At 46.2% G+C, this 144,179-nt stretch overlaps 2 protein-coding genes across 6 annotated transcripts in view; one reads left to right on the top strand and one right to left on the bottom strand.

The window, feature by feature from the left end:
• Positions 1 to 18,306, top strand: part of STX1B (syntaxin 1B) — a 138,916-nt gene extending 120,610 nt beyond the window's left edge. For 2 of the 5 annotated variants that reach the window (XM_068243926.1, XM_068243930.1), the window contains exons 7-11: positions 3,901 to 3,974; positions 7,686 to 7,823; positions 7,916 to 8,026; positions 16,795 to 16,809; positions 17,700 to 18,306. In XM_068243926.1, the coding sequence (XP_068100027.1) occupies positions 3,901 to 3,974; positions 7,686 to 7,823; positions 7,916 to 8,026; positions 16,795 to 16,809; positions 17,700 to 17,783 (422 nt within the window). In that variant the 3' untranslated portion in view covers positions 17,784 to 18,306. Of the gene's footprint in view, positions 1 to 3,900; positions 3,975 to 7,685; positions 7,824 to 7,915; positions 8,027 to 13,706; positions 16,729 to 16,794; positions 16,810 to 17,699 lie in introns of those variants that run through there. The other 3 variants (XM_068243927.1, XM_068243928.1, XM_068243929.1) reach the window with 3 other exon arrangements.
• A 40,209-nt stretch (positions 18,307 to 58,515) lies between these two features.
• On the bottom strand, positions 58,516 to 139,401 carry HSD3B7 (hydroxy-delta-5-steroid dehydrogenase, 3 beta- and steroid delta-isomerase 7). The gene is made up of 7 exons (XM_068243925.1): positions 139,352 to 139,401; positions 118,653 to 118,809; positions 77,817 to 77,972; positions 65,965 to 66,073; positions 64,125 to 64,224; positions 61,744 to 61,906; positions 58,516 to 59,818 (listed from the first exon to the last, which is right to left on the bottom strand). The coding sequence occupies exons 2-7, from the start codon at positions 118,807 to 118,809 to the stop codon at positions 59,397 to 59,399; spliced, it is 1,107 nt and encodes a 368-aa protein (XP_068100026.1). The 5' UTR covers positions 139,352 to 139,401; the 3' UTR covers positions 58,516 to 59,396.
• Positions 139,402 to 144,179: the final 4,778 nt, after the last annotated feature.

The raw sequence follows: 144,179 nt of genomic DNA, 5'->3' as shown, positions 1-144,179 counted from the left end.
CAGATACATACCTTCCGTGTGCTCCAGCGTGCATTCTTCTCTCTAGTCTCTGACGCGACTTCCTGTTATACAGGAAGTTGCGTCAGAGACTAGCGAGAGGAACGCACGCTGGAGCGCACGGAAGATATGTATCTGTCCGCTGCCTGGACTCTAATTTAAAGTAGAGGGGAGGGGAGAGCCCCGAGGTGAGGGAGGGGGGGGGGGACGTCCCCCCTCCCCGCCGAATGTGGCCATGGCTTTCCCCTCATGCTGCATCCCCTCCAACATCCACAAAACAGCCCCGAGTGGGCCCCAGGGGGGGCCCGGGCCCCCCTCGGGAGCAGGGGCTGCAGGCCCTATTGTTACGCCAGTGGTGGCGGTCTACCTGTTGCTGTGTAATCCTCATGCGATGGGCAGGTGAGAAGTAGCTTGCACACTGCATGCTACTTATCACCTAGCATAGTGCATGGCTCATAAGGTTTTAAACTGTATCAGTGATTTACCACCGAGACCCCAAAGGGATGCAGTGCAGTGGCCATTATCAGGGCTGCTACAATGAAAGTGAGCACAACAAACCCACTTTCTCGGCCACCTCTATGGTTGCTGTTACTTGAATATTCCACTAGGGGGAGCAGCCCCTACAAGTGCAGGGGGGCCCAGAGGTGTGAAGGGGCCCCAACTACTAGCCTTCCCTTTCTCTGATACGCCAGATCAGGTGTTTTTGTGGCTACACATGTTATGGGTATGAAGAGTATGATGGCCACACTTGTTTTTTGACCCTTGCAAGATGGGCCCCCAGGCCGTGGGAGTCACCTAGGGACGGCAAGGGAAGGGGTGTGGACATTAAGGGGCCCCAGGAAAGTTTTTCTGGGCTCCCCATGATTCGTAGTTACGCCCCTACCAACACAATCACTGAAAAGACCATAATGCCTTGGTCCAGAGACATGCTCTGATTGGTTAGTAACTCTGACCAATCAATGCCTTTGTTTACTTCCCCAGTAATCAATTAGCACCTCTCACTAGCTACTCTTGTACTTTCGGTATAAAATGTGCTGATTTAGATCACTGTGGCCCAGTGGGTAAGCAGGAGGGAAGCCTTGCTGTAGGCCTCATTGGCCTCTTTTGTACACAACGGACTGTACGCAATCAGTGTTGTCACCTCTCTCATCAGCCCTCAGTGTTGTGCCTCATAGAAAGATGCAGAAAACCTAATGCAGATGCTACTTCTTGCTATACCCATATATGCAGGGCTGGATTTCTGGAAAGGCCAAAAACGCCCAGGCCTTGGGCGCCTGCAGGCCCAGGGGCACCTAAACATGAAGGAGGGGTTACTACATATGAAAAAGAGGGTGAAATGGGGAGCAACACATAGAAAAGGGAAACTGATGCTCAAGAGAGCTGTTAGTGAAAGAGAGAGGCTGCTGTACATGGAAGATATACATGGAAGAGGGGGCTGCACATGGAATGGGAGGGGCTGCTGTACATGGAAGCTATACATGGAAGAGGGGGCTGCACATGGAATGGGAGGGGCTGCTGTACATGGATGATACACATGGAAGAGGGGGCTGCACATGGAATGGGAGGGGCTGCTGTACATGGATTCTACACATGGAAGAGGGGGCTGCACATGGGATGGGAGGGGTGCTGCTGTACATGGATGTTACACATGGAGGAGGGGGCTGCACATGGAATGGGAGGGGCTGCTGTACATGGATGATACACATGGAAGAGGGGGCTGCACATGGGATGGGAGGGGCGCTGCTGTACATGGATGTTACACATGGAGGAGGGGGCTGCACATGGAATGGGAGGGGCTGCTGTACATGGATGATACACATGGAAGAGGGGGCTGCACATGGAATGGGAGGGGCTGCTGTACATGGATTCTACACATGGAAGAGGGGGCTGCACATGGGATGGGAGAGGTGCTGCTGTACATGGATGTTACACATGGAGGAGGGGGCTGCACATGGAATGGGAGGGGCTGCTGTACATGGATGATACACATGGAAGAGGGGGCTGCACATGGAATGGGAGGGGCCTTGGGCGCCTGCAGGCCCAGGGGCACCTAAACATGAAGGAGGGGTTACTACATATGAAAAAGAGGGTGAAATGGGGAGCAACACATAGAAAAGGGAAACTGATGCTCAAGAGAGCTGTTAGTGAAAGAGAGAGGCTGCTGTACATGGAAGATATACATGGAAGAGGGGGCTGCACATGGAATGGGAGGGGCTGCTGTACATGGAAGCTATACATGGAAGAGGGGGCTGCACATGGAATGGGAGGGGCTGCTGTACATGGATGATACACATGGAAGAGGGGGCTGCACATGGAATGGGAGGGGCTGCTGTACATGGATTCTACACATGGAAGAGGGGGCTGCACATGGGATGGGAGGGGTGCTGCTGTACATGGATGTTACACATGGAGGAGGGGGCTGCACATGGAATGGGAGGGGCTGCTGTACATGAATGATACACATGGAAGAGGGGGCTGCACATGGGATGGGAGGGGCGCTGCTGTACATGGATGTTACACATGGAGGAGGAGGCTGCACATGGAATGGGAGGGGCTGCTGTACATGGATGATACACATGGAAGAGGGGGCTGCACATGGAATGGGAGGGGCTGCTGTACATGGATTCTACACATGGAAGAGGGGGCTGCACATGGGATGGGAGGGGTGCTGCTGTACATGGATGTTACACATGGAGGAGGGGGCTGCACATGGAATGGGAGGGGCTGCTGTACATGGATGATACACATGGAAGAGGGGGCTGCACATGGAATGGGAGGGGCTGCTGTACATGGATGCTACACATGGAAGAGGGGGCTGCACATGGAATGGGAGGGGCTGCTGTACATGGATGCTACACATGGAAGAGGGGGCTGCACATGGGATGGGAGGGGCTGCTGTACATGGATGATACACATGGAAGAGGGGGCTGCACATGGGATGGGAGGGGTGCTGCTGTACATGGATGTTACACATGGAGGAGGGGGCTGCACATGGAATGGGAGGGGCTGCTGTACATGGATGATACACATGGAAGAGGGGGCTGCACATGGAATGGGAGGGGCTGCTGTACATGGATGCTACACATGGAAGAGGGGGCTGCACATGGAATGGGAGGGGCTGCTGTACATGGATGCTACACATGGAAGAGGGGGCTGCACATGGGATGGGAGGGGCTGCTGTACATGGAAGATATACATGGAAGAGGGGGCTGCACATGGGATGGGAGGGGCTGCTGTACATGGAAGCTATACATGGAAGAGGGGGCTGCACATGGAATGGGAGGGGCTGCTGTACATGGAAGCTATACATGGAAGAGGGGGCTGCACATGGAATGGGAGGGGCTGCTGTACATGGAAGCTATACATGGAAGAGGGGGCTGTACATGGAATGGGAGGGGCTGCTGTACATGGATGATACACATGGAAGAGGGGGCTGCACATGGAATGGGAGGGGCTGCTGTACATGGAAGCTATACATGGAAGAGGGGGCTGCACATGGAATGGGAGGGGCTGCTGTACATGGATGATACACATGGAAGAGGGGGCTGCACATGGAATGGGAGGGGCTGCTGTACATGGAAGCTATACATGGAAGAGGGGGCTGTACATGGAATGGGAGGGGCTGCTGTACATGGATGCTACACATGGAAGAGGGGGCTGCACATGGGATGGGAGGGGCGCTGCGGCACAAGAAAGGAGAGACACAACATGGCCTGAGGGCACAAAAAGTATAAATCCGGCCTTGCATATATGGGAAGGAGGGTCTTTTACCTATTAAAGCCACAGAGACTTTTAGTGAATTTTAGGGGAAACTTGGAGGTGGGCTGATCTTTGTAGGGGGTACAAGAGCTCTGTGTATTAGTGTGATACAGAATCCACCTCACGCTTTTCTCTCCTCTGCAGCTGGAAGGACCACGACCAATGAGGAACTGGAAGACATGCTGGAGAGCGGGAAACTGGCCATTTTCACAGACGACGTGTGTAATGGGGCTGGTGAGGGGGAAATGGGACCATTGCCTGTATGTTTTGTGTAAGAAAATGTGACAAGCCTTTCTCAGCTACTCTTAGACACGTGTCAGGCACAGCCAGGAGCCAACAGTCACTGGCGTGTAGGAGAAGGAACCAGGCCACTGGTCTGCTGAATCCAATAGATCTTCATTTATGGCAAATTAGATCCAATAATCATTTTTTGTAATCAAAGCAGACGTACCCCAAATTCTATGTTTGTAAAGTGATGATGTTGAGGGAACCGGGTTCAGCCTTTACCATAAACACCTTCCTGTATGCTTAGGGATAATCTCAAGTCCAACTTGGATCTTTGACTTGCATGGATTCCAGGCCTTCTTCTATGTGAAGATCTCTTGCAGTTGGCAGCAGAGGTGTTCTCACAAGAAGGAGTGGAGCAGAGTTCCCAAGTCACAGAAGGGAAGTGTGAGGCCTCTTTCACAGCGGGACGTTGCGTTTGATGCAACGTTAAAGTCGCACAACGTGCCCCTGACGCAGCGCATGAAGGTTATAAAATTGGGCGTTATTTTGCACTGCGTTAGATGTCTCTTGGTGCACTGTTTTCGACGCATACTGATGGAACTAAAACGGCGCATGCGTTACATTTAAAAAAAAAAAAAAACATTACTGAGCATGTGCAACACACATAACGCAGCAGATTTATTGCTAAATGCACAGCATGCAGCACTGTCTAAATATTGCTACACGTTACACACAACGCAACGTGTGCACTGTGAATGTCGCACAGACTTTGTGTTACTGTGCGTTAGTCTGCGTTATAATTTTTTATAACGTGCGACTTTAAAGAGAATCTGTATTGTTAAAATCGCACAAAAGTAAACATACCAGTGTGTTAGGGGACATCTCCTATTACCCTCTGTCACAATTTCGCCGCTCCTCGCCGCATTAAAAGTGGTTAAAAACAGTTTTTAAAAGTTTGTTTATAAACAAACAAAATGGCCACCAAAACAGGAAGTAGGTTGATGTACAGTATGTCCACACATAGAAAATACACCCATACACAAGCAGGCTGTATACACCCTTCCTTTTGTATCTCAAGAGATCATTATACACAGGCAGTGTGCATAGAGGGGCCAGGAGGGGGGAGATGCATCACAGAACCACAACACTGAAGAACTTGGCAGCCTTCCAGACACAGGCTGACAAGTCTGACAAGAGAGAGATAAGTTGATTTATTACAGAGATGGTGATAGTAGAACGTGCTGCAGTAAGCCAGAACACATTAGAATAGCTTTTGGAACTTGTAGGATGATAAAAAACAGGATGCAATTTTTGTTACGGAGTCTCTTTAACGTCCCACTGTGAAAAAGGCCTTAGAGACTTAGCTGAAGAAGGTTTGTTCAGACAGGCGGTTGGCAACTTGTCTGTAGCATGCTGACATTTGTGAGCCATAGCCAGCTAATGATCAGTTGGTGGGAAAGATGTCTATCTGTCTCTGCACACAGCTCTAGTGCCTGGTACACACTATGAGATTTGCTGGCAGATTTAATGTCATATTGATTATTTCCCACATGTCTGATTCGATTTCTGATGGTTTTCCCGATAGAAGTGAACAGAAAACAGTTGGAAATCGATTAGTAATCGATCGTAAATCGGACATGTTGGAAATAATCAATCTGACAGTAAATCTGCCAGAAAATCTCATAGTGTGTACCCAGCATAATGCTATCTACTATATAACTTGGGGGTAGCAGGTTTCCTGGATGGGTAATATGCCTATAAATGGGCAGAAGGTTTCACTCTGTGGTTGTCTACTGTATAATAGGTTGCTAGGGCATATACTTTTTTTGTTCTTTCCCTAGTTGCTTGCTTTGCTTGCATTGACCTCATTTGCCATTCCTTCTCCCTAACCCTGCTTTGTCTGACCATGGTGTCAATGATAATCTGGTATTGACCTTGCCTATTCTGACCATGTCAGTCTTACAGATTGCCCAGCAAGCTCATGGTGACACAGAACTATGAGTGTGTAAGGGGCTGAAAGAGACCAAAAAGCTTCCTTACTAAAATGTTATTTAAAACAGAATTTTGCCTTCTTAAAGGATACCTTAGCCCGGCTCTCCTCATGCCCACCGCTCCCCGTTCTCTTCTGCTCCCCTCCGTTAATGTCTAATGTAAACTACTTTTGTGTCGGGAGTGTTGGTGCGCACTGCACAGGCTTCGCCTGACAACAGGCCCTGCCTGGCAACTCGCGTCCTTGATCATGCCAACAGCCAAGAGTGCTCGGCGCATGCGCACTATGTAGTTGTGCCGTAGTGAGCATGCACAGAGCTCTCCTGTCGTCTGTCGCTGGGCTGCGTCTATGCAGTGCGCACCAACGCTCCCAACACAGAAATAGGTTACATTAGACCTTAATGGAGAAGAATGGGGGAGCGGTGGGCATGAGGAGAGCCTCCTACACATGCCTACAAGGGCTAAGGTATTTTCCGGTTGGAGTGAGCATTCGAGGTGTCCCACAATACATCACTGCTGAATATGCAAATCATCCTTACTTGTCCGTTGAAAGCTGGAATGCAATGATGTGTCAGCTTGTTATCCCTGATAGGGCCAGCGCACACCAAAAAGCGATAGCGTAATCGCAAACGCTCATCGCTTTTTGAAGTGATTTGTCTAGGCGATTCTAGGCGTGTGCCTAGCGATTTTCTAAACGTGCCTGGTGATTTTTGCAGTGTTACGGTGTAGCGTTTCATTTAATTTTTTTGTTACTGTAGAGCTGTCACTGGACAGCTTCTGTAACAAAAACGCTTGGAAAATCGCTCTGATCTAGCGATTTTCAGAGCGATTTTCCACTTTCCTATACTTAACATTGAGGCTGAATCGACTCAGCAATCCGCAAAAATGCTGCAGGACCCGCGTTTCGTTTGGCAAAAAAGCTCTGGTGTGCTCCATCCCATTCAAATACATTAGCCAAGTGCTTTTCAAAGCGCTAGCGTTTTAAAAAGCGATCAGAAGCGCTCTTGGTGTGTGGCAGCCCTTGGCTAAACTAAACTATCAGAGATGACAGAAGGGATCATTTGCATGTGTGTAAATGTAAATTCACCATAAATGTTCTTCCTACTTGAGTCAGAAGTTAGATGTTTCTGGTTGTTTGTATAATTTCTCTTCTCTGTCTGCAGACACCTAGCCATGTGATTTAGCCTCTGGCATTTGTTGCATGTTCTACCAAACGCTTTTCAGTGCTCTCTGCCTTTGGTGTGACTGCTTCCACAATACTCACCAATCATGCTTCCAGTCAATAAACTACCTAAAATCAACTCGATATGAATCATTTGGATAGGTGCAATAAAGAGATTAGTAGCAGGTTAAATGAAAGTGATTGGGTCTAATGTAAAAGTCCCCCTACGTATGGCTACCTTAAAGTGGTTCCTACTCATCTGTGACTAATCACCAGTGTAATTTGATCTCTCAGCTGTGTCAGCTGGCTGCCTCGGCAAAGAAGCTAATTAACAAAAAAAAAACATTTTTCATTTAAGGTTATATTATGCTTTGGTTTTTCTTTTAGAGCAGAGAGGAAGTTCTGAATTCAGGTCCAGCTTTAACTTTGGCCTGTGTTTGGCCATGCACAAGTCATCTAAGATTTGATAAGAATGTTAACCATGAGAAACAGGATGTGGATTGTTGTCCAGTGTCTAGCTGGTGACCCTTCTTCTGTCCAAAACTTGTAGATCAAGATGGACTCTCAGATGACCAAGCAAGCTCTCAATGAGATCGAGACTCGACACAATGAGATCATCAAGCTGGAGAACAGCATCCGAGAGCTTCATGACATGTTTGTAGACATGGCCATGCTGGTGGAGAGCCAGGTGAGAAGATGGGGAGATGACCCTGATGGTGGATCTGAGCTTATTGCAGCGTTGCACCTTTGACCTCTCCTCGCACCTTTCTTCTCTTTCAGGGAGAGATGATAGACCGCATTGAGTACAATGTGGAACATTCCGTGGACTACGTGGAACGAGCAGTCTCTGATACCAAGAAAGCTGTGAAATATCAGAGCAAAGCACGAAGGGTGAGTAGCAGCTCACAAGACAAGAGACGCTTATGCTTGATGGACACAATGGGCCTGGTTCACTTTTTCTCTTAGGAGATCATTTTTCATCTTCTGTTTAAATAGTTTCTCAGCACTATGCAATTGAAAAAGTACCAAAAAGAAGTTGGAAAAGTACTGAAGCAAACTCAGGAGACATTGGCTATCATTCATAAAAGTGTGTTCGGTAAAGAAAATCAGTGCGGGAAAACACCGCATTCGGTATTTTAGACTTCTGTGTGCTCATTCATAAAAATGTTTACAGTTGCAACATCAGTGCGGAGATTCCCCGAACTAGGCTGGCTGTAGGCTGTCGGTAGGCTGGCTGTAGGCTGGCGTAACAGGAGAAGCTGCCTGAGCCCCTCTGTGCGCTGCTCTCACTGCTGCTGCTTGGGAGGTCTGTCTCCATTGACTTAGCTGTAATCTGCATGCTTATCGCCACATGCAAGGGAGCGGTATTCCCCGTCCTCATACCGCTTACTCTACTCTTTATGAATTGACATTTAGTGACATTTGTTAAGCTAATCACTGCACAAGGCGGTATTTATCGCTCTGCTCGGGAATGTCAGCTTTTCATGCGGTAACAGCTTATATGAATGGAGATTTTGCTAAGTGCTCGGTAAAGTCAGCTGTTTTCAGCATTTCCGCATGCAATGCTTTATGAATGATAGCCAAAGTGGATTGGATTAGCCCAATGGGCCATATGCAATTCACTTTTTCTCCTAGGAGATAATTTTTCATTTTCTATTTAAAATACATTTTCAACACTTTGCAACTGAAAAAGTACCAAAAGGTTGGTGAAAAAGAATTATCAAAATTATTTTGTGTGTTTTCTCACTTGCTGGTTGTTTAAAATGTATTTTATTGACAAAACATCACCTAGGAGAAAAAGCAGGTGAAAAAATGAATTGCATGTGGACCAATGGCCCATATTCAAGTCACATTTTCGCCAAAGTTTTCTCCTAGATACTATTTTCAGATCGTTATCAATAAAATGTCTTTTAAAGGGAACCTTAAAGAGAACCAGAGACGAAACACATAATAGATTTTATACATACCTGAGGCGTCCTCCATTATCAGCCTGGATCGCTCTCACGCCACTGTCCTCCGCCGCCTCTATCCCCTGGTACCAGGTCCCGTCTCTTCGGCCAGTCAGGGCCAGTCGACGCAAGCACAGTGCGCTCCCTCCGTACTGCGCAGACGCATGTGGAAAGCAGGCGCCGGCGAGACGGAGGGAGTCCCTGCAGATGCGTACAACTGGCCGTGTCTGGCCGAAGTGATGGTAGAGGGATATGGATGTTTCCTTTTAACCACTTGTGGACCACAGTGGTAAACCCCCCTAAAGACCAGGCTGTTATTTTCATAATTGGCCACTGCAGCTTTAAGGCCAAGCTGTAGGGCCACACAACACATCACACAAGTGATCCCCCCCCCCCCCCCCCCCGGTTTTTTTTTTTTACTATAAATTTATGTGGGGGGGGGTAATTTTTTTTTTTACTATTTTTTTTATTAATTTATTTATTTAAAACCCTCCCTCCACCCAGCCAGCCAGCCAATCATAGCGATCAGCTCTCATAGGCTTCACCCTATGAGAGTCGATCGCTCTCTTGTCCCCCAGCGCTGTACATGTCGCAGCTCTGTATATGCAAATAGACTGCGATCACGCCGTCTAACAGTCTCCCGAGCGGCAATAGCCGCTCGGAGACTGAAGAAGGAGATGCGCGTGCATCCTGCGTGCGATCTCCTTCAGTAGCCGGCTCCTGGACCTGACGCCAATTGGCGTTAGGCGGTCCTGGGGCTGCCGCCGCGGCCACACCCATTGGCGTGGAGCGGTCTCAGAGTAGTTAAACAAAACCAGTTGCCTGGCAGCCCTGCTGATCTCTTTGCCTGCAGTAGTGTCTGAATCACAGACCTGAAACAAGCATGCAGCTAATCCAGTCTGACTTCTGTCAGAGTACCTGATCTGCATGCTTGTTGAGGGGCTGTGACTAAAATTATTAGAGACACAAGATCAGCAGGAGAGTCAGGCAACTGGTATTATTTTAAAAGGAAAAATCCACATCCTGCTCAGTTTAGGTTCCCTTAACCACTTGATGACCCACCCTTTACCCCCCCCTTAAGGACCAGCGTGTTTTTTAGTGATCTGTGCTGGGTGGGCTCTACAGCCCCCAGCACAGATCAGGGTGCAGGCAGAGAGATCAGATTGCCCCCCTTTTTCCCCCCCTATGGGGATGATGTGCAGGGGGGGTCTGATCTCTTCTGCCTGCGTGTGGCTGGCGGGGGGGCACCTCAAAGCCCCCCTCCGCGGCGAAATTCCCCCCTCCCTCTCCTACCTGCTCCCCCCCCCCCCGGTGATCGAGGCTGCACAGGACGCTATCCGTCCTGTGCAGCCAGTGACAGGACGTCCCCTGTCACATGGCGGCGATCCCCGGCCGCTGATTGGCCGGGGATCGCCGATCTGCCTTACGGCGCTGCTGCGTAGCAGCGCCGTACAAATGTAAACAAAGCGGATTATTTCCGCTTGTGTTTACATTTAGCCTGCGAGCCGCCATCGGCGGCCCGCAGGCTATTCCCGGAGCCCCCGCCGTGATTTGACAGGAAGCAGCCGCTCGCGCGAGCGGCTGCTTCCTGATTAATCAGCCTGCAGCTGGCGACGCAGTACTGCGTCGCTGGTCCTGCAGCTGCCACTTTGCCGACGCACGGTATAAGCGTGCGGTCGGCAAGTGGTTAAAGCCACCATCAAGTCAGAAAATACTATGAATACTTTGGCAGTACTTTTTCACCAACTTTTGGTACTTTTTCAGTTGCTTTGTGCTGAAAAATTATTTTAGGCAGAAGATGAAAAATGATCTCCTAGGAGAAAACCTAAGAGAAAAAGTGATTTGAATAAGGGGCCAATGAGAGATAAATGCATGCTTACACGGGGTGGATGAAGCCTTGTAGCTCTGTACATGTGCGCTAAATTCTAAAGGTGGCCTTGCGCGATTCAACCAAAACGTTCTATTTTCCCATATATTTCTTTATTTATAAAAAATGATTGATTGTATCAAGAAATTGAATATAATATTTTTTTCATTCTCTCAATTTTTTTCTGATTACCTCTTGACCACGATGGAATATTCTGATAGATGTTTTTTTTAAATTATAGTATATGGTGGATTGATTTGGTTTTCTAACCAATACAATCAATCAAGAAAATTTGTCATTAAAAAAAAGAAAAAATTTCATGGTGTGTTGCCACATCTAGACAGAGGGCTATGAGGATCTGTGACGGCTATAAAAACGTTATTTTGCTGGGTGGAGATAGATCATTACTATTATTATTCATAATTTACGGTGTAGAGCACTATCAACCTTTAATAGAAGTTGCCACATCTGTCTGTCTAGAGCAGGGATGTCGAATTCCAGTCCTCAAGGGCCGAGGTCTTCACACATTTTATTTTTGGCAAAGCTCAAATTAATTGATGGGACTGAATCTGGGAAGTTGTGGTTCATCAAGTAGAATACATTTCTCCATGTATCAGTCCATCCTAAATGCTGGCAAGGATATGGCCCTCAAGGACTGGAGTTTGATACCTGTGGTCTAGAACAAGGGAGACCACAACAACACCTAATCTGGAGGATGGGGAGGACTCCTGAGTCCTGCACTGGAAATAGGGTCAGGACTCAGGAGATGCCCCCCCCCCCCCCCTGAAACATCCCTGGCCCCCCTGAAACTCTATATCACCATTCTTCCATAAAGACCAGCACGTTCTTGTTTGAACGCCGTATTTGAGGATTTGTGGTGGCACAATGCAGGCTCTAAAGACGTTATTGAGCTGGGTGGAGATGGATCGTTATTACTATTGGTAATTTACGGTGTAGAGCGCTATCATCTTCTGCTCTCAAGAGAATTACTCTGTGATCTATAATAGAAGTTGCCACATCTATCTCTCTAGCTGAACTGAAGGCATAACTATAGAGTTGCAGTGGTCACAGAGTTGTGACTTGGATACACTCCTTTTTTAGTATTTGAGGTCCAGAAGTTGTTTCAGAAGAGCATTTAAACAAGAATGTGCAGGTCTTTATGGAAGAATGGTGATATACTGTAGATTTACATTGGGGCCAGGGATGGGGGGAGGGGGGGGGGGGACACTACTGACCATGTTTCCATTGCCGTAGTCCTCTCCATCTGCCAGATTAGGTGTTGTTATGGCCTCCTGTATTCTGGGTGGGAAGATCATAATGCCCACACTTGTTAAATGACCCCTGGAAGATGAGTCCATAGGCTGTGGCAGTCACCATGGGGGAGGTGGAAATGGGTGTGGCCGATGGTGGGGCCCCATGGAAGCTGGGGGGGGGGGCACATTACGCAGTTCCGCCTCTGTCTCTCTATATATTCTATTGCAGTCTCTTGTTTTGCTATTCTTGTGTATAGTAATATAATTGCTATATCTGTAAAATGTCTGACTCTTTCTTATTTCTCTCTGACATTTCCTCCCATTTCATCTTCCACCATTGTAAACCCGTCCTTATATCGCTCTCACCTTCTGTTATCTCGTTTCCTCCCTTATATTTACTCTACTTCTTCCACTTCTGATGTATGTATTTTTATTTCTTCTTTTTTCCATTCTTCTTTGTCTCTTTCTTCTGGGGCTTACTTATTTTTCTCTATCGCTCTTCCTCTCTTCATTCCTGTTCCTGTGTCTTCCTTCTTTTGCTCTCTCTTCCTATTCCTCTATCTCCCGTCTATCTCTTTATCTTTCCTTTGTGGCTTATTTCTATTCTGTATCCTTTGTCTTTTCTTCTTCTCTCACCCCCCCCCATGTGCCTTTCTTCCTCCTATATTTTCTTTTCTTCCTCTCTTTTACCCACCCTGCATATTCCCTTTCTCCTCTGCTTCTTCCTTCCTGCATGCATCCTTTTTCCTCTTCGGTATCCCTTGTGCCTCCCTTTCTTCTCACCTCTTTCCCTCTTTATCTTTCTTCCTCCTCCTCTTTTCTTCCTGTGTTTTACTTACTGTCTTCTTCTTACCTTCTCTTCTATTTACTTTATTTCTCTTTTCCACTTCCCATTTCTCTTTATACCTCCCCTCCTATATCTCCCGTCTCCTTTCCTCCCCTGTATCCCTGCATTCTGCTGCTTTTATTGTTAATCTTTCCTCTTAAACTGTCTTCCTACCCCCTCCCTTCCCTTCCACGTCTTTTGTCTCCTTTCTTCTTTCTTTCTATTCCCCTTCCTATGTTATTATCCCTTTTAAACTTTCCTGTATCTCACTTCTTCCACCCCCATCTTGTTTTCTACTTTACCTTTTGTCCTTTTCCTGTGGTTTCCTCATTTTTGTTTCCTTCTTCCAATTCACGTGTCTTTTCTTCTATCACTTCATTCATTTTCTGCATGTCTCCTCCCTTACTATGTACTCCTTCTCCCCTGCCTTCCTCGTCTTCCCATGTTTCCCATTTTCTTCCTCCCTTTTTTCTTTTGCCCTTACCTTCCTTCCTAATCTGCCTCTCTTCTCCCCTACTTACCTTGGCCTCATGCCTTCTGTTTGCCTCTCCTCCACTTATGTCTTTACTACCTCTCTTCCTTCCTTCCTGTGTTACCTCACTTCCTCTTCCGTTCCCTTTCCATTGGTCCATTGCATCCTACTTCCTCCTGTTGCTGATGGCGGTTGGGTATGTAGAAGAAAATTATGATTATAATCTGTTGTGTTGTGTTGGGTGTTGTCTTGGCCTCCTCTATTGGAGGGACGCTGGGATTCTAAAAATAAAACAAAATGCACAATGCAGATTAAAAGGAGAGATAAAGAAAATAGTGGATTGCAAAAAGATAACAAAAAAAAAAGAGAAACAATATTATGTACATGACAAGTATTGGGATTTACGCACAGATCAGGAAGCTGTGCATCAGCCCTTTCCCTTTTGTCTATGTGGGTTTCATCCGGGAGTTAGGTTACCATCAGCTAATTCAAGCTGGCGGGGTGTGTATTCAGAAGTCAATTTGTCCCTGTCAACACTGTTAACTGACGCCAACCTAAACCAACTTCCTCAAGTGTCACCCACAGGAGCTGGGGAGCAAAAAGGGCCTCAAAATTATTCCCAAATATTTTTTTCTTTCTCAGTGTCTGTTTCCCATTTCTGTTCTTTTGTTTCCGTTTTAATTTTCGTTAACCGTCTCTCAAGGTTTAAGAAAAAAAACAAACTGTATTTATCGTTACTGAACGTGTTCCATGGGGACATGTTGCGTTGGAAGTGGGTCCGACCTGGCGCTTTCTTTTTGTCCTTTTCTTGACTGGTGGCTGAGTGTGTTTCCGTTATTTGCCAAAGTCCTGTGTGTACGTGTCCGCTCGACTTTATTCCGTCCTATTGGTCAGGTGGTGATGTGAGTGTGTTGGGGGGGGAGGTGGGGAGTGCATGCCCATTGGCTGTGTGTCTGTCCCGTTTTAAACACGCGGCCCATACCTAATGGTCACTGAGACTGAACCCTGACAGTACATATCGTGTCGGTGTACCGTCTTGCCGCGTGTGGTGTTTTCTGCAGGTTTTAGCAATAGGCAGGGGAAACATTACATTGTTGTACTCCTCCCCTCATCAGGGGGTGGAGAATTTGCTGCTCATCCTCTCACTTCTTTTGTTAGACTTTTATGACTTTTTTCTTTGCCAAAGTTTTCATGAACTAATTTTGTGTCACATGTCGCGGAATGTTTCCTTTGTGACGTCATTTCCTGTATCAGCTGTGTATCGTCTACTCCAGTCACCTGGACTTCCTGTCAGTTTGTGTCCCTCCTCCCTGACCATCGTTCTTGTGTTTAGTAGCCCAACTAACCAGATTCAATCCCTAGTTAATATATGCTGTCCTAAGCCAACAGCCACACCCCCTTCCTACACTGTATATACAAGCAGTCTTCCTGCTATACGGCTATTCAGCTTTTGCAGGTTTAAAAACTATGATCTTTGCTGTTCTTCCGACATAATGTATAGTTTTCGATCACTGGGAAATACGGGTGGTGTAAATGAAAAAAATGGGGGATTTTATTCTTTTTTTTTTTGTTAATGAAAGCAGTTTTCCTCCACGTGTAGAAGGCACAAAGCAAAGGGCACATTGATTGAGAAATAGCACAGATTATGTAAAAAAAAAAATAATAATATATATATATATTTAATTCTGAGGATGCAAAGATGATCAGGTGCATATTTTTCTTCACGAGTGAAACCGTTTATCTTGGGGTAACTATTCCCATCAATGAAGTGTAATGCGTCACAGTAATTACAATTTACCTGTGTGTATTCATGTCTTATGTCATTGCGTCTGATCGCACACTTTGCTATCGTGTCTTCATTTTCAGTATTCTTTTCCACTTTTTTTTTTAATTTTTAGCCAAATATAAATGCCAACAGACCAAAGTTTGTCCTTTTTTCCTGCCTTGTTTGCCCCACCCCTCCCACAAGTAGTGCCAGTTGTAGGGTGTTGGCAGAGCTGACCCCGGCACTGCTGATGATGGACTGGCCCTGCGGACAGCCAGGAAATACGTGAGAACGGTTAGCGTGAGAGGTAGTCGGAAGATATTCATCTTGTCATACAGCAATAAAGTACTCTGACCTCACAGCTCTACCGCTTCTGGCATCAGACAGGTGCCACAAAAGACTCGGGGCCAGTTGTCACACTTTTCAGGGGCTCGGAAGTATTATAGAGGGTTTTTTTGGGCATTTTTTTTTAATTTTTATTTTTTTACATTTTCAAGTGAATTACATTGTTAGTGTATTCAAGTACATATTGGTATGCGCAGAGATTGCATGAGTGTACGGAAAGAGCCTTCTGTGTTTATGGTGCTGTGTGCGTGTATAAAGGTCAAACTGAGATGAGAGAGCCATCTTGTGGTGATCTGGCAGTACTACAGTATTCTGTGTGTGTTGAGAGAGTGAGAGAGATAATTTGCATTACATGACGTACAGACTGAGTCACTTGTCATTGCCACACCCTGCCAAAGCTGGTAAAAAAAAATTATATGCAGAAAAAAAAAAAGAACAAATTGTCAGCAGGACACAGCAGCCCCCTCGAAGCTCTTCCTCCGCCCTGTCTGTTCGTTTCTCTGTCGCCTTTTTTGCATGAAAATGAGCTGTCTCTGTGGATATTTCAAGTCTCTTTTGTCGAGAAAAATTAAAAATAAAAAAGAATACCTTTTTACTTGGAGGAGAGGAGAAAGGGACAGGCAGTTTCTCGCATGCATGCAAGAATCAACAACTCCGGCCTAGAACTCAAAACGATGGGCGGCCATTTTGAACTGATATTTGTCAACAAGCAAACTCATCAGAGTGTTAGTTAGTAAGCGGCTTATCAGGAATGATCAGATGAAATATATATATTTATATTTTTATTTATTTGCCAGGAGGTAGCCATGGGGAGGTGAATGTTGGTGTAGCCCTTCTCCGTTGACATGTCATCAAACAAAATGGCTTCCTCAGCAGACAGAAGGGTAATTTCTCCTTAACTATGCAGCTATTCAGTCTTATAACCACACCACAGTAAAATGTGGTCTAACCTGCCTTCAGCTTTAATATTTAATAATTTAATACAAATAAATATATATATAATAAAATAAAAAAATAGCTATTAATTCTGAAAAAAAAAATATTATTAATTCAATAAAAATAGGAAAACTTTACAGAGTAGAGAAAAATGTCTGTTAATTTGTCTAATTCTGATGTCTAATGTGTAACTGAATTTATTTTTTCTCTTTCATTTCTTTTTTTTTTTTTTTTTTATTTCTAAAGGGGATTTTTAGATATGTAAGTAGCTAACGTCCCTTTTATTTTTCAGTTAAGTTTACATTTATTTATTTTATTAAATATGCTGCCTACCTAAATGTTTTTAGCGGGCCTTGATTAGAATAACTTTTTTTTTTTCATTTTTAGATTTTTTGAATGATTGTAAAATGTAAATTACAGCTGCTTGGCACTAGGCAATGTTTATTCCTCGTTTTAGATTTCTGATGTAGTAGAAAACAGTGATAAATAATATAATGTTTATATAATAAGAAGAGTAATAGGAAAAATGGAAGCATGTTCAAAAGAGCGTGTCTATTAGCAAGTTTCAAAATGGCCGTCCTCAGCAGCCATATTGTATGAGCGTCTCTGGTCCTGTTGTGTGTGTTGTGCCCTTGGATTTCTGGGTGTCTATTTGGCTTCTGTCGTCTTTGGATTTTGCTGTAAATGTTTTTCTCTGTTAGCGGCCTTGAAATTTGCATGTGTGTTTAATTTTACTGAGCGTCTCCGGTCGCGAGGATTATTGAAGTGGGAATGAGTCCTGTGGAGAGTTCATGCAGAGAGGGGGCAGCAGCACCGAGGCAGGATAGGGGGCAGGGATAAAGCATGCCCCACCCAATAGTGCCAGAGGTGGAGCCATTCGACAAGTTAGAGGGTGGTGTGTTGTGATGTCACATGGGCATTAGGATGTAAATTGTGGCAATTGTTGAAAAACTTGCCTAAGGCCCAAAACCAGCTAACATGAGGGTAAACAAATATCTAAGAAAAGGATAACTTGCTAATAGGTGTCTAACGATGAAGTGGTATAGTTCATGAAAGTGTGATCATTTAGCCACAAAGGACATTGAAAAAGCATAGTTGATTAGACAAATTAAAAGAAAATACCAATAACTATCTTGAAAATGGGGTTCCAGAATTTGTCAACGGTATACACAACTCCTGGGTTGGTCCAAGACAGCAGAGGTACTGTCAAAATGCAGCCTCGGAAGACTGATTGACTTTTTTTAAAAGAGTGACTTCATCAATCAAAGCCTTCCCAATCTTGGAAGAAAAAGGTGAACTGCTTCCTGCAGAAGATGGCCTATGACATGTGACATCCTCCTGGTCCTCTCCTCCTTTAACCCTTTCCCACCAGAGGGGCCAGTGACATCTCCCCACTAGCAGAGAAGGGTTAACTTTTTCCACTTCATCTCCTCCCTTACTCCTTCCCTCCTGTCCGATAATTTTTTGATGTTTAAAAAAAAAGTCTCAGTTGAAAAACAAAAATGTGAAATGCAAAAAAAGTTGTTTTAAGGTTGAAAAAAATATCAAAAAATGAAAAAATATGAAAAACTGCTTGCATGTTACAAAAATGTGAAAAAAAAAATTACGGCAGAAACCGTGAAAAAAGAGAAGAGAAAAATCTGAATTCTCGGTTTAAAAAAAGTGTGTCGTCTTTATTTGTTTCTATTTGTTGTTTTTTGTGTTTTTTATTGTGCTGCTGAAAAAAAAGAACAAAAAAGCATACCGTTTAAAAAGCAACCCTCACCCTAATGTGTTTTTGTGAAGTAAACATAGTCATGTCTCCTTGTGTGTGCATTTAACCTGATGTCTTTTGTCTTGGAGAGAAAGTTTGGATTCTAAAGGGGTCACATAAGGGAGTTTGATCATTCTGTGCTTATTTTAGTTTCCTCAGGTAACAAAACATGGAAACAAAAAATAATTATTTTCTAAAGAAGAAATAAAGAACGCAGCAAATTTTCAATGTGGTCATTGTTTAGAGAAAAAAAGGAAAAAATATACAAGAAATACTATCATTACTCAGTATGATATCTTTGACCACATATCTTCTGGTGCTACATTTGATTTAAAAAAATAGTGGACTAAATTTGATAAAATGTAAACTGTAGCTTTTAAATAAATATGGGATTTTTTATCATTCAATATATATTTTTTCTTTTTTTAATTTTAGACGGTGGCCATAGAGAAAAATGTCTAATAATTTTGTCAGTACAGTATTCATTTTTTGAAACTTTAGAGGGACATTTAGCAAGTATTGGACACCAAATGAGCGAGCCAGCTGATATTGGCGCATCCATGCCCCAGGGCTGCGGGCCTGATTTAGGTGACTGGAGTTTCAGCTGGGTGCCACACAAATAAGGGGAAAAAAAGACTTGAATTATGTCCCTGCTCGAGTTGTTACAACTTGAAGGAGGAATATTAATCAACGCGGACCCAGAGTTTGTGCAGGGTGAGCTATTTTTCGGCTTCAACTTGTGCCGAGATGGCCCATGCTAAGTATGAATAGACCCCCAAATGAGCATTTATCTTCTTTAACCTCTTTAGCGTTCTGGAAGAGCTGAGCTCGTCCAGTAACGCCGCTGTGCACCGCTCCGGCCCTGGTGGGCCGATTTGCACAATTTTTTTTTCAAACGCGCAGCTAGCACTTTGCTAGCTGTGTGTTTGATTCGTTCGCTGCCACTCTTTGCCGATCCGTCGCTACCCGCCACGAAAGAGGGCCCCCCCGCAGACCCCTTGTGCAGCCTGGCCAATCACCGCCAGGCTGCGCTATGGGGTGGATCGGGACTCCGTCGATGACGTCACTCCGTTCGTCGCCATGGCGATGGGGGAAGCCCTAAATGAAATCCCGTTCAGAACGGGATTTCCTGATGGACATGATCGCCGGCGGCGATCGGAAGGGTGGGAGAGAGGGAGCAGGGATAGGCTAGCTACATGTTACAAAAAAAAATTGGGTGAAAAAAACCCTCCCGCGGCCGTGCAGGTTAAAGGGACTCTGAGCACCTCTCATGGGTATGCCTTTAAAGAGACTCCGGCCAGTACTGCAAAGTACTTAAAGATGCATGGGTTTCTGTAGCCTGTGCTATCCACTTTCATTTGATGCCCAAATCGCCATTCTACACCAAATAGTTTTCGTTCGATTTCAATTAAAAATCGCGACTGCCATCTTGGCTATGTTATAACTTCCGGATCACCCCTGTCTTCTCTGTTAGAAAAGTGCATCACTGAATGAAGCAGGAAGAGGAAGTGACACCCATGGCCATTGCAAGAGGCTCCTCCAGAGGGGTTGTTGGAAGTCGTCCGGCTTAAAGGCATACCCATGAGAGGTGCTCGGAGTCCCTTTACACACCTTAACTGTGTCACATGAAGACAGTAGATAAAATGTGTTTTTCCTACCTTGACTAGTGAATGAAACAAACAAACTGACTCCCATAGCATCATTTATGATTCAAATGCTATTCACACATCAGAAAATCAACAGAGATAATATTTTTACAAGGAAATTATTATCAAAATATGATATTCTTTAAGAATAAATTAGACTAGACCGTAAAATACACACTGTTCATTTTTAACCTTCTATCACATTTAATGATGTAGTTTTTTTCTACCTTTTAGTTTAGGTTTAAAAATCTGATATTTTACACAAATTAAACGAGGAAATTATAAATATAGCAAATTGATAAACCAAAGAAAATTCTGTACTTATAGGTTTTGTATAATATCTTGTGACATGAGTACGATAAAATAAACCTTGTTTTTAAAGGGGATGTATGCTGGATTTTTTTTCAATTCTTGTTTTATTTATGTATTAAGTTTAGCACTAAAAATTATTATTAAAATTGATTGTAAAGTATATTTAATTCCAAGACCATTTTGTGTCAAATAGGAGATCTAAATAAAACAAATACTTTAAAAAAAAGTTTTACATTCCCTTTAAATATTAAACATTTACAACAGAATGAAAATATAAAGGTAAACAGACCCCTTGAATATCTTGTAGTATTAGCAGATATGTTTAAATCGTTGTGCTTATATTTTAAAGTCTGTTAGCACAGCGAAAAAATTTAAACGTTCTTTTTAAAATAATATTATACTAAAGTTATCATATGACTAAGGCGGTAATAGAATTTGAAGTTAACAAATAATTGACATCAGCTAGATACAAAATGTATTTCAGATAAACGAAAAAACTCAAGAGTCTTAGAAATGTAACATATAAAATTAAGAAATAGAGAAAAATAAAAGTACAATAAATTAAACTACAATAACTTCCAAATTAGTCAGAAGTTTGAGTAACATTTCAACATTAATTTTCAGTATTCTGGATTCTGAGCATTTTGCATTGAAGTCTATGGTGCAATCTTTGTTCCTCCCAACATGATACTGTCACCAGATTTATTATGTACAGTATGTCAATAGAGAGTTATCAATATGGTGAACAAAAAATGTGGGTGTTCGAAGACACTTTAAAAATGTAAAATGGAAATATACATTTAAAAACAAACAGACAGGCTCCACTCAAACACATTTAACCCCTTGTCCCCCATACCAGGAAATTCAGAGATAGGCCTAGTGCACACCAGAGCGGTTCGGCAGCGTTTTTCGATCCGCTTGCGGATGTGGAAACTCTTGGGTAATGTATTTCAATGGGCTGGTGCACACCAGAGCGGGAGGCGTTTTGCAGAAACGCATACTCCCGGGCTGCTGCAGATTTTGGATTGCGGCGGCATTTCTGCCTCCAATGTAAAGGATAGGAAAACCGCAAACCGCTCTGAAAAACGGCAGTTCAGAGCGGTTTTGCAGGTGTTTTTGTTACAGAAGCTGTTCAGTAACAGCTTTACTGTAACAATATCAGAAATCTACTACACCAAAACCGCTACACAAAACCGCAAAATGCTAGCTGAAACGCTACAGAAAAATAAGAAAAAGCGTTTCAAAATCTGCTAGCGTTTTGCGGATCTGCTAGCGGTTTTTGGTGTGCACCAGGCCTCAGTAAGCAATAACCCCACAAGGTCCATAAAAGCAGAAGTACCTTGAGAAATCGATACTTCTTAAAGGGGTTCTGTGGAGAGGTTAAAAAAACAAAAAAGATACTTACCTGGGGCTTCTATCGGCGCCCTGCAGCTGTCATATCCAACGCCATCCTCCGTTCCCCGTGGCTGGTCCCGTTCTAATCTTGCATCTAACTAGACTGCGGCTGTGCGGCAGTAGCCACGAGTGTGAGTAAACTTCGTACTGTGCCTGCGCAGTAAGCTCCCAATGACGCGCGGGAGCTAGCACTATTTGTCTAGTTGGATGAATATTAGACCGAGACCGGCTGCGGGGAACCGAGCATCGTAGGAGGACGGCGCGGGACATGACAGCTACAGGGGGCCGATACAAGCCCCAGGTAAGTGTTGTTGTTTTTTTCAACCCTTCCACAGAACCCCTTTAAGTTTGCAAAAAATTAAACAAATTAGATTTACACTGTTTATTACTATATTTCACTACTGTAAAGAGAGCCAATCATAAAAGTACTTGTTTTAGTTTGAAATTCTAGAATGAAGCTTTAACTGCATTGAGATAGCTGTCAAAAAATTTTATATACAGAAATTGTACTTCTCTCTCTCAAAACTTGTGCTGAATGAAGGACCCTATAGAGGCTGTCTGTGTCCTGCCTGATCCCATGGCTGGCATAAGTCCTTCTGTATGCTAAAGAATAAGAGTCTAGAAAAAAGAACATTAAACGACTTAGCTAGTGGTCATATGGAAATACAGATGATACATAAATTAATTAGTAATCTATAATGTCCACCTACCAAGGAGGTGCTTTCGGATCGCAAAACGCAATTTACTATCACAGTGGTGGAAACCACACAGGAGCGTTTCCAATAGCGCAATGTAATTTTGCCAACTCACAAACGTCTGTCCTGCTGCATTTTTCATGTGTTTGCAACCGAGGTTACAGCAGTCATGGTATGACACTTTTCGAATCGCACTGTAATTGCGTGTGGTAGGTGCACTTGGAACAGAATATTGCAATTGCAGTATCATCGCAGTTTGTAGTGGTAAACAGCCCTAACTCACTGTTGTCTTCTTTTTGTGTTGCCTCCCTGATGCTACCACTGACAAAAGACAATCTCCAGAATTTTTGGAAAAAAATTCCCCCACTCCACAGAAAAGTTAGTGTTGTCTAAACTTTAAAAGAAAAATGTAAAAGCTTTTTTAGGAATCTGTAACATAGCCTCAGAACAACTCTACTTTCTTCCCGTGGGAGGCATGCTGGTTGATGTTGGACTTCCTGCAGTGCATTTTGGGAGGGAGCAGGACCTCGCTAGTAGTTTGAGACAGAAGAAGAAGTACCACCCAGTCACAGAGATACTTGGGTCCTAATTCAAGTCTCCTAAATTTCTCCTAAGTTTTTTCCTAAGCGATTATTTTTCATCTTCTGTTTAAAACAAACTTTCAGCACTCTGCAATTCAAAAAGTACCAAAAAGATAGCGAAAAGGTACTGTAAAAATTATTCTGAGTACTTTCTTGCTTGCTGGGGGTGTAAAAGGCATTTTATTGGTAAGGTGTGACTATATCACCAAGGAAAACAATTAGGGGAAAAAATAAATTGAATACAGGCCATACACTCTTATCCAATTAATTTTTTTCTACTAAGTTTTCACCTAGGAGATAATTTTTTCATGTTATCTAAAAAATAAAATTTCAGTACTGAGAATATGAAAAAGCACTAAAAAGTAGTGTCAAAATTATATTGAGCAATTTTTAGCCTGGACGGAGCTTAACTGTATTTTATTGGTAAGGTTTGGAATTATCTCCTTGGAGAAAACTCAGGAGAAAAGTTAAAGCGGATCTGAACTCTTGCACAGCACACAATGAAAAGTCTGTATTCCCCATATAGATGCTTAATACATGTACTGCTCTGTATTCCGTGCTTTTTTAGGCAGATCAACCTGTTTAATTGGTACTGATCATCAGCTGTGAATAGACTGCTAGAGAGCTCTGCCAAGGCAGCTCTCCCCTCATAGTAAATAGTGAGACTTAACCTTCTCAGTGCCTTCTGCAAGAGTGAAACCAAGTAAAATGTCAGGATTTTTTTTTACGATTTCCATAAACTGTAATGAAGATTTTTATTTTTTACATAAAGGTTATCGTGCTATGGCTAACCTTTTAGAGCAGAGAGGAAGTTCTGAGTTTAGTCCCACATTAATATAATATGGGCCATAGTTTTCTAGGTTTAAAAATTAGGTGTCCATCTAGTTTAACTTCTTTGGCTTAGGCACACAGAAGTTCCTCTTTTTGATTGGCTGCTCCTCCACCTCCTGTTTGATTCCATATTCCGCTATGAAATGCAAATTTCCGATGGCAAATGTGGAAATTTCAATTCCATGGAATCCAAAGAGCATCCAAGCTGCATTTAAAGAGAACCAGAGGTGTGTTTAAAGAATGTTATCTGCATACAGAGGCTGGATCTGCCTATACAGCCCAGCCTCTGTTGCTATCCCAAACCCCACTAAGGTCCCCTTGCACTCTGCAATCCCTCATAAATCACAGCCGTGCTGTGAGGCTGTGTTTACATCTGTAGTGTCAGTCTCAGCTGCTCCCCCGCCTCCTGCATAGCTCCGGTCCCTGCCCCCGTCCCTTCCCTCCAATCAGCAGGGAGGGAAGGGATGCAGGCGGGGACTGGAGTTCTGCAGGAGGCGGGGAGAGCAGCAGACTGACACTATAGAGATAAACACAGCCAGCTCTGACAAGCTGTTTGTCAGCAGCGTGGCTGTGATTTATGATGGATTGCAGAGTGCAGGGGGACCTTAGGGGGGTTTGGGATAGCAACAGAGGCTGGGCTGTATAGGCAGATCCAGCCTCTGTATGCAGATAATATTCTTCAAACCCACCTCGGTTTCTCTTTAAAAGCAATTCTAGAGTTTGATATTACTGCCTCTTGTGCTACGATATCACACATTTTAACCACTCCAAAGCCCTGTACACAGGCTAGATTGCAAAAAAATTATTTGAGGAGGATACCCAGACAGAAGAAAAAAGAAAGAGGTCCATTCAAAACTGCTATCTTGCCTAAGGCGCCATTTCATCTTAATTCTTTCCTGGGTCCCAGCACTGGATTGGAGGAGGCTTCCCTCTACTGAGGTAAGTATCATTTTAGGACACTTTTTCCCCCTTCAGGAATCCTTTAAAACAGAGTTCCCCGACCCTGTCTTCAAGGCCCACCAACAGTGCATGTTTTGCAGGTAACCACAAACATGCACAGGTGGGGTAATTAGCATCTCAGCTGATTAACTACCTCTGTGGAATTATACAGAAGGTGTACTGTTGGTGGGCCTTGAGGACAGGGCTGGGGAACACTGCTATAAAACATAAAAAACTTGCTGAACTAGGGCTTGAAAACTGAGGAGCAGGATCATTAAAAACACCTCTTTGCGACAGGTTTTCTCTTTAAAGCAAAACTGATGATTCTCTTAAAACAGTTTCATTTTCCTGGGGCTTTTGCCAGCCCCTTGCAGCCATCCTGTCCTGCGCCAGTCCTCCACAGTCCTCAGTTCTCCCGCCGTGGTGCAGTTTCATTACCGCCAACTTGTAAGTCGATGGCAACTGCGCAATGCTGCCCATGCGCATCCTTCTTTGCGTTCCTGTCCTGCAGGATGCTATTGAGGATGGGAACGAGATGAAAGGTATGTGTGGCCAGGGCTGCGCAGGCGCAGTTGCCATCAATTTACAAGTTGGCGGTAACAAAACTGCACCGCGGCGGGAGAACGGAACATCCTGGACGACCGGCACGGGACAGGACGGCTGCAAGGGGCTGGGAGAAGCCCCAGGTAAGTGAAAATCTGTTTTACGAGAATTTTCAGTTCTGCTTTAATGTACCGATACATATTATAAAGGTGACGTAAAACTTAGAACAACATAGCCAATTATAATATTAAAAGGGCGCACAGCTTTAAGAACACTTAAAATTGTTGGCCTTTGAATTTCCTTTTCCAGTCATTATTATATCCATACCTTTTTTTAAAAAAATCCTTTTGTAGATTTTTTTCATTGCCATGAAGCCTCCATTAAAAGATGTTTCTTTTTTATTGCTGCTCAGGATTATACCCCCTTAAAGGGGTTGTAACATCCCCCCAAAAATTGCATAAAATGAGTGCCTCAAATGTATATGTAAATCCCTTTTTTTTTCTAAAATAGGTCCCTGTATGTCCCCTAATTTTTATTTATTTTTTATTTTATTTTTCATCTTGTTTGTTTTTTTTAGCCACTGTAAAAAACTTATCTCAAAATGCAGATAACATAAACTTCCCATTTCAGATAAGTTAGGGACACTGTGACCAGAAGGAAATTGAACACTATGACCAGAGGGAAAGGTGTCCATCCAGATTTAAAAACAATGTACAGCAAAGTCCCCATTATTTGTAACTCGGACAACTGGAAGTCTCGTCTACCGGTAACCGGCATGCCTGAGGGGATAACAGCGACTATGATTTGGGGGTTTTGGAGGGCAAAAAAATACTCACCAAGTGTCCAGCGCTGCCTTCTAACCTTCCTGTAGCTCCTCGTGACTTTTCAGCATCCTCTGTGTACGCTCCCGGTGTGTCAGGTTACCCAACCTCGGAAAGCCACTACGAGCTACAGATAGATTAGTAGGTGCTGGACACTTGGTAAGTATTTATTTTGCACGGGGGGAGGCAGGGGGCTTGGGGAGCGGAGTTTAGTGCTTTTTAGGGCGGTTGCTCAAGCTGGCAAGCACATGTATTCGGATACCGGGGACTTCCTGTATAATCACACCATAATAGGCTCAATCATCTCAAATATAAACATACTGTAATGCTTGGACGGTATACTTTCTGACCACCCAGAGCAGGCATGGGCAAACTCGGTCCTCCAGCTGTTAAGGAACTACAAGTCCCACAATGCATTGCATGAGTCTGACTGCCATAGTCATGAATCATAAAGGCAAATGCATTGTGGGACTTGTAGTTCCGTAACAGCTGGAGGGCCGAGTTTGCCCATGCCTGACCCAGAGCAACAAGGCTAAGTAGCTGGATAATGGAAGAGGCTACACAGATGGACACAGGAGTAATGAACAAGGGAGCAACACTACCCAGAGCAGCTGCAGCTCTGGGCCGCCTATCAGGCTAGATACTATGTGATACAATACACAAGAGACGTAGACGGTAACAGGCTTGGGTCATACACGATAGATCAGATGGCAGTGGTACAGTGAACTAGGCGGAATCGGAGTCGGTAACAGGCTTGAGCAATACATGATAATTCAGAAAAAAAACAAACAGCTCAACTAACGGATAAATATATATTCGCAGATCTGCATATATATTTATCAAGAAATTAGCTAAAGCACAAGTAATGACAATTAACAAGACAAACATCAGACAGACAGATGGAATGCTTTGCCAATCTAGTCGCTTCTCCAGCGACGGCAACATTCACACTGAGATAGACAAGACAGGTAGGAGCGTAACTAATGCCAACTGCTGCTTTAGTTACGTCCTCAAGAACAAGGCAAGAAGGAATTCTACCAGTCACCAACGTGGTGCTGGCAGAATCCAAACTATCAGGATCAGAAGGACTTTACTGACCCCCGCAGGTCAGCAAACATACAGCAGGCATGAAAATACAGAGCAAGGCATTATACAATTTTACAACAACAACTATCACAGCATGGACCCAACGACAACTCAGAGAGCTCAACGCTATGTCGGGCCGAGTCTGAAATGGGAGGCAGACTTTTATGTGTGGATGCAGGCATGCAAATTCCCACACAGCTGAATGGTAATTACTCAATCCTGAGCTAGTCTGATCTGCTAGCTGACTGTGAACAAATACATGCAGTATTATTGAACAACATGCATGCAGGAAAACCAGGGCTATCTGGCTGCAGTTCAGCTGCAACAAGCAATAGGAGAAATCATAACAGCATCCTGTGCTGCTCTGAACTGCAGTGTGATTGATTGATGCTTATTGTGAATGCACAATCGAATGCAAGCAGACAAGTCAGAACTTCCAGTCTGCAGTGTGGTGGAAAGGTCAGGTGCACTTGTAATAACTGCAGGAGAGATCCTGACACATACGGACATCAGTCAGACAGGTGTTAGTGATGGAGGAAGAGGGGGTACAACTGACGCGTTTCACGATCACTAGTCCTGATGAACTAAAACCAGTGCCAATAAACAGTGCCTAGGAATGTGTATCACCTAGGCACTCTCCAGGCTGTTGCCCTTTACTGTGTTAGCGTACTTCAGCTGTATGAACAATTTCCAAGAGTTTGTGCCCCCCCACTAACCACCACCACTACTCTGACAAGGTAAATAAGCCACACCTGCAAAAATACTGATCATGTGGCCTGTGTGTCTGTTTCCAAAGCGCCTGCAGATCAGCTCGCTTGCAGTGTCATTGAATTACTTCTGCACACCTTTGTGGGTGGCTCTGTTTCTTCTACATCTTCCTGCTAGGGGGGTAAAGCCACCTCGGGCTCATCTTCTCTGTTCAAGGGATGTCTGTAAATTATATGTTTGTAAGTGGTGAGAGTACAGAGATATAACTTCACTTGCTCAATGCTGGTTTCCCAACACTGGCTAAATATAAACCAGAACGCTACAACACACAATGGCACCAGTGAGAAATAGTAATAAGTGAAAGATGGTAAAGCACATGCTACCCAGGTAAAGCTGAAGGGGAGCTTTCTGTCCTGCTCTTTCTGAAACCATTCAAGCTCTAGTTCAGAATAGGAGCACAAAACATAGGCGATGTCTGCAGGACTTTCCAAACAACAATTGCTGGACCCAGGGCTGGATTTTCCATAAGGCACTGTAGGCTCGTGCCAACAGGCGCTTAAAGGTGGACAGGCGGCTCATTCCTCTCCCCGAGTGACCCCCTACTCTCCCTCCTTATCTATGTAGAGTCACAAGCGAAGCATGACTGAAAGGTTACCCAGTTCTCAGCATTCCACTGATGATCTCTCCCTTCAGCTGTGTGTCCAGCATTCTCTATCCATGGCTACAGTGTCATCTCTAGTCATGTGACACGCCAGTACGTGCTGGTGGGTGACATGCAGAGTAACATGCTATAGCCATAGAGGGGACACTTGATGTGCAGCTGAGGGGAGAGTCGGCGGACTACTTAACACTGGGGGCATACCTGGCTGCCCATGCTACACTTGCAGTGCGGATTGGTAGGAGTTTGTTGTCATGGAGGTCAAACTCTAGGGTGCCAGAATGTCGGTGGTCCTGTGATGTAAATCCAGGTCTGGCTGGACCTAACGAGAACAAGGACATGCTGAAGTGTATCTTGGCCATATTAAAGCTGCACAGTCTTCCTTCTGTCACTGGGGATCTACTTTGTGTGTGGTGGAAAGGTCAGGTGCACTTGTAATAACCTTATGTTCACCTGTCATCCTCCCTCCCCACACAGGCACTCCTCCTGCCCATGTGGCAACAAATGTTTATACCAGTTTCTGTGTGCTGAATTTTCTGACTTCCCACCTGATTGCTTGCTGGTAGCCATGCTTTAAAGAGACACTGAAGCGGAAAAAAAATATATGATATTTTGATTTGTATGTGTTGTACAGCTAAGAAATAAAACATTAAGATCAGATACATCAGTCTAATTGTTTCCAGTACAGGAAGAGTTGAGAAACTCCAGTTGTTATCTCTATGCAAACAAGCCATTAAGGTCTCCGACTAAGTTAGTCATGGAGAGGGCTGTTATCTGACTTTTATTATCTCAACTGTAAGTGAACTGTTTACTTTTCCTCTGCTAGAGGAGAGGTCATTACTTCACAGACTGCTCTGAAAGACCCATTTTGAATGCTGAGTGTTGTGTAATCTGCACATATTATAGAATGATGCAATGTTAGAAAAAACACTATATACCTGAAAATAAAAGTATGAGAATATTTTCTTTGCTGCTAATCTAGTAATTATTCATAGTACACAACCAATTCACTATATCATTTTTTTTTTTCGCTTCAGTGTCTTTAAGCACAGTGGTGTCCATCTATAGTGATGCCTGTGGACTCTGTACAGACAGGCACATGGCATTGCGACATCACAGGCGGTGTACCTGTCCATTCAGTGCTGTAGGTGGGCACACTGCAGACAGTACGGTTTTTGTCACACAGAGACTGGTATTGTCTCTGTGGAGGAAAGGTGAAGTGATCCTAACTTTTTAAGTTCTCTTGTTTTTTAAAGTGTACCTGTAGAAACTTACCTTGGTAGAGGGAAGCCTCAGGATAGTCCAGAGGCTCCAATCATCCTCCTTCACCTCACTGATCCAGCACTGGAACCTTCTGAAGACATCTGACAAGGGCTTGTTGAGCGTGGCCATGCTCCCAGTCATATACAAACATGGCAACACCATACAGGCGCACATTGGGCCCTCGCCATGCATGAGTGGCTTCCTGCTACTTCCCAGGAGCAGCAGTGTGGCTTCACTCGTTCCCAGACGGGAGGAAATAGAAGAGAGTTCTAGTAAGAATTGGTGGGCTGCAGGAGGATCGGAGAAGGCTCCGGATCGTTCAGAGTCTTACCTCTTATGTACAGTAAGTATCTAACTTTAGCACTTCTTTTTCTCATAAGTTTACTTTGGCATGAAGTGTACCTGAGCCGAAGCTCAGGTTCTAAATGAGATATTTACCTAAAGAGAGGGAAGCCTCAAGATCCAATTGAGGCTTCCCTCAGTGGTGTAATGTGCCCGGTCGGTGAGCGTGGTCCCCCGGAAGATTGTCCCTGGAAGGGGTTGTCGCCAATCATCAAGGCCATGCACCTCCTCTTCCTCAGTGTAAGATGCCCACTCATGCGCAGTAAGCCAGAGCCGCTCGTGTATGAGTGGCTCTGTGCCGTTGTGCAGTGTGTGTGCGCCAACTGTACGGCATTGCTCATAACAGGAGAAGAGTGCCGTCCTGATACTGACTAAGGGGGAACATCAGAGCACGGAGGGAAGCTTCAATAAACTCCTGAGGCTCCCCTCTGTTTAGGTAAACATCTCTTTTTGAACCAGAGCTTTGGCTCATTCCTTTAAAGGGATCTAAACTATCGGAGGAGTTAATTAGTAAGATAAATAAAATGAACCTCTCCCTAAGGCAATAATCTGTAAACTTGGCTCTCCAGCTGTTAAAGAGGAGCTGTCAGCCATACTATCTCAGAAAAAAAACACACATATATAAGTAGATAAATACTTTTCTACAGTAACAAAAGAGAAAATCCTTCTTAGCATTTACCATTTTAAGTGTGGCTATTTTGGAGCCAATATTGATGTCATTTCCTCCCTTAATCTCCTCTTCCTGATTGTGTATGCATTGCTCGCCCTTCTCTATAGAAAGTGCATTGTCTCAGCATGAGAAATATTGGCCAATCAGAGAGGAATAGAGGTGTGGGAGGGGAAACAGGAGGGAAAGGGGCTTCAGCCAATCAGGCTGCATTAGTTAAGTCTGAGGGGTATTAGAGAAGCAAAAAAGGACAACCCAGCATGCCCTGCAACTTCCTTTTTGTGTACCAAATAAGAGAGAGTCAGGTAAACTGGGGAATGATCATTTATCAACAAGAAAAGTAATAAGGATTTTAACTTTTGGATTGCCTGATTAGCATCCTTATTACTTGTTTACCAGATAAAAATAAAGAATTGATTTTATGTCCAACAGTTACACTAAAGGCAAATGCATTATGGGACTTGTAGTTCCTTAACCTCCTTGCCGGTTATCCCGAACTCAGTTCGGGGTAACCTGCGCAGGAGGATTTCTCAGGCCCCGCTGGGCCGATTTGCATAATTTTTTTTTTCCTACACGCAGCTAGCACTTTGCTAGCTGCGTGTAGTACGCGATCGCCGCCGATTCGCCGCTACCCGCCGCGCTGAGCCGCCCCCCCCCCCCCCCCGCCCCAGACCCCTGCGCAGCCTGGCCAATCAGTGCCAGGCAGCGCTAAGGGGCGGATCGGGATTCCCTCTGACGTCACAACGTCCATGATGTCGGTGACGTCATCCCGCCCAGTCGCCATGGCGACCGGGGAAGCCCTGCAGGAAATCCCGTTCTCAGCGGGATTTCCTGCATACTCTGATCGGGTGGGGGGATGCCGCCGCTCAGCGGCTATCATGTAGCAAGCCCTGGGCTCGCTACATGATTTTAAAAAAAAAAAAATTAAAAAAGAGTGCGGCGCTGCCTCTTTGCCGGATTTTTTAGACCGGCAAGGAGGTTAAAAGCTGGAGAGCCAAGTTTGCAGATCACTGCCCTAAGGGAACATAGTAATTAGTATGGGCCCTTGGGAGGGAGGGGGGAAGCAGTACTTACCTCTGGGAGGCGGCTCCCTAGCCCATCCCCCCACCCCTATCCTTGCCCATCTGTATGCACTCTTCTTAACGTGAATCCGTCCTTAAGTCGTGACGCTTTGCCGGCCACCTTTGCCCCCATTTTGTAGAGTAGGCGCAGCGGGAGGCAGATAGGGGACATCTCACCTGTTCCATGCCGGTCTAACATCCCATCGTGCTGCCCGGTAGCTGCACGGCCCGCCCTCTCTCTTCGCTCACTGTCCCCCCGGCGGCTTCTCATACGTCACATAATGACGCATCAGGAGGCACCGCCACTAGGGGGCTTTTCCTGATTGCGTCATTATGCGACGCATGTGAAGCCGCCGGGGGGACAGTGAACGAAGAGAGAGGACGGGCCGCACAACTTCCGGGCAGCACGCTGGGACCTTACAGGTGAAATGTCCCCTATCTGCCTTCCGCTGTGCCTACTCTGCTTTAAAAACGGCATCAGAAGAGGTATTCCCCGGTTGCGTAATGTCATCGCGGCGGGCGTTCGTATCGGTGGGTCGTTCGTAAGTCGGGCGTTCGTAAACCGGGGACTACCTGTATTCCCTCTATGAGTCCTAGCAACTCGGAGAGAGAAGTAATTCTGGGTCTGGCTGCCGCTGTCACTCGAATAACATTTAAATCCTGCTGCACCGCTATAGACATAATAATATTACGTCTATGGCGACACCCAGGTCAGGCGCTACTCGAGTGTGAGGGCGCATGGAAATTACCTGTCTTGTGCTGGGAGATAATGTCCTTCAATGTGACTGCATCTCTCAACCAAAAGATGTACGCACATTGAAGGCCCACATCACCTGGCATGATATAGGTGTAGAGGTGGTCAAATGACACCCTGGAAGGAAAAACAAACACAGAGACAGCGGGTGCTCTGATGGTGCACTAAGCCATGGCAGGAAAAGGAAAGCAAGAAACAAAATGTGTACTCAAAAAGGAAGGTTGCAGAAGGGCAACCAACCACTGTAGACAGGTGGAGATCTATAAACCTGACTCCACTCGGGTGCCCAGGAAAGCTGGGTGTGGTCGTCCTCTTCGAGAAAAAAGGAACCAGATGGGCTTAGAGGTGGCTAGGCCATGTAAGACCAAACCGCTCCAAAGGAGGGCGATCGGCACAAGGAGAAAAGAGGTGCCTAGTGCACATTAAAAGTAATGAATAGTATGAATGTGTCTTCATTTGAGGTAAGCCACCTCAACTTTTTTTTCTTTTTAACTTGGTTTTACCATACCCTGTCTGCCTTTTTCCCTTATCTCCTGGGCTGGCGTGCATTGGGGTGGCTGGGAACACATGACACCACCGCAGGCACTTGAAACTGAACCACCTGCTGGTCTATCTGGAGAAGATGGAGGCACACATACAGACGAGGCTAGAGTGCAGCCCCCAAAAGGTGATGCCTGGTTGTCACCCCCCCCCCCCCCCACACACACACACACACAGACACACACACACAGCCCGCACTATTTATGGGCCTCGTTTAGATTAGTTTGATATATTTTACTAGTTTATTTATTTATAGTATTTATATAGCGCTGACATATTAACCAGCGCTGTACAGAGTATATATTGTCTTGTCACTTAAGTTAACTGTCCCTCAGAGGGGCTCACAATCTAACCCCTACCACAGTCATATGTCTATGTGTGTATCAAGTATGAGGAAAATTAAACTGCGCTCCACTGGACCAGCACCTTAACACAACAGGGGATCGCAGCAATGAACCAGGTCACTTCACCTTTAACACTTATTTATCTTTCCAAAATCACCGCGCTTTAACACCCTGAAAAAGATATTAAAAATTGCACATAATGCCCAGTACTGCAAAACCAGTAGACAATAGACACCCCGTGCCGCACTCCAGGGGGTAGTGCCACCACCTTATAGGGACTAGTACTCGGTCTCCCCCCTTTGTGGATGCACTCACCAAAATCGCTTCTTGGGTCACTGCATATCAAATCCACAACTCCGGCCAGCCAAGAAGTAAAGCGTGGACCCGTCTCAGCACCTCAGTTTATTAAAATCGTTTTTGCATGCAGGCTTACAGATCAGGCGTATCAGGTTTAGGCAGGGGATGGAGTGGTTAGGTTTAGGCAGGGGATGGAGTGGTTAGGTTTAGGCAGGGGATGGAGTGGTTAGGTTTAGGCAGGGGATGGAGTGGTTAGGTTTAGGCAGGGGATGGAGTGGTTAGGGTTAGGCAGGGGGTGGAGTGGTTAGGTTTAGGCAGGGGATGGAGTGGTTAGGTTTAGGCAGGGGATGGAGTGGTTAGGGTTAGGCAGGGGATGAAGTGGTTAGGTTTAGGCAGGGGATGGAGTGGTTAGGTTTAGGCAGGGGATGGAGTGGTTAGGTTTAGGCAGGGGATGGCGTGGTTAGGTTTAGGCAGGGGTGGAGTGGTTAGGTTTAGGCAGGGGATGGAGTGGTTAGGGTTAGGCAGGGGATGGAGTGGTTAGGTTTAGGCAGGGGATGAAGTGGTTAGGTTTAGGTAGGGGATGGAGTGGTTAGGGTTGGGCAGGGGATGGAGTGGTTAGGGTTAGGCAGGGGATGGAGTGGTTAGGTTTAGGCAGGGGATGGAGTGGTTAGGTTTAGGCAGGGGGTGGAGTGGTTAGGGTTAGGCAGGGGATGGAGTGGTTAGGGTTAGGCAGGGGATGGAGTGGTTAGGGTTAGGCAGGGGATGGAGTGGTTAGGGTTAGGCAGGGGATGGAGTGGTTAGGGTTAGGCAGGGGATGGAGTAGTTAGGTTTAGGCAGGGGATGGAGTGGTTAGGGTTAGGCAGGGATGGATGGAGTGGTTAGGGTTAGGCAGGGATGGAGTGGTTAGGTTTCGGCAGGGGTGGAGTGGTTAGGTTTAGGCAGGGGATGGAGTGGTTAGGTTTAGGCAGGGGATGGAGTGGTTAGGTTTAGGCAGGGGTGAAGTGGTTAGGTTTAGGCAGGGGATGGAGTGGTTAGGTTTAGGCAGGGGATGGAGTGGTTAGGTTTAGGCAGGGGATGGAGTGGTTAGGTTTAGGCAGGGGATGGAGTGGTTAGGTTTAGGCAGGGGTGGAGTGGTTAGGTTTAGGCAGGGGATGGAGTGGTTAGGTTTAGGCAGGAGATGGAGTGGTTAGGTTTAGGCAGGGGATGGCGTGGTTAGGTTTAGGCAGGGGATGGAGTGGTTAGGTTTAGGCAGGGGTGGAGTGGTTAGGTTTAGGCAGGGGATGGAGTGGTTAGGTTTAGGCAGGGGATGGAGTGGTTAGATTTAGGCAGGGGATGGAGTGGTTAGGTTTAGGCAGGGGATGGAGTGGTTAGGTTTAGGCAGGGGATGGAGTGGTTAGGTTTAGGCAGGGGATGGAGTGGTTAGGTTTAGGCAGGGGATGGAGTGGTTAGGTTTAGGCAGGGGATAGAGTGGTTAGGTTTAGGCAGGGGTGGAGTGGTTAGGGTTAGGCAGGGGTGGAGTGGTTAGGTTTAGGCAGGGGATGGAGTGGTTAGGTTTAGGCAGGGGATGGAGTGGTTAGATTTAGGCAGGGGATGGAGTGGTTAGGTTTAGGCAGGGGTGGAGTGGTTAGGTTTAGGCAGGGGATGGAGTGGTTAGGTTTAGGCAGGGGATGGAGTGGTTAGGTTTAGGCAGGGGATGGAGTGGTTAGGTTAAGGCAGGGGATGGAGTGGTTAGGTTTAGGCAGGGGTGGAGTGGTTAGGTTTAGGCAGGGGATGGAGTGGTTAGGTTTAGGCAGGGGATGGAGTGGTTAGGTTTAGGCAGGGGATGGAGTGGTTAGGGTTAGGCAGGGATGGAGTGGTTAGGGTTAGGCAGGGGATGGAGTGGTTAGGTTTAGGCAGGGGATGGAGTGGTTAGGTTTAGGCAGGGGATGGAGTGGTTAGATTTAGGCAGGGGTGGAGTGGTTAGGTTTAGGCAGGGGATGGAGTGGTTAGGTTTAGGCATGGGATGGAGTGGTTAGGTTTAGGCAGGGGATGGAGTGGTTAGGTTTAGGCAGGGGATGGAGTGGTTAGGTTTAGGCAGGGGTGGAGTGGTTAGGTTTAGGCAGGGGATGGAGTGGTTAGGTTTAGGCAGGGGATGGAGTGGTTAGGTTTAGGCAGGGGATGGCGTGGTTAGGTTTAGGCAGGGGATGGAGTGGTTAGGTTTAGGCAGGGGTGGAGTGGTTAGGTTTAGGCAGGGGATGGAGTGGTTAGGTTTAGGCAGGGGTGGAGTGGTTAGGTTTAGGCAGGGGATGGAGTGGTTAGGTTTAGGCAGGGGATGGAGTGGTTAGGTTTAGGCAGGGGATGGAGTGGTTAGATTTAGGCAGGGGGTGGAGTGGTTAGGTTTAGGCAGGGGATGGAGTGGTTAGGTTTAGGCAGGGGATGGAGTGGTTAGGTTTAGGCAGGGGATGGAGTGGTTAGATTTAGGCAGGGGATGGAGTGGTTAGGTTTAGGCAGGGGATGGAGTGGTTAGGTTTAGGCAGGGGATGGAGTGGTTAGGTTTAGGCAGGGGGTGGAGTGGTTAGGTTTAGGCAGGGATGGAGTGGTTAGGTTTAGGCAGGGGTGGAGTGGTTAGGTTTAGGCAGGGGATGGAGTGGTTAGGTTTGAGCAGGAGATGGAGTGGTTAGGTTTAGGCAGGAGATGGAGTGGTTAGGTTTAGGCAGGGGGTGGAGTGGTTAGGTTTAGGCAGGGATGGAGTGGTTAGGTTTAGGCAGGGGTGGAGTGGTTAGGTTTAGGCAGGGGTGGAGTGGTTAGGTTTAGGCAGGAGATGGAGTGGTTAGGTTTAGGCAGGAGATGGAGTGGTTAGGTTTAGGCAGGGGATGGAGTGGTTAGGTTTAGGCAGGGGATGGAGTGGTTAGGTTTAGGCAGGGGATGGAGTGGTTAGGTTTAGGCAGGGGATGGAGTGGTTAGGCTTAGGCATCGGTAGAGGGAGGGTTCAGTGTGAGAGTAGGCAGAGGTGCAGGTATACATTACCTGGTTCCGGGCAATCGCGTCTTCTCCACTTCCTGGTTAGTTTGCAGGTCTCCTGCAGTCAGCCAATCCCCATGCAACTTCAGTCCCCTCATGGTGATTGGCTGACTGCAGGACTCCTGCACACTCAACAGGAAGTGGAGAAGACACGATCGCTGGGACCAGGTATTGATAGATGCCGGTAACAACATCTTATTACTAAAATTGTTTACGGTTTTAGGACATTTCTGCAATGTTAAATAATCTTAGTAGCAAGATGCCATTGTCAGCATCACCCTGCGCCATTTTTTGCGGCACCATTTTTTAATGAACCCACTTTAAAGGACCACCATCGCAAGAAATAGTAAACATGTAAAATCCATATGTACAGTATAAAATCTACATTTGGTACAACAACTTTACAACTTACAAAAAGTTGTAAAAATTAGACAGATCTGACAAGTTTTGGACTCGTCCATCTCCTCATGGGGGGTTTTCAGGGTTTTCTTTATTTTCAAATGCACTTCCTGAACGGCAGTTGTTGTTCAGTCCAACTACCAATATAGTGAGCAGGGTACCTGGCTGGCATCTTTGTGTATCCTTTCCAGGGAGTGATTTTGTAAACAATAAAGGAAATACTGAGGAGATGGACTAGTCCAAAACCTGTCAGATCTGTCAGACTTTTATTTCCCATTATATGTGACAGGAACATAGGAAAAAGGTGGTTTATAGTGGATTTTACTCTAGGAGAAATGTACTCCTTATAAGTATTTGTATACATATATTTTTGATTTTACATTTTATTTTGCGATTGGGGTCCTATAAGGAAGGAGACTTGAGATCTCCTAAAGGCTCTGGGGCCCTAGGCAATTGCCCAGTTTGCCCTTATGGAAGCTCCGGCCCTTCTTCTAAATAAAACTGTTAACATTTGTTTTTACTATGATCATAAATAAGGTTTAATGCATAATCAATTTAACTAGTGTTCTGTTAGGTGTATAAAGGTGTATATAGATAGGCAGGGGATGGAGTGGTTAGGTTTAGGCAGGGGATGGAGTGGTTAGGGTTAGGCAGGGGATGAAGTGGTTAGGTTTAGGCAGGGGATGGAGTGGTTAGGTTTAGGCAGGGGATGGAGTGGTTAGGTTAAGGCAGGGGATGGTGTGGTTAGGTTTAGGCAGGGGTGGAGTGGTTAGGTTTAGGCAGGGGATGGAGTGGTTAGGTTTAGGCAGGGGATGGAGTGGTTAGGTTTAGGCAGGGGATGGAGTGGTTAGGGTTAGGCAGGGATGGAGTGGTTAGGGTTAGGCAGGGGATGGAGTGGTTAGGTTTAGGCAGGGGTGGAGTGGTTAGGTTTAGGCAGGGGATGGAGTGGTTAGATTTAGGCAGGGGTGGAGTGGTTAGGTTTAGGCAGGGGATGGAGTGGTTAGGTTTAGGCATGGGATGGAGTGGTTAGGTTTAGGCAGGGGATGGAGTGGTTAGGTTTAGGCAGGGGATGGAGTGGTTAGGTTTAGGCAGGGGTGGAGTGGTTAGGTTTAGGCAGGGGATGGAGTGGTTAGGTTTAGGCAGGGGATGGAGTGGTTAGGTTTAGGCAGGGGATGGCATGGTTAGGTTTAGGCAGGGGATGGAGTGGTTAGGTTTAGGCAGGGGTGGAGTGGTTAGGTTTAGGCAGGGGATGGAGTGGTTAGGTTTAGGCAGGGGTGGAGTGGTTAGGTTTAGGCAGGGGATGGAGTGGTTAGGTTTAGGCAGGGGATGGAGTGGTTAGGTTTAGGCAGGGGATGGAGTGGTTAGATTTAGGCAGGGGGTGGAGTGGTTAGGTTTAGGCAGGGGATGGAGTGGTTAGGTTTAGGCAGGGGATGGAGTGGTTAGGTTTAGGCAGGGGATGGAGTGGTTAGATTTAGGCAGGGGATGGAGTGGTTAGGTTTAGGCAGGGGATGGAGTGGTTAGGTTTAGGCAGGGGATGGAGTGGTTAGGTTTAGGCAGGGGGTGGAGTGGTTAGGTTTAGGCAGGGATGGAGTGGTTAGGTTTAGGCAGGGGTGGAGTGGTTAGGTTTAGGCAGGGGATGGAGTGGTTAGGTTTGAGCAGGAGATGGAGTGGTTAGGTTTAGGCAGGAGATGGAGTGGTTAGGTTTAGGCAGGGGGTGGAGTGGTTAGGTTTAGGCAGGGATGGAGTGGTTAGGTTTAGGCAGGGGTGGAGTGGTTAGGTTTAGGCAGGGGTGGAGTGGTTAGGTTTAGGCAGGAGATGGAGTGGTTAGGTTTAGGCAGGAGATGGAGTGGTTAGGTTTAGGCAGGGGATGGAGTGGTTAGGTTTAGGCAGGGGATGGAGTGGTTAGGTTTAGGCAGGGGATGGAGTGGTTAGGTTTAGGCAGGGGATGGAGTGGTTAGGCTTAGGCATCGGTAGAGGGAGGGTTCAGTGTGAGAGTAGGCAGAGGTGCAGGTATACATTACCTGGTTCCGGGCAATCGCGTCTTCTCCACTTCCTGGTTAGTTTGCAGGTCTCCTGCAGTCAGCCAATCCCCATGCAACTTCAGTCCCCTCATGGTGATTGGCTGACTGCAGGACTCCTGCACACTCAACAGGAAGTGGAGAAGACACGATCGCTGGGACCAGGTATTGATAGATGCCGGTAACAACATCTTATTACTAAAATTGTTTACGGTTTTAGGACATTTCTGCAATGTTAAATAATCTTAGTAGCAAGATGCCATTGTCAGCATCACCCTGCGCCATTTTTTGCGGCACCATTTTTTAATGAACCCACTTTAAAGGACCACCATCGCAAGAAATAGTAAACATGTAAAATCCATATGTACAGTATAAAATCTACATTTGGTACAACAACTTTACAACTTACAAAAAGTTGTAAAAATTAGACAGATCTGACAAGTTTTGGACTCGTCCATCTCCTCATGGGGGGTTTTCAGGGTTTTCTTTATTTTCAAATGCACTTCCTGAACGGCAGTTGTTGTTCAGTCCAACTACCAATATAGTGAGCAGGGTACCTGGCTGGCATCTTTGTGTATCCTTTCCAGGGAGTGATTTTGTAAACAATAAAGGAAATACTGAGGAGATGGACTAGTCCAAAACCTGTCAGATCTGTCAGACTTTTATTTCCCATTATATGTGACAGGAACATAGGAAAAAGGTGGTTTATAGTGGATTTTACTCTAGGAGAAATGTACTCCTTATAAGTATTTGTATACATATATTTTTGATTTTACATTTTATTTTGCGATTGGGGTCCTATAAGGAAGGAGACTTGAGATCTCCTAAAGGCTCTGGGGCCCTAGGCAATTGCCCAGTTTGCCCTTATGGAAGCTCCGGCCCTTCTTCTAAATAAAACTGTTAACATTTGTTTTTACTATGATCATAAATAAGGTTTAATGCATAATCAATTTAACTAGTGTTCTGTTAGGTGTATAAAGGTGTATATAGAAACTGTGCTGACACCAACAAAAGAGAAATAAAGTATCCGGGCAACAGCCAGCAAGTAATGCTTAGATCACACCTTTAATACATCCACCTGGAGTTCCAAACACTTGATACATACAGTCGGCCTAACAGCCGTTTCGCAGGAGCACCTGCTTCTTCAGAGGCAACATGTTGCCTCTGAAGAAGCAGGTGCTCCTGCGAAACGGCTGTTAGGCCGACTGTATGTATCAAGTGTTTGGAACTCCAGGTGGATGTATTAAAGGTGTGATCTAAGCATTACTTGCTGGCTGGTGCCCGGATACTTTATTTCTCTTTCGTTGGTGGTATCATTTCTTCCTATCCGGAGGCACAGAGGGCCCACCTGTTACCCCCTGGATCTGCTGGTCTATGCATCTTGTGCCAACCTATTGCTGTGCTTTCTTGGTTAGAAACTGTGCTGAACAGGGACTTTAAAGTGTACCAGAGACGATATAGAATAAAAGTTTTATACATACCCGGGGCTTCCTCCAGCCCCATGTATGTATAAAACTTTTATTTTATATCATCTCTGATTTCCTTTAAAGCCACCTTATCAAAGAAACTGTCCTTCTGTAAACCCACATAACTATAGAGCTTTTAGACAGCAACTATAGAAAGTTTTTCAAAGGTATCTGATGACAGCCTGTGTAAAAAAAAATTGCTTTGTTTATAAGCATTTTTAACAGTTTGTGTCGGCATCAGGGCTAGAGCTGTACCATGTAGATAGGTTCCACTTCTCTGTCACTATTCACAGATAAATTATTTACTATTTGTTTCTGCCCTGCTTACACACACACACTGTTTTTTTGCAGATCATATGAGAAATGCTGAGTAAATTTTAGGTACAGAGAAAGACCTGTACTTTTTCCTTACTTGAATGCTCCCCTCCCTCCCCCCACATTCAGAATGAGCTATTCCTGGCTTTTAAAGGGAACCCGAGGTAAGAGGGATTTGGAGGCTGCCATATTTATTTCCTTTCAAACTATACCATTTGCCTGGCAGTCATCCTGATCCTGTGTCTCTAATACTTTTAGCCATAACCCCTGAACAAACATGCAGCAGATCAGGTTCTCCGACTCAGCCAACTCAGGTTTTATTGGATCTGCCATATTCTTGTTCCAGGGTTTTGACTCAAACACCACTTATGCCAGAAGACCAATAGGGGTTCCAGGCAACTGGCATTGTTTACAAGGAAATAAATATGGCAGCCTCCATATCCCTCTCTCCCCGAATTCCCTTTAAACTCTTTTTACACTGCATGAGGCAGAGAGAGAGAGAGACAGGAACACACAGCGCTGCAGTTCATGAGTTATTTACACACATTTGAAGCTATATTTCTGCTTTCTATCATTATGAACAGCTTTCAGTCACAGAATTACTGCTAGCGAGAACTGTTTCTGTATGTTGGATGTTCTGGGCACAGTCCTCCATAGTAATGCCCACAGTGAAAACTGTTCTCTGTAAATGTCATATGTTCTTTTCATAAAAAAATATTGCTATTTGCTAGTAATTACTGGACATATATTTGGCATGCATTTAGAATTTTAGTTAACTTTGATAGTTGTCCTTCAAATAAGGTAAATTACCAGAGGAGACCATCAGCGAAAACAAAACAGCATTTGTAACTTTCTTTATTGTAATTTCTGCCATCAGGAGAACAAGATGCAAATTACCATTGTTGCTAAAAGGGATAGGAGGAAGTCCTCCAGTGTCAGGAGGAAGTCCCTGTGCTTTGACACCTTTACAATGTGACAGCTGACTTCACTCACCAGACAACTTTACTCTCACTTCTGCTTTTCTGAAAGGTTACCTAAAGTAAAATAATTCTGCCCAGATTTATTTCACTTTAGTTCCCTTTAGTTACATTAGCTTCATCCTCTGAATCTGCGATTTTAGACATTCAGTTTTCACTGTCAACACCCTCAGGCTGTGACATGTTTTTTACTGTAAGTTCGGTTTCTGTTTCCTGAGCAACAGACAAATTACATTTTATGATCCAGAGGTGCTTAGGGACATGTTTCTTATTTCATATACTGCTAAAGGGAAGTAATAGTGATTTTTTTTGTCATTGTTTTATTGTTATTTTTAATTAAGCATTACAAAAATTGAATTTTTTAAAAGTGATGTCACCCTCCAGTGAAAAGTCACGAGTTGCCAGGCAGCCCTGTTTGGTGCCCAGTCTAGCCGGAGGTCAGGAACTGCTGACCATTCATGCCTCTTCCAGGTTCTCTTGCCACCAGGAAGTGACCTCACTGTGCCACGCCCCCGACAAGAGGTTTACCAATGTCTATGTGCATAGATGTGGACGCTGGGAAAGGCATATAGACTAGAGATGGGAAGTTCGGATCTCTTCAATGATCCGGATGATTCGAATCGGATCATTGATCATTGGGGGGGGGGGGGGTGAAATGACTAGCAGGACAGGAGAAGGGGAGGGGGGTGGACACACAGAGAAGGGGAAAGATGGACAGAGGGCAGTGAGTGGACAGAGAAGGGAGGAGGGACGAGCAGAGAGCAGAAATGTTTGCTTGCACACAATACCCACATGCTGCAATCATATGCTTTACATATATTTCACCTACATGTTCATCCGTATACCTTGAATGGAAAAGTCGCACAGTGAAAGAAAGCATTCCCAGAAGATAAGTGCAGCTGTTTAGAGCCGAGTGCAGGAGGATCATATTGCACAGCAATCACAGTGCCTGCAAAGTTACTGAGCTATGCTGAGCCAAAAGCTTCCAATGTGTTCACTGTGCACAACTACAGAACAGGCAGCCTATAATCAGCAGCATGTTATAGCCAGTATGTGTGCTCTACACATATCTGGCAGTGGCACCGATGTCCCCTCTACCTGTCCCTGCAAGGCTGGCTCCCCTGAGTCCCCTCCAACAGAGCGATCCATCTCAGCTCTGCTTCCAGGACCCCGCTGCCCGCTGAGAGGGGGCGTGTCGCTCCTGGCCCCGCCCCTTTTGCGATCCGAATCACTCATTTTGATGATTCGAATGATTCAACTCACAAAATAGATTCGGATCAAAGATCCGAATCGTTCATGATCCGGACAACACTAATATAGACATGTGCTCCTCCCAGCATGTAAGAGTGGTATGGGCTGCCTGCTAGGCCTGGCCCTGTACATTAGTGACTGGCAGTGGGAGAACCCTTTTTTGTGGATACAATATGGAATATATGAAAATGTATAAATAAAAATGGTATATTTGTTTCTAGTTCCACTAGCTGGTTGTTGTAACTGTCAAACACTGTAAAAAAAAGAGGGGAAGGTTCCAGGAAATACAGGGACCGAGACGATATAAAGAGAAACAACCAGGAGACAATAGTGCGAACTGCGAGTGCAGCAACCAATTAGATGTAGATCATAAAGGGGTATCCACACTTTTTGGGTTGCTACTATATCGCAATCATCACCTGCAGGGGAATTTTACCACCAACCCTCGGAATGGGATCAGAACACCGGTTGAACTCTTGAATTAAAGGGTTACTTAAAGAGACTCCAAGATCAATTAAACTCAAGCTCTGATACTTACCCAGGGCTTCCTCCCGTCCCCTAAACTCATCTAAGTCCCTCGCCGTCCTCCCGCGGTCTGCCGTTCAGCCGCGTAACAGGCTCAGTGACGTCAGTGCAGGTCTACTGCGCATGCACGGAAGGTCTGGGCATACGCAGTAGACCCAGACTGGACCCGACTGAGCCTGTTACCGGGGTTGATTGCGGCTGAAAGGCAGATCGCTGGAGGATGGCGTGGCACTTAGACGTGTTTGTGGACCGGGAGGAAGCCCCAGGTAAGTATCAGAGCTTTTGTTTAATTGATATCTGAGTCTCTTAAAGCTGAAAAACAAATCCCTTTAACTTACCTGGGGCTTCTTGCAGCTCGCTGTAGCCATCCTGTGCCTGCGCCATCCTTCCAAATCCCTCTATCGAGCAGCAGCGTCCCCCGCAAGGTTGGCCAGTCCCCGCCAGTTGCGACCACTGCGCATGCGTGGCCTCGATCTAGGCGCACCCTGATTGCACTCCCGATGCATGAGGAGATCCCCCCCCCCCGGCATCGGGAGCGGGATGTGGTTAGCCAGCTTTGCGGGGGTCACCGCTGCTGGCCGGAGGGACAGGATGACTCCAGGGGTCTGCAGGAATTCCCAGGTAAGTAAGACTCACTTTTTTTACACATTAGATTTCCTTTAAGAAGATTAGTATAAAATCCAACCTCCTTGCAGAGGTGTAAGCTTATAAAATACAGTAGGGGGGTTGGAGGCGTCCAAGGGGAAAAAAACACTTTAAAATTGTCAAAAAGGAGAGACCACATTAGGCTTATCTCTCCTGATTAACCATCCAAACTTATAGGGCTGATAGGTTATTTGCACAAAACAGAGATAAGACAATGGCCTCAATTCACTAAGATCATGCTAGAGATAATAAGGCAAGAGAAAACTTACCTCCACACCTGAGAGAGTTATCTTACCTCTTCATTCCTTAAGTTACCTCTCCTGTAGTTAAGTTACCTCCTCTGTAGTTATTTTCACACGCAGCTAATTAACAGCCTGTCTTTAACTCTGGAGTTATTTTAAGGATTGGAGAGTTAAAGACAGAAGAGTTAACTTTAGGTTTGCCTGAGGTAAAATGTTTCCTGAATACTACATGCCTTATCACCATGGTAACAACTCTAGAAGAGTTATTAAAGACAGGAGATAAGTTTAGTGAATTGAGGCCAATGTGTTTCACATGAGCGCTCACACCTGTGTTCACCTCAGCCACTTCGCATATTGTTTTGTCATTGACCTGAAGAAGTGGGGGGAAACCTACAAAATGCGTTGTCTTATCTATTTTGTGCAATAATAAACGTATTAGTCCTATGAGTTTGGCTGGTTTGTCAGGAGAGGTAAGCCTTCCCTTGCCTGTCGTTTTAAACAATTTTAGTGTTTTATTTACCCCTGGGTGCCTTCTACCTTATTTTATACAGAAAATAGAGGCTGCTTTGCTGTTGTGTAAAACAGGCAAGATAGCCCCATAAATAATGTCAAATAGGGCTTAGAGTTCATCCCTCCCTAAACATTACCCCAAGCGTTTGTTTACTTGGTTACACTGCACTATACCCTACATTCTACTCCATTTGCCAACACAGGCAGGACAGGGGCTGGCCGGTCAGATACTTCCGACCCACAATCCTCTGTGTCACATTCTAGGATCCACTATAGGAAGGAGGGTGAGGGGTAAGCATAGTCAGGGGAGGGGAGTGTGATTGGACGCCACATGATGTATTGGAGTCAGGCAGCTGGTTAGAGTGAGTATTCAAAACGTGAACAGCTGAGAACTTTTAGGCCTTGTTTACATTGTGTTCCGATCGCGTTAGCGTTCTTGTTAGACATTTTTTGAAGCATTGAAGCAGTTTTTCCCCCCTTCCTGGTGATTTCTGTGCTTTGGATGTTTTTGCTAAGAGTTTTTGCAGAGCGATTCCGTTTTTTCATTTCCTGATCTGGAAAAGAAAACGTATTTATTCTTCAAAAAGCGAACGCAATCGCTGCACAAAGTGATTTTGTGAGCATTTTGCGTTTTTCTTATACCTTCCATTGTAGCAAAATCGCCCCAAAAATGGGCCATGTATCGATTCTCCAAACAGAAAGCGGATGGATCGCCCTAATCTGAACTAGCGCATAGGATAGCATGGTATAAGAGCTCTGAGAACAATTTTGAAAAATCGCAGATGCTTAAAAAAATCCAAAAACACCTCTAGTTTGAATGGGCCCTAAATGAAAAACTTTTTTTTTAAGAGTAAATGTTTTTCATGTCATATGCCCACTGTGGTGCTCCCTTTAAAAGGTACCTGTAGTGAATTTTTTTTTTTTAAAAAAAGTTGCATCATTAACTCAGAGATTTTCCCAATCTTTCTAAACTCCTCCTCCTGAGTGGAGACCCTCTTAACAATATTCAACATTAATGATAAATATTTGCTTGGGGTCTCGGGCGCAAACTATGGCCCAAGCTTGCACGCTGGCAGTTGATAAATATCTGCAGTACCTTTTTCTGTTCTTCCGACTACAGGTTTGCTTTAATCACTTCACGCTATAAGAGTGAAGGGTATAAATGCGCGCGCACGTCCTTGCGCGCTCCCGCGGCATGCATGCATGTGCACTGTGGTAGAATGGACATTTATCTAAACGTCCTATTAGCACTAAAGGTGAACAAACAGGATGTTTATAAACATCCATTTTTGCAGGAAGCGGTTAAAGGATATCCATTGCGAAAAAATTGTAAAATGTAAAATACATATATATAAATGTACACTTCTCCCAGAATAAAATGCACTATATAATAGTGTTTTCACATGTTGCTGTCACAGTAGGTAGTGAGAACCTGTCAGATCTGTTCGCTTTTTTCTCCCTATTGTAAGCAACATTGGATAAAAGTAATTTACAGTGCATTACACTCTGGGGAAAAATTTTATGTATATAGTTTACATTTTATTGCGACAGTGGTCCTTATAGGTGGTTTCATTTAAAATACAGCTTCTCCATTACTCGGCCCTGCCAGCCAGCAAAGAGTGGCCATTACATCCGAACCCGGCACAAAAACAGAGGTCCAAATCAGGGCACCGCAGGGTCATGTGATCCCACAAATCCGACCAGCAAATCAGTGAAACTAAAAAAAAAAACAACTCTTCATTCGTATGCATAGTAAACATGAGATTTTCCATCTGTTCCAGTCACTGACACCACACAGCAATTCATCAAGAATATTTATTAAAATATCAGTCATCTATAATTACAAAATAAATTAATACAAATTGCACATTTTCTCTTTATTGCTATTGTTGCTGTAAACATTAATGAAATGGAATTTGCAGGTCAGCCCACTGCGTGTTACGTTATGTGGGTACACGCGTGTTGAACATACCTGACCTTATAACTAGAGATGGCCCAGCCTTGGAGAACTCATGGAGGAGCATGTGATCAGTTTGATCAGCTGATAGATTTTTAAGGCTCTGATTTGCTGGTCATGATCATGTGTTAAACCAGGAAGTCATCACAGCAAATCAGAGGCTTACAAATCTATCAGCTGATCAAACTGATCATGTGCTTCTCCATGAGTTCTCCAAGGCTGGGTCATCTCTACTTATAACATGTTTGTGCTTTGCATTGTCTTTCCACATGCACTTGCCATTACCTGGATAGCTCCACCCACTACGGATAATTCAGTTACAGGTGTGTAATCAATTGATCCCAGGGCTCCACATATTTATCAGGGATAGGCGGAGTCTTCTAAGTTCCCGGTTCTGCTTCCTGGATCTCCATGCCCCTCTCCACGAAAAAAAGTTCAGTACTTACTGAGGTTCATAAAAACACTTGTTTTGAGCACCCAAAATATTGTGGCGCCATAACTGTCCTTCTCCACATGTCATTGTTTTATCACAGTGTATGAGAGGATTGAAAAGGGTGGGTGGATGGAGCTGAGAACCTGAGATATTAAAAGCCAGGGTATGTTAAAGATTGCCTCCACCCATAACTGAAGTATCGCCTGCAGGCGGTGTATCTCTGTTAAGAAGTCTGTTGTCCCTTCCTAGTGCTCTTTAATCTCTGCACTGTGCCTTAGTACAAAGTTTCCCATTCATTCCTTCAACATTCACTTAACCTCCTTAGCGGTATTCCCAAAACTGTGTCGGGCATACTACTCTCTGTCCACAGGAGTCCCCCAGAATTAATGAATTCGCTCACATGGCTGTAAAAGCTTTAGCTGGCACTAGGCTATCTAGTAAAGGTGTCTGGCACCCCCCGATCGCCTCTGATCCCCCCCCCCCCGATTCCGCCATTTATACGTTACCCAGCCTGGATCCAGTGATTGCGCAGCCTCCCTGTACAGCTCCAGTCTCTCTATGAGGAGGATCGGGTTTGCACATGACATCATGACGTTGGCGACGTCATGACGTCATGTGCGATCCTTCCAATAGTGAACACCGTAGCTGTGCGGGGAGGCTGCGCCGATCACTGGATCCAGGCTGGGTAATGTATAAACTATCTGGATCGGGGGATCCGGGGTGCCGGACACCTGTACTAGCTAAAGCTTTTACAGCCATGTGAGCAAATTCATTACTCTTGGGGGCACAAACTAACAAAACCTGAGCGGTAACGCTCAGGAGGTGAAAAAAAACAAATATTTTACATTTTTTAGATGTAGAAATTGGTGACCGTGTGCCCTAATGGAATGCTTGATGCCACAGGATGGAAGTAGGAATGAGTCTAATGGTGGCCACTAATGATACAATCTTTTTCATCCAATCTTACCATTTCTAGGTAATATAAGGTAACTGCCTAAATTATCTATTCAATATATTCACTCAATTTACCCTTATACTACATAGATTTGGTAAAATTGGATGAAAAAGATTGGATCATTAGTAGCCACCTTAAAGCCGTCTGCAGTAAGTTACTGACAGAGTGTTACATTGTTTCCATCAAGCAGAGGTTAAACATGCTTAACTAGGAATGCTGAAAGAGGCACTACAGCGAAAAACTGTAAAATGTAAAATATGTGCAAACATATACAAATAAGAAGTACATTTTTTCCAGAGTAAAATAAGCCATAAATTACATTTCTCCTATGTTGCTGTCACTTACAGTAGGTAGTAGAAATCTGACAGAAGTGACAGGTTTTGGATTAGTCCATTTCTTTATAGGGGATTCTCAGCAAAGCTTTTATTCTTTATAAAGATATTCCCTAAAAAGGATTTAAACAATGATGCTGGCCAGCTTCCCTGCACCCTACACAGTTTTTTGGCAGTTGAACAGAGCAACTGCCATTCACTAAGTGCTTTTGAAAATAAATATATCCCTGAGAATCCCCTATAGATAGACTAGTCCAAAACCTGTCACTTCTGTCAGATGTCTACTACCTACTGTAAATGACTGCATTAGAGGAGAAAAGTAATTTATGGCTCATTTTACTCTGGAAAAAAATGTACTTCTTATTTGTATATGTTTGCACATATTTTACATTTTACCGTTTTTCGCTGTAGTGCCCCTTTAACTCTTCAAGACCCTGTAGGTAGTGATGCTTGTTATGATCTCGTGATCACTAGTCAAGATTTGTGATTAAAAACCTGCCGACTTTAGCGGTTAATAGCAAAGCCTTCTTACATGCTAGAAACACCAAATTTGCCAGATATATTAGGAAGAACAATGGGAACAAGAGGAAAAATGTCTACATATAAATGCGGTGGATGACAGTTCATGTATTTACTGCATTTAAATGTATACTCTTTTTCTTTGAAAATTTTAAAGTTTTGTTCTCAAAAACTATAAGGTTTTTGCGATTGCGATTTTGCTATGCAATGCACTGCATAGCAAAATCGCGGCAAAAATTGCTCCGCGGTGCGATTGCGCTTAAGTAAAAAACAAATCACAGTAGTGGAAATTACATACTGCGATTCCGATGTTATTAGGCAAACCGTAGCGATTTAAAAATCACTAGCGATTTGCGATTTTGCGATTCAGCATCGCAATCACCGCTAGTGGAAAAGGGCCCTAACAGTTAAAGTCAAATCATGATCACAGCCGTGATCATGGATATTACTTTTAATCACGGTTAAAATGCGAGTCAAATTCGGAATTGGGCATCAAGTCCGCATCATGATCACGGCGTATCCAGATTCCGATACTGCCGTGTTCAGATTTACTTGAATCCGTAACTGGGAGTATCCGAGCACCACTACCTGTAGGAGATTGAAGGGGAAAAAAATAAACAATGAAAACTATTTGCAAAATTCTATATTTTTCTGCCATGACTTAGAATATAACCTTGTCCCAAAATATTTCTAAAATGGGAGTTATCCGTTAAGTCACCCTCACATAAGGCAAAAAGCATTAAAGAGAACCCGAGGTGTGTTTAAAGAATGTTATCTGCATACAGAGGCTGGATCTGCCTATACAGCCCAGCCTCTGTTGCTATCCCAAACCCCCCTAAGGTCCCCCTGCACTCTACAATCCCTCATAAATCACAGCCGTGTGGTGAGGCTGTGTTTACATCTGTAGTGTCAGTCTCGGCTGCTCCCCCACCTCCTGCATAGCTCCGGTCCCTGTCCCGTCCCTTCCCTCCAATCAGCAGGGAGGGAAGGGATGCAGGCGGGGACTGGAGTTCTGCAGGAGGCGGGGAGAGCAGCAGACTGACACTATAGAGATAAACACAGCCAGCTCTGACAAGCTGTTTGTCAGCAGCATGGCTGTGATTTATGAGGGATTGCAGAGTGCAGGGGGACCTTAGGGGGGTTTGGGATAGCAGCAGAGGCTGGGCTGTATAGGCAGATCCAGCCTCTGTATGCAGATAACATTCTTCAAACCCACCCCGGGTTCTCTTTAAGAAGCATAAACAGGCTAGAAAAACATTGAATGAATGATCAACAGCTTTCTTTCTTGCTGTACATATTGCACATAGTAAATTCAATATATCCAGTAACTAATACACATATGTAAACTGCAATACAAAAGTGAATATACAGCCTTACTCCAGTATCTGCACTTTAGGAACCTATAAAGGTGGATAAATAGAATGGAATACTTTTTTTTAGCTAAGAATGGTAAGTAAATAATATTTCCCTTTTAACGCCAGCTAACCCATTTCTATTAAATGTCTTGATAAATGTTCAGTTTGCTGTATAAATGTTTGGTCGTCCTGGACTGTAGGTGGCACTGTGTGAAACATAAGTAATAAAAATACAGTACATAATGGGCAGCACAGCACCACCAATAGGGGAAAAGATGGTACTGCAAAGCAGTATTGTTACATACTGTAACTTTAGAATAATTTATCTTGCAGATGCTGACTGGCACTGTAGAAAGGACTTACACAAAACAGTATAATCTCAATAAAAGTCAAAAGTGGGAGTGACTGAACCAGGGAATGTGAGGAGTAATAGGGGTGTGATGTGTGTCATGTGACTGCACATTATAGACTAGGGAATGTGAGAAGTAATAGGAGTGGTGTGATGTGTGTCATGTGACTGCACAGTATAGACTAGGTAATGTGAGAAGTAATAGGGGTGGGATGTGTGTCATGTGACTGCACAGTATAGACTAGGTAATGTGAGAAGTAATAGGGGTGGGATGTGTGTCATGTGACTGCACAGTATAGACGAGGTAATGTGAGAAGTAATAGGGGTGTGATGTGTGTCATGTGACTGCACAGTATAGACTAGGGAATGTGAGAAGTAATAGGGGTGGGATGTGTGTCATGTGACTGCACAGTATAGACTAGGGAATGTGAGAAGTAATAGGGGTGTGATGTGTGTCATGTGACTGCACAGTATAGACTAGGGAATGTGAGGAGTAATAGTGATATGAGATGTGAGAAGTAATAGTGATGTCATGTCATGTGACTGCACAGTATGCCTGTAATGAGTTAAATTGTCTATAGTAAAATATCGGTAATTTAAATGACCAAAATGTTTATTATTGGCAACTCCCGTAGCTGAATTTCACAAAGGCCATGGCCTAGGGCACCAGGAAAGCAAGGGGCAGGCTGTGGGCAGCAGGGTGGCAGTAGCAGTTAGCCTGCCGAACATTTGTCATGCTAAACAGTTTGCACATACCGGTGGACGGCTACCAACAGCCAGATCTGGAACTTGGGGGATGAAGGGGCAAGGGCACTTACAGTGATCTCTGAGCTGCATGTCACTCACTGAATGTGCCACTCACCAAGGAGCTTACAATCTAATCCCTGCCATCATGTCACTAATTATCCTCAGAGGAGCTTATAATGTAATCCCTGCCGTCATGTCACTAACTGTCCTCAGAGGAGCTTATAATGTAATCCCTGACATTTTATCACTAACTGTCCTCAGAGGAGTTTATAATGTAATCCCTGCCGTCATGTCACTAACTGTCCTCAGAGGATCTTATAATGTAATCCCTGCCATTGTATCACTAACTGTCCTCAACGGAGTTTATAATGTAATCCCTGCCGTCATGTCACTAACTGTCCTCAGAGGATCTTATAATGTAATCCCTGCCATCATATCACTAGCTGTCCTCAGAGGATTTTATAATGTAATCCCTACCATCATATCTCTAACTGTCCTCAGAGGAGCATATAATGTAGTACCTGCCATCATATCACTAACTGTCCTCAGAGGAGCATATAATGTAATCCCTGCCATCATGTCACTAACTGTCCTCAGAGGATCTTATAATGTAATCCCTACCATCATATCTCTAACTGTCCTCAGAGGAATTTATAATGTAATCCCTGCCGTCATGTCACCAACTGTCCTCAGAGGAGCTTATAATGTAATCCCTGCCATCATGTCACTAGCTGTCCTCAGAGGTGCATACAATGTAATCCCTGCCATCATACCATTAGCTGTACTCAGAGTAATTTACAATGTAATCCTTGCTGTGTTGTGGTGGTGGGAGAGGGGGGGGGGGGGGGAGCTGTCGGTCCAGGGGCAGCTGGTAATAGTGGGCCTTGGGCAGTAAAAAGTAGAAATCCGGGCCTGGCAACTCCTGTGCCCCCAACTCCTGCAGCAGCGGCACGATATGTACTCTAGTTTCAAGTCATTCGAAACTGCAGCTGAATTTGCTTTATGCTGGAAGAACGAGTGATTCACCAGTCATCATTACTCATCTATATGTAGGTGTGTTTATGTACTGCTGTTTTTTTTCCAGACATAAGTCGTTTAGTCCCTTTTGCTCAGAATGTTGGCTGAGCATCTGGTGAGGACCAGGGAGGCAGAAAAACAAATCTGTCAGCAAGTTGTTTTGTAGGATTCTGTAGAATTCACATGACTACGGCGTAGGCGTTTTATAAAGCAGTGGATGGATTTTTAGGGACATGACGGGATGGTCTGCCTGGTCCCTCGCGGTACTGAGGTGATGCCTGATGGGAGTGACTGTGCAGACAACATACACATGGCATCTCTGTTACTGCTCACATTTGTTTTGCTTTTGGTGTGAAGCAGTTTCATTGGGTAAAGTTGCCCATAATGACTACAGATGAAACTAAAAAAATGAGAATATTGTGCAAAAGTCCATCTATTTCAGGAATTCAACTTAAAAGATGAAGCTAATATATGAAATATGAACCCTTTGTAGGTGTTTAGGATTAATCAGCTGATTAGAGTCTGACACTTTGAGGCGAGAATATTGAACATTTCACAATATTTTAATGGGCCCAGTGCACACCGAAATCCTCTAGCAGATCCTCGAAACGCTGGAGGTTTTTGAAGCAGATTTCAGAGGGATTCTAGGCATGTTAATTAGAGACATTTTCTAAACATGCCTAGCCGTTTTTGGAGCATTTTTGTGTAGCAGATTACATATATTGTTACAGGAAAGCTGTAACTGAACAGCTAATATAACAAAAACGCCAGGAAACCGCTCTGATCTAGCATTTTTCAGAGCTGTTTTCCACTGCCCCTATACTTTGAGCTAGAAATGCCTCAGAAATCAAAAAAATGCTGCAGCCCAGGAGTTTGCGTTTGTGGAAAAAACGAGTTGATGTGCACCATCCCATCCCACGAGGTGTGCACCATCCCATCCCACGAGGTGTGCACCATCCCATCCCACGAGGTGTGCACCATCCCATCCCACGAGGTGTGCACCATCCCATCCCACGAGGTGTGCACCATCCCATCCCACGAGGTGTGCACCATCCCATCCCACGAGGTGTGCACCATCCCATCCCACGAGGTGTGCACCATCCCATCCCACGAGGTGTGCACCATCCCATTCCACGAGGTGTGCACCATCCCATCCCACGAGGTGTGCACCATCCCATCCCACGAGGTGTGCACCATCCCATTCACTTTCATTAGCCAAGCGGTTTCCCCCCTGCAAGTGTTTTAAAAAATGCTCCAGAGCCGCTCTGGTGTGCACCAGCCCTTAGTCTGAGATTTTGATTTAATGAGTCTATTTCACATATTAGTTCCACCTTTTAAATTGAATTACTTAAAGGGATACTGTAGGGGGGTCGGTGGAAAATGAGTTGAACTTACCCAAGGCTTCTAATGGTCCCCCGCAGACATCCTGTGCCCATGCAGCCACAAACCGATGCTCCGGTCCCTCCTCGGGTTCACTTCGGGAATATCAGACTTTAAAGTCTGAAAACCACTGCGCCTGCGTTGCCGTGTCCTCGCTCCCGCTGATGTCACCAGGAGCGTACTGCGCAAGCACAGACCATACTGGGCCTGTGCAGTACGCTCCTGGTGACATCAGCGGGATCGAGGACACGGCAACGCAGGCGTAGTCGTTTTCAGACTTTAAAGTCTGAAATTCCAGAAGTGAACAAGAGGCGGGGCCGGAGCATTGGGGAGTGGCTGCGTGGGCACAGGATGTCTGCGGGGGACCATTAGAAGCCCTGGGTAACTTCAACTCATTTTCCCCTGACCCCCCTACAGTATCCCTTTAAATAAATGGACTTTTGAACATATTTTAATATTTTAAATTTCACCTGTACAGTTTCCCCCCATTCTGAGGGGTATAAGCACAGAGCTACAACAAGCGCACAGTTCAGCCTCTCTTGCAAACAAAAACAAGGGCTCTTTTATACTGCAGATTGCAAAACTCAATGTTACTTTTGTTTGATTTTGTAATACAATCTTTCTTGCTAATTTTCAACAATTGTGTCTTGTGACTTTCTCTGGCTGCTGGGAGCCCAAGAGGAAGCACAGGAGAAATACAGCCTGGAGGACTTTTGAGGTTGGGAAAAATCATATCGCAATTACAGTAGTCAGAGCCGGATCATCCAGAAGGCCGGCCTAGGCAGTTGCCTAGGGCCTGGAGAGAGTCTAGGGGCTTAGTAGGTGCTACCCCCCAGCCCCCACCAAATCTTACTTAAAAAGCCAGAAGACAATCAACGATGGGCAAAAACTGCTATCTTGCTTAGGGCCCCAAATCATTTTAATCCTTTTCTGACAGTAGTATAAAAGAGTTCCTGTAATTTTTTGTAACCTTGAGAGGTCCGTGGGTTTTTAGATTTGCGTGCGACAGCAAATCAAGCCTCGTATAAAAGAGCCCTGAACAGCATTCAAGTCAGATGATCAGCATGGCAGCTAGCAAATAAGCATTTAAAAAAAAAGTCTTGAATGCAGCAATGGCTACTGCCATTTTTCTCTTAGATTGCTATTTAAGGATTGCATTTATAAAGTGCAGTTATTAAAAATCCATGCCTCCCCCCCACAAGTGCTGCAGCAGCCAATAGTTGGCTTAAAGCGGAGCCAAGATGAAAAACTAACTATAACAAGTAACTTGTCTATATATCTTATCTAAAATTTAGCTGCAAACCGCTTCAATAGAATATGATTATTTTTTCCTGTGATACAATGACAGCAGCCATGTTCTGTCACATTGTCACAGGCTGAGAGCTGGAGATGCTATCAGCTTGCCTGTGTGTAAATTCAGTCCCCTCTCCTCCTCCCCTCTGCCTCTGAAATCTCAGGCTAGTAACCTCCTCCTCCTCCTGCCCAGACTGAGCTCCCATAAGCCCTTGCTACAGTGCCAAGGCACAGTGAAAAGCTGTGGGCGAGGCTTGTTTAGTTTATAGGGAATTAGAGTATTAAAACAAAAAAAGTATTTGGCCTGAGGAATGCCCTATAAACTATATGAAAGGAACACAACTATGCAATGAGTAAACGTTTATCTCGGATCCACTTTAACATAAAGTGACACTACTCCTTCTGGTCACTAGATGGTGCTACTGCGTAAACTGTAAGTAGACTCCTCATTCATTTCAGTAGGGAGAGCGTCTCCTATCTACTCAGCAGTAAAGAACACCGCCTGGACAGAGCGGAGGGGAAATAATTGAGCGTTAGCTGTTGGGATCACTAAGTGATCAGAAGAGGTCCGATTACAGGGACCTCTCGAAGAGGTGATGGTTTGTTATTTTCAGTAATTGTTCTATGCAGGTGTAGTTATCTAGTTAGTTAAGCAATACTGAAGTGAGCTGCAAAACGTTAGCTACTCACCTACGGTGTGTAGAGGGAAGTCTCTGGATCCCAAACAGCCTTCCCGCTCCTCTCTATCTCTGCCCTCGTTCCACCTTCAGGACTCCTTGGCAGGCTTTGGAAGTACTCACGGCCCTGAATGCTTCAGAAGACAACCAGAACCATACGGATCTGCTAGTTTCGGAAGGACTCATGGAAGCAAGTACCACGTTCTGAAGACTGCCCCAAGGAGGGCCAAAGACTTTTTCGACCAAGCTGGTGGAAGAACTTTACCGGGGCCTGGTGGTGAAATGAGAGGATGAAGAGTGGACCCCCAAGGCTCTATAGAGCCTTCCCTCTCCATAACTTTAATATTGCTTTAAGCAAACTTGAACAAAAATAAACGTATGAGCTAATGAGTTGTATGTGTAGTACAGCTAAGAAATCGTACATTAATAGCAAAGAAAAAAGTTTCATATTGTTTTCCAGTACAGGAAGAGTTAAGAAACTTCAGTTGTTATATATGCAAAAGAGCTTCGCTGAGCTATTAGACCCTCTGGGTCGAATACAGTCCTGTTTTCTGAAGCACTGAACTTGTTTTACTGCAGGAAAGTTCAAAGGGTTATTATTTATGCTTCCTTTAATAGCTTAAAAGACAGAGTGTTGTAGCCAAACGGCAAATATTACAGAAAGATGTAAAGAGCTACCGGTATATGACTGAAAAAAAAATACGAGAATCTTTTCTTTGCTACTAACGTTCTAATCATTTTCCGTACTACACATACAATCCCTTATATCATGGGGTTTTTTTTTTTGCTTCAGGTTTGCTGAATCTGGTTGTGCCAGATAAGCACATCGTTCTACCGTTTCTAATCTCAAATAAAAATCTTTAAAAATGAAAGTGCAGATTTGGCTAGTCTCCTGGCTATGTGGAGGATCTATGGGAAGACCAGTATTCTCTCTATCGGTAGAGACTAGAATCTCCACCAATTCTTTTCCAGTACCATCTACAGAGCACACGTCTATTTCTTTTTTCTTTCTTAAAAAAAATTAAATAAAAAAAAAAATTAACAAAATAAATTCTGTAATATAATTTGTCATGTACAATAAAAACGTGTCGTATATAAACTTTATAAAATGTTTCCCGCTATTGTATTGTAAGATATTCAATAACTATTTTTTTTTTCTTGGACTTGATGAGCTCCTAAATACTTTCAGAATTTTGTAATAAGAGATGCTCTTTTTAGCTGGAAATAATTTGTCTGGGCACTAAGCTCCGACATCCGGAACAATTAGATCAGTGGCGTAGCAATAGGGGTTGCAGAGGTAGCGACTGCATCGGGGCCCTTGGGCCAGAGGGGTCCTCTCTTAAGCACAATATTAGCTCTCTATTGGCCCTGTGTTGGTAATAATCACTTCTATAGATGCTTTAAATAGTAGTAATCATTAACAAAATAATTTCTCATCCCCTTTTTGCACTTCTGACACTGTGGTTGTCCTTTGCAGGTTTTGGTGCGCCGTATCAATTGTTATGTATAGAGGGCTTGGGGGGCCCCATGTAAAACTTGCACCGGGGCCCATAGCTCCTTAGCTACGCCACTGAATTAGATCTGGGGGTGGGAGGGGCCAGCGGGGGCTTTAATTTAATGTTCCTCTTTAATTTTTAGCGTGATTCTAAAGTTCCATGAAATGGGGCTCAACGCTATTGCACCAAAAATGCAGCGTGCAGTGCAGATTACGCTAATAGGAATGTTTCACCGCTGTTTATACAGTATAACCGTGTCGGCATCCTTGCAACAGCATTGCCAACTCATCCCTGTACGTGGGTAAGTATAAACCTGCTTTTAAAATGACAGGTTCCCTTTAACAGACTTTAGTCTGCAGTGATAAGTTTCTTCAATTTAACGATCAACGATCCAAACATAGTCCTCCAACCCACTTTATAAAACTGTGTTCCCTCTGAGGCGGAACAATTAAAGTAAGTAAGGACCAGAACACGAACCTGGTGAAGGCTGTGATTGGATACATTAGAAAAGAAGATGGACCAAAGTATTGCAACTGCTCTACATATTAAGGGATCCTAACTCCAGTTGATGTTGCAAGAAGGCGTATGTAGATTGGTATCAATTCTTGGTATATAATACTGAATGGAATGGAAATGCCATTGAATAGGAAATGAAGCATGTAGTGTGATTGTGGATCACATTTGTGGGAACACTGATACGAGTTTTCTCAGGGAAAACCTGTGAAATTAAAATTCTCTATTCACTAATCGTGGTGTTCCTATTCGAGGCCACGTGGTTCAGAACCCAAACACATACATTCAGCACCAAACAGCAGGATGGGATGCATTTTGTTTAACTCCGATACTTCGTTCTTCATCTTGGAAGGAGGACTTATCGGAGTTAAACTAAATGGACCCCGTCCTGCTGTTTAGTGCTGAATGCGCGTTTTCAGAATTCCAAACCACGCGATCCCAAATTGGAACACCAACACCACTAATCACAAGTGTTGCTGATTACTCAGCAACTGTAGCCTGGAGATAAGAAGAAGACACTTGCTGTTCGCTTGGTGGCACCATTATCTGGCTTGAGGTGGGACTCATACCTTAAAGAAATGTATGTGTCTATTTTCAGTCCTGATAGAAGCAGCATCTGGAATTCTAGAAATGTCCAGTTTAGTACTGTATGTCTGTGGAGGCACTTATCTATCCGGGTCATCAAATATCCAAAGGGATACAAGGTAGCTTCAGCCTGAGACCTTTTTGCGTTATAAGAGCTGTCTCTATTACCAGTGACTTATTCTAGAGCACAAGTGTCAAACTCTAGTCCTTGAGGACCATATCCATGCCAGTGTGTAAAATGGACTGAGAAATGTGTTCTGCTTAATGAACCATACATTTTCTGATTCAGTCCCATCAATTTACTTCAGCTGAGCTAAAAATGTGTGAGGACCTCGGCTCTCGAGGGCTGCAGTTTGACATCCCAATTCTAGAGTAAGTCAATTATCTGAGCACACAAGTGTCTGGGTGTTAGGGACAAAGAAATATCCAGTTGAACATCTACCTTATATTCCTTTGGGTGTGTAGCTGAATGGACAATCTGCTTGTGCTGGTCCAGACAGAATCTTGGAATGATCTAAGGGAACCAGGGCATTTTTTATGGATTTGTATCCCTTTGTAGTCTATAATTGGTCTTGAAGTTACTGGATTGTTTCGAAGCTGGACCTGGTTTATCCTTCAGTTTGACGTTCTTTGCATTTAGATTGTCATCACCATCATTACCGGTCTTTCATCTTCTGTTCAAAGCTTTTCACCCAACCTACTGTGTTCCGCTTACTCTCCTCCCAACTGAAGAGTGGTTTGTAGCCGAAGTGCCTCTCGGCCTTGTTGGTCTGGACAGTGAAGGTGGTGCTGGCCACAGCCAGTGTGTATGTGTTGAGCATGGGAGCGTAGGTGCAAAACGGGTGGAGAAGCCACTGCAGGAGGACGTTGAAGAGAGCCACCAGATAGAGCAGGAAGTATGGGACCAGGGGATGAGCCCCAACCATACGGAAGCCACAGGCTGAAAGGAACTCCATGTTGAAGTCTTCGTAGCTCTTGTAAGGGGAGTCATCATAGCAGAAATATACCTGGCCACCCAATACAGACGTCTTCTCCTGCAACTGGCGGGCAGCGAGGACATGCATCCATGCCACATTGCCTGGAATAGGAGAAGCAAAGAAAGTTATATTTCGCTCAACATCTCCACCATGCTGAGTGATGTCCAGTTCATACAGCAGTGGGGAAAGGAGATCCATAGGTGGTGCTACACTGTGACAACCCCCTCCCCTCACTCAGTAACATACAGTTAGCTGTTTCCAGGCTCCACCAGCATACACTGAACAGGATAGGGTCTGTAAAAAACTTTCCATGTCAGTCGATGCAGGCATTAAGTAAACCAAGGGTCTTGTCTAATTGGCATAAATACCTCATGATCCTTGCGAGATCCCTTGTGATGACTGTATCTGGATGAAACTCATATTCACAAAAAAAAAATCCTTCTGATTGTATGTTCTAACATTGTGAGTCAACAGGACTAGAGTCTGAAGAATGCATACCAGCTGAAAGCTTACTGTTTTTCTGTTAAATTAGCCAATAAACCTTCCTGTCTGTAAAATACAAGCTCTACTCTCCAGCAATGCTTAGCTACTAAGATAAGGAATTACACACACAGGCCCATTTAAATTGAAGATGAAAAATGATCTCCTGGTAGAAAACTCAGGAGAACAAATGAATTGCATATGGCCCGCAGTGTTTTTCTCCCTCCGGGCTCTTCCCCCTCCCCTTGCTTGTAGAGTCCCCAGACATGGAATGATTTATCTGTGATCTGTCCACACAGCAGCAGCTTGCTTGGATTAAAGAGAACCTGAGGTGAGTTCTAACAATGCTAACAGCACACAGAGGCTGGGTCTGCCTATACTGCCCAGCCTCTGTTGCTATCCCAATCCCCCCTAAGTTCCCCCTTCGCTCTGCTATGCCCCATAAATAATCAGCTGAGCTGTCGACACACAGCATGTCGCAGCCGGCTGTTTACCTCTGTAAGTGTCAGTCTCGCTGCTCCCCCGCCTCCTCCATAGCTCTGGTCCCTGCCTGCGTCCCTTCCCTCCCCTCCCCGCTGATTGGAGGGAAGGGACTCAGGCAGGGGCCGGAGTTATGGAGAAGGTGGGGGAGCAGCCGAGACTGACACTTAGGGCCCGTTCAGACTGCACGCGTTTCCAGCCGCGTTTTGGAAACACATGCGGGTGGCCCGACACGCACGACATCAGACAGTGCATAGAGTGCACTGTCTGATGTTCACATTGCATGCGTTCCAGACCTGTGCGGTCCGGGAACGCATGCTGCACGCAGATTTAGCAAAAACGCGCGGCTGTCCCATTCACTTTTCAGTGATGGGATCAGCCACGCAACGCATACAAACGCGGATGGCGTGCGTTCGTACGCGTTGCGTTCCGCATGCGTGGCCATCCGCGTTTGTAATGTGAACCGGCCCTTACAGAAGTAAACAGCCGGCACAGCTGCGCTGATGATTTATGGGGCATAGCAGAGTGAGGTGGGAACTTAGGGGGGATTGGGATAGCAACAGAGGCTGGGCAGTATATGCAGACCCAGCCTCTGTGTACTGTTAGCATTGTTAGAACCCCACCTCGGGTTCTCTTTAAAGCTTGCCAGCAAACTAGCTAAGTCCATCAGTAGGTAACTTTTCTTCAATAATAGCACCATCATTTGGACAATCTGCTCTACTCAAAAGCCTCTGAGTTCTGATTGTGATGTTTACATTTGGTTCCTGTCATTATTGAACTAGTCAGCCTTTATCACCTGAGCTAGGCAAAAAATATCTGAAGCTTTCCATACAAATATCGATTTTGATCACCCAAATGGGCCCCACCAGCCAGCCATTGTGTCGCCTTTGTGTTCTCCCAAAATCTGAAGCTGGAGCCACAACTGAGGCGTTCTGGGAGCAAATATTTCCCTGGTTCAGATATGCTGAGATAACTTCAGCCTTGTAGATATATGTAGCTCACATGACTACTGCAGATATAGCAAGTACTGTATGTATGTAGAATTGTTTCTAGAATGGTTCCTCACCTACGTAAACTCTTCCGTGCTCTGTAGCAGCAGGTATGGCTCTGAAGACCCTCCGCCCTGTGTGTAGCCCCTGCTGGTAGAACTGACGCATGAGCTCGTGCCCCTCCCCATAGATGCCAGTGGGACGCAGTGCACAAGTGTACAATGTCTTCCCGTTCTTCAGCTGTGAGGAAAACACATGTGATGTTATAAAATGCAGACGTGTGAAAATTGACAATCTGATCTCCACAAACTTTTCCTCCACTCAACTGCTTGATTCTAAGATTACACCCTGCACCCATACACACCAATGCTTCAAACTATAAAGTACCCCTGATCAGGGGCGGGCTCAATTACCTCCTCCGTAGACCCCTGATACTGCTCTTTGTCTTCGGGGTCCTTCTTGTTAACCATCCCCGGGGTTCTATGTATTCAACTGGATCCCTCCGTCAAATAGAATACATTTTCAGAAGTTCCCCTGAGTGGCGCCAAGTAATTCAGAACTGACAAGGCTCAAGGGCCAAACCGCATGTACACAGCAAAAGGCAGCTCTGGACCAGGAGCGCTTTCTTTTGCTGTGTAAGTGCGGTTCAAAGTTTGCGCTTGTGCAATTCAGAATCGCTTGGCACTGCTCGGAAGGAGCATATGGGAGCCTGAGGAGAGAAGAGGACCAGTCACGGAGAGTGGGAGGGAACCCAAAGACAATGAGCACAATCAGGAGACTAAGGAGGAGGTAATATAACCCCCCACCATAGGCTGCATTCATTATTTTTTTTCCCCAATTCAAGGTTACTTTAAAGGACTATAGACGTGAAAAATGGTAAAGTTTAAAATGCATGTATAAAAACTTGATATGCACTATAAGAGGTTTTTTTTTTCAGATTTTGCTGTCCCTTACAGTAGGTTGTAAAAATCTTACAGGCCTGATGGGTTTTGGACTAATCCATCCATTAAAAAAAAAAATTGACTGAGGCCATCTTGTGGCCAAATAGTAAAACTACATCTACATACATTTTTTTTTAAATAAACCCACAATTACATTTAAAATTAACTGTTAACCTCCCACACTCCCCAAAAAAATCCAAATAAAACTTTTAACTAAAAAAACCCCTAAAATTACAATTCAAAAAAACAAAACCATAAATAGTTACCTAAGGGTCTGAACTTTTTTTAATATGCTTGTCAAGAGGGTATATTACTATTATTTTTTTAAATTAGAAGCTTGTAAATAGTGATGGACACAAAACTGAAAAAATGCACCCTTCTTTCCAAATAAAATATTGGCACCATACATTGTGATAGGGACATAATTTAAATGGTGTCATAACCGGGACAAATGGGCAAATAAAATATGTGGGTTTTAACTACCTTCGGACCGAGCGAGTATAAATCTACGGTGGGCAGGGGGCGCTGCGGTCCTGACCGGACGTAAGCTCTACGTCCCATTGACCATGCGCCCCCGCCCGTCCCCGTCGCTCGGTCCGCTCTGCCCCCGCCGCAATGTGATGCCCTGCCGCCTCTATGACAACAGAGCACTGTGAGCCTGGCAGGAGCCATTTTCATTGGCTCTTGGCCCTGTCATTCATGTAAGCCGTTCCCATTGGCTTACATGGAGTGATGGTCAGGAGCCAATGAAAGCGGCTCCTGACCGGCGCACAGCGCTCTGCCGTCATAGCGACGGCAGAGAGAGCAGCCTGCGGCGGGGACAGAGCGGCGTGTCCGGCAGGAGCAACGGTAACTTGCGGCGATTCGTCGGGAAGCGGCGGTTTGCTGGACCAGCACCCTCTGGTCCTTAAGGGGGCAGAGGGTGCTGGTCCAGAAAGGGTTAATTATGGTAGCATTATTATTTTAAAGCTATACTGGCCGAAAACTGAGAAATAATGAATTTTTTTATTTTTTTCTTAATATTACCTATTACCGTTAAAATGCATTTAGAAAAAGATAATTCATAGCAAAATGTACCACCTAAAGAAAGCCTAATTGGTGACAGAAAAAAACAAGATATAGATCAATTTATTGTGATAAGTAGTGATAAAGTTATTAGCGAATGAATGGGAGGTGAAAATTGCTTGGATGCAGATGAAAAACGACTGAAGGCTGAACTGGTTAAAAGAGCATTCTTGAAGATCACAACAGATGAAGTTAACTTTGTTGATATTCACGGACAAATCGGAAACAAATATTAGCATAACTGCACACGAAAAATCAAAACACAAATATCAAAAAAAATGCAAAACGCAGATTCATGTACGCGGGAGATCGCATGCCAAAATCACTGTGATAAGTGTGAATGGCCCCTAATGAGAAGGGCATCTCTGTCTGAGCTAGTGTGCTGGCCTCCCTGCCACACCTATTAGAGTGCTAGCTCTTTGGCCCATCACTGATTTGCCAATATTTTGTACCTTCCTCCCATTGGCCTCCAGGACCATCTTCTCAGCTTTGGACTTGCTCAGGGGGTATGGCTGGTCGTGATATACGGTGTACTGTGTGTCTTCATTACCTCTGTAGTAATAGATAAATACAAAATGCGTATGTAAATGACATATGGGGGCATCAGAACGCTTTATAAAGATTGTAGCAGATATACTTAATATTAAAGGACACACGAGGTGAAAATAAACTAATGAAATAAACAATTGTATCTATCCTCCTTTTCCTTAAAATTATTTTTTTAAGTTATTCCACAGTTTTAGTGTACATTTAAATCTACTTTTTAAGTTTTTACTGTTTTATCGTCTTTTCTCAATGACACATTCATTGAAGTATGCCAGAGCTAAAATCTATGAACTATTGACCCCTTTTATCTCTTTCCTGCTCTCAGAAGCCATTTTCTGCTAGGAAAATGTTTTATAGTTGTAATTTCAACCAGTAAAGGTCACACTGTAGTCTGACCCAGTCCTGACTCAGACAGGAACTGCAACAAAAAAAAGGAACACAGCATAGTTATTTGTGTGCTTGGCACTGTACATACACATGTCTATCTCATCATGTCATATGTCACCTCGGGTATCCTTTAAAGGGGCACTATGGCAAAAAATTGTAAAATTTAAAATATGTGCAAACAGACAAATTCGAAGTACATTTTTTCCAGAGTAAAATGAGCCATAAATTTATTTTCTCCTATGTTGCTGTCACTTTCAGTAGGTAGTAGAAATCTGACAGAAGTGACAGGTGTTGGACTAGTCCATCTCTTCATAGGGGATTCTCAGCAAGGCTTTTATTCTTTATAAAGATATTCCCTAAAAAGGATTTAAACAATGATGCTGGCCACCTTCCCCTGCTCACTACACATTTTTTTTGGCAGTTGGGCAGAGCAAGTGCCATTCACTAAGTGCTTTTAAAAATAAAAAAAACCCTGAGAATCCCCTATGAAGAGATGGACTAGTCCAAAACCGACTTCTGTCAGATTTCTACTACCTACTGTGAGTGACAGCAACATAAAGAAAAGTAATTTATGGCTCATTTTACTCAAAACATACTTCTTATTTGTATATATTTGCACATATTTTATATTTTACAATTTTTCACCATAGTGCCCCTTTAAAGAGACTCTTTAACAAAAATTTCAGCCTTATTTCTTCTATCCTATAAGTTCCTATACCTGTTCTTATGTGCTCTGGATTACTGCAGCCTTTTCTAGTTGCACTGTCTCTGCAATATATCTAATCTTCTTTTCTTTGTCAAGCTTTGTCGCCCTAGAGAGGAATGCACTGCCTCAGCTGTGATAGGGAGAAGTTATGCACGCCCCTCCACGCCCCCCCTCTGCTCTCCTGTGTGCTGTGTGTATGAGTTACATGCAAGGTCTCTGCTCACAGCCAGTGTCTCTGCGAGGCTCACAGAGCTGTGACCTTGTGAACAGCTGTGAGTGCAGAGCGATCAGTGCTGAGCTCAGACAAGCAGCTAAGGCAACAAGTGGTGTAACATTCCAGCAGTCAAGTCACGTTTGAGAGGAGCCACTGCAAACAGGCACCTGTTTTGATTATGTATTTCCTGTTTGGCGGCCATCTTCATTGTTAGCAAAAACAATGAATAAAACAGTGATTTTATCACCAAGAAAGCAACTAACAGGCTGGTACGTTTATTTATGTAAGATTTTCACAGTACAGATTCTCTTTAAAAAAAAGTCTCAGAACATTTCCGCAAGAGTTAACATTATGGACATCGCTTTGCACTCCTAATACAGCTCCCCACACCTGCTGCTCAGTGTGATTTCTTTCTAAGTTGCAGGGCTACGTGACTAACCTGAAGAAGGGGTCGCCGTGGATATTGGGCCCCACCACCTCCATACTGCTGGTGTAGACGAGGTACTGGATCCCCTCCTCCTCGCAGGCTCTCAGCACATTCTCAGTACCTGCAGATGTACAAGAGGTGCGGTGATGAACGGACGCAAACAGCGCAGTGTAGGAATATATTATACAGATGCAGGGGTGAGCTGGCTGCCATCCTGAATCCCTTTCCTGGTCAGCTCCCAGCAACTATAATAACCAAATCACAACTAAAGCAACTCATGGACCAAAGCAGTTCTGACGTTTTTTCTATGTACCTAATTATAGTAATAACTGCGTCAGTATCTATGACACTATAATATATATGTATACATCCTATATAATAATAGGCAACTGTCCCTGCGTACAGCAGGGACTGTTGTCTCTGTGTAGCTGGGTCCGTGCTTTTTGCTACTGCGCATGTGCGCAGCACGGACCCAGCCGCACAGACAGGAGGACAGGGACGGGGCCAGGGAGCCAGGCGGGCGTGTGAGCGTGCGGCGAAAAACACAGACCCTAGAACCCGCTTGGGTCTGCTAGTGTATGTATATATATATATATATATATATATATATATATATATATATATATATATATATATATACACACACATATATATATTTACAGTATATATATATATATATATATACAGTAGGAGATTTATTCACTAAAGCGTAAAAGCTTTACACGTGCAAACTAGGGTGCTAAGTGGTTTGCACGGCAACGGTGTTACTAATCGCGTTGGTTTTTTTTAGCGCGCATAAAACAGCTTCACGTGCAAAATCAGCCACTTTGCATGCAAAGTATGCTTATCACGCTACTTACCATGCGAAACGGCTGATTTTGCACGCAAAGCGGTGCGCACAAAAACTTTGCGCGCAAAGCAGGAAACTTTGCGCGCACAACCTTTTGCGCGCATATTAGCACGTGAAGAGCCAATTTGCACGTGCTAAGTGGCTTTTCACTGGTGTGCTAACACTTAGCACGCTTTAGTAAATCAAGCCCCATGCGTCTTAATAGACAGGCATAGATTGCCCGTGTATGTGTAATTCTGGTTACTTGTAGGCATGATCACTGAGATGAAAATACTTCAGAGTTTATGCAAATTGATGTACATTTTTTGGACTAATCGATTTGAACTTGTGTGGTCCTTGATTGGTCCATTTTCAAGCTACATATATTTGCATAAAAATTTACATAAATCTGCATAAACTCAGAAGTATTTCATCTCATTGAGTCCAAGCAGGCAGGACCTCAGTGTGACACCAAACCCCCCACAGAGCCCTCTCTCCTTCTAATGCTGTGCAGTGCAGTGGAAACCACATACCAGAGCTCCAGGCGCCTCCTGCATCTTCTGTACGGCTCCCGATATGTGTCAGGTGACCTGATGAAAGTCATGTGATGCACACCGGACACCTATGGAGGATGCAGCAGAGCAGCTGTAAGAAGTAAAGGGGATGGCGCCTGGAGCTGTGGTGTCTTCCACTGTGCGCTCTTCTGCATTAGGGCTCTTTTACATCGGTGCCTATTTTCTGAGTTTTAACGCAACAGCAGCACTTTGCGTTAACCAAGGTAAAATGAAAGTCCATAGACTTTCATTTTACCTTTCAGATCTAGGCCCGTTTCTAGGGGCGTGCAGCCGCCCTGAGCGCTGAGGAAAGGGGAGGCGATGTGATGGAGGGAGAGCCGTGGGGAGGACGACCCGACTTCTACCTCCCTTCCTCTCCACAGGCCGCCCTCCATGCTCCCCCCTCCGCTGCAGACTGCAGAGTGAGCGCAGGGAAGCGCTGTATAGAACAGCAACTCACCTCCCTGCGTTCCAATCGCTGATCACTTGCCGCTGGTCTCCTCCTCTGCATAGCCGTGTATACACACTATACTTCCTGTTTAGCTGGAAGTATAAGAACTATATATAGTTCCTACCACCCCACCATTACCCTGTGTGAGCATCATTGTCACAAGTTGATACACGCGGTCTCCTCTGGCTGTGAAAGCGTCTCTCTGACTGACCTTGACACAGAACCACAAAACGCCCTCCGATCATCTGAAAAGTCCTGACCACAGAAAACGCCTTTCTCCACAGATTATAACAATTGAGAATATCTCTGGCCGGCAATTCCAACCAGCGTAGCCAATATAAGTCCCTTCATCTCTGCAGGGCCCCCAGCTGTAACAACTTCCCCTCATGTGGAGACTCAAGATCTAATGCCAGATGTGAACCTTTTCATTCTCTTATTATCTAGGCCAAGACCTTCTCCCTGTCGGCTGTGGGGTGTTTAAAAAGAACCCGAGGTGAGAGGGATATGGAGGCTGCCATATTTACTACCTTTTAAGCAATACCAGGCAGTTCTGCTGATCTATTCAGCTGCATTAGTGTCTGACACACTCCTGAAACAAGCATGTAGCTAATCCAGTCAGACTTTAGTCAGAAACACCTGATCTGCTGCATGCTTGTTCAGGGTCTCTGGCTAAAAGTATTTGAGGCAGAGGATCAGCAGGACAGCCAGGCAATGTGCATTATTTAGAAGGAAGCCTCTATATACTTCTCACCTTGGGTTCCCTTTAAAGGGAAGGTTCAGGCTGAGGGGGAAAATAATCAAAATCAAAATCCACTTACCTCGGTCTTCCTCCAGCCCGTGGCAGGCAGGATGTGCTCTCGGCGCCGCTCCGCAGGCTCCCGGTGGTCTCCGGTGGCCGACCTGACCTGGCCAGGCCGGCGGCCAGGTCGGGCTTCTTCTGCGCTCCAATCTGCGTTTCAAGCGGGCGCGATGACATCATCGGACGTCCTCCAGGCTGTACTGCGCAGGCTCAGTAGTTCTGAGCCTGCGTAGTACAGCCCGGAGGACGTCCGATGACGTCAGCGAGCCCACGTGAAACGCAGATTGGAGAGCAGAAGAAGCCCGACCTGGCCGCCGGCCTGGCCAGGTCGGGTCGGCCACCAGAGACCACCGGGAGCCTGCGGAGCGGCGCCGAGGGCACATCCTGCCTGCCACGGGCTGGAGGAAGCCCCAGGTAAGTGGATTTTGATTTTTTTTCCCCTCAGCCTGAACCTTCCCTTTAAGCCCTCCGCATTTGAATTTCGGGGAACATGGAGTTGACCTCCTCTTTCAGGGCACTTGGCGTTTCCTGGTCCTCATTTGCTTCGGTTCACTAAAGCTGAATATTCGCCACCCGACGGGTCCAGCAACGTCCCTTTGAGGATGAGCGTTCAGAGACGCCTCTTCCTGCTCGCAACGTTACATGACGGGCATGAACGGGAAGGCAAGTGATCGCGGTACTTTGTGTGGAGTCATCGTGAATCTTAAAGATATGATCAGCTGTGAGGGACGTTAGCGGCGTGCATCGCTAAATGTCGTTCGTGTGACCGTACATCTAAATCCACGTTGTGAGATTGTGGAAACGACCGCTCATCGCTCTAAAAATTTCCGGTTATCGGAAAAATCGATGGATAAATCGCATGGTGGGTATGGGGCTTTAGACATGTTCGGTAAAAATGTCATGTTCGGTAATTTACTTCATGTGATAATTTAGACTTTTGTCCACTAAGATATTCACACATTCTATATAATAAAACCCCTCTGTTCCTGCGTCATCCTCCTGTCCCTGTGTCTGTATGCTTTTGCTATTGGGCATGTGTAGCCGTTGGGACAGGGAGGACGGGGGGCGGCATGTGTGCGCGGGTATGCGGGCGGGCATGTGTGCACGTGGCAGGTGGGCGTGTGTGTCGGCAGTCATAGGGGCGGGAGGGGAGGGGGGCTGTGAGGGACTGAAGCCCGTTATAATCAAAGATGATCAGATCCGAACTTTGGATGAATCCGGATAGTTGCTATCCGGATTTCATCCTGTTAATTGCAATCACCTGTGCGGGGTGGGGGCAATCTTATCTCTCTGACGCCTTCTTAGGTCCGTCCCTCGGCACCTCCTACGTTGCGGTCCAAGCGGCGGTCACATGATTACAAACACTTCCTCCTTCTGGGTTGAAGGAGGAAGTGTTTGTACTCACGTGATGCGCGTGGACCACATTGTAGGAGGCGCTGAGGGGCGGACCTAAGAAGACGTCAGAGAAATAAGATTGCCCCCCCCTCCCCCCCCCCCCCCCCTCCCCCCCCCCCCCCCCGCACAGGTAGCAACTATCCGGATTCTTCCAAAGTTCAGATTTGAGCATCCCTGATTATAATGGCTTGGTCCACCTAGTGCAGTAATAGTTTGGCATGTTACCAAAAAGCTGCATGACAATTCATTGAGAATTTTACCTCATGTGGTATTTATTTAATGCAGGATTTTATTGGGCATTTGATGGATTATTGCAGTGCAGGGAGATGGATGAAAGATGTGATACAGACAGCATGAAAGCTGCATGAAATGAATTAAAAAAAATTTGTGTCAGCTCAAAACCATTATCATCATATTAACTATTTTTAATTACTACCTAATATTATTGTGAAATTAGGCAAATATGTTTTTACTATTAACTTTCTTATTTATCAGAATAGTTTACTTACCGGTAATTTTCACCTTTTCTCTGCTCTGTACCTTCCCTTCTACAGCCTCACAAATGACTGTTTGTTACCAAAAGCTGCAGGCTGATATTAACATCAACTACGGTGACCATACGTCCCGCTTTACCCGGGACAGGTCCCGGATTCGGGGTCCGTTGTCCCAGGCTGCATGAGGTCCCGGGAAACGTCCCGCTTTTAGCCACGGGACGTCCCGGCCTCGAGACTCTGGCCACCGTACCATTGCATGAACTGTGCCAGTTCATAGCCTGCAGCCCCGCTCCAGCAGCCTGCATAGTGTTCAGCAGGCAGAGCAGGGCTACGGGAAGATGGCGTACGAAGCCCTGTACTGGAGACTATTTGTGTCTCCAGTACAGGGCTTTGGACACCATCTTCCCGTCGCCCTGCTATTCCTCTCAGCGCGGGAGATATGCAGGACGATCGTCCGGGGGAGCTGCACGCCAGAGGCCGGCCAGGTGAGGAGACGTCTGTCAGGTGAGTAAATTCATTTTTTTGCAGGTGAAATGTGTCCCAAATTGCGTTTGTTTTCTGCTGAAATGTGTCCCAAATTGCGTTTGTTTTCTGATGAAATGTTGCCCAAATTGCGTTTATTTTCAGATGAAATGTTGCCCAAATTGCATTTATTTTTGGGTGTCTGGGGTAACTGTTGCTGCATTTATTATTTAATGGTCATAGTTGGCTATATTAGCTGCTTTGGGGTTACGGTTACGCTCCGCCCATACAATGTCATGGCCACGCCCATTTTTTCACGACACCCCTCCCCCCCCAGTGACCCAACTCTCCCATCTTGTTGAGATGAGAAAGAGGGACACGCCCCTGCCACACCCCTGATCACGCCCAACCACGGCCCTAGTCACGCATACCATAAAGATTTTATAAGAAAAATATGTTTTTTAATTATTCAAACCACACTGGTCCTTTCTATCCTGGTTCATTTTCCTTCATAGTAACATTTTAAAATTAGTAATGTATCAATTAAAATGATGGGAATAAAGTTTAGATTAGAGTCAAACGCATTTTTTAGTAGAGAAATATATATATATATTTGCTTAGAAAAAAAGTCCCAAAGTCCTGAAAGAGGGACAAATGAGGAGGATAGAGGGACAGGGGGACAGGGCTCCCAAAGAGGGACTGTCCCTCCGAAAGAGGGACAGTTGGGAGCTATGCACTGAGGAGGTAAAATTGACCAGTGATTGGCCAATCTAAGTCTGATGTGTGTACCATGCTTTACACAGATTGGTCCTGAATACTGGAGGATCTAGGTTTGCATATGCAGATGAAAACAAGGTAAAAAAGCTAAAATAGTAATATTTATATAATACATGTATAGAGGAAGTATAGAGCCAGCCTTGGGATCGAAGTGTTTTGTCCACAACAAAAGAGTAATTTCACTTTAAATACCCGGTCAGTGACGGGCACGGGATGGGCTGGCACTTGATTTAGGCAAGTCCTGTTTTCGGCCTAAAAATAAATAGTCATAAAACATTCTCCATCAAGCATGTTTAGTTTACAGGAACGGAATGTAAGTGGAAACTCCCTGTTTGAAATAGATGAATGTGGAACGTATTCCTCTCCCAGTCCCCATTACTTTCTCTGCGAAAACAGCCTGACTTTATATTTATGATGTCCCAAAGCAGCAGCTGAATAACAGAGCCGTGTGCTCAGACAGCAGGTGAAAGACTGTATAGGACTTCCTGTAGGTTCCCTCCATATACAGAGGTGCAGGCAGTACTAGGGGAGCATACCATGCCATGACCCTGCAGGGGAGCCCATCGGTATGAAGGGCCCAACTACTCAACCTCCCCACCTCTGACACAGGGCAGAACAGGTCCCATTGTAGCCACTTGTTATGGATGGAGTCATGGTGGCTACTAGAGATGGGAAGTCCGGATCTTTTCAAGGATTCGGATGATTCGAATTGGATCATTGAAAAGATCCGGATCTTTGAACCGAATCTTCAAATCATTTTACTAGGGAAGCATTCTGGGGGTGAAATGACTAGCAGGACAGGACTTTCCCTGCAGTGGACAGAGAAGGGGAGGGGGGTGGACAGACAGAGAAGGGCAAGGAGTGGACAGAGAAGGGAGGAGGTGGACGAAGAGGGGTGAGCAGAGAGCAGAAATGTTTTTTTTGCTCACATTACCCACATGTTGCAATCATATGCTTTAAGTATATTTCACCTATATGTTCATCTGTATACTCTGAATGCAAACGTCTCACAGTGAAAGAAAGCATTCCCCAATGTGTCCTTTTCTCACCTCGATCACACATCATAAATTTAGGGAGAAGTGAAGTGCAGCTGTTTAGAGCCGAGTGCAGGAGGATCATATTGCCCTGCAATCACAGTGCCTGCCCTTCTAGCCCAGCACGCTGTCTGCAGAGTTACTGAGCTGTGCTTCTGAGCCAAAAGTTTCCAATTTGTTCACTGCACAACTACGGAACAGACAGCCTATAATGGGCAGCACATTATAGCCAGTATGTGTGCTCTACACATATCTGGCAGTGGCACCCATGTCCCCTCTCTCTCATCTACCTGTCTCCCTGCAAGGCTGCCTCCCTTCCAACAGAGCGATCCATCTCAGCTCTGCTTCCAGGACCCCGCTGCCCGCTGAGAGGAGGGGGGGGGGGGGTGCCACTCCTGGCCCCACCGCCTTTGTGAACCGAATCGTCCATTTTGATGATCCGGATGATTCGACCCACAAAAAAGATCCGGATCAAAGATCCGAATCGTTCATGATCCGGACAAAACTAGTGGCTGCGCTTACTATATGACCCCAGCACATGACGTATTGCTACCACATGGGAGAGAGGGGGGCTTATCAGCGCTTTGCTGTGGGGAGCCATGATTTGTTGTTACCTTCAATTTATATTAAGCCTTTTAAAATATTTTATAAAGTTGGAAATATCTCTATATATAATTTCCAAGTGTCCCTGCGTCCGTCCCCGTGTCAGTGCTTTTTTGCACTGCGCAAGTGCAGGGAAAGACGCAGAGACACTGCCGAGAGCCGGAGGAGGACGGGGCCAGAAGGGGCGGGCGTGTGTGCGCGCGCATGCGAACAGCGGGGGGGTGAAAGCGCACGGCGGATTTGTGACAGACCAAGCCCGTGTTTAAATGGGCTAAGGTCACGAGTTGCTTATAAACATCTCATGTTTACCAGTCCCCCCCCCTTCTACAGGTGGCATATTCCTCTTGAGAGTTGTAGCTGAGATCATCTTGGTTTACACCTGGTGCTTTGAGATCATATTACAGTTACCCTGATCTACAAACTGAACTGACTTGTTGATATCTTCCCAAGCAGATTGATCCAATCTGTCAGAGAGCCAATGTTTCAGTATGGTTGCACGATCTTATTTTCCTGGCAGAATGTGTCGTGTTGGCAGCAGCGCCCAATTTTGGGACAACCAACCAGTGGCGTAGCTATGGAGCTATGGGCCCCGGTGCAAGTTTCACATTGGGGCCCCCCCCATGCCCTCTATACAGAACAATTGATATGATGCACCAAAACCTGCCAATGGCGACCACAGTGTCAGAGGTGCAAGAAGAGGATGGGGAACAGTTTGTTAATAATTACCACTATTCAAAGTTTCTATAGAAGTGATTATTATGAGCACAGGACCAATAGAGAGCTAATACTGCAGTTGAGGGAAGGCCCCTCGGGGCCCCTCTGGCCCAAGAGCCCCGATGCGGTCGCACCTCTGCACCCCCTATTGCTACGCCCCTGCAACCAGGGATGCTCTCCGACCTCAATCACAAGTAATCACGAGTGATTACTCGTGATTCAAATGAGGTTTAATTACAGCAGGTGTATTAGTCGTGTCCAAGCCTTGCTGCCGTCACTTCCTCTTTCAAGCCGGAAGGAGGAAGTGACGGCAGCGAGGCTTGGACACGACTAATAGGACGCATGGACCGCTTTGGAGCGCAGGGAGGACGCTTATTTATTGGTAAATAACCCTTTCAGCCCCCGCCGCACACCTGCTGTAATTAAACCTCATCTGAATCATGAGTAATCACTCTGGATTACTCGTGATTGAGGTTGGAGAGAATCCCTGCCTGCAACCAAAAGACCCCTGGGCTGTTTCCCACCATCTAAAATGGTGTGTGCAGAATGTTGGCAGCAGATCTTATACTCACCGGTCTGTGGAGCGCTCCCTTTGGTGTCCTGTCTCCATGACTGCCGGGCTGCCTGTACCCTGTGACCCTACAGTATGCACATCACATGACCATGCACATGCCACTGGGTTCCTGCGATACAGGCTGCCAGTGGGGTTAGAGGGAGGACATGGGCGGAGCACGCCAGGGGACAGGTGAGTATACGCTCTCCTGCAAACACTCTGCATGGCCCGAGGGGCAGCTCATTACATGGGGGTCCGGCAGCCAGTGCGCATAGATTTTCATGCTGAAATCTATTGAAAGTCTGTGTGCAGATGTGTGGTAGCAATAGATCCCTCTCTGACAGGATTTCGATTAGAGAGGGATCTATCTGATGATTGAATCTGGTGGCCATCTATTACTGTATGGTTACCTTTACGCATGAGGGACCCACCCTTCTGCTAAAAAAGCAAACGAGGCAGAACTGTTTCAATTTCATACAGTGTTAAAGTAAATATCATGAAAAACTGTCTTTTGTGATTGCTTTCGATAATTGTAATCAGCTATCACTGTACAGACATGATGCTGGGTGCTCTGCATAGCAGCCTATTCTGTTCTACAGAGAGGGGAGAGGGAGGGGCAGGAGGTGGCCATCTGCACCAGGAGGCGGTCCTCCACAGCTTGCAGGGAGACCTACAACAGGGATGGCCAATCACTGAAGAGCAGGCTGTATCAATGATCATTCTCAGTTAAAAAAAATCTAGCTGTGTATTTAGCTTTAGAGCATACATGTCAAACTCCGGCCCGTGGGCCAAATCCCCACTTTGTATTATGTTTGGCCCACTCTACACCACCAGAGAAACTATATTGGAGGATAAGGCTTAGATCACCAGGGAAGCCATATGGGGAGGGGGACAGCACTAGATACCAGGGAACTGTATAGGAGAGGGAAAGGGCCAGGGGCGTAGCAATAGGGGTTGCAGAGGTAGCGACCGCATCAGGGCCCTTGGGCCAGAGGGGCCCCGAAGGGCCCTCCCTCAACTACAGTATTAGCTCTCTATTGGTCCTGTGCTCATAATAATCACTTCTATAGATACTTTGAATAGTGGTAATCCTTAACAAACTGTTTCCCATCCCCTTCTTGCACCTCTGACACTGTAGTTGCCCTTGGTAGGTTTTGGTGCGCCGTATAAATTGTTACGTATGGAGTGCTTGGGGGGGCCCCAATGTAAAACTTGCATTAGGGCCCACAGCTCCTTAGCTACGCCACTGGAAAGGGCACCTAGACACCAGGGAACTGTATAGGGAAAGTAGAGGGCCACTAGACACCAAGAAACTGTGCAAGGGAGGGAGGGCGACTAAACATCAGGGAATTGTATAGGTGAGGGAGGGATGACCGCTAAACATCAGGGAATTGTATAGATGAGGGAGGGGCCACTAAACATCAGGGAATTGTACAGATGAGGGAGGGCCACTAAACATCAGGGAATTGTATAGATGAGGGAGGGATGACCGCTAAACATCAGGGAATTGTATAGATGAGGGAGGGGCCACTAAACATCAGGGAATTGTACAGATGAGGGAGGGTCCACTAAACATCAGGGAATTGTACAGATGAGGGAGGGGCCACTAAACATCAGGGAATTGTATAGATGAGGGAGGGATGACCGCTAAACATCAGGGAATTGTATAGATGAGGGAGGGGCCACTAAACATCAGGGAATTGTATAGATGAGGGAGGGATGACCGCTAAACATCAGGGAATTGTATAGATGAGGGAGGGGCCACTAAACATCAGGGAATTGTATAGATGAGGGAGGGATGACCGCTAAACATCAGGGAATTGTATAGATGAGGGAGGGGCCACTAAACATCAGGGAATTGTATAGATGAGGGAGGGATGACCGCTAAACATCAGGGAATTGTATAGATGAGGGAGGGGCCACTAAACATCAGGGAATTGTACAGATGAGGGAGGGGCCACTAAACATCAGGGAATTGTACAGATGAGGGAGGGGCCACTAAACATCAGGGAATTGTATAGATGAGGGAGGGATGACCGCTAAACATCAGGGAATTGTATAGATGAGGGAGGGGCCACTAAACATCAGGGAATTGTATAGATGAGGGAGGGATGACCGCTAAACATCAGGGAATTGTATAGATGAGGGAGGGGCCACTAAACATCAGGGAATTGTACAGATGAGGGAGGGGCCACTAAACATCAGGGAATTGTATAGATGAGGGAGGGATGACCGCTAAACATCAGGGAATTGTATAGATGAGGGAGGGGCCACTAAACATCAGGGAATTGTATAGATGAGGGAGGGATGACCGCTAAACATCAGGGAATTGTATAGATGAGGGAGGGGCCACTAAACATTAGGGAATTGTACAGATGAGGGAGGGGCCACTAAACATCAGGGAATTGTATAGATGAGGGAGGGGCCACTAAACATCAGGGAATTGTATAGATGAGGGAGGGATGACCGCTAAACATCAGGGAATTGTACAGATGAGGGAGGGGCCACTAAACATCAGGGAATTGTATAGATGAGGGAGGGGCCACTAAACATCAGGGAATTGTACAGATGAGGGAGGGGCCACTAAACATCAGGGAATTGTACAGATGAGGGAGGGGCCACTAAACATCAGGGAATTGTACAGATGAGGGAGGGGCCACTAAACATCAGGGAATTGTACAGATGAGGGAGGGGCCACTAAACATCAGGGAATTGTACAGATGAGGGAGGGGCCACTAAACATCAGGGAATTGTACAGATGAGGGAGGGGCCACTAAACATCAGGGAATTGTATAGATGAGGGAGGGATGACCACTAAACTTCAGGGAATTGTATAGGGGATAGAGGGCAGCGATTAGACAACAGGAAACTTTATAAAGGAGGGAAGCCACTAGACACTGAGGTCGGCCCGCGACTTGATCCCAGAGCTCAATTTGGCCCACTTTGTATTTGAGTTTGACACCCCTGCTTTAGAGAGAGGTTACCCCTGCAGAGGTAAGCAGTGATGCCTTTCTTATAAGTAAACCATTCACGCTTTGCAAATCATCATAATTGCAGCCTGTATTACATTGCTTTTTTTTTGTATAATTACTGTATTTCATGAAAACTATTACAAAAATAATCAAGGTAAAACATTTTTTTTTTTTTTATACCCAATCTAATTTCATACAAAAAAAGTTTTCCATAGTGTGTCTCTTACCTGTCACATTCACAGTGCTGATCTTGCTGGCGGGGACACGCCCCCAGACATCCACCAGACTGGCGGCATGTATGACCAGGTGACTGCCGGCCAGCGCTGATCGGACGTCCTCGTAGGAAGAGATGTCTCCACGGATCAGTCTGACTTTTAGCCTGTCTGAGAGAGCAATAGAGGATCATCAGATTTTTTAAAAAAGGACCTCACCAAAAATATTTTGAAAAATGTTCTGCTCTGAGATAATACAAAGCTGAAGGACTGGACAAGCACCATCAACAGTGCTAACCAGCACTACATAACACAAGGCTAGTGAATATATAAATCAATACATGTGTGCAGAAAGGCCAAACAGAAGAATCACATGACCAACTAGACAAGCGAATGGCCCTACAAAAACCGCACCACAGGCAATAAATCGTACAAATATAGCCTTTATTGAACCATACAAATAACAATAAAACCATAAAAACAGGCACAATGATAAATAATGCCCTCACATAAGCACTGAATTGCTAATATTAACCACGAGGATACATGTGTAAGATGTAGCCTAAATCCAGCTGCATACACCGGGAGCGGGACAGGAAGGGGGAAGGGGAGTGAGGGGGGGAGAAGGGAAGAGGAATGGAAGACCAGGCCTGAGCGTGCAAGTGAGTGGCCTGCAGCAGGTATATATGTGGAGGAATGGCCAGTCCCCTACCCCCTTCCTGTCCCGCTCCCGGTGTATGCAGCTGGATTTAGGCTACATCTTACACATGTATCCTCGTGGTTATTATTAGCAATTCAGTGCTTATGTAAGGGCATTATGTACGATTTATTGCCTGTGGTGCGGTTTTTGTAGGGCCATTCGCTTGTCTAGTTGGTTCTGAGATAATACAATACAATAACATTTCTGTAGCGATTTTCTCCCATAGGACTCAAAGCACTTAGGCTCTCTCAGATTCAGTGATTGGTAGTAGGATGAAGTATTAACACAACAAAAGTTGTATTTCTGCAAATGCCAAACTGAACAGGTGGGTTTTCAGTCCAGGGATGGAGCTGTCCTGATCTGTTGAGGTAAGGAGTTCCAAAACGTAGGGGCAGCATGACAGAAGGCTCTGGGACCAAAAGTTTCCAAGTGGACTCTGGGTATGACTAGATTATTAAAACCTGTTTATCTGAGAATGCGGGGATTGCTACGCAGCTGCAACATATCTTTCATGTATCCAGGGCCTAGATTATTCAGGGATTTAAATGTCAGTAGGCCGATCTTGAATAGAACCCTCCATTCTATAGGTAGCCAGTTAAGGGAGTGCAGGACTGGCGTTATGTGGCAGTGACGGGGTTGGTTGGTTAGCAGTCTGGCAGCAAGCAGTATTCTGTATCAGCTGTAGGCGGTACAAGACCTTTTTTGGAAGGCCAGTGAAAACATGGTGGCAGCCCTTGCCTGGGTCACATCAGAACATAGCAACTGCTGAAATGTTATCAAATCAGCAGTTGTCTGCAGTTGACTAAATTCAGGTATAGCAACTGATTTAATAGATGTCACTTCTCTTGAATTTATCAGAGGGAACTAAAAGAGGCCCTGTAGTCAAGCCTGTATTTAAGTCAAGGCCCCATAGGCCATGGCCTAGGGCACCACAGGATTGAGGGCGGGTGGGCAGCAGGCTATACTAGGAAGGGGTCACATAGCTAACTATGCTGGAGGGAAGAGGGTCATCAGGCTATCTATACGGAAGAGGCGGGAAGAGCTTCTGATACTAGAGGGGGGGGGGGGGAGGGGTCATCCAGCTACCTATACTGAAAGGGGGGGGGGGGGCGGCAGCTGACTGTGGCCTTGGGCGATAAAGAGTACAAATCCGGCCCTGATTACAGGGACATATTGTAGATAGCAGTAAATGATTCAGGATAGCCACTTTTATGGTAATTTTCCTGGTTTCAGCATCAGAAACACTTCCTATATCTACATATATTGATATATTGCTGTATCTTGGTATGTAGCCACGCCCTCTCAATGATGTTTAGCCTAGGCTATTTAGCTATGTGGAATTCTCCTCCCAGAGCATTTTGAAATTGTATTCATTGTGTTATTTCCACTACAGTTCCTCTTTATACTCCCATTATATTTTTTCCCTTTTGTTTTGATGGTCAACCAGTTAATGATATTATTCAGGAAATATACAGCCTCTTACTAAAAGAGGAACTGTAGCGAAAAGGTGAAAAAAGTAAATCAGTACATTGCAAAGTGAGAAGTTAGAAAGTAGAAGAGAGATCGAGAAATGATTAATATTCGCCAAGTAATTTGTTCATGATTAATATACAATGAGCCTGCAGGTTATTTATTTATTTAAGTATTTATTCCCTATTTAAGTATTTATCTTGGGCCAGGGGATGGGGGCTATACCACCTCATTCCCCAAGGTGGGTTGTGGTCAACATCACAGCTCCAGCCATGGCAATCTAGGACATAGGTCAAGCCCATGGCTGGAGCTGTAGTGGAGCCATGTGTTAAGCCAATGGGTAGAGCCGGGAGTCAAACTCATAACCTCATGCTTGCAGGGGTGAGCCTGGGGTGCCTGGCACCTGGGTGCAAGATTTTCTCTGGCGCCTATGGGAGTGGTTAAATTAACCGCGCCCAACCACATAACCACACCCATGTCCTGCCTAATCACACCCACACCTTCCACCTCTTTACGCATGCATGTGATACCCCATTCCTACCCCTCTTCCATGGGCTTGCTCCTGGCTGGCGTTGGCTGCCTGCAAGTCTGCTAGTCTCTGGACTGACTCAGGCTGAGAGGCTCTGCGAGTGCGATGCAGTCACACATGCGTATTTATGGCTGCCTGCGGCCACCCTACTCTCGCTCGCTGTCGTCGGCTCCTCCCCCCCGCCAAGCCCAAGCGTGAGGTGGGCTGCCTGTATCTTTCCCGTTGCGCCGCGCAGCCTGCCAGTGTTGCCAACCTTTCACGTTATTTTTTACTGACAAATACCTAAAAATTTACTGACAAAAGATTATTTTTACTGACAAAATTTCCCCACTGAATGCACATAAGAGACTGCTTTTCACCAGCAAATGCACATAAAGAGACTGCTTTTCACCAGCAAATGCACATAATGAGACAGCTTTTCACCAGCAAATGCACATAATAAGACAGCTTTTCACCAGCAAATGCACATAATAAGACAGCTTTTCACCAGCAAATGCACATAATAAGACAGCTTTTCACCAGCAAATGCACATAATAAGACAGCTTTTCACCAGCAAATGCACATAATAAGACAGCTTTTCACCAGCAAATGCACATAATAAGACAGCTTTTCACCAGCAAATGCACATAATAAGACAGCTTTTCACCAGCAAATGCACATAATAAGACAGCTTTTCACCAGCAAATGCACATAATGACAAACAGCCAGTGTCCCCAGGATATGTAGCCGGGGGGTCTATGTGCCCAGGATATGTAGCCAGGGGGTCTATGTGCCCAGGATATGTAGCCAGGGGGTCTATGTGCCCAGGATATGTAGCCAGGGGGTCTATGTGCCCAGGATATGTAGCCAGGGGGTCTATGTGCCCAGGATATGTAGCCAGGGGGTCTATGTGCCCAGGATATGTAGCCAGGGGGTCTATGTGCCCAGGATATGTAGCCAGGGGGTCTATGTGCCCAGGATATGTAGCCAGGGGGTCTATGTGCCCAGGATATGTAGCCAGGGGGTCTATGTGCCCAGGATATGTAGCCAGGGGGTTTATGTGCCCAGGATATGTAGCCAGGGGGTATATGTGCCCAGGATATGTAGCCAGGGGGTATATGTGCCCAGGATATGTAGCCAGGGGGTATATGTGCCCAGGATATGTAGCCAGGGGGTATATGTGCCCAGGATATGTAGCCAGGGGGTATATGTGCCCAGGATATGTAGCCAGGGGGTATTTGTGCCCAGGATATGTAGCCAGGGGGTATATGTGCCCAGGATATGTAGCCAGGGGGTATATGTGCCCGGGATATGTAGCCAGGGGGTGATATGTGCCCAGGATATGTAGCCAGGGGGTATATGTGCCCGGGATATGTAGCCAGGAGGTATATGTGCCCGGGATATGTAGCCAGGGGGTATATGTGCCCGGGATATGTAGCCAGGGGGTGATATGTGCCCGGGATATGTAGCCAGGGGGTGATATGTGCCCAGAATATGTAGCCAGGGGGTAATATGTGCCCAGGATATATATAGCCAGGGGGTATATGTGACCAGTATATGTAGCCAGGGTGTATAGGGTCCTCGTTTAGGTAGTGAGTGAGAGGAGCGCACCCAACCCTCCCCTCCCGACGCTCCCCCCTCACCTTGAAGTAGCTTCAGACCTCAATCAGCGGGCGACCCGACCAGTGAGAAGGCGCCGGAGTCCGGACGCACCCGCTCTATATGCGGAAGTGATGTCACTTCCGCATATCAGTGCGGCGTGATAGGTCCTAGCGCCGCCCGCCTGATCGAGGTCTGACGCGGCGGCGCCGGCGGCTAGAGAGACGGAGGGAGAGAGAGACGGAGGGAGGGAGCGAGCGCCGGCGGCCACAGGGGGAGAGCAGCGGCCGGGCGGCGCCTCTCAGAGGCAGGCGCCTGGGTGCCTTGCACCCGCAGCACCCGCCCAGGCTCGGCCCTGCATGCTTGGTAGGCGGAAGCAGTACCAAGCAGATTTTTTTAACTATTTTATCCACCATTGAGCACCTCTTACCCCTGTTGAACCTCTATATTGCTCCCTCTAAAATTTCCTTTAAGAACCAAGACTGCCACCGGGACATCCATGCCTGGTAATAATGTGTGTATATCCACAGTTCCTTTCCTGGAATATCTTCCTGGATTCCCTCCAGCAGCAGCAGCACGGCATGAGACAGAGGAGCTTCAATGTTCAGCGAGAGAATCTTCCTGGAAGGGGGCCATGGCTGGCTGAGCACTATTGTGTAACCTTATTCCAGATGTACGGGGCGGAGGAGTCCTCTGCGAGTGCTTGCAGTCACGAACCCACACCTTACACAACTTCTAGTCTGTCCAGAGAAATGTCACCTCCAGCAGAGTAAATATTAGTTTAAACTTGAGTGTGCTCCGGAGAAGGATGAGAGTGGAGAGAATGACATTCCTGCAGTAGAATTGCATAACAATACACAGGGGCAGATGGTTAGCTGCTGCGATATTTCTGTGTACTAGGCCGCAGCACGATTAACTCCTGTGCTGATAGGCTGGTGCTAGATCTCAGCAGTGGCATACATCCCATATAAACCAGGAGCTGAACAAGGTAAATGATAAAGGCGGTCAAAGTGGCCACTAGGTGCATAACAATAGCCCCTGCAACCCTGCCATTGCAGGGGGGCCCGGGAGATGCAGAGTGTGGCAGAGGAAGTGGCATACATTACTGGCTTCCAGCAGAGCTACTCGTCAGCCTCACTTCTCTTTTCAGCCGTGAAGTACAATCCATCTCCTTGCAGCTCCCGTCCCTGCCTGTCATGTGACGTACTGCGGGGGTAGACAGAGAGCATGGTAACATGGGGAAAGAGTACGTCAGGGATCAAGGTTAGGTTTTGAGAGGGGCAGCATACAGCATGGTAACATGGGGAGAATGGGCGTTAGGGCCCATTTACACTTGCAAAGGCAAAATGCTGGCGCTTAGCGCTAACAGTTTGCGCAAGTGATTTTACTGCGATTAGCGCGGTAAAATCACTAAACACTCTCACGATTCAGAGTTATCGCGATCAGCACTTTTTTTAGCACTGTATCGCGATCGTTCCAGAATCGCTGCAGAATGCTGCAGGAAACATGTTTTGCGATTGCCGCTAATCGCAAAACATCCGCAATCTGCAGGAGTAATGGCAATGAGATCACTGCCATAAGGTTTTTAGAGCGCTATCGCTTTGGCGATTAGCAGGAATCACCCACTAATCACCCAAGTGAAAAGAACAGACAGTGGTTGAACCATAAGCTGGAGACATTTTTGCCAAGCATTGGGGGTTGTTTCTTTCAGGCACGTTGATTTAGAAGGAGGCCCTCAAGGTTTATACAGGCAAGATTTAGTACACCTCAGCGATGTCGGGTTGGATATTTTCAATTTAGACCTCCAGTGCTGCATTGAGAACGCCGTTGGTGGGGTGCCAGGCTAGTATAGCCTGGCGGGTGGGGTCCTTCTGGAGTTGTTTCAATTTGAGGTGGTTTGAACTGTAGTTGTGGATCGTATGATGAGTTGTTTTATGTTTGATTTTAATAAAGTTATCTTTTATTGAGTTTTTATGGACCTCAACTAATTTAACAAGTTTAACCAATACAGATGGCCACAGCCAAAAAATGCCAGCCTGGGGTGTCATCATGTGTCCTTTATTTATTATTTTACTTGGTTCTTAAGTTAATTTTATCAAAGCATAGTGTTGCCTTCAGTTCCATGAGAAGGGCCGCAATGAATAATACATGGAACTGTGGTAACCTGAGGTGAAGTATAGTGGGGCTATTTGATTTTCCCTCTATGAGGTAGCTGGGATCCTGATTGGCCGAGGAGTTACTGCATAAAGGTGGTGTTGTGATCTAGGTGCTGATTGGTCGTCACAGGTGTAAGAAGAAATCTGCCAGATGTTGCTGGTATCAAACATTGTTGCAACAACCAATGGCAGCTAACTAAGGTGTATATAAGAAAGGTCCGTCAGCAGGTTTAGCTGCCTTTGTTCCAGGTGCGGTCTGCACGAGCTCCCCACCCGCCACTCCCGGTTGATCAAGAAGACTTGGTCATGGTCAAATCTTTATTGGTCGATGTCACGTCTGGAAGGTGTTGACGAGTTTTCGTGTTGGGGTCCTTCTGGCGGTGTTTCAGTTTGAGGTGGTCCAAACCGTAGTGGTGGATCATATGATGAGTTGTTTTATGTTTGATTTTAATAAAGTTATCTTTTATTGAGTTTTTATGGGCCACCAATTTAACAAGTCTAACCAATAAAGATGGCCACGGCTAAAAAATGCCAGCCTGGGGTGTCATGTGTCCTTTATTTATTTATTATTTTATTTGGTTCTTAAAGCGGAATATAACCCAGAATTTCTTCTTTTCTCTAAAGGGGTCCCCAACCACCGGGCCGCGGCCCACTGCCGGTCCGTTGGCAGTGTCCAGCCGGGCCGCGGCGGGTCTGTCATCTTGCCCCTCCCCCCCGTGTCCGCCGCTTCTGTTACTTTATGAGCGGGCGGCCGCTTCCGGATTCCCCCATGCGCGCTCTCCTCCATGAAGTACTATCTCCTCCTATAACAGCAGCGCGTCTTGCCTCTGCTGTAAGGAGGGAAGGAGGCGGGGCAGCGGCTTCCTGTAGCGGCAATATGCATCGCCGCTACCATGGGAACCGCTGCCCCGCCTCCTTCCCTCCTTACAGCAGACGCAAGACACGCTGCTGTTATAGGAGGAGATAGTACTTCATGGAGGAGAGCGCGCATGGGGGAATCCGGAAGCAGCCGCCCGCCCATAAGGTAACAGAAGCGGCGGCCGCACCATTTACGCATACTGGGCACTATACTAGCTATAGCTGGGCCACTATACTAGCCATGCTGGGCACTATACTAGCCATGCTGGGGCACTATACTAGCCATGCTGGGGCACTATACTAGCCATGCTGGGGCACTATACTAGCTATACTGGGGCACTATACTAGCCATGCTGGGGCACTATACTAGCCATGCTGGGGCACTATACTAGCCATGCTGGGGCACTATACTAGCCATGCTGGGCACTATACTAGCCATGCTGGGGCACTATACTAGCCATGCTGGGCACTATACTAGCCATGCTGGGGCACTATACTAGCCATGCTGGGGCACTATACTAGCCATGCTGGGGCACTATACTAGCTATACTGGGGCACTATACTAGCCATGCTGGGGCACTATACTAGCCATGCTGGGGCACTATACTAGCCATGCTGGGGCACTATACTAGCCATGCTGGGCACTATACTAGCTATAGCTGGGCACTATACTAGCCATGCTGGGGCACTATACTAGCCATGCTGGGGCACTATACTAGCCATGCTGGGGCACTATACTAGCCATGCTGGGGCACTATACTAGCCATGCTGGGGCACTATACTAGCCATGCTGGGCACTATACTATCCATGCTGGGCACTATACTAGCCATGCTGGGCACTATACTAGCCATGCTGGGCACTATACTAGCCATGCTGGGGCACTATACTAGCCATACTGGGGTAACCATACTAGCCATGCTGGGCACTTTACTAGCCATACTGGGGCACTATACTAGCTATACTGGGGTAACTATACTAGCCTAGCCATGCTGGGCACTTTACTAGCCATACTGGGGCACTATACTGTGCACTTTACTAGCTATACTGGGGCACTACCTACCCATACTGGACACTATATTAGCTATACTAGGGCACTACCGACCCATACTGGGACTATACTAGTTATACTGGTCAATACAAGCTATACTGGGGCACTATACTAGCTACACTGGGGTAACTATACTAGCCATACTGGGGCAACTAAACTCCCTATACTGAGGCAACTATGCTAGCTATGCCGCCGCACCCCAGCCCCTCCCCCCATAACCCGCTGCGCACGACACTGTCCACTAGGTCGCGCGCGCAATACCCCCCCTCCCTGGGCCTCGGAGAAAAATTTGGTCAGTAAGTGGTCCCCGGGCCGGAAAAGGTTGGGGACCCCTGCTCTAAAAGATTAATTACAGCATATAATAAACTAACACAGCTGATGAGTCCTGGGGTGAAAAACAGGTCAGAAATCACTGCTGGCAGCATTTACACGAGAATGACAACAGTTATAAATAAAATGCACCAATAGCTTTCAAAGTAAATAAACTGAACTTTGGGAAGTTATGTCTAAATGATTATTAATACTTGTGCACAAAAGCAAATATGATAATTGTATGGGCTATAAAAAGTAGGAAAACACATTTTTGTTGAAATTTTTGTCAGAGTTTTAACCCTCTGGGCGATACAATTATATTGCCCAGGAGGGGGCGCAGCACTATTTTTTTTTTAATTTTTTAAATCATGTAGCGAGCCCAGGGCTCGCTACATGATAGCCACAGCGCAGCGGCATCCACCCACCCCCTCCGATCGCCTTCGGCGATCAGAGTAAGCAGGAAATCCCGTTCAGAATGGGATTTCCTGCTGGGCTTCCCCGGTCGCCATGGCGACGGGGCGGGATGACGTCACCGGGAGTTCCGATTCACCCCTCAGCGGAGGCACTGATTGGCCAGGCTGCGCAAGGGGTCGGGGAGGGGGGGGGGGGCTGCACGGTGGGTAGCGGCGGATCGGCAGCGAGCGGCGGCGAGCTGAGGTTAGCAAAGTGCTAGCTGCGTGTAACAAAAAAAATTATGCAAATCGGCCCACCAGGGCCTGAGAACTCCTCCTGCGCGACATACTCCGAGCTCAGCTCGGGATTATCGCCCAGGAGGTTAAACCGCTTTAAGTTAATTTTATCGAAGCATAGTGTTGCCTTCAGTTCCATTTCACTACAAGAGAAGGCCGGATGGAGGCCTGTTGATGACAATGATATAGGCCATGTGACTTACCAGATGAAAGGGCTGCAGCCTGAGTTCAGGAAATGATAGCAGAGGTGACACAAAGGATGACATTAATCTTGCACTAAGGAATAGGGGATTTGTTAGCAGATGTGGCAGGAGAAGCTAATCCCTCTAAGAAACAGCAAGATATGGAAAAGAGGCCGGCGGGGGTGATAGGTGGGTGTTACAGAGACTGCAGACAATGTAAGAGACCCCAGGGAGGAGGGTGCATATACCTGGATGCTTCCAGCTCTTCTACACTAAAATATACAGCAACTAGGAAGAGATCTGTGCACAGAAGACTAATAAAGGGATGGTTGCTGGTGCTATTCAGGGTTTGCCATGCTCTGTGTTTACCAGTGGTGGCGCCACACTGGGGCACTTCCCCCCCTCCCTCTCCCTAGGAATAACTGTCCCCTCTGAGTGCTCAGTTACATATATTTAACTCTCCTGCGGCATACTACACTGAACAGGTTAGAGTCTTAAAAACGTCTTGTCTGTAAAATACGAGCTCTAGTGCGCAGCAATGCTTAGCTACTAAGATTAGCAATTACACAGACAGTGTTTCTCTCCCCTCCCCCCTCCCTTTGCTTGTAGAGTCCTCAGACACAGGCTGGGGTTAGCAGTGCTGTAAGGACTTGGTAATAACAAGTCCGTAATAACCAAGTTTGTAGTTGGCAGTTACGAACTCGAAACCAGGCGTTTGTCGTCGGATGTAATTACAACAGCCGATTATAGGTGTACACGGAATTGGACTCGTGAGTACATGAGATTTCGATTACGAGTTGGCAATTTTTAGTACTTTGAGTAGTGTTTATCAGGCCCGGATTTACCTCACAGGAGCATGTAGGTACAGATGTCCTGGCACCTTAGACTTCTCCCTCCATGAACCTAGAAACCTCCACCAAACTGCACCCCAAGTGTGCTGGCTGTCCCAGCTATCACTTCTCCCTTACTTCCCTTGCCTGTCATAGGTAGCTACAGGTGCCCCATTGTATGGTAGCCAAGACTCAGGAGTTTCTCAACATTAAGTAGCTAGAGGTGCCCCCAAGTAGTTGGATCATCAGTATTAAGTAGCTACAGGTGCCCCTGACTGAAGGGAGATCTCATCAGTGGAATGCTGAGAGTTGGGTGCGTAACCTCTCATTTACACTCTCAACAGGACTCTGCATAGGGAAGAAGGGATAGAGGCACTCAGAGTGAGCCGCCTTTCCATCATCATGCGCCTGCAGACACGTGCCTACAGTGCCTTATGGTAAAGCCGGTCCTGGTGTTAATTAATAATGACATTTTAATGGCCATTTGGCCAGGGATCGCTATACAGACGCAATACGGCTGTATAATGATCCCTGACCATTTTATCTATTTTCTGGATCAATAAAAAATATATGTTCAGAGTGTGAGAAATTAAAAAAAAATGATATGGGGTCCTCCCTCCAGAGCCTCTTTAACCCCTTTACCTCTTGGCTAAATGGACAAGGGACTCTTCCCCCTTTGGTGCCTCAGGAGGAGGTGGGGGCTGATGATGCCCAGGGAGGAGTTCATGGGGATATCTGGGAGTCTCCTTTAAGAAGGGGACCCCAGATACCCGCCCCCTCCCCATGTGAAATGAGTATAGAGGTACTGAGTACCCCTTACCCATTTCCACATAGGGTTAAAATGAAATAAAAACACAACTACGAGAACAGTCCTTTCATTTTTTCACTTTACCATGAATACCTTTAATAAATGTTACTATTTGTACTTCTCGGGGAGCACACCTATCTTGCTTCAATGGCTGTGCCAGGTCTAGTCCGTATGGCTAGCACAGACTTGGTGTAGATAACAAACGAAAAATGACCAGCACTTGCCAATTCTCAAAAAGCAGGTTATTTATTCACAAAAAAATGTGAACAAAAAATAGCCATGACATCCAGACTTCCAGAATGTAACTATAGCTCAGTAGTAATAATAGCTCTTAGCTGCATACAGATGCATGAAGATTTCCCCAAGAGTGGGTTACGCCTTCATTGCAGCCCAATTCTGCTCACAACGGACTGTCGCCGTTTCGAACGGATCAACCGTTCTTTGTCAAGTGCTATCATTTTTTGTTCACATTTGTTTGTGAATAAATAACCTGCTTTTTAAGAAATGGCAAGTGCTGGTCATTTTTTGTTTGTTATTTAATAAATGTTACCGCGCCAATATCCTCTAAATAACTTGACTGAAGACCCCTGGCAGCCGCCACCACACATGACGCTCCCCCGCACAGCTCTCAGCTATACTTAGTATATCTGCACCGCTGGCTCCCGCTATCCTCCCCGCCCCCCAGACCTATTGCACCCATGGGTGCTCTAGGTGCCAGCATGGGTGGGTGCAATAGATGTGGGGAGGACAGCAGAAGGCGGCGGTGGAGCATCCAGACGGAGTTCTCAGCTATACGAAGTATAGCTGAGAGCTAAGCATTAAATATCCCTCCAGGGCTCCCAATTGGTTCATTAGCAGACCAATGGGGATGCTCCAGATTCTTTGCTTTCTGAGAGCGGCGTGTGTGGCAGTGGGGTACGCGGAGATCTTCAATCAAGCTCACAATATATTATTTGGAAATAAAGGTGAAATTTTTCTGTTTTTGTTTTTCTGTGTCCAGTCCATAATTATAAGCCCTTGCGTAGTAATATAAAAGTAGTATACTCATAAAATACATATTAAAAAAAGCTAAGTCTCTGAGGCAATTATTTAAGTATTTTTAGTAATCTTCTGTTTTTGGAAGTGGAAGGGATTCATTTTTTATTAATGTTTAATTGTAAATGTAATTGTGTGTAAATTTACTTTGTCACCACTAGATGGCGCTGCAGGAACCTCTTACTACTTCCTGTATTATGAATGGACATGGCCCCTGATTGGGGTGATGTCCATTCATTCGAAGCCTTGCGATTGGATAGGGTAATGCTTGTTCTCCTTCCCCATTCATGAATCTCCATGTCCTGGCGGGTATGAGCGGCGGGTGGGCACTCACACGTGCACAGTGCAGGCAGGAGCAAGTAATGCAAAAAAAAAAGCAGAACCTTTTAATGCGTCGGCTTGTCGCTAAGAGGTTAAAAAAAACAATGTTAACAATTTATACTTATCAGCAAGCCGGAATGATAATCTGTGTAGCCAGACAGGTGATTTCGGAGGAATGTCCTCCTCCAGGCGGGGTGGAAATGGGAGCTGTGAGCTCATGTCTAGATGGGCAGAGGGTGAAGCCTATAAAGCCCAGATCAGGAGGAGCGTTCCTGGGCAGCGGCCCAAGCAAGGCTTTGTCTCGTGTTTCCTTCCTCTATTATTTACGCCAGACAGGTCCTCACTGGTGCTGCAGCTCATGTGTCACAGCCAGAGAGACACATGGAAACATGTCCCCGATACTGGGGAGTCTATCAGTCAAGGGCAGCGTGACTTTCACCCAAGACCACCGAGACATTTATTATTATTAATATTTTTAATATTTTTGATTTATAAAGCACCAGAAGACACAAATCCAGCATGTGCCCAACTTAAAGAGAGTCTGAAGTCTTCTAAAAATGCTCTTTTTATTTGACAGTTATCTTGAGCAATATCAGCACTGCTAAAACGCCGCATTCCCGCAGCACAACGATGTCATTCAACCCCCAAATCCCCAGGGCAAAATGCGGTGATCGCTTCCTGGTAGAGGCAGAGCTTTGTGCAGTAGCTCTGCCTCTACTCGTGTCAATCCCCACTGATCGCCACCTCTCTCCGCCCCTCTCAGTCTTCTTTCACTGATAGGGGCGGGGAGAGGCGGAGATCCGTGCAGAGATTGACACTAATGGAGGCAGAGCTACATCGCTAAGCTCTGCCTCCCCGGGCAGCAAAATCCATGACCTGGAAAGTCGTGGAGTTTTGCCCCCGAATTTGGGGGGTTTAATTACTTTGTTCTTGATATCAAGATAAATGTCAAATAAAAAGAGCATTTTTAGAAGGCTTCAGACTCTCTTTAACCAGCTATGGAACTTGCAACTGTGAGTCTTTTAAGGTAGCCATACATCTAGCGATGATGGGCAGATTCGACCAAGAGACAAATCTCTCTCTAATCGAATCTGATTGGAGAGAGATCTGTTGGCTGCCCATACACCGCAGGGCGATCCCCGATCACGTTCATGCTGAAATCGATCAGGAATCGGCCTTGTGATGCCGCATCCACCGCATCGCTGACCCAACACTGTTCTCTCAAATGTGCCCTCCCAGTGCCTGGTGCAGAGTACTTTACCTGATCGTGTCCATCACTGGCTCTGGGCTCCGTCCCCAATTTGCATACACGCACCCCATGTGATGTCACACACGTGCCCACAGTGCAATGGGCAGGGAGGGGGACATTTTAGCGGGGGCACCAGGATCAGCAGAAAGACCAGCAGGGCTGCCAGGCAACTGGTATTGTTTAAAAGGAAATAAATATGGCAGCCTCCATAGCCTCCTCTGTTCAGGTGTCCTTTAAAGAGGAGAATCTTAAAATTTAAAACACATACAAATAAGAAGTACGTTTCTCCCAGAGTAAAATGAGCCATACATTACTTTTCTCCTATGTTGCTGTCACTTACAGTAGGTAGTAGAAATCTGACATTACCGACAGGTTTTGGGCTAGTCCATCTCTTCATGGGGGATTCTCAGCATGGCCTTTATTCTTTATAAAGACACTCTCTAAAATTATTAATACAAAGATGCTGGCCAGCCTCTCTGCTCGCTACACACTATTTTGGCAGTTGGACGGAGCAACTGCCATTCACCAAGTGCTTTTAAAATTAAAGAAATCCCTGAAAACCCCCCTATGAGAAAATGGGCTATTCCAAAATCTGTCCGTGGTGTTAGATTTCTACTACCTACTGTAAGTGACAGCAACATAGGAGAAAAGTAATTTATGGCTCATTTTACTCTGGGAGAAATGTACTTCTTATTTGTATATTAAGATTTTTGCAACAGTTCCTCTTTAAGGACCAGAGACATTTTTTGAATGTTTCTTCCCCTCTGATCACTGAGAGGGGCAAGGTGATTGGCGGCCAGGCGCGACTACGATGAAAAGGAATGAGGAGGACCTGCCACACCACCAGAATTGTGTAATACAGTGGGATGCAAAAGTTTGGGCAACCTTGTCAACTGTCATGATTTTCCTGCATGGTAGTTACGATAAAAAATGTCAGTTAAATGTATCATATAGGAGACACACACAATTAAATTTCAGAAGTAAAATCAAGTTTATTGGATTTACAGAAAGTGTGCAACAATTGTTTAAATAAAATTAGGCAGGTGCATAAATGTGGGCACTATTCTCATGTTATTGATTCCAAAACCTTTAGAACTAATTATTGGAACCCAAATTGGCTTAGTAAGCTCAGTGACCACTGACCTACATACACAGGTGAATCCAATTATGAAAAAGAGTTTTCTCTGAAGAGTAGCAACATGGGGGACTCAAAACAACTCTCAAATGACCTGAAGATAAAGATTGTTTACCATCATGGTTTAGGGCAGGGGTCTGCAACCTTTAAGACATAAAGAGCCACTTGGACCCGTTTCCGAAAAAAGAAAAAAACTGGGAGCCGCAAAACCATTATAAAACAAATCTAACACTGCGTATATTGTTTCTTACCTTAATGCTATATACAGGATCATGCAGTTAGCTGTCAATCTGAAGAAATATGACCCCCATATGCACAAATCGTTAGCAGATATGACCCCCATATGCACAAATCGTTAGCAGATATGACCCCCATATGCACAAATCGTTAGCAGATATGACCCCGATATGCACAAATCGTTAGCAGATATGACCCCCATATGCACAAATCGTTAGCAGATATGACCCCGATATGCACAAATCGTTAGCAGATATGACCCCCATATGCACAAATCGTTAGCAGATATGACCCCGATATGCACAAATCGTTAGCAGATATGACCGCCATATGCACAAATCGTTAGCAGATATGGCCCCCATATGCACAAATCGTTAGCAGATATGACCTCCATATTAACAAATCGTTAGCAGATGTGACCCCCATATGCACAAATCGTTAGCAGATATGACCCCCATATGCACAAATCGTTAGCAGATCTGACCCCAATATGCACAATCCTTCAGCAGATCTGACCCCAATATGCACAATCCTTCAGCAAGATCTGAAAAGAAAAACCCATTTACTCACCTAGTCAGAAGACCTCCTGTCACGATCTCCTCCTGTCCCGACCTCCTTGTGGCGTGCAACTCCCACGATCCTCTTCCTTCCCGACGTCACGTCCTGCCTGCATTACACTGCAGGGCTACGGGAAAATGGCCGCCCGAAGCCCTGCACTGCACTGGTCTGGCGGCCTCTCTGATAGGCTGCCGGCCAGCGACAGCACACGCGCGCCGCAGCCACTGACACCGGAGCCGCGGGTGAGCCGGCTGACACACGCGCCGCAGCCACTGACACCGAAGCCGCGGCAAAGGTGAAAAAGAGCCGCATGCGGCTCTGGAGCCGCGGGTTGCCGACCCCTGGTTTAGGGGAAGAATACATAAAGCTGTCTCAGAGATTTCAGCTGTCTGTCTCCACAGTTAGGAACATATTGAGGAAATGGAAGACCACAGGCTCAGTTCTAGTTAAGGCTCGAAGTGGCAGACCAAGAAAAATCTCAAATAGATAGAAGCAACGAATGGTAAGAACAGTCAGAGTCAACCCACAGACCAGTACCAAAGACCTACAACATCATCTTGCTGCAGATGGAGTCATCATCGTTCAACCATTCGGCGCACTTTACACAAGGAAATGCTGTATGCGAGAGTGATGCAGAGGAATCCTTTTCTCCGTCCACAGCACAAACAGAACCGCTTGAGGTATGCTAAAGTACATTTGGACAAGCAGGCTTCATTTTGGAATAAGGTACTGTGGACTGATGAAACTAAAATTTAGTTATTTGGGCATAACAAGGGGCGTTATGCATGGAGGAAAAACAACACAGCATTCCAAGGAAAACGCCTGCTACTTACCGTAAAATATGGTGGTGGTTCCATCATGTGGGGGGCTGTGTGGCCAGTGCAGGGACTGGGAATCTTGAAGAACGCATGGATTCCACTCAGTATCAGCAGATTCTATAGACCAATGTCCAGGAAGCTGCACCGAGGCTGGATCTTTCAACAAGACAACGACCCTAAACACTGCTCAAAATCCACTAAGGCATTCATACAGAGGAACAAGTACAATGTTCTGGAATGGCCACCTCAGTCCCCAGACCTGAATATAACTGAAAATCTGTGGTGTGAGTTAAAGAGAGCTGTTCATGCTCTGAAGCCATCAAACCTGAATGAACTAGAGATGTGTTGTACCAGAATCTAGAATCCAGACTCTCATTGGAACCTACAGGAAGCATTTAAAAGCTGTAATTTCTGCAAAAGGAGGATCTACTAAATATTAATTTCATATCTTTTTTTGTGGTGCCCAAATTTATGCACCTGCCTAATTTTGTTTAAACAATTATTGTGCACTTTCTGTAAATCCAATAAACTTAATTTCACTTCTCAAATATCACTGTGTGTGTCTCCTATATGATCTATTTAACTGACGTGTTTTATCGTAACAACCAATGATTTATACAGGAAAATCATGACAATTAACAAGGTAGCCCAAACTTTTGCATCCCACTGTATATAATGCCTCAATGCCACTGACAGGAGTGAGTCTTCTTAGTCCCCCCCCCCCCCCACGGGCTATTGTTACACCCCTGCCAGTTGATGGAGCAGAGTGTTCTGTACATGCAGGGAGGCACCCAGTTAGAGCTCTTTACTGAAGTAAAACATGCAGAGATATATCATTATATCATACACCATCATCAGAAAATGCAGCTTACTTAGAACAGAGAGTAACATAGAGTGAAGTACAGGAAATCACAATGCCATAGAGATCATCATCACCTTTTACACACAGTGACATCTTGTGGTTGCTTTACTATACTGCAGCGTAACTAATAATGTTGTTACTACCAACACCAGTAGCCTCCCCAATGTGGTTCTCCTTCAGCTAACAGGTGTCAATCTATTTGCACCGCTCAGCATTACTCAAATTTCCTCAGAAGTTTGGTGGAAGTAGGCGGATGGGGTGATAGTATCGTGGTATTACCACACCCAGGGTGCTAAAAACACCAACACAGTATTTGGGAACATCTGTTTCCCTGTGTTTCCTGTCAGTATCGTGGCTTGTCACAATGATGGACGCGGGGGCGCTGGAATTGAAGGGCAGAGAGATAGACGCTTATGGGTTTAAAAGATCGCAGCAGAGGATACAAATGGAATAGGGAGGAGAAATGAGAAAGCAGAAATAAATAAGTATAAAAACATTTTAAAACCTCCTCCCCATTCCATTTGTTTTGCATATACTTGTCTTAGAAAAAACTTTTTTTAATATACAGTTTCCACTGTTTTATGATCATTGTGCTTTTCATGACCATCTGACATGTTGTGTCCTATGTGGTCGGGTGGATGCGGGTGATTTCGGGTTGGTGAGGATTTGTGCGGGTTTTTGCGGCTTGGGGATAAGCCAATCGAATTTGACTTCGGCGGGATTTGGTTGGTTCGTTTTTGGGCTGCATAGATTTGTATGGAGGTTTGCATGGATTTGCAGTGTCTCGGGGTTGTTTACATCGGGAGCAGGAAAAGAGGGCGCCGGCAGCTAGTGGACAAAAAAAGCACCGCCATTCACTTCCATGATAAATATCGTTTGATGGGCGCCGAACAGGAAAAAAGGACGCCGGAGATTATTAACGTTTACAAACGGCACCCGGAGATTTTTAATGTTTTATAACTGCGCTTGTGATGATTTAAGTTTACAAAATGTGCCCGTGACGAATAACGTTTACAAAAATACTAAACATATTTATTGTATTTAACTAAAACATTATTTAAAATGTTATCCCTTACTGTTTGTAAAACATTAATATTCACAAAATAAAGCGATCAGTACATAACATAAATCGCAATATATTTTTTACGGTCACTATTTGTAAAACATTATTATCCACACAATAAAGCAATCAGTAAGGCGGGTTTTAGGGTTAGGCACCACCAGGGGAGGTCTTAGGGTTAGGGATAGGTACAGGGAGGGTTCTGTGTGAGAGTAGGGTTAGGTTTAGTTGTAGTAAAATTTTTGTAACATTTTTACAACAGTTATTACGAACTTAGTTATATTTTTATCATCGTTATAAACAATATTTTCAGATTTTATTATACGAAGAAACGATAAATGAAGGTTATTCACAATAATATACAATTATAACGATTAAACATATATTATAGTTTTTTAACAAACGTAATTATAAGTTTCACTTTTGAAACGGGGAAGATTATCGTTTTCACAATTTGCGATTTCATACACATTATTTAATGTTTTTTTAAAATTTGTAAAACATTATTTGTAAATGAAATACAGCACCATATTTTTATAAACGCTGTTACCGCTTATCGTTTACACCCTGTGCCCTTTTTCCCCCGACGCCCTTTTAGCATGGACGCATTTGCATCTAACTTCATGCTATATTGTATTGCTATATAAGCTAATGAGAGATATGTGTACCCAGGTCTACGACATGCGTACATGTTTTTGGTATAAATTATATTGTATTTATGAAAGGAATTTTTCCCGCTTGAACACGAACAGTATATGTGTACTCTGTGCATGCATTGAGGAGTATTGATTGTTGTTTTAGGTACTGTGATTGGCCTGAGGAAGCGGGCTGAGACCCGCAAAACGCGTTGCCTGTGCTAAGTAAAATTCTTTGTTCATACAAGAATTTTGTTAATGAGGCAAGCCACCTCACCTTTTTCAATTTTAATCCATTTTATACATACCAGGGTGCCTCCTTCCCTTTAACTATGATTAACTTACCCCCCAACGTCCCCTGTTGTAGGGTTGAGACAGAACACCTGTGGTCCTTACCACAGAGGTTCACTGTCACGTTTCATAAGGAGAGCGACCACATCCAGGTCTGGCCGGAACACCCCGAGTGGAGTCGGGCTCATTGTCTCCACCTGCTTCCTGCGGTTGGTTGCCCCCTTGCAACCCACCTTTGTTAGCAGTATTTCAAATTTCTTTCCTTCATGCTTTTCCGATCTAACATACTACACTATTTGAGCTCCCGTTATTGTCTCCTGTACCTTTTTGCCTAGGGTGCTGCGACACCCCTCCGACCTCCAACTTTGTCTTGCATAGGACAAAAGGAAAACAGAGAGTAATGCACCTTGTGTGTTTTTGGATAGAAGAGCCTGTCTAACTCCCCCTCATCTTCAAGTAATCACAAGTGTAATTTAGCTGGAAGGAAGACATGGATGTGCGGTAGTGAGTGGTGGAACGCGTCCCTTAGGTCGTGTATTTCAGGGATGACACGCATAGGATCCCCGGACTTCTGGGTAAGTTAACCCCCCCATCCCACGGTCACAGGTCCATTAATTAACCTTCATTAGCATTCCGAATTTGAGCACTTCAGTACTCGAAAGCCCATCCTTGCAGCTTACTCCATGACAGCAAGTTCTCTTCTCTCCCATCCAAATGAACAGTCACTGTCTCTAGGATCGGTGAGATAAAGGGGTGAGTTTATTTGTGGTCTGAGCCAAGTGCGGGGGTGGGGGGGGGGGGGGAGTGTTGTCATGAGTAACACGTATTTTTCAGAAAGCCTGGCCTTCAGTCAAAATAAAGAGCAGGGTTAGAATTATCCTCTAGCCGAGGGAAACAAGGGAAGCGCTTGTTCTGCGATATTCTAAGTAGGCCCTCAGTGACGTGGTGGCTGAGGTCTGAGCGCCACATTCACTGACACAGCACCGACCTGACATTAGCCCAGAACAATACAGAAACTGCTGACAAACAACCCACAGTCTAAACCACTGAGGGAAAGAAGAGTGATGGTTGGCGAAAATGCCAGTTTCCTGAATCATAGTTCAAGCAGAGGGCTGCAGTGAAGTGGGGGTCACCAATTACCATGAGGGCATAAGTGCAGAACCACAATCCACACTGCAGAGATACAGGCTGAGGAAAGTGCAGAGCCACGAGCTACACTGCAGTGATACGGGCTGAGGAAGGTGCAGAGCCACGAGCTACACTGCAGAGACACAGGCTGAGGAAGAGTCAGAGCCACAAGTTACACTGCAGAGATACAGGCTGAGGGAGGTGCAGAGCCACGAGCTACACTGCAGAGATACAGGCTGAGGGAGGTGCAGAGCCACGAGCTACACTGCAGAGATACAGGCTAAAGGGAGGTGCAGAGCCACGAGCTACACTGCAGAGCTACAGCCTGAGGAAGGTGCAGAGCCACGAGCTACACTGCAGAGATACAGGCTGAGGAAAGTGCAGAGCCACGAGCTACACTGCAGAGCTACAGCCTGAGGAAGGTGCAGAGCCACGAGCTACACTGCAGAGGTACAGGCTGAGGGAAGTGCAGAGCCACGAGCTACACTGCAGAGATACAGGCTGAGGGAGGTGCAGAGCCACGAGCTACACTGCAGAGATACAGGCTGAGGGAGGTGCAGAGCCACAAGCTACACTGCAGAGATACAGGCTGAGGGAGGTGCAGAGCCACGAGCTGCACTGCAGAGACACAGGCTGAGGAAGGTGCAGAGCCACGAGCTACACTGCAGAGATACAAGCTAAAGGGAGGTGCAGAGCCACGACCCACACTGCAGAGACACAGGCTGAGGAAGGTGCAGAGCCACAAGCTACACTGCAGAGATACAGGCTAACGAAGGTGCAGCAGAGCCACAAGCTACACTGCAGAGACACAGGCTGAGGAAGGTGCAGAGCCACGAGCTACACTGCAGAGACACAGGCTGAGGAAGGTGCAGAGCCACGAGCTACACTGCAGAGACACAGGCTGAGGGAGGTGCAGAGCCACGAGCTACACTGCAGAGACACAGGCTGAGGGAGGTGCAGAGCCACGAGCTACACTGCAGAGACACAGGCTGAGGAAGGTGCAGAGCCACGAGCTACACTGCAGATACACAGGCTGAGGGAGGTGCAGAGCCACGAGCTGCACTGCAGAGATACAGGCTGAGGAAGGTGCAGAGCCACGAGCTACACTGCAGAGACACAGGCTGAGGGAGGTGCAGAGCCACGAGCTGCACTGCAGAGATACAGGCTGAGGGAGGTGCAGAGCCACGAGCTACACTGCAGAGACACAGGCTGGGGAAGGTGCAGAGCCACGAGCTACACTGCAGATACACAGGCTGAGGAAGGTGCAGAGCCACGAGCTACACTGCAAAGATACAGGCTGAGGAAGGTGCAGAGCCACGAGCTACACTGCAGAGACACAGGCTGAGGGAGGTGCAGAGCCACAAGCTACACTGCAGAGAAACAGGCTGAGGGAGGTGCAGAGCCACGACCCACACTGCAGAGACACAGGCTGAGGAAGGTGCAGAGCCACATGCTACACTGCAGAGATACAGGCTGAGGAAGGTGCAGAGCCATGAGCTACACTGCAGAGATACAGGCTGAGGAAGGTGCAGAGCCACGAGCTACACTGCAGAGATACAGGCTGAGGGAGGTGCAGAGCCACGAGCTACACTGCAGAGATACAGGCTGAGGGAGGTGCAGAGCCACGACCCACACTGCAGAGACACAGGCTGAGGGAGGTGCAGAGCCATGAGCTACACTGCAGAGATACAGGCTGAGGGAGGTGCAGAGCCACGACCCACACTGCAGAGACACAGGCTGAGGGAGGTGCAGAGCCACGACCCACACTGCAGAGACACAGGCTGAGGGAGGTGCAGAGCCATGAGCTACACTGCAGAGATACAGGCTGAGGGAGGTGTAGAGCCACGAGCTACACTGCAGAGATACAGGCTGAAGAAGGTGCAGAGCCACGAGCTACACTGCAGAGATACAGGCTGAGGGAGGTGCAGAGCCACAAGCTACACTGCAGAGATACAGGCTGAGGGAGGTGCAGAGCCACGAGCTACACTGCAGAGATACAGGCTGAGGGAGGTGCAGAGCCACGAGCTACACTGCAGAGATACAGGCTGAGGGAGGTTCAGAGCCACGAGCTACACTGCAGAGACACAGGCTGAGGGAGGTGTAGAGCCACGAGCTACACTGCAGAGACACAGGCTGAAGAAGGTGCAGAGCCACGAGCTACACTGCAGAGATACAGGCTGAGGGAGGTGCAGAGCCACGAGCTACACTGCAGAGATACAGGCTGAGGGAGGTTCAGAGCCACAAGCTACACTGCAGAGATACAGGCTCAGGAAGGTGCAGAGCCACGAGCTACACTGCAGAGACACAGGCTGAGTAAGGTGCAGAGCCACGAGCTACACTGCAGAAATACAGGCTGAGGAAGGTGCAGAGCCACAAGCTACACTGCAGAGACACAGGCTGAGGGAGGTGCAGAGCCACAAGCTACACTGCAGAGATACAGGCTGAGGGAGGTGCAGAGCCACGAGCTACACTGCAGAGATACAGGCTGAGGGAGGTGCAGAGCCACGAGCTACACTGCAGAGATACAGGCTGAGGGAGGTTCAGAGCCACGAGCTACACTGCAGAGACACAGGCTGAGGGAGGTGTAGAGCCACGAGCTACACTGCAGAGATACAGGCTGAAGAAGGTGCAGAGCCACGAGCTACACTGCAGAGATACAGGCTGAGGGAGGTGCAGAGCCACGAGCTACACTGCAGAGATACAGGCTGAGGGAGGTTCAGAGCCACGAGCTACACTGCAGAGACACAGGCTGAGGGAGGTGTAGAGGCACGAGCTACACTGCAGAGATACAGGCTGAGGAAGGTGCAGAGCCACGAGCTACACTCCAGAGATACAGGCTGAGGAAGGTGCAGAGCCACGAGCTACACTGCAGAGACACAGGCTGAGGAAGGTGCAGCGCCACGAGCTACACTGCAGAGACACAGGCTCAGGAAGGTGCAGAGCCACGAGCTACACTGCAGAGACACAGGCTGAGGGAAGTGCAGAGCCACCATCTACACTGCAGAGCTACAGCCTGAGGAAGGTGCAGAGCCACGAGCTACACTGCAGAGACACAGGCTGAGGGAAGTGCAGAGCCACCATCTACACTGCAGAGCTACAGCCTGAGGAAGGTGCAGAGCCACGAGCTACACTGCAGAGACACAGGCTCGGGAAGGTGCAGAGCCACGAGCTACACTCCAGAGATACAGGCTGAGGAAGGTGCAGAGCCACGGACTACACTGCAGAGATACAGGCTGAGGGAGGTGCAGAGCCACGAGCTACACTGCAGAGACACAGGCTGAGGGAGGTGCAGAACCACGAGCTACACTGCAGAGATACAGGCTGGGGGAGGAGCAGAGCCACGAGCTACACTGCAGAGACACAGGCTCAGGAAGGTGCAGAGCCACAAGCTACACTGCAGAGATACAGGCTGAGGAAGGGCAGAACCACGAGCTACACTGCAGAGACACAGGCTGAGGGAAGTGCAGAGCCACGAGCTACACTGCAGAGACACAGGCTGAGGGAGGTGCAGAGCCACAAGCTACACTGCAGAGATACAGGCTGAGGAAGGGCAGAACCACGAGCTACACTGCAGAGTCAGCAAAATCAGGCTAGTCATACACTGGTTCATACCTTCCAACTTTTTAAGATGAGAAAGAGGGACACTTCAGCCACGTCTTTGCCACACCCCTGATCACACCCCTAGTTACGCATACCATAAAGATTTCATAAGAAAAATATGTTGTTTTATAATTCAAACCAAACAGGCCCTTTCTGTCCTGGTTCATTTTTCTTTATATTAACATTTTAAAATTAGTAATATATCAATTTAAAGAATCGAAATAAAGTTTAGAGTCAACCAAACACATTTTGTTGTAGATAAATATATATATGTACATAGAAAGAGGGACAAAGTCCTGAAAGAGGGACAAATGAGGAGGAAAGAGGGACAGGGCTCCCAAAGAGGGACTGTCCCTCCAAAAGAGGCACAGTTGGGAGCTATGCTGGTTATTAGCCACCCTATTTAGCAAATGATAGATTCTTTTTTTTTCATCTGAAATTGGCTGAGGATTAGCAATCGAATCATTGGCCTCAGTTTCTCAATCCTGATCATATTTGTGTTGAAATCCGATCGAGAACTGCCCGCAATATGCCACACAATGCCACCCGGTGCCATCAAAGCTATGCTGCATTTTCTGCTTCTCTCTCAAGCACCTCTTTTTGTGTGAAAATTTACAGCGCCAATCAAAATCTTGAATTGCTGAAGAAATGAGCTTTGTTGGTGAAAAGTATCTTCATATTAGTTGTGATAACGCTTGCCTGCTCTCTGTTTTCTTTTCTTTTTTATTCCATGGAAAATGCATTATTGAATTTGATGTTTGAAAGCTTTGAAGTTTGCACCTGGTCACAGGAAGTGTGAGTTTCAACATACTGTAAGTCTTCCTCAGAGTGCACAGTCATGACTGTTAGTTCCAGTGAAATATTTATCTTCTTCTCAACGGTCATTTCTACAGTGTTTGTTTGATAATGAAGAAAGGAATAATATCTGGTTGTGAAGGCAGGGGCTTAACTAGAGGGGAGCAGTACCTGTGGTCGCAGGTGGGCCCAGAGCTGTAAGGGGGCTCCAACTACTAACCTTCCCTTCCTCTGATACACTTCAGATCAGGTGTTTTTGTGGCTATCAGGGGTGTAACAAAAGACCGTGCAAGGGATGTAGCTGCAGGGGGGCCCAGAAGCCACAGAGGGGCCCTGTGGGAGGAGAAGTTTATATTCCCTGTCCAGCGAGACTTAAAACTAAGGGCAGGGAGAGAAAAACTTTTTGCTCTCTGCACAATTGTGCTAATGACTGCATCTGCTCAGTCACTGATGACAAATCAGACAAAGATTTGTAGACAGTCCCTATTCAGTGTGCTCTTGTCTACAGTGCCAGCCTCCAACCTCTCCACTAGTCCACTCCCTTCCCAACTGCTGTGTACTGTCAGTGGCGTAGCTAAGGAGCTATGGGCCCGGTGCAAGTTTTGCATTGGGGGCCCCCAAGCAATCTATACATGACAATTCATATGGTTTATCAAAACCAATACAGGTCAACCACAGTGTCAGAGGTGCAAGAAGCGGATGGGGAACAGTTTGTTAATGATTAATACTATTCAAAGCATCTATAGAAGTGATTATTACCAGCACAGGAACAATAAAGAGCTAATACTGTGGTTGAAGGTGGGCCCCCCGGGGCCCCTCTAGCCCAAGGGCCCAGATGCGCTCACTACCTGTGCACCCCCTATTGCTATGCCACTGTGTACTGTAGTGATGCTAGAGGAGTCTGCAGAGCCAGTTCTGCTCCATCAGAGATGGACAGAGTGAGTGTAATAAGAAGCTAAGGCTGGGAGCGCACTCGTCTGTCAGATTTCTGTATGTGTTTTCTGCCCACCATGTGTGTCTGTATGTGTAAAAACATGCACGTTTTATTACAGAAGCTAATGTAATTGGCAGAGAAAATGCATGCAGTGCTTCACTGCTGTCAGTTTTTATCTGCATGGGGAAAAAACATTCAAGTGTGCACTAGCCAATTGAACAACATTGGTTCTCAGTTTACATCAGGCCCTGGGTTAAAAGTAGCAAGCAATTTGTTAATTGTACTGGATTATGTGAGGAGTTCTTCCACCTGCTCTTTTGAACTTTGTGTGCAGTATTTAATCTTCTTAGCTCAGAAATGTCACCCAGCTGATTGCATTGACTGCAGTGTTCTGGGGCTGTTACTGCTGCTGAATAAAGATTATACAGAAGAAAAAAAAGTCAATTTCCAGCCGACCAAAAAGTGAAGGGAACCATTAGCCATTCTCACATTCAGTCAAGAAGGCAATACACATGCACACAACGATACATAGAAAATGCATTCAGCTTTATGTGAGCAAGAAAGATCTCCCATGATGCAACATTGCTGAATATGCAAATCATCTCTTTATTCAGCTGAAATCAGGCACACATCCAAATCGGGTGGCATGCAAAGTGTGCCCTATAGCTATTAATCAGTATTGGACGACAAGGTTTGGACAAGCACCATCTACAAACATAAATATGAAAAAATCATAAGCAACCTAGGTATATGTTCTGAATAAAAACAGAGGACCAATTACCCTGGTAATGGACTGTGCTAATGGGCAAGTACTAAATGTATAAAGAAAAATAAATTGGGGAAGCGCCCAAAGTACAGCACCAGACCAATAATTGTCAGCAAAATAATCTCAATCTTTATTGGGAAACATAATTCCAAGCATAAAAACAAATAAAATCACCAAAGGTAAAGCGGCGAGGTATATTTATCATAAATACCATCAGCAATATATAAATAAATAAACAAGTTCTCCAAAGCTCAAACCACGTATATAAGTATAATAAATACTAGTGACCTTAGCCCATTTAAAAAGGGGCTAGGCCTGTCACTGCTCTTATTAGCGCGCATGCGCCCTCAGCGCGCGCACACACGCTAGCCTCTTCTGGCCCCGACCTCCCCTGCAAGCCTTCAGTGTCTCTGCGTCTCTCCCTGCACATGCGCAGTGCACAAAAGCACTGACACAGGGACAAAGCAGGACGCAGGGACACTTGCTCTTTATTAGGTAGGATGATCAAAGAAGTGTGAATTAATAATCACAGTACAAGGGGAGTAAGTCAAATCTTGGTACACAAAATGGTGAATAAATATATATATATATATATATATATATATATATATATATATATATATATATATATATATATATATATATATATATATACATATACAGTGGGATGTGAAAGTTTGGAAAACCTTGTTAATCGTCATAATTTTCCTGTATAAATCGCCAGTTGTTGCGATAAAAAATGTGAGTTAAATATATCATACTGGAGACACACACAGTGATATTTGAGAAGGGAAATTAAGTTTATTGGATTTACAGAAAGTGCGCAATAATTGTTTAAATAAAATTAGGCAGGTGCATACATTGGGCACTGTTGTCATTTTATTGATTGCAAAACCTGTAGAACTAATTATTGGAACTCAAATTGGCTTGGTAAGCTCAGTGACCCCTGACCTACATACACAGGTGTATCCAATTATGAGAAAGAGTATTTAAGGGGGTCAATTGTAAGTTTCCCTCCTCTTTTAATTTTCTCTGAAGAGCAGCAACATGGGGGTCTAAAAACAACTCTCAAATGACCTGAAGACAAACATTGTTCACCATCATGGTTTAGGGGAAGGATACAGAAAGCTGTCTCAGAGATTTCAGTTGTCTGTTTCCACAGTTAGGAACATATTGAGGAAATGGAAGACCATACGCTCAGTTCCAGTTAAGGCTTGAAGTGGCAGACCAAAAACAAATCTTGTATAGACAGATGCGACGAATGGTGAGAACAGTCAGAGTCAACCCACAGACCAGCACCAAACACCTACAACATCATCTTGCTGCAGATGGAGTCACTGTGCATTGTTCAACCATTCCATGGACTTTACACAAGGACATGCTGTATGCGAGAGTGATGCAGAAGAAGCCTTTTTACTGCCCTCAGAACAAACAGAGCCACTTGACGCTAAGCCAAAGCACATTTGGACAAGCCAGCTTCATTTTGGAATAAGGTGCTGTGGCTTGATGAAACTAAAATTGAGTTATTTGGGCATAACAAGGGGCGTTATGCATGGAGGGAAAACAACACAGCATTCTAAGAAAAACACCTGCTACAGACAGTAAAATATGGTGGTGGTTCCATCATGCTATGGGGCTGTGTGGCCAGTGCAGGGACTGAGAATCTTGTCAAAGTTTAGAGACCCATGGATTCCACTCAGTATCAGCAGATTCTGGAGACCAATGTCCAGGAATCAGTGACAAAACTGAAGCTGCGCCCGGGCTGGATCTTTCAACAAGACAACGACCCTAAACACTGCTCAAAATCCACGAAGGCATTCATGCAGAGGAACAAGTACAACGTTCTGGATTGGCCATCTCAGTCCCCAGACCTGAATATAATTGAAAATCTGTGGCGTGAGTTAAAGAGAGCTGTCCATGCTCGGAAGTCATCAAACCTGAATGAACTAGAGATGTTTTGTAAAGAGGATACCTTCAACCAGAAATACCTTCAACCAGAATCCAGACTCTCATTGGAACCTACAGGAAGCGTTTAGAGACTACAATTTCTGCAAAAGGTGGATCTACTAAATATTGATTTCATTTCATTTTTGTGGTGCCCAAATTTATGCACCTGCCTAATTTTGTTTAAACAATTATTGCACTTTCTGTAAATCCAATAAACTTAATTTTACTTCTCAAATATCACTGTGTGAGTCTCCTACATGATATATTTAACTGACATGTTTTATTGTAACAACCAACGATTTATACAGGAAAATCATGACGATTAACAAGGTTGCCCAAACTTCCGCATGTGACGATTAACACCGTTGCCCAAACTTTCGCATCCCACTGTATAACTTGCTATATTAAGCATGTTAAATGAGGAAGTGGTTGATTTAATATTGAACTTGTGATTGTCCTCAGCGTGATCCAGGAATAAACGTCTGACACACTCTGTCTGCTGCTTAGGAAACGCTATTTATGGCATCATGCAGCTTCCTGTGTGACTGCTGTGACTCCTCCTCACACTTCTGCTATTCAAGTGGATCAAGCATCATTTTTAGCACCCAGTGCATCATAGCACATTTACTATGCATGCCAACAATGTGGGCCATTAATAACGAAAACATCAACTTTATCTCTTCTTTTTACATTTAAAAGTTTAGCAGAGGCCTTTGTTTCCTCCTATTTCTGTGGCCTGCCCAACCTCAGAAATTTCAGGCACATGATATGTGCATATCTCAGCGCTGTGCTGCCCAAATTATACCACCCCCTCACCCCTTTAAACTACTAAATAAAAACTAGGACTGGTTCTTGACGTTGGAAATATTTTATTAAGGCCAAAGCAGCCCTTCTCTATCTCTACTACATAAATAACCTTGTAAACAAATATATAACTTTATTAACAAACCAACAACCAGAAAATTGTTTAGGGCAAGGGCTTCGGGGAATTTCGACCCAATGAAACACATTGGCACGCAGCCTGCAATCTGCCGGCCCCCGCCGCATGAACCGGCTCACAGACAACTGCATGCCTCTTTCTCACCATTCTCTTTGAAGACACCCTTCCATTATCCTTCAACCATAGGTGGTAGAAAGTAATTGCCCCCACCATATAATTGTAACCCATCTCCGGAGCCCCACACCCAGCCTGCTGCAATGACGTAACCCCCACCACGATAAAACCATCACACTACTCGTAACCAACCATAGGAAGGGTGGGTGGGAAACACGTCCTGCCGCCTTGCTTTCCCCGTGCGTCTGCCACTCGCGACGTCACTTCCTCCAGACGTCACTTCCTACACTCCTCCTCTCTTGAGCCCGCGCTATGAAGTGCATTGCCCGGACACCTCGTGAAGCCCCACCTTCTACTATTAACCCCCTCACAGCCGACCTAGCACCTATCATGGGGCCCTACACTCTATGTGCTGCTCTATTTCGCTACATTCCGTTCTTATGTTTTGATGTCATTATTTTATTGCACACATTAGCTCAGAGCAAACAAAAGGCTTTAATCAGCTGGGGGGGAACTTGGCAGCTCCAATAGCTTTTAGAAACCAGTGGGGGGAAAAAGTGGTGCTCGGTTCCCTTTAACCACTACAGGATCGCATCAGTGGGCATGAACGCGGTGGCTCCCTCAGGACCGCCTAAAGTGATCAGCCTCCTAGGGGAGTGTTTTGCAGGCTGATCCCCACGCATCCCCGCTCCACCTTCAGGTTCCCAGCGGCGATCACCGCTCGGAGACTGCTAGGCGCCGGAACCGCCATCTTTTATTGCTGTACAGCGTTGCGATCTATGGCAGCGCTGTACTCACACGGCTCTCCCCCTGGCAGGCTCAAGGGTGATCCGCTGTCATAGGCTGAAGCCTTTGACAGCCGATCACAGTGACTGGCTGGCGGGAGGAGGGAGGGAGGGAGGGAGCTAGAGAAAAATAAATAAATACACAAATTTATTTAAAAAATAATAACAAAAATATTTATAATAAAATAAACAAACATCCTGGGAGCGATCTTTGCCCACCAACAGAGAGCTCTGTTGGTGGGCAGAAAAGGCAAGGGGTAATCACTTGTGTGCTGACATGACATGTACGGCCCTGCAGCAAGACCTTAAAGCTGCAGTGGCCTAATTAGTGAAAAATGTCCTGGTCTTTAGGGTAGGGGGTAAAACCTGCGGTCCTGAAGTGGTTAATTGCCAGAGGAGGAAGGCTGCATTAAAAGCATTCAGGGTAGGAAGTTAGGAACGCACGCACATAATGCAAGTCAATGGGCTGCATGAAAAAACGCTTATGTTTGCGTTCAGCAATGTGCGTTTTTAAAAACGCTGGTTTTGTTGTATATTTTTCAAAAACACTTAAAAAACGTTCATAATGAAAGTCAATGGTGATGCAGAGGTATTATGTTTTAGTGCGTTTTTTTATAAGTTTTTTTTTTAAAATGTATTTCTGCTACCTGTTGACTTCCTGCTGATTTGCATAAAACGCATGCAAAACGCATCCACAACGCATTTGCGATTTATATATGCGAACCGCAAACGTATTAAAATGCATGGAAAACTCAAGAAAACGCATGTGCAGGAAAAAAATGCGAACGCACAGAAAACGCTCGGAAAATGCACTAAACACGCACAACAAACACATATGCAGCAAAACGCTACCATTACCTCGCTACCTTGTGTGTTCCCACTGTCATAGTGACAATGGCATCCTGTGCGTCATCCCTGCCCCCCACCTGACACGGAAGGATTACTTGTGTCACAGGGGATGAGGTACGGCGGATAGTTATAGGAAGTGTTGTGTTCACTAATCAGGGATGCAGAATAACTGGAACTAGGTTTATTGACAGGCTGCAGCAGCTTTCTACACAAAGCAGTACTTTCCTCGGGAAACAGGAACCAACAACCCACAGCAGTACAGATCATCTGATCAGAAATGCAAGTAGCTCAGTGCCATTTACAGGCCAGATGTATGAACACTACTGTACAGAAAGAGGTATGACCAGAATGTGAGGGGGGGGGGGGGGTATGCCAGAGGCGTAGCTAGGGCTTTCAGCACCCGGGGACAAAGACAGTTTATGCGCGCCCCCCCATGGTGGCAAAGCACAAAAAAGGGCGTCGTCCCGCATCAGAATGTGAGCGTGGTCATCGGTGCTGCTATACAAGTACATAATAATATAGGAGGACATTAGATTAGGACTATGGTAGGATTAGATTGTGAGCTCCTCTGAGCACAGTCAGTGACATGACTGTGTACTCTGTAAAGTGCTGCAGAAGATGTCAGTGCTATATGAATACGTAGTAATAATAATAATAATAAGGTAGGACATTAGACTATGAAAGGATTAGAGTGTGAGCTCCTCTGTGGACAGTCAGTGACATGACTATGTACTCTTTAAAGTGCTGCAGAAGATGTAAGTGCTATATAAATACATAATAATGATATGGTAGGACATTAGACTATGACTGTGGTAGGATTAGAGTGCAAACTCCTCTGAGAAAAGTCAGTGACATGACTATGTACTCTAATGTAATGTGCTGCAGAAGATGTCAGTGTATAGTCACAGAGACTTGACAGAGAACATTTATTTGGCGCTTTTCTCCTGTCGGACTCAAAGCGCCAGAGCTGCAGCCACTGGGATGTGTTCAATAGGTCTCCTACTGAATAGCTGCTGGCTTACTGAACAGGAGGAGCGAAGATTTATTTGAACCCCGGTCTCCTATGTTAGAGGCAGAGTCCTTATAGAGAGTCTGAAGTGACTTTAAAAACAGCTTTTTACCTTATATTCTACATGGGCATGTTTGCCCCAGCTAAAACGCCGCTATCCCGCGTCAGAACGAGGGGTCTTTACCCCCCCCAAATCCCCTCCGTGGTGCCCGGGGAGCGCTTCCTGTAGAGGCAGAGCTAATCCTGTAGCTCTGCCTCTCAGCACGTCTATTAGCGCTGACCGCCGCCTCTCCCCGCCCCTCTCAGTCTTCCTTCACTGAGAGGGGAGGGGGAGAGGCGGAGATCCGCCGCTGATAGACGCGCATGGAGCCAGAGCTACAGCCATTAGCTCTGCCTCCAGGAAGAGCAAAATCTACGACCAAGTTGGTCCTGGATTTTGCAGGGGGGGAATTGGGGGGTAAATACCCCTTGTTCAGCCGCGGGATAGCGGAGTTTTAGCTGGGGCAAACATGCCCATGTAGAATATAAGGTAAAAAGCAGTTTTTAAAGTCGCTTCAGACTCTCTTAACCAGTACTCTATCCAGCCACTTGATAGAGCTTCTTCCCCCCAGATACTGGGATAATGGCTGGCTGAATGTATGATAAAATATTAAAAGCTTTAAGCCTGAAGGCTCAGGGACAGGGTCAGTCAGTTAGTGAAAGGGAATGTATGTACAGTATGTGTATAGTATGTGTATATGACAAACATACATTCTGTGATTCCATCCCTGACTGTCTGACCCCTGTCCCTGACCCTGCAGGCTTCTTCAAGCATTTAGCATTTTATCATACAAGTACAGGTAGTCCCCGGTTAACAAACGAGATAGGGACTTAAAGAGAACCCGAGGTGGAATTTAATAAAGTTAGTAGGGCACAGAGGCTGGTTGTGCACACTATCACCAGCCTCTGTTTCCCTATTGTGTGCCCCCAGGACCCCCCTGCGCTCTGCTGTCTCGTAACAAAAACCACCATGCTAGCGAAACAAAGCGTGTCGCCAGCAGGCTGTTTACCTGTTGTTGTCTGTCACCGCCGCTTCCCTGTCTCCTCTATATCGGCGCTACCCGCCCACGTCCCTTCCCTCCAATCAGCGGGAGGGTAGGGACGCGGGCGCCGATATAGAGGAGGCGGGGGAGCGGCGGTGACAGACAACAACAGGTAAACAGCCTGCTGGCGACACGCTTTGTTTCGCTAGCATGGTGGTTTTTGTTACAAGACAGCAGAGCGCAGGGGGGTCTTGGGGGCACACAATAGGGAAACAGAGGCTGGTGATAGTGTGCACAACCAGCCTCTGTGCCCTACTAACTTTATTAAATTCCACCTCGGGTTCTCTTTATTCAAGGTTTGCTCTTAACCTGAATCCGTTCTTAAGTAGGAACGGGTATACTTTTCTATGATAAGTATTCTATTTGAGTATTTACATGATATTAGCAACAGCCACACAATATCTCAGCAATAAGAAGTTGATATCAGTATGGAATAAACCTGAAGAAAAACAATTTATTACAAAAAATATATGTCTGAGCAGATGGTGCTCAGTGGAATTGAGGTAGATAGTAGAAAAGTAGCAGCAGGGTTAAATGAGTGATCCAAGCTGTTAACAAAAAAAGAGATCCACTTACCTGGGGCTTCCTCCAGCTTGTAGCTGCCCTCCTGTGTCCTCGCTGCAGCTCCGGTGGCTCCCGATCTTCTCCGCTGGCGCAGCCGACCTCGCCAGGTCGGGGTCTGGATCAGCCTCTTCTGCGCTTCACGGCGTGGGTCACGTGGTTTCCCCAACGTCATCAGGATGGTACTGCGCAGGCACAGTACTACTGCACCTGCGCAGTACTGTCCTGATGACGTCGGAAAGACCACGTGACCCGCGCCGTGGAGCACAGAAGAGGCTGACTTGGAACCCAACCTGGCGAGGTCGGGTTCTGCAGCGGAGAAGACCGGGAGCCACCGGAGCTGGGGCGAGGGCACAGGACAGCTGTCACGGGCTGGAGGAAGCCCCAGGTAAGTGGACAAGTACACAAGTACTGATCACGAGTCTACAGGGCGTAAATATGTGCTATAGAATTGTGCAATTGCAATGAAACAGTAACATACACAAAAAAAAGTACTAGTGCAAACTACTAAGTAACAAGAGTACCAGTAATGAAAGGGTTAGTGCCAAAGAATTAGGGACGTTGAACTAAGCCTGAATAGAAGAAGCTGGCATACCATAGCCGAGAAGAGTGAAGGGGTTAACATTAGGAATGCTATAGAAGCAGTGAGAGTAACAAGAGCCATCCTTCCACAGCTGAAAGGGAAAACAAGCAAGTGACAGGTAGAGGCAGCGGCCAGCTTACTCTGAGTCGGCTGAAGTCAGTAGTCGAATATCCCTATCCCGGTCTTGCTCTACAGTTTGCTGTGCTTGTATCAGCGAATCATTAGGGATGCAGAGGCCATTACACTCCCCGGGTCTCCAGCTGCAGCATCCAGCATGTGTACGCACTCCCAGCTCACATGTAAAAGTGCAGCTCCTCTCCCTCACACGCGGCTCCCTCTGACAGCTCCCGGGGCTCCCTCCAATCCATTCCACCACACAGTACAGGCGGCTCCATCTGCTCCATGTGGATGTCATGTCGCACAAAGTCCGATCAGCACTCCAGTGACAGTCCACACTGGAAAGTCCCCGCACGATCCAGCCAGGCCTCCAGCACTGACTCAAACTTCCCGGGGCTCCAATGACAGCATCCTGCACATGGAAGCTGCGTGCACAGCACGTAATGACGTGCGCTGGCACCGCAGCTACTCTCAGGAGAATCGGGCAGAGAGAAGATTTAAAAAACAAACAAAAGGCGGCTGGGCGCCCTTAGGGAGGCGGCGCCCGGGGGCACATGTCCTACCCCGCCCCCCCCAAGCTACGCCCCTGGGGGCTGCTTATGGAACAGGGTGCCTGTAGCATATGAGAGCCTGGATTTCAAACAGAATATGAATATGGCTGCATTTCAGATGTGTGTGTGTGTGTGGGGGGGGGGGGGGGGGCTAAAGTTGAGGGGTCCCTGTGACTGCAATGGTCTGCTTCTGCTCCCCCTTTGGTTCTGCCGCTGACTGAACGCAGCAGCCAGACTCATCTACTCCTCCCACCACTCCTCCACAACTCCACTATGCATATCCCTCCGCTGGCTCCTGATCCACTTCAGAATAAGCGTCAAGATCCTATGTCTTGCTTACAACTCTATACACAAGTCCTGCCCCGACCTACATCTTTGATCTGGTTAGCAGATCCACACTTGGATGCCCACTTCCCTCCTCCAACAACCTCCTCCTAACCACCCCACACATTTCACACTCCCAGGCACGACTACAGGACTTCACTAGAGCCACACCCATCCTGTGGAACTCTCTCCCACTGCCCATGAGGCTTGCCCTCTCCTTCAACACCTTCATACAAGTCCTAAAAACTCACCTCTTCGAGGAGGCCTACCCCACCTTGTCCATGCCCGAACTCTCTCTGCCAAGAACCTCTCAATGCAGCTGCCCTCTTATCACGTCACCACTCCCTCCCTTTAGATTGTAAACCTCAGCGCCCCCCTCCTTGTGTATTCTACCTGATCATGCACACAGAATAATGTGAATTTTTTTTATTGGGACTGCTACTCCAGTGCATGATCTGCCACTGTGTATCTTAGGGCCCGTACACCTGCAGCCAATAACGAACACCTCAGCTGATAGTCAGACGTGTGTACAGCGGTTGCCGACTCCCAACCCGTGAGTGATCTTTCCCGCGGATTAACTCACCCCAGCGATGCAATCGGATTGTCTGTGTCGCTCCCCCACCCGGCACATGATGTCATCCATCGTCCCTCTGCGTCCCCCTCATAGCTGACATGCGTCTGTCCAGGCTGGCCAGCGATGTCACCCTAGGGAATTGGGTCCCGATCCCAGGACAGGTGACATAAGTCTGGAGGTGTGTACACACCCTTACTGCTTATTACCTGCATTGTGTTGTCTGCCACCCTTATTATTATTGTCTGTAACCTTTATTGTACAGCGCTGCGTAATATGTTGGCGCTATATAAATCCAATAAATAATAATAAATAAATTGTCACTTTTCCTATTTTGAACAGAAGTAGCTTTTTTTCAACTGTCTTCTGCCTGATGCAGCAGCCCGTTTCCATAGAGACCCTTCCTGGCGCTCCAGGCCATACCGCCCTGACAGTGCCTCTGTATTCTGGGACTCGGACCGTTGTATGATGATTGTTTGGATTGAAGCAGGGCAGATGTAAAAAACAGGTGCAGAGCGCATCCAGCCAGACACGTAGGACTGGAGGCCGGCCTGACAGACAATGACTGCGCTCCGGACCCCAAGCCAAAATGTGAAGTGAAACATCCACCTTCCTGTTCTTCACAACAGGAGCTTTTACTGCAAGTGCCTCTAGCTAAGCTTACAGCCTGACTAAACCCACAACAGGGGTGTAACTTAAAGCAAACCTGAACTGAAAATAAAAAGTCAAAATAAACATACACACATCATACTTGCCTCCAGTGTAGTCTACTCATCAATCTCTTTCTCCTCTCCTGCGTCCTATTTGTCCACTGTGAATAATGGAATCCTCCATCCTCCATTTTGAAAATGGCCATTATTTTCTGGTCAGCACACTATTAAACTGTAATATCGCCCATTTGAGCCATAGGGAAACATGGACATTACCTTGCTCATTAGTTGTCCTTCCATTTATAACTGATAGAAACTGATACATAACTGACAGCAACTGAAATATTTCAGTTCTGACAAAATCTCGTTGTAAGAAGAAAATGGTGAGCTTCTGAGAGGAACTGATGGTGAGGTAAGTATGTAATATTCATTTACAGGTACATCATGTGTTTAATTGAAATAATTCAGGTTCATCCTACCCATCCTCCCTGCAAATTTTGCAGATGCCCCCTTCATGGAGCTGTGGACCCCCAAATGTGTTCAGCATATGAAATCTCCTTCTTAACCCCCAAATGTGTTCAGCATATGAAATCTCCTTCTTAACCCCCCCCCCCCCCCGATCTTGTAGAGTAATGCGGCAGTGAGCTTCATACTGTACCTCATTCTGATGGCGAGTCAGGTCCCCTTCACTTCCCCTTTAGTGTAGCTGCCGTGACTGACATCCGACACTGTAAGCCGGTAGGTGATTGGCTGTGCAGTGGCTACAATGAAGAAGTGAAGAGGACCTCTTCTTCTGCCACAGGAATAGCTTACAGAGGCGTATCTAGGGGGGGGAAGGCATGGTTTGTGCCATGAACGCCACAGCACCACGGGCGCCCATGGCTGCCCCTTCCTCCCACATGCTCCAAAACCATACTGAGAAATGCAGCACGTTACTTGTACTTGGGGGGCCAACTCTAGCAACCTATACTGGGGGGGCTACTTATACGGGGGCGGGGGACTAATTACTTTTGCTGGAAGGGCAACCTAAACTGGTTGACTACCTATACAGGAGGGGGTACTTCTGGCTACCTACCCTAGGGGGCGACCTCTGGCTACCTGCCTACTTATACTGGATGGCTAACTCTGGTGACCTACACTGGGGGCTACCTCTGATTAACAATACTTGGGGGCTAATTCTCACTACGTATACTGGGGGGCACTTTTGGCTTTTAATACTGGGGTAGATACCTCTCTATATCAATACTGGAGGGACACCCTCAGTATGCATATGGGGCACAAGTGGTTTGCCATAGGCGCTATATTACCCAGATACGCGGCGCCCCTGGTAGGTACAGTAGGCTTTGCTGCCCTGCTACCCTATATCACAGGACCAAGCCCACCTCTCCCCTCCCCCCCTCCGCATTGTATTGATTCTCTCCACTCCCTTCTTGGTGCACAGATTTCTGGGTCATGTGACTGACTTCTCTAAAGGGATTTCCTCTAGAACTCTGAAAAATCTTGGAAGGAGAACGAGGGACCTAATGTAAATATAACCCATCATGAATCCTTGTGCTGATACAAGAGCTGTCCTGCACAAAGGTGCTGTGTCTGGCAAGGATAAAAGCAGAAACAAGAACACTGTAAAACAACAGCACATAACCTCTCTGCTCTATTGAACCTCTGCTTTGTACCGTATATGGACACCTAATGCTGGTATCTGGCAACCTTCCCCCGAAACCTCGCAGAGCTGAACTATTAACGCTGGGTCCAGACATTGTTCTCAGTGCCAGCACACACGCACGCACGCACGCACGCATGCCACTTCCCTGGTACTGAGGAAACTGCAGGAAGTGGAAATCTTTAGTTATCTGGCACAACAATGTGTACATGTGTTATTTGAATCCTGTGATAACAGAACTTGGAAAAATGAGCTGTATCTGGAAAAAACCTGGTTTTACTTTAATCTGGGTAAAAAAGTACAGCCTCTCTTAAAGTGTACCTAAACCGACGTGGGACATGATGAGATAAACCTGGACACATATACTGTAGTACTAACCCTACTTCAAGGGGAACTGAAGTAAGAGGTATACCGAGGCTGCCATATTTATTTCCTTTTAATCCATACCAGTTGCCTGGCAGCCCTGCTGGTCTATTTCTCTGCAGTAGTATCTGAACAACACCAGAAACAAGCATTCAGCTAGTCTTGTCAGATCTGACTTTAAAGTCTGAAACACCTGATCTGCTGCATGCTTGTTCAGGGGCTATGGCTAATAGTATTAGAGGCAGAGGATCAGCAGGGCTGCCAGGCAACCGGTATTGCTTAAAAGGAAATAAACATGGCAGCCTCCATATACCTCTCTCTTCAGTTCCCCTTTAAAGAGGAATCCATGATTTAACTTCATCCTAGGGATGCTTGTTCAGATTCCGCGGAAATGCATTTTTACGCATTTCCGATAGAAAATTGCATTTCCGCATCAGAATGTCGAAATCGTTAATACAACTGCGGTTGGCAGATTTTCCAGAAATCGCGGATATCATGGAAATTTCCGCCGACTTTAACATCGATTTTCTCAAAAACTATAAGGTCTTTTTGAAAAAACAATTTCGGCTTGTTCCCACTCTTCTGTTTAACAAACCTTGAAAATGTGGTGTTTCTAGCTCCTACGGGGGCTTTGTTAATAACCGTATGCTGCTTTTGACTGTAATGTAAAATGTGGAAAATCCACATTATCTGATATGCGGTCATTTTATGCCAATCAGAAGACTCAGAATGAATAAATCAATCAAAAAATGGGGATTTAGGTGGAAATATCCGCATTCTCTGATTGGCTTATTCATTCTGCGTCTTCTGATTGGCTGAAAATTACCGCATATCGGATAATGCAGACTTTCAGCATTTTACATTACAGTCAAATGCCGCGGGCTTTAGCGGTTAATAGAAATGCCCCTATAGGTGCTAGACACACCAAATTTGCAGGGTATGTTAAACGGAAGAGTGGGAACAAGAGGGATTTTTTTTTTCAAAAAGACCTTGTAGTTTTTGAGAAAATCGAAGTAAAAGTCGGTGGAAATTTCCTCGAAAATCTGCATCGGAATGCGGAAATCGGTAGCACTTGTTTTGTTAGGACAGGTAATATGGGCCAGCAATTAAAGTTAGTTGAGATTCTGACAGTTCCCCTCTCTACAGGAAAATGTTTTATTTGTTGCTGGCTCTGTTTCTCTTGGGAGAGATTAATCCACTTAGGGCCCTTTTAGGGCTCGTTCCCACTATCGCGAATCTGCATGCGTCCAACGCATGCAGATCCGCACGTGTAATGCAAGTGGATGTGCCTGTTTCCACTGTAGCGTTGTTAAGGTGCGTTTTTTTCAGCGTGAAAAAAACGCACAAAAGAGCCAACGATTTCGCCTGCGTCGGGAATCCGTGCGAATCGCCGCTAATGTATTTAATAGTAAAAACGCATGCGTTTGTTACATGCGTTTTTACCCACGATTTCGCGTGCGATTTCGCACCTTTTTCAATTTTATTTAGCCCTGGCAGTGTCATGGTTAAAATCGCATGCGAAATCGCGAGTAAAAACGCATGCGGAAACGCATCCGCATGCGTTTTTACAAGCGTCGGAATGCGGCCGAAATCGCGTCGCAACAGTGGGAACGAGCCCTTACACTTAATCAGTTGCTCTCAGTTAAAACGGAAAGAAAACTGATTTTCAAAGTAATGCCCATGTTTTCCTATGGCACCTTTCACACTTAACGCGTTTTAACTGAAATCGTCTTCCCAATGCACTGCTATGGAAAAACGCACACTAACGAGTACTAACGCATACTAACGCACACTAACGCATACCAATTGATTAAGTGTAAAAGGGGCCTTACAGTCTGAACAGGAAGTGAGGTCAATTCTCAGAAAATTAGGTCAATTCTCAGGAAGTGAGGTACATTCTCAGGAAGTTAAGTCAATTCTCAGGAAGTGAGGTCAATTCTCAGGAAGTGAGGTCAATTCTCAGGAAGTGAGGTCAATTCTCAGGAAATTAGGTCAATTCTCAGGAGGTGAGGTCAATTCTCAGGAAGTAAAGTCAATTGTCAGGAAGTGAATTCAATTCTCAGGAAGTAAAGTCAATTGTCAGGAAGTGAATAGCTCCGCCCACTAGCCTTCACCAGTGCTCCCAAGGAATTCTAGGAGTCAAGGTTACCATCACTCACCAGTGCTGAGGGTCCCCAGGTTCTCATCCAGATGGAGGTCGAACACCCTGATCTCTGACACATTACTTGATCGCTCCACCAGCATCCGAACCAGGTGTGCGCCCAGAAAGCCGCAGCCACCCGTCACCACGTACACTTGCCCCTCCTCCGGTGCCATCTGAGATGGAGAGAGAAGAACTGCATGAGAGGTGACACAAGATACGCAGGGTCACATTCTGAACATACAACCTCAAAAGGATTCAAACGTTTACATATGAATCTTGATTAAAATGCTACTTCTCAAAAGGTGCTACACCAGGACAGGAAATGCAGACATAATGCTCCTCCGCCCACAGTATGTATTATGCCAATCCCCCTGTATAAAAGGTCCCCAGTATATATAAAACAGACATAATGCCACTATCCCAAAGCAGAAGTTAGGAGTGACGCATGTAAAATCCACTATACTCACCTTTCTAGTGGTTTCTGTCCATCCCTCTCCTGGCCTGCCTCCTCGTCTCCTCCCTTTGCTGGTACGTACTCTATGCTACTGACCTCTACAGCTAGCTTCTTCTATCTACCAGAGGCCTATGATCTCCATGGCCCTTCACCTTAAAGCGTTTGGGGCCCTATTGCCCCCATGGATGTGCTGTCCCTGGATGCATTCATTACTTAAAACATGACTTCTACTTTAATTGTCATGTTGATCCTCTGCTTCTAAGGCAAAGTACCCACAATGGATTAAACTTGTCTGAGGTGACTGTTAAGGACTGTCTTGGCCATGAATTGAGGGTGTGTACAGGGCCCCCCACATTGCCTAAAGATCCAACGATGCCTGAAACACCCCCAAGTACGTTATCCTCATCCCGGCCACTGGAAGGAGCCGTTTCGTTCCTGGCACATCCTCCTTCCTCCACCTCTCCAGAGCAACAGCCTACAGGCTAGAAACGCATCTGCTGCAGGGAATAGTATGAATGTATGAGGCTTAATATTACCTGAATCACTGATCCAGAACCAGTATGCAGATCAGCTGTTCTGACCCCACCCAAAGCAGGCTTCTTACAGGAGCAACATTGCTGAAGCCTACGTATCGGTAAGACGGCCACATAACCAGCATTTACTGAGAAGGGCTTCCATTGTCCTGTCACTACAAGTTTCCTTTAGAGAGCACAGGAGAGGAAGGAGAACCTACAAGCCATGGTGGGGCTTACACAAGTCATCTGAAGTCATCTGGCGGTGAAACGTCCAAGTAAGGCGTCACTTTATTTCACTAACCTTCAATGACAGAAACTTTTACTTTTACCGTTTAGGAAGTGGTTAATGTTTCCTGCTCAACCACAATTTCACATCCTATACCCAGCCCCTGACAGTGTTACAGGAAAGAGGACATGTCACGTAGTGTTCTGACACTGGAATCATGACTTCAAGTATTTCAATCAATCGAGACGAGGCATAACAATAGACCTCGCAAGGGATGCAGCCGCAGGGGGGCCTAGAAGCCGCTGGGGCGCCCCGTGGGGGCTGGGGAGAGGTTTCTCTTACCTGTCCTGAGAGACTGAAAACTAAGGGCATGGAGAGAAAAGGCTTTCTGCTTTCTGCACAATTGTTCTAATGACTGCATCTTCTCAGCCATTGTTGTAGACAGTCCCTATTCAGTGTGCAGCAGGCTCGAGTCATGTGTACAGTGTTCAGCCTCCACCCTTTCTAACCTCCCCAAGAGCTGGGTACTGCAGTGATGCTGGGGGAGTCTGCAGAGTCAGTTCTGCTCGGACATAATGAGTGTAATAAGCTGAGGCTGGGAGCACCCTCGTCGGTTGTCTGTATTCATTTTCGGCACACCATGGGCCTGATTCACAAAGCGGTGCAAAGTGTTTGCACGCGAGTGAAAACCCCTTTATCACGCCTAAACTCAGTTTAGGCATGATAAGAAGAAACTCGCGCGAATTTCGCAAGCGCGCAGGCGCGCGCGCAGCACCCGGCTCTTCGCGCGAAGCTCCCATTAAGCCCTATGGGACTTTGCGCGCGCACGTACGCGCGGTAGCTTCGCGCGAGTTAGAGCACAAAGCGGTGATAACTTTGCTAGTGCAAAGGTTATCACGCCTAAAGTCTTTTAGGCGTGATAACTGAGTTATCACCGCTTTGTGAATCAGGCCCCATGTGTGTCTGTGTGAAAACATGCACGCTTTATCACAGATGCTAATGTAAGGGCCTGAGCCCACTGCTGCTTTGATAAAAACGCACTTGCATTTTCTTAAATACATTTCAACGCGTTAAACCGCTTTTACGCGCATTTCACAAACGTTTGAAAAATGCATGTGCTTTTATGCGTTTTTATAAACGCAGCAGTGGGCTCAGGCCATGACTGATAGTGAAAATGCCTGCAGTGCAGAGGCGTAGCAATAGGGGTTGCAGAGGTAGCGACTACATCGGGGCCCTTGGGCCCTCCCTCAACCACAGTATTAGCTCTCAATTGGTCCTTTGCTCATAATAATCACTTCTACAGATACTTTAAATAGTGGTAATTATTAACAAACTGCTCCCCATCCCCTTCTTGCACCTCTGACACTGTAGTTGCCATTGGCAGGTTTTGGTGCGCCGTTTCAATTGTTATGTATAGAGTGGGGGGCCCCATTGTAAAACTTGCATTGGGGCCCACAGCTCCTTACCTACGCCACTGCTGCAGTGCTTCACTGCTGTCTGTTTTTATCTGCATGGAGAAAACACATTCAAGTATGCGCTAGCCAATTGAATAACATTGGTTCTCAGTTTACCTGTGCAGAAAGCGAGTGGGGGGGGGGGGGCATCCAAAGTTTTGCAGGGGGGCCCAGTGATTTCTAGTTACGCCCCTGTATAGAGATAAATGATTTCACAACAATCGGTCTCTCTCCGGTGTCCTGTGATGTCACACAGCTCCCTCCCGAGAGATCTGTCACCCAATCTTGTTACTCATTGGGTGCAAATGAAGGAAAGAAGCGCCCTAGTATAAGAAAAGCATCTAAAATCAGCTTAAAATCGAAAAATAATATGAAGTAGCTTACCTCAATGACGAAATCTCTGTGATTAATACAAGTGATTTTTATTATTAGCACAGGCAACGCGTTTCGCGGGTCTCAGCCCGCTTCATCAGGCCAGTAAAAGTGCCAAATAAAAAAAAAAGATTATAAAGCATAGGGAGCCTCCTTATGCTGGATGATCTTTTTTTTTTCACACCCATAACAAGTGTTGCCAACATTTATGACGTTTTTATCTCTGGCAGTCTCCTCACTGAGAGAATTTTCTGGGCTAACATGACAACATTTCATCTCCTCAGCAGAAAGACAAAATCTATTTTTAATCTTTTCTTTTTGCAAAATATACTGCTAAAAATAAAGAACTTCTGTAACATCTGGGCAGATGTCACTCACTTCCTTTCTGGGTGACACTCTAAGGTCAGATTGAAGTTCACGGGGTCACAGGGATGGGAAATGGGTGGGATACCTGCTGAATGTACAGTAAGTGGTAAATGCTGTATGATATAGTCACAGGGGCCTTCATAGTTGCCCAGCAGGGGTGTAACTACAGGGGAGCAGCCACTGCAATTGCAGGGGGGGGGGGGGGGGGGCAGAACTGGGGGGGAGAACTATTAGCCTACCCTTTCTATGATATGCCCGCTGTTTTTGTGGCTACTCATGTTATGGGTGTTAAGATCATGATGACCACACTTGTTTTATGACCCTTGTAAGATGGGCCCCCAGGCTGTGAAGGGAGCAGGGGCGTAGCATAAGCCAGAGCAGCCATAGCAGCTGTTATGGGGCCCTGGAGCTTAGGGGTCCCAGGTGGTGCTTAATGTATTCACCATTAACGTTTCTCGTGTTCCTTCACCCTCTGACTGTGTCTCAGAGCCGATGGAATACATGCAGTGCTGATTGCATGAGAATGTAAATTACCCAATTATTCCTATCCATAGGGTAGGGGCAGGGGGCATTGCTTAAAGGATACCCGAAGTGACATGATGAGCTAGACATGTGTATGTACAGTGCCTAGCACACAAATGACTAGGCTGTGTTCCTTTTTTTCTTTCTCTGCCTGAAAGAGTTAAAAATTAGGAATGCAAGTGACAAATTCTGTATGGGTCGCGGGACCGGGTCGGACTATAGCAAGGAATTGCAGCCCTATAACACTTTCCTGGCAGTAAATGGCTTCTGGGAATAGAAAAGAGATAAAAAGAGTCAATAGTTCACAGGTTTTAGCTCTGGCATACTGCAATGCATGTGTCATTGAGAAGAGTCCATGAAACAGTAAAAACTTAAAAAGAAGTTTTAAATATAAAATAAAACCGTGGGATACCTTAAAAAATCATTTTTAGAAGAAGGAAGAAAGATACAATTGTTTATCTCATTAGTTAATTTTCACCTCGGATGTCCGTTAAGAGTGCCTACATCTGAGGGCCCCATACAAATGTTGCTGTGGGGCCCCATAATCTCTAGCTATGCCACTGGAAGGGAGCACAAAGGAAGGGGTGTGAACATTGGGGGTCCCCATCAAAGTTTTGCTACAGGGCCCCATGAGTTGTAATTACGCTACTATTGCCCGACAAAAAGAAAGTTTGTATCATTATATTTTTGTATTAAATGGACCCTGAGCAGACCCTCAAAATGGCAATCTGCACTTACCTGGGGCTTCCTCCAGCCCCCTGCAGCCTGTGAGGTCCTTCTGCATCCTTTGGGTTCCCTCTGTGGTCTCGCTGGCAGCCCCATTAATTGGTTTTGGGCAAAGTCGTGTGCAACTGGCCATGCACAGCCCGTCCGCGCACCCGGCTCCATCATGCGTCCTGCGCATGCTCGTTTCTCAAAAGACTCAATCGTGCATGCGCAGGACACTTATGGCAATGGGCGCATGGATGCGCAGTTGCACACGACTTTGCCCCAAACCACCGGGCCACGGAGTAGACCCAGAGGATGCAGATGGACCTCGCGGGCAGGAGGAAGCCCCAGGTAAGTGCAGATTTTCATTTTAAGGGTCTGCTCAGGGTCCCTTTAAACAGAAAAAGTTTATACTACAGTATATTGGAAAATGCAACACATCTCTTCTCATGAACCTGTCCTATTGCCCCAGCGACAGGATTACTTCATATCTGCAGAGGCCTTATCTCTGACCCGACCTAGAACCCACAGTCCAGGAACTCAGGCAAAGGTCAGCTATGTCTCTGCGCACGCTGCATCTTTCTGCTGTACGTATAAGGTTCCTACAAAACCACAGAGGAATGGCCTCAGCTTTCCTGGCAAACATCTCTGCTGGCCGAGACTCCAACCACACTGGAGAAGCTGTGTATTTGGTTGGACCATTGCCAAGCTACATAAAATCATAATCCACTCTGCGGTATTAGAATCCACTCTGAGGTATTAGGAGCATCCCCAGGGTTGCCACTGTATCCCTTTAACTACTTAAAGCAGTAGGATCAGCCATACTATGCCAGGGAAAAAAACATATATAAGTAGATAAATACATGATCTACTTACATAACACATGTATTATACTGTCCACGTTTTGATTTCAGTGAATGTTATATAGTAAATGATGAGAATTCTGTTCCTGGTGGGGGCCATGTCTTTTGCCCACAGTTAAGGCTAACTCGTGATGTCATTTCTGCCCTTTACTTTTTTTTCTTGTCTCCTCCAATCGCTGAGTCGCCTCAGCCTTACTTGTAAACACAAGTGAGTAGGGGATTAGCTTTCAGATAAGCAGCTGACAGGGAAATAAAGGGAAGAGGAGGAATAGATTATAGATAAAAAGAACCCCCAGCATGCAATTCTTTGGCACGACTACTAAAGGGCCAGTGCTCCTTAAGTATGTGATAACTCCAAATCATAACAGCAGAAAAAGTTTTGAATGCAGGATTAGCATCTTTATCACTTAATACACTCAGACCAGTTGCTGTTGAAATTTGATTTTTATGGTGACGATACCGCTTTAAAGAGAACCCGAGGTGGTTTCTAAGAATGATATCCACACACAGAGGCTGTGTCTGCCTATACAGCGCAGCCTCTGTTGCTATGTAGTGTCCCCCCTAAGCCCCCCCCCCCTGCGCTCTGCTATGCCCCCATAAATCACAGCCGTGCTGTCGACAGGCAGCGTGTCTCAGCGGGCTGTGTTTACCTATGTAGTGTCACTCTCGCTGCTCCCCCCGCCTCCTGCATAGCTCCGGTCCCCGCCCGCGTCCCTTCCCTCCCCGGACTAAGATGGCAGAGACCACAGTTCCCTCTGTGGTTCCGCTGGCAGCCCCATTAATTGGTTTTGGGCAAAGTCGTGTGCAACTGGGCATGCACAGCCCGTCCGGGCACCCGGCTCGGTCATGCGGCCGTCACCATAAGCGTCCTGCGCATGCTGGTTTCTCAAAAGACTCAATCGTGCATGCGCAGGACACTTATGGCAATGGGCGCAGGGATGTGCAGCTGCACACAATTTTTCCCCAAACCACCGGGCCACGGAGTGGTCCCAGAGGATACAGAGGTACCTCGCGGGCAGGAGGAAGCCCCAGGTATGTATAAAATCTTTATTTTTTTCATCTATGGCTCCCTTTAAACATAAAAAAATTATACTACAGTATATTGGAAAATGCTACACATCTCTTCTCATGAACCTGTCCTATTGCCCCAGTGACTGGATTACTTCATATCTGCAGACTCAGAGGCCTTATCTCTGACCTGACCTAGCACCCGCAGTCCAGGAACTCAGGCAAAGGTCAGGCGTGTCTCTGCACACGCTGCCTCTCTCTGCTGTACGTATAAAGTTCCTACAAAACCACCGAGGAATGGCCTCAGCTTTCCTGGAAAACATCTCTGCTGGCCAAGACTCCAACCACACTGGAGAAGCTGTGTATTTGGTTGGACCATTGCCAAGCTACATAAAATCATAATCCACTCATCCACTCTGAGGTATTAGCATCCACTCTGAGGTATTAGCATCCACTCTGAGGTATTAGCATCCACTCTGAGGTCTTAAGGTGCGTACACACATGCGACTATAGTCGTTTGTAACGATCGTTCCCCGATCTTTACCAACGACGATCGTTACAAAAAACGAACCACCGACTATTAAGGCAAACGACGAACGAGCCAAATCGCTACAAAAGAAAGTTCTGTCTCGGCGGATTTTAACCAACGACGATCGTTTGCAAAAGTAGTACATCGTTGGAAACGATCGTTCGTACTAGGCTTGACATGCGCATTTCACTATTTCTCCATGGAACTTCTCATTTTTATGCGCAGGCGCAATAGTTGCTTTCTGTGATGTAACGTTCGTTCTAACGATCAGATCGTTACACACATTTTAAAACTACCTTTACTTAGGTCGTTCTTTCATCAATTAAAAGTTCGTTCGTCGTTCTTAACGAACGATCGTTGTCGCATGTGTGTACGTAGCATTAGCATCCACTCTGAGGTATTAGCATCCACTCTGAGGTCTTAGCATCCACTCTGAGGTATTAGCATCCACTCTGAGGTATTAGCATCCACTCTGAGGTATTAGCATCCACTCTGAGGTATTAGCATCTGATGGAGCATTCCCAGGGTTGCCACCGTATCCCTCTAACTACTTAAAGAGAACCCGAGGTGGTTTCTAAGAATGATATCCGCACACAGAGGCTGTGTCTGCCTATACAGCCCAGCCTCTGTTGCTATGTAGTGTCCCCCCCCCCCCCCACGCTCTGCTATGCCCCCATAAATCACAGCCATGCTGTCGCCACACAGCATGTCGCAGCGGGCTGTGTTTACCTATGTAGTGTCACTCTCGCCGCTCACCCCGCATCCTGCATAGCTCCGGTCCCCGCCCGCGTCCCTTCCCTCCCCGGAATAAGATGGCAGAGACCACAGTTCCCTCTGTGGTCCCGCTGGCAGCCCCATTAATTGGTTTTGGGCAAAGTCGTGTGCAACTGGGCATGCACAGCCCGTCCGGGCACCCGACTCGATCATGCGGCCGTCACCATAAGCGTCCTGCGCATGCTCGTTTCTCAAAAGATTCAATCATGCATGCGCAGGACACTTATGGCAATGGGCGCAGGGACTTGCACACGACTTTGCCCCAAACCACCGGGCCACGGAGTAGATCCAGAGGATGCAGAGGGACCTCACGGGCAGGAGGAAGCCCCAGGTAAGTGCTGACTGTGATAGGCGGGCTGGGGGAGGGAGGAAGGGTGATGTAAAAAAAAAGCAAAAACATTTATTTATTTAAAAAAAGACTATAAATGTTTGTAAAAAAGAAAATAAACAACTGGGGGGCGATCAGACCCCACCAACAGAAATCTCTGTTGGTGGGGAGAAAAGGGGGGGGGGAATTACTTGTGCAGTGTGTTGTGCTGCCCTGTAGCTTGGCCTTAAAGAGGAACTGTCGCGAAAATCTATTAAATCTAATCTTTAAAACACAAATAATTAAGAAGTACATTTATCCCAGAGTAAAATGAGCCATAAATTACTTTTCTCCTATGTTGCTGTCACTTACAGTAGGTAGTAGAAACCTGACATAACCGACAGATTTTGGACTAGTTCATCTTCTCACAGGGCGGTTCTCAGGGTTTTCTTTATTTTTAAAAGCACTTAGTGAATGGCAGTTGCTCCGTCCAACTGGCAAAATAGTGTGCAGTGAGCAGGGAGGCTGGCCAGCATCTTTGTATAACGATTTTTCATGGAATGTCTTTATAAAGAATAAAGGCCATGCTGAGAATCCCCTACGGAGAGATGGCCTTGCCCAAAACCTGTTGGTAATGTCACATTTCTACAGCCTACTGTAAGTGACAGCAACAAAGGAGAAAAGTAATTTATGGCTCATTTTACTCTGGAAGAAATGTACTTCTTGTTTGTATGTGTTTCAATTTTCGCGACAGTTCCTCTTTAAAGCTGCAGTGGCCCATTTTACTAAAAATGGCCTGGTCTTTAGGGGGGTTTAGCACTGTGGTCCTTAAGAGGCTAAATACTGGCACATCTAAGTTATACAGGTTCTGGGGCTACTCACACATAATCAGTGCCTAAACTGCATCTAACTAGCCACAAGGGATGAGGTGGCAGCCCTGAGCATCCCCAGTATTGAGGCAAGCACAAATACAAGGTAACTGATTGGCTGGAATGTCCCTACTGGGCACTGGCGGTTGCTGTACTATACCGCACACAACTGCTTTTTCACTCCAGTTCCAGGAACACATCTGAATGTGTAGCATGAGACTTCTCCATGGGAATTTTAGCAGCCACAAAGTATGAGTCACATTCCTACCCCATGTGGCAGCTTAAAGGACCGCCCCAGTGAAAAAAAAGTAAGCAGTTAAATTCTGACAGAACCGACAGGTTTTGGACTAGTTCATCCCCTCACGGGGGATTCTCAGGGTTTTCTTAAGCACTTCCTGAATGGCAGTTGCTAAGTCTAACTGCGGAAAAAATGTACAAGCGAGAAGGGAGGCTGGTTGGTATCGTACTATTTTGGAAGTTAAATGGCTGTGCAGAATACGCTCTTGAAAACAAAGAAAACCTTTAGAAGCCCCATGAGTAGTCCAAAACCAGTTGGTTCTGTCAAATTTTAACAGCTTACTTTTTGAGCTGGAGTCGTCCTTTAACTACCTAACGACCGGCTGCCCCAGTGCCACCTAACGCAGATTGGCGTCAAGTCCTGGGCCGGAGATTTGCAGGAGATCGCGGGTGTTGATGTGCGCGCATCTCAGCTTGAATGACGGAGCTACGTCATCAGTCTTCCAGTGGTGATCGTCGCTAGGGACTGTTAGACGGCGTCTGTTTTGCTGTCTATTTCCACTGTACAGCGCTGCAATCTACGGCAACGATGTACTGGGGACAGCCGTGTGACATGGCTGCCCCCCCCCCTGGCAAGCCCAGGACTTCTGGGGCTTCTGCCTGCAGCCGACCTGTGCCCACACAGTCCTGGACCAATCCTCCGTTCCCCCGACGCAACTTTTTTTCTCGTACTGGAAGTCGACTTCTAAGTCGACCTGCACTGCGCCCTGGACATGCGTATAGTACTCGTTCCTGTAGCCAGGAGTTCCCTGCGCAGGCGCAGTACGAGAAAATCTCTACTGGGCCTGAACAGTTTGCGTCCGGCTACGGGAGCGTGAACGAGGATGGGCGGGGCCAGGGCCGCACAGGCGCAGTGCACTCTATCTGCACATCGTGAAAGTGAGCTGCAGCGTGGGACTGGAGCACCGGTGAATGGCTGCGTGGGAACAGGGCAGCTGCAGTGGGCTGGCAGAAGCCCCAGGTAAGAGAAACTCTTATTTGTAGTGAAAATAATGTAATTCATAAAATTGCTTATCTTGTTTTTTACAATATCCAACTATAAATGTATTCAGTCAGTGTTTGCCTATTGTAAAACCTTTCCTTACCTTGATTGACATTCTGAACTTTATCACTGGTGGTGACATCTCTTGTCCTGCCAGGTGGAGTGTTTGTTTACTGAGCATTCTATACACAGAGGGAGATACTGCTTGCTAGGCCGTTGGAAACAGCAGTTATTTCCCACAATGCAACCAGGTTCACAGACAGCAAACTGTCAGGACCTTGGTCATGACATCACACCGTGGGAGGGGTTTCTCCTCAATATCAGCCATACAGACTTCTCTGATGATCTATTTGAGGAAAGGTATAGATTTCTGGTGGGAAAGGGGGTATCAGCTGCTGATTGGGATAAAGTTCAATTCTTGGTTATAGTTCCTCTTTAGTATGGAACGTGCGCAAATACTACCCTCTTCTCCATGAATGGAGGCTTAACCATCGCAAAATCCTGCTTAAAAACTAGGTGAAGGTGTCCTATGCAGCATCGCAGAGGAAGGCATTAACTGGAGGCTCTGCAGGCTGCTGATTCTTCTTGCCACTACATCAATTTCCTGTTCAGAGTCTGGGGGGCTGGAGCAAACCTCAAGCCCTCTGCATGGCCGGCGCTACCATAGAGGCAAAGAAGGCAGCTGCCCCAGGGCCCCAGAGCTTGTAGGGGCCCCCAGTGGCTACAAGAGGAAAAAAAAATTTCAAATCGACCTTATAGTTTTTGAGAAAATCGATTTTAAAGTTTCAAAGAAAAAAAAATACACATTTAAAAACCATCCGACTTTAACGGTTAATAGCAAATCCACCTTAAAGTCTAAAAACCCTAAATTTGCAGGTTATGTTAAGGAGATCATTGGGAATAAGAGGAAAAAACTATTTTTCAAAAAGACCTTATAGTTTTTGAGAAAATCAATTTTAAAGTTTCGAAGGAAAAAAGTATACTTTTAAATGCGGTAAATGTCACTTTTAGTACCTAACGGTAGTGTAATATTACATGCATCAAACGAAAGCGCAATAAATTTCCTGACAGGGTTTCCAGGGGGTCCATACGCAGCTGCAGCGGTTTGGCCAGGGATCGCTATACAGCCGCAATATGGCTGTATGAAGATCTCTGGCAATTTTTTCCTATTTTCCCATTTTTTTTAATGTTTAGAGTGTGGGAATTTTTTTTTTTTAATTATGTGGGGTCCCCCCTCCTGAAACTTTTTAACCCCTTGTCCCCCATGCAGGCTGGGGTAGCCAGAATGTGGAGCTCCGACCGATTGGGGCTTCAAACCCTGACTATACCAGCTGCAAAAAAGGTCCCTTAATGCCAATTTTTGCTCCGGGGCAATCTGTTGAGGGGGCCCCCCAGGTTTATTTTGCCCTGGGGCCCCATTGTTGCTTGAACCGGCCCTGGCCCTCTGGGCACATCCCAGCCTGCAGTTCCTGAAGTGTGTGATAGAGGCAGTGACGGGTAAAGAGGCTCCTCAACAGGCACTTAAACAGTTCATCAATCGGATTCTACACACCTAAAATCACTGACATCTTCTGCAGCGCTTTACAGAGTACATAGTCATGTCACTGACTGTCCTCAGAGGAGCTCCCAATCTAATCCTACCATAGTAATAGTCTAATGTCCTGCCATATCATTATTATGTATTTATATAGCACTGACATCTTCTGCAGCACATTACAGAGTACATGGTCATGTCACTCACTGTCCTCAGATGATAACACAATTTATTCCCCCCCCCCTCCCCCTCCTAAGGGCCAGAGGAAACACACACAAGCATGGATAGACCATACAAACCCCAAGCAGATAACGTCCAGGCTGGAAACTGAACTCAGTTCAGGAGAGCGCTATCCACTATCTCACTGTGCTACCCACGCACAGCCCACTGCATTATGTGTAAACCCAGCAGACAGTGGAGAAGCAACAGGAACACAGAACTTGCAATGCTTTTATGCTTTTGTGATTCGTCACAGATTAGGGAGAATTAGACAGGCTAAACTCTCTAAATACATACAGGGTACATTTCTCTGTCTTTCATCTATCCTGTGCAAGCGTTCAGGTCCACTTTAAGCAGACAAAGCCCTGAACCGATGAGAGAGCTTATTCTAATCTTCTTACAGCACCACAGAAATCGTGTTCTGGCATCAGCACAAGAGCTGGGCCGCGTTCACCTCCACAGCGTGCGCACACTATGCAGCTCTGACAGTTAGACGCTAACAAGAGCTGGGCCCCAATCACCTCCACAGCGTGCGCAAACTACGCAGCTCTGACAGTTAGACGCTAACAAGAGCTGGGCCCCAATCACCTCCACAGCGTGCGCACACTACGCAGCTCTGACAGTTAGATGCCAACAGGTAGCAATGATTTACCCCAGGTTGATTCTTACAGATTACAGACAAATGACCTTAATCTGTTGAACATCTTACAAGTGTAACAAACTTTAAACCTCTGCCATGCTGCTGGAGCAGGAATATTGTACTCTGGCCATAATAAAAAACAAACCCCACAACAGCAATAGTGTGCACTGCAGTATGCTGCCCTGGCCAGTACGCCATACACTGTACAGCCACGCAAAGCACACCTATCCAGCACGCCATACACCGTATAGCCATGCAAAGCACACCTCGCCAGCACACCATACACCGTATAGCCATGCAAAGCACACCTGGAAGGCACGCGATACACTGTACAGCCACGCAAAGCACACCTGGCCAGCACCCCATACAGCCACGCAGAGCACACCTGGCCTGCACGCCATACACCGTACATCAAATGCAAAGCACACTTGGCAGGCAGGCCATACACCATACAGCCACGCAAAGCACACCTGGAAGGCACGCCATGCACCGTACAGCCACGCAAAGCACACCTGGCCAGCACACCATACACCGTACAGCCATGCAAAGCACACCTGGCCAGCACGCCATACACCGTACAGCCACGCAAAGCACACCTGGCCAGCAGGCCACACACCGTACAGCCACGCAAATCACACCTGGCAGGCAGGCCATACACCGTACAGCCACGCAAAGCACACCTGGCAGGCACGCCATACACTATACAGCCACGCAAAGCACACCTGGCCAGCACGCCATACACCATACAGCCACGCAAAGCACACCTAGCCAGCACGCCATACACTATACAGCCACGCAAAGCACACCTGCCCAGCACGCCATACATCGTACAGCCACGCAAAGCACACCTCGCCAGCACGCCCCACACCATACAGCCACGCAAAGCACACCTGGCCAGCACGCCATACATCGTACAGCCACGCAAAGCACACCTGGCAGGCAGGCCATACACCGTACAGCCACGCAAAGCACACCTAGCCAGCACGCCATACACCATACAGCCACGCAAAGCACACTCGGCCAGCACGCCATGCACCGTACAGCCACGCAAAGCACACCTAGCCAGCACGCCATACACCGTACAGCCACGCAAAGCACACCTGGCCAGCACGTCATACACCGTACAGCCATGCAAAGCACACCTGGCCAGCACAGCCACGCAAAGCACACCTGGCCAGCACTCCATACACCGTACAGCCACGCAAAGCACACCTGGCCAGCATGCCATACACCGTACAGCCACGCAAAGCACACCTGGCCAGCACACCATACACCATACAGCCACGCAAAGCACACCTGGGCATCACGTCATACACCGTACAGCCACGCAAAGCACACCTGGCCAGCACGTCATACACCGTACAGCCATGCAAAGCGCACCTGGCCAGCACGCCATACACCATACAGCCACGCAAAGCACACCTGGCCAGCACTCCATACACCATACAGCCACGCAAAGCACACCTGGCCAGCATGCCATACACCGTACAGCCACGCAAAGCACACCTGGCCAGCACACCATACACCATACAGCCACGCAAAGCACACCTGGGCATCACGTCATACACCGTACAGCCACGAAAAGCACACCTGGCCAGCACGCCATACACTGTACAGCCACGCAAAGCACACCTGGGCATCACGTCATACACCGTACAGCCACGAAAAGCACACCTGGCCAGCACACCATACACCGTACAGCCATGCAAAGCACACCTGGCCAGCACGCCATACACCGTACAGCCACGCAAAGCACACCTGGCCAGCACCCCATACACCATACAGCCACACAAAGCACACCTGGGCAGCACGCCATACACCGTACAGCCACGCAAAGCACACCTGGCCAGCACACCATACACCATACAGCCACGCAAAGCACACCTGGGCATCACGTCATACACCGTACAGCCACGCAAAGCACACCTGGCCAGCACGCCACACACCGTACAGCCACGCAAATCACACCTGGCAGGCAGGCCATACACCGTACAGCCACGCAAAGCACACCTGGCAGGCACGCCATACACTATACAGCCACGCAAAGCACACCTGGCCAGCACGCCATACACCATACAGCCACGCAAAGCACACCTAGCCAGCACGCCATACACTATACAGCCACGCAAAGCACACCTGCCCAGCACGCCATACATCGTACAGCCACGCAAAGCACACCTCGCCAGCACGCCCCACACCATACAGCCACGCAAAGCACACCTGGCCAGCACGCCATACATCGTACAGCCACGCAAAGCACACCTGGCAGGCAGGCCATACACCGTACAGCCACGCAAAGCACACCTAGCCAGCACGCCATACACCATACAGCCACGCAAAGCACACTCGGCCAGCACGCCATGCACCGTACAGCCACGCAAAGCACACCTAGCCAGCACGCCATACACCGTACAGCCACGCAAAGCACACTCGGCCAGCACGCCATGCACCGTACAGCCACGCAAAGCACACCTAGCCAGCACGCCATACACCGTACAGCCACGCAAAGCACACCTGGCCAGCACGTCATACACCGTACAGCCATGCAAAGCACACCTGGCCAGCACAGCCACGCAAAGCACACCTGGCCAGCACTCCATACACCGTACAGCCACGCAAAGCACACCTGGCAGGCAGGCCATACACCGTACAGCCACGCAAAGCACACCTAGCCAGCACGCCATACACCATACAGCCACGCAAAGCACACTCGGCCAGCACGCCATGCACCGTACAGCCACGCAAAGCACACCTAGCCAGCACGCCATACACCGTACAGCCACGCAAAGCACACCTGGCCAGCACGTCATACACCGTACAGCCATGCAAAGCACACCTGGCCAGCACAGCCACGCAAAGCACACCTGGCCAGCACTCCATACACCGTACAGCCACGCAAAGCACACCTGGCCAGCATGCCATACACCGTACAGCCACGCAAAGCACACCTGGCCAGCACACCATACACCATACAGCCACGCAAAGCACACCTGGGCATCACGTCATACACCGTACAGCCACGCAAAGCACACCTGGCCAGCACGTCATACACCGTACAGCCATGCAAAGCGCACCTGGCCAGCACGCCATACACCATACAGCCACGCAAAGCACACCTGGCCAGCACGCCATACACCGTACAGCCACGCAAAGCACACCTGGCCAGCACACCATACACCATACAGCCACGCAAAGCACACCTGGGCATCACGTCATACACCGTACAGCCACGAAAAGCACACCTGGCCAGCACGCCATACACTGTACAGCCATGCAAAGCACACCTGGCCAGCACGCCATACACCGTACAGCCACGCAAAGCACGTCAGGATTTCTGTCTGTCGGGACTAGCTGCTGAAGTGAGACAGACATCAAAGTGGTCTTGATTCCGTCCGCATACACACAAAAAAGGCGCTGGAAATTTCAGCGCCCTGTAATGCCGATAGTAAGATATCGGTATTTAATGCCAATATTTTACTAATAAAGTGTAAAAATTTGGATTGAAATTTGGTATTAAATACCGATAATTTACTATGGCTAAACCGAACCCTCCCCCATAACACCTAACCCTAAGCCCTCCTACCAACACAAACTACCAGGGGCGTAGCAATAGGGGGTGCAGAGGTAGCGACCGCATCGGGGCCCTTGGGCCAGAGGGGCCCCGAAGGGCCCTCCCTCAACTACAGTATTAGCTCTCTATTGGTCCTGTGCTCATAATTATCACTTCTATAGATACTTTGAATGGTGGTAATCACTAACAAACTGTTCCCCATCCCCTTCTTGCACCTCTGACACTGTAGTTGCCATTGGCAGGTTTTGGTGCGCAGTGGCAATTATGTATAGAGTGCTTGGGGGGCCCCACTGTAAAACTTGCATCAGGGCCCACAGCACCTTAGCTACGCCACTGCAAACTACCTATCTAACGCCAAATCCTAACCCCCCCCCCCCCTCCCAACACACACACACATACACACTACCTGCCAGAAACCTAACCCTAAACCCCCACTACACACTGCCTAGTGCCTAACCCTAAACCCCACCCCCCGCACACACTATCTGCCTAGTGCCTAACCCTAAACCCCACCCCCACACACACTACCTGCCTAGTGCCTAACCCTAAACCCCACCCTCGCAACCACTATCTGCATACTGCCTAACCATAAACCCCACCCCCTGCACACACTACCTGCCAAGTGCCTAACCCTAACCCCCCTTGCACACACTACCTACCTAATGCCTAACCCTAAATCCCACCCCCGCATACACTACCTGCCTGACATCTAACCCTAAACTACCCCCACACACACTACCTGCCTGACACCTAACCCTAAATCCCCCTGCCCACCCCACACATACCGTACTACCTAAATAATGCCTAACCCTAAACTCCCCCCACTCCGCACACACTACCTGCCTAGTGCCTAACGCCACCCACTCCACACACAAAGTACCTGCCTAGTGCCTAACCCCACCCACTCCACACACAAAGTACCTGCCTAGTGCCTAACCCCACCCACTCCACACACAAAGTACCTGCCTAGTGCCTAACCCCACCCACTCCACACACAAAGTACCTGCCTGTAAACCTGAATGGCCTATTGAAATATCAGCATTTGGGTGCCTGATAAACAGCAGCCTGCTATATTTACCGTGTGCCCAAATTTCCACCCTGCTGCCTAAATACTGATAAAATACATTGACGCAATGGCGGCACCCAATTAGTCCACTTGCTGCATGCGCCCAATTTTACTGCTGCAATTCCGTCCAGCATGCGAATTACAATGCCGATTGCACCTTAGAAATGGGCCAATCAAAATCCTCTTAGGGCCAGTGCACACCAAAAACCACTAACGTATCCGCAAACCCTAGAGGTTTTTGAAGCGGTTTTTCAGAGCGATTGTAGGCATGCTTACAGAGATTTTCTAATCAAGCCTAGCGTTTTTGGAGCGTTTTGGTGTTGCGTTTTTTATTTTTTGTACAGTAGAGCTGGAACTGGACAGCTTCTGTAACAAAAACGCCTGGAAAATCGCTCTGATCTACCGCTTTTCTCCGCGATTTTTCTCTTTCCTATACTTTAACATTGAAGCAGAATTGCCTCAGAAATCAACAAAAATGCTGCAGGAACCAAGTTTGCATTTGGGGAAAAATCAAACCGCTCGTGTGCACCAGCCCATTGAAATACATTAGTCAAGCAGTTTTCAACCTGAAAACGTTTTTAAAAACCGCTCAGAACCGCTCTTAGGGCTTGGTTCACTAAACCATGATAACTAATATCACGGCCGCGCTAGTGTTTTGCGTGCGTTATAAAGTGCGTAGCGTTTTCATGAAAACAGACGCGATTTTGAGCGAAAATTCACCGCGTGAAAAACATTACGTGCATTATAACGCGCACAAAATGTTAGCACGATAGTGATAATAGTTAGCACGGTTTAGTGACTCAAGCACTTAGTGTGCACCAGCCCTTACTGTTGCTTTTCATCGGTCCAGTTTAAAGTGACATGTGGTTTGCATTAAATATGCATGCAAGGCAAAATTGTATGCACCTCATTAAAGGACCACTATCACAGAAAATTGTTTAAAGGGGCAAATATAATATAAATAGTTAAAGGGGCACTACAGCAAAAACTGTAAAAGTAACATATGTGCAAACAAATACAAATAAGAAGTACATTTTTTCCGGAGTAAAATAAGCCATAAATTACATTTCTCCTATGTTTCGGTCACTTACAGTAGGTAGTAGAAATCTGACAGAAGTGACAGGTTTTGGACTAGTCTATCTCTTCATAGGGGATTCTCAGCAAGGCTTTTATTCTTTATAAAGATATTCCCTAAAAAGGATTTAAACAATGATGCTGGCCAGCTTCCCTGATCGCTATACAGTTTTTTGGCAGTTGGACAGAGCAACTGCCATTCACTAAGTGCTTCTGAAAATAAAAGAATCCCCTATGAAGAGATGGACTAGTCCAAAACCTGTCGCTTCTGTCAGATATCTACTACCTACTGTAAGTGACAGCAACACAGGAGAAAAGTAATTTATGGCTCATTTTACTCTGGGAAAATGTACTTCTTATTTGTATATGTTTGCACATATTTTACATTTTACAGTTTTTCGCTGTAGTGCCCCTTTAAAATGTGTATGCATACATATAAGAAGTACATTACTCCCAGACTAAAATGCACCATAAATTACATTTTTCCTATGATGCTGTTGCTTACAGCAGGCAGTAAAAATTCAACAGATCTGACAGGTTTTGGACCAGTCCATCTCCTCATGGGGGATTCCCAGTACAGTATTTCCTTTATTAAAAGCGCTCTCTGGAAAGGACATATACAAAAATGCCGGCCAGCCCTCCATATTTGCTTGTGCGCTATTTTGGCAGTTGGACTGAGAAAATGTAATTCAGTGCGTGCTCTTAAAAAGAAATAAAACCCTGAGAATCCCCCATGAGGAGCTGCACTACCTCAAAACCTCTCAGATCCATCAGATTTTCACTACCTTCTGTTAGTGACAGGGACATGGGAAAAATATAACTTACAGTGCATTTATTATGCAAGAAGTATACATGTTAGATGTATGCATAGTATGTATGTATGCTCTCTCTCCACTGCTGGCCATATACTGGGAGATCAATGAAGCAACCAATGTCTCACCAATTGGTCTTTGCATCAGTAGATATCTGATGAGATTCCGGGAGAATGAAATCTAAAATCTAATGCTACAGATGTCAGATTTTCACTGTAAAGGCGCCCATACACTAGCAGATGGCCAGCAGATTCGACCATCAGATAGATCTGTCTCTGATAGAATCTGATCAGAGAGAGACCTACAGGTGAAACTCTACAAATTAGAATATGGTGCAAAAGTCCATTTATGTCAGTAATTCAACTTAAAAGGTGAAACTAATATATGAAATAGACTCATCACATGTAAAGTGAGATATTTTAAGCCTTTATTTGTTATTGATGATTATGGCTCACAGCTTATGAGAACGACAAAATCGGAATCTCAGCCCATTAGAATATTGCGAAATGTTCCATATTCTCAGCTCAAAGTGTCAGACTCTCATCGGCTAATTCATCCAAACACCTGCAAAGGGTCCTATTTCATATAAAAAAGGATACAGAAATAGAGCACTGACGCATAGGTTAGTGTGTGCTCCACCGCTACACTCACCGCGGGTCTCTGGGGTCCATCAGTCGCTTTGAAATTGAACGTCGCTACCGAACCGCTCCCTTTCAAGTGACATCTTTCCATAATTTCAGCCGAAAATCGATCGAAACTATTCCCGATATCGAAACCAGTGGTATACTTATCCCAGAAAAAAAATCTGCGGTGCTCATCACACAGTTCTTTAAGAAAGAAATCGATAATGCGATTTTTCCGGATCGATTGATCATACAATATGATCTCAATGATTTGATTGAAAATCCAATTGTTCACTAAAATTTATACCATTAAAGGGAAAGGGCTCCTTAAGAAAGGTTACGTCCGGGGGGGGGGGGGGGGGGGGGGGGTGTATCGCTGTGTGTTACGTCAACATTCTCAGTTACGTCAACATTCACAGTACAGCGTGCGTTCCCACACATTGCGTTGTGACGCGGCAGGGGACATTGCAATTTCCCGTCAGGTTCAGTTTTGTCGGAACTGTCCACGTTTTAATGCGCTGTCACGCGCATTTCGTCCATAGGAAACGCATGCACAAAAAACGCGTTCATGCAAGCGTTGTGCAGTGTGAATGAGTCCTAAGGCAAGGATCAATATGAGGTTTGGGGCTAAAAATAGTCTAAAATGACAATGCAGCACAAACGTATAGAACAAGTCATCAAAACAAGCTACACGCAGCCTCTGCAAAGCTAACCAGTCCTGATAACACAGCTGAACCTGACAGAACACTGGCAAATAAATGGCACAGTGACACATGCAGGGAAATTAACATTGTGACAGCTCAGTAAAGACTGTGACATTCTGCTGCAGCCACACACACAGTCCTCTCCTAACACCTATCAGTGCTGCAGCCCCCACACACCCTCTCTGCAGACCCCCAGCACAAGGGGACCCCAGCGAGAAGCACTTACCTTTCTGTTGGTAACCTTCTGCAGCACACAGCATAGTGACAGCTCAGATCCTGACAGCACAAAGTGTAGAGAGGGAGGGAGGAGAGTAACAGGAGGAGCCAACAGGACGCTTACTGCAATACTGAATTACTGTAGATGTTATTATCATTATTATATATATTCCACAAGCCATTATGCAGAGCTGCCACAACTTGTTCACATCGCATGGATTCTAATCCGGGCAACCTGGGGAGTTTTGTGCAGCCAGCAAACACCTCTGTGCGAAAGCAGCTCACACCGGCAGTCAGAGGTAGCATCTGCCTGGCTGAGGACACAAGAACACCAGTCTGTCATTTAAAGGGAACCTGAAGTGAGAGGGATAGCATACATTAAATAAGGGCGCCAGGAAAAAAGGGCGCTGGGTGAAGCTGCAAAATATCATCTATAACAATGAAAACGAAGAAATATTTACAGTCGTAATGAGGATAGTAAAACACTGGTAAATACAACTGATATTTTACTACAACTTAAAGAGGAAAATAATGTAATTAAAAAGTGCTTCATTTTTACAATAATTTATGTATAAATGATTTAGTCAGTGTTTGCCCATTGTAAAATCTTTCCTCTCCCTGATTTACATTCTGACATTTATCACATGGTGACAGTTTTACTGCTGGCAGGTGATGTCAGTGGATGGAGATGCTGCTTGCTTTTTTGGCGGTTGGACCCAGCTGTAAACAGCTGTTATTTCCCACAGTGCAATGAGGTTCACAGACAGGAAACTGTCAGGACCATGGTCCTGACATCCCACTGTGAGAGGGGTTTCACCACAATATCAGCCATACAGAGCCCCCTGATGATCGATTTGTAAAAAGGAAAAGATTTCTCATGGGAAAGGTGGTATCAGCTATTGATTGGGATGAAGTTCAATTCTTGGTCACGGTTTCTCTTTAACCTAGCCCTTCTCTCACACAGAACCCTTCCTCTACCGATGGCTAACCCTCTAACCCTAACCCCCCCTAGTGGTGCCTAACCCTAAGACCGACCTGGTGGTGCCTAACCCTAAGACCCCCCTCTTCCTGACGCCTAACCCTAAGACCCCCCTCTTCCTGATGCCTAACCCTAAAACCCTCCTTCCTGACACCTAACCCTCAAATCCCCCTTCCTGATGCCAAACTCTAACGTCACCCTTACTGACGCCTAACCCTAAGACCCCCCTTCCTGACGCCTAACCCTAAGAACCCCTTCCTGATGCCTAACACTAAGACTCCCCTTCCTGGCGCCTAACCCTAAGCCCCCCTTTCCTGATGCCTAACCCTAAGACCCCCTTCCTGACACCGCACATAACGTAAAAAAAACCCAATACATTTCTAAGACAATACATTATAAAACGATAATTTATAAAATTATAATTCTCAAAACGAAAAATTTTGGTTGGACGGGCCTGGTGCCTGCTATTTATAGGGTGCCCAAATTTCTGCTTTTGGCGCCCAAAAGCCAATACTTTGCATTAGCACCGATGGAGCACCCAAGTAGTCAATTAACCGCAGGCGCCTAAATTTCCTGCTTCCAGAGGGGGTGGCTGCCATTTGTATTTCCTGTTAAACAATAATCTTATGGATTAAACAAGCATAACAGTGCCACGTGCTGTGCTGAGCCACAGACCACACCTGAAACAGTCCTTGTTTTGTGGATGTGCAACTCTGTGCTGAAGTCCAGGTGATTTCCTTATTACACCCTTATTTTGAGCCCGGGTGTTCGTCTCAGCAGAAGCAGATTTTGGATTCCCAGTACAGCACCTGCAGTCCCCTGATTAAATATTTTTGTTTCTGTTACAGCATTTTCAGTTTGACTTATAACCTTCTCAAGGGTTGAATTGTGTTCCATAAGCAATCTCTCTCTAATGCAGCTGGAGTTTGTTGTTTCTACTAGTCGATCTCTTTCTTCTCTGCTATAGCACCAAAATCACAGGTAGCAGCCAGCTGTCACAATGCTGCAATATAGAGCACTGGGGATTTACCAGAATTCTGTCCAGGTTGTTGGAATATGCATCTTCCTGTAGCCACACTTACTTTGGGGGCAAAGAAGTTCTTTCATGAAGTGAGAGCTGAAACATAAGCAGTGCTGCTCATCCAATATTCGGGTATCCGAACTACCCAGATAATCTGAACTTTTTCCACTATCCGAAATTTGAATAGAAATTCAGATATTTTTTTTAAATCCGAATACCACTATCTGAGCAAACTCGGATTTCCCATTTGAAATCCGAAATCCGGGCGGATAGTTAGTTCAGATATCGGAGCTGAAGCAAAAGTCACTTCAAAAGGCTAAAATCCGTTTCGGAGGGAGGGAGGGAGGGAGAGAGAGAGAGAGAGAGAGAGAAAGAGAGAGAGAGAGAGAGGCCCGGATATCCGAATCCGACCGGATATCCAGTATATTGGGTTCGGATATCCGAATCTACTCGGATACCAAAAAGTTCGGATCCGGATATCTGGGTATCCGGATCCGAATTCAATTCGGATTTTGAAAAGGGGTATCCAAGCAACACTGAGTAAGTTTCATCTTCTACCGTTGAAGTGTAGAATATACAGTATACTGTCCTTCCGCTCCTAGGCAGTGAATTCATAAAGCACAAAATTCAAGCATCAAGGAAGCATTCTTGTTTGCAGCTAGTAGGTAACTCTCAAACATCCGAAACCAAGCAGTGAAGTGCATGTCAGGCTCACCCAAGGGTGGAGAAAAGACGGTGGTTGTTGTAATTCTAGAAGAGCCAGGATTTACCAACTCTCTCCACAAACAGTGACTTCTCTTTGCGCTCCAAGCCAGGACAGAACAAGAACCAACAACCCACCACAGCAGCCAAGCTATTTGCATTATTTATGTGTCAGCCTCCATATTTCACTCACTTCAGGTGTGCTAGACTTTCTGTCACCAGTGTAAGACTTCAATACCATGTCGGACATTTCATATTTGTTTGGTTTTAAAGAGAGTCTGAAGCCAAAATAATTTGCTGTTTTTATTGCCCAGTTATGTTGAGCAATAAGACCATAGCTGATTTGCCACAACAGCGCGGCAGAACGAGGATTTATACCCCCTAAATCCCGGGGCAGATTTTGCTGCCCGGGGGGGACAGAGCTGTGTGCAGTAGCTCTGCCTCCAGTCAATCTTTGCCGATCTCCACCTCTCCCCACCCCTCTCAGTCTTCTTTCACTGAAAGGGGCGGGGAGAGGCGGAGATTGACTAGACTGGAGGCAGAGCTACAGCACAAAGCCCTGCCTCCTTCAGGAAGCGAAGGCAGAATTTTGCCCCAGGGATTTTGGGGGGCTAACTACATTGTTCTGTCGCGCTGTTGCAGCGAATCGGCTATGGTCTTATTGCTTAACATAACTGGGCAATAAAAACAGCAAATTATTTTGGCTTCAGTCTCTCTTTAAGAGACAGTGTAGTTCTGATAGCTATGGAAAATATATCACTGTATTGCTGGCCTCAAGCCAGATCTTTGCATACACTTTTTGTCTGGCTTGCGCCCAGCAAACCCTGCTTTTGAAATATTAAGGTATTAATTCATGCTGGGAAACTGCTGTTTGGTCTCAGATTAACCAGAAACATTTGCAAATCAGGAATATATGGTCATATTTTACAGGTGAGTAGTGAAGGTGAAAATATGACATATTAAGAGATACTATGAACATTTTCCCTCCAAAATGCCCCAAAATGGCACGAGGCGGATCTGCCAAAAGCAGGAAGACGCACTTGTAGACCCGCCTCTTAAACAGATTTCTCAAAAGAGGGAGCCTCCTTTTGAGAGGCTCCCTATGTTATGTGCCTCTTATCCATTTGGCACTGTTATTGGCCTGATGAGGCGGGCTCAGACCGATGAAACGCGTTGCTTGCACTAATAAAAATCTTTTGTGTACATCAAATTTTTATCATTGAGGTAAGCCACCTCACTTCCTTTCATTTTATCTGGTTTTAATAGTTTTTATATACCCCAGGTAGGGGTGCTCGGAAAATTCCGCGGAATTATTAATTCCGTGATTCCGGCCGGGATTGGATTAATTCCGATTCCGGTAGTCGAAACGAAATTCCTACTTTTTGAAAAGCATGCTTATATACCATAGCTGGGATTTGAACCCAGGACTCAGTGTGATAGGACTCAGTGTGTAGTAGATATCTGATAGGCTGCCGGCCAGCGGCAGCACACGTCACACGCGTGCCGCAGCCACTGACACACACTACCTGAGCCGCGGCCTAGGAGCCGCGGCAAAGGTGAAAAAGAGCCGCATGCGGCTCTGGAGCCACGGGTTGCCTACCCCTGGTCTAGGGGGTAAGACAGATACCTACTACACACTGAGTCCTGGGTTCAAATCCCAGCTATGGTATACAAGCATGCTTTTCAAAAAGTACAAATCCTTAATCATGCTACTTTTACTATAGAATTGATCATAATGGTAGTATGCTTTATGCTAGGCCAGCTTTAGCATGTAGTGTGGTTCATGGTCTAGAGGGTAAGACAGATACCTACTACACACTGCGTCCTGGGTTCAAATCCCAGCTATGGTATATAAGCTGTTTTGAAAATCTGCAATTCCGTACTGGATGATATAATGGATGGATGGAGAGGAGGAGGAGAGAGAGATTTTAAAATTTTTCCGACGGAATTCCGTATACCGCGGAATTCCGCGGAAATGGTCCGGAATATCGTCGGAATTAAAAGGAAGCGGAATTTGGGATCGGCGGTATGCGGAATTACCGCGGAACGGAAAAATTGCAATTCCGAGCATCCCTAACCCCAGGGTGCCTCTTTTTCCACATAGTGCTTTTAGACTCCAATGGAGGGGTCCAGACA

The sequence above is a fragment of the Hyperolius riggenbachi genome, chromosome 7, assembly GCF_040937935.1.
Source record: "Hyperolius riggenbachi isolate aHypRig1 chromosome 7, aHypRig1.pri, whole genome shotgun sequence".
Classification (NCBI taxonomy): Eukaryota; Metazoa; Chordata; class Amphibia; order Anura; family Hyperoliidae; genus Hyperolius; species Hyperolius riggenbachi.
Note: the sequence above shows the minus strand (reverse complement) of the source record. Positions and strands in the feature narration are given on the sequence as shown.

Excerpts from the sequence above, each read along its gene's own strand:
- HSD3B7 (XM_068243925.1), bottom strand. The coding sequence starts at position 118,809 with ATGGCACCGGAGGAGGGGCAAGTGTACGTGGTGACGGGTGGCTGCGGC. Across the intron at positions 77,973-118,652 it reads CCTGGGGACCCTCAGCACTG|ACAGGCTAAAAGTCAGACTG; the intron begins GTGAGTGATGGT and ends TTGCTCTCTCAG. Across the intron at positions 66,074-77,816 it reads CAGCACTGTGAATGTGACAG|GTACTGAGAATGTGCTGAGA; the intron begins GTAAGAGACACA and ends GTACATCTGCAG.